Genomic DNA, 137,926 nt, shown 5'->3' with positions numbered 1-137,926 from the left:
CCGTGCTACAGCCGCTCTGACTGGCGTCGAGCTGGAGGGCCAGGGAATGTCACCCTCAGCCCTCATCCCTGTTTGAGCTCTGAGGTGGTGAGCTCGGGGGTCTGGTCCTTGTCCTTTTCTGGTCCTGCACCTTAGTCCTTAGTCTCCTGCTCAAAAAAATGGGTAGCTCCATCTTGACCCCCAGGAGTTAGTGAAAAAGGGAAGAGGAGAGAAAGAATTGTGCCCAGGCTGTACATTGTCCACAGGCTTCCTCCCCCAGGAAGCCTGCCGGGACTCACCCCACGTAGCTCCGCTCTCTCTGATGCCCTCTGACCGTCCCTTCACTCTCAAAGCTATGTGTCTGACTCTGTCTGAGTCACGGTGATGCTGATGGTGGTGATGGTGGTGGTGGTTATGATGGAAGGGGCAGTGGAGGTGGTGGTGACAGTGGTGGTGATGATCAGAGTAAGGTAGGACCTCCTGGAGGGAAAGAGGTTGACTGGTCACTACCTTCGTCTACATCTTCCCCCACCTCTTTAGTAATAGCTACTATGTATTGAGTGTCATTCACAAAACAGATGCATGCTCAGTATTTTATACGAAATAATTCATTTAATTCTCCCAACAACCCTATGAGGCAGCTACTAATATTCTAGAGATGAGACAGCTGAGGCACAGTGAGGTTAAGCAACTTGCCCCAGGTCAACAGCTAGCAAATAGCAGAGCCTAGACTCCTCCCCAGCCCCCGCCAAAGGCTTGACTCCTGCCCTCAACTTCTGCCCCGGGAGAGCAGGGGAAGAGAGCTGGTGGGTAAGTATGTGTGTGTGTGTGTTTGGGACTTCAGGGGGCTCCGCTCTCTTGGGGTGTCCATGGCCAGCAGTGCCATTCTGACTACCTTCCTGCCTTCACCTCTCTCGGGAGCGCTGACAAGGGAGGTGAGGATGGTGGGTGTGTGGGAGGGGATAGGTTCTACCGGGTAGTGGTCACAGAATTTCTAGGGGGGTGAGGGACTCTGCCTGGCCCATGGCAGGCAGCTCACCCCAGCTTCTGGCTAGGGCTCCTGCCCTCGGGAGCTCCATCCTGCCGGGCTCGTTCCCTCCCAGGATCTCATTATATCCCTAAGAGAAACTGACAGCCTCAATATCTTACTTTGCAAATACAGTTTATTCCTTCAATAAAGCCGCCTGCGCAGGGGAATGTTTAAGACCCGCTCTCCCCCGAGAGCCTCATTTGAATTTCTAAAGTCTTTAGTCGGCCCTCCAGTGGGGCAGCTGGGTAATGAAAACGCAGCCGCTTACAGGGGATTCATTTCCTGTCTCGCCCTGTCTCCACCCGGATGGAGGAGCTGAACTGACCGAAAGAAGAACCCTGGCTACCTGGGTGCTGAGGGAGGGCGGAGGCAGGGAGGCCTTGGCATGGGCCTGAGCACCCAGGGACCCCTCCACAGGCTGTCTATGCTCAGGGACCCCTAGACAGCATCTCTTAGGCCATGGTGCTCCCCCAGAGGCGCAGCCCACCGATCCCTGGGGGTGAGGATGGCTCCCTGGCCCGACCCCTCTCTCTAGGGCAGCCCCTACCCCCCGGCCCCCATGGGAGTCTCTAATTAAAAGACCGGCACGCCCCTCAGGGACTCATTAGGCCCGCTGTGCAGAGAACATTTAATCATTGCTCAGAGCATCGATTGGAAAATCAATTTCTTTGTCTCTCCGAACGCGGCGCTGGAGAAGTGGGGGGAGCGCTGACCTCCTTCTGCTGCCATGTAAAGTGCTGCAGATTTAATCTGGGAACAGAAATCAATTAGCCACTTACGAGGTTGGCTTTAGTTACCAAGTCGGCAGGGCCCGCGCCACTGCTCAGCGGCTGACAGGAGCGAATCTCCTTACACCCCACCTGGCCGGGGCCACTCTGGAGCATCCCACCAGCTCTCCGGGGTCCCCTTCCCACGCTGGACACCTGTTGTCCAGACAGGCCCCCAGGAACCCCAAAGAAGTCCTGGGAAGGCTCCTGGAAGCCCGAGGTCACAGTCACAGCCTCCCAGGCTGACCCCTTCCCACTAACCCCGAACCCCTGTGCTCAGCTCTTCAGCCCTGAGAAGAGACATGGAGGCTCACCGGAGGCCTGTTCAAATCTCAGTTTTGCCTCCTGCCAGCTTCGGCGATGTCAGGGAAGTTGCTTGACCCTGATGAGTCTCAGTCACCCCACGAGCACCTTACTCATGAAATGGGAATAATAAGAGTACCTACCTACCTCACCAGAGGGGACGATCATTCTATGAGACCATCTGAAGCACTTACCAGCGTTGAAGGTCAGAGAGAGAACTTTGCACGCACACCCGCGGGGCAGCGTCCCTCTGGCCAGGCAGTCAGCAGGGTCAGAGAAGGGACAGTGTGAGTGTCGGGGTGGTGAGGGGTGTGTTGCCATGTCTCGCCTTCCCTCAGGACAGGGCAGGCGGGCTCAGGGCTGCCCTCACCCTCCCGTTTCCCCACCACCTTCTGGGGGCTCGACTCTGAGTCCCCACCGAGCCCACTCTCCCCCTCGTACCTATGCAGCCTCACCTGTGAGGATGCGCCCCTCTCGCCCCCGTGCCCACCCCACACATCTCCGGGGATACAAGTTTTCCAGCGATGTCTCACACACCCAGAGTTATACATTCCCAATTACACAGAGTTGTACAGTCTGCACCCCCCATCACACACAGTTTCACAGAGTTTCTCCCACAGTTTCCGTCACAGCATCCTCTCCCGCAGCTGCACACACCGCCCCGCCCCCCGCTGCTCGCACACATGTGTCATCTGCGGGCTCACCTGCAGGGCCCCCACCCTGCAGAGGTGCACACTGGCGGCACACGCGCTCACACGCGCACACACTTGTGCGCACACCCGTTCCGTAATAATATTAGACATGCCATTTCTTCTGTGTGACAGTTCCAGTGGAGATGCTCAGAGCTGTCACTTGGATGAAAAATAATGCATAATCCTCATCTTCCTTCCTTCCCTTCCCTTTCTTTCTTCCCTGTTTAACGAGCTCCTAAAAATATTCCTTGCTGTCTCGCCGAAGCTGTGGGCTAAGTGTGAGTCAAGCCTCCCTACCCCGTCCCCACTCCCCACCCCCGGCCCTTCCCTCAGCCCCCCTGAGTGGGCTGCAGGGCGAAGGGTCAAGACTAGTCTCAGGGCCTGGCCAAGCCAAGGTCAAGCAGAAGGGCTCTCACCCCACCGAGGCCTCCGCAAATCTGTGACTCCCGCCCCTCCCATCCTGGCTAGCCCACCTGAGCTGGGGAGAGAGAGGCAGGGGAGACAAGGGTGGGAGCAGGAAGAAAGACAGAAGCCACCCTCTGATACCTGACAACCCTCGGCAACCCCCTGCCCAGCTCGGGACCAATTTCACAGGAACCCTCACCATCATCTCTCCCACATCCGAGGGAGAGGCCTGCATGTAGCCGAGGTCCCTTCTCCACCTCCTAGCATACCTGCTTCAGTCTCCCTCCCAGAGCTCAGAGGAGAAAGGAGAAAGGGCCTCCCTGAACACCCAGCTGCTACCTGCACCTGAGCCGGCCCTGCTGGGAAAATTGCAATAGTCACAGCGTCCTCCAGTTCATCCTTCAAGCCCCAGACCAAAGTCACCTCCTCCCTGAAGCCCCCCTGATTCACACGGAAGGAGCTATTTGTTCGTTGTACATACTGTACATAATTTAATAATATTAAACACCATCACATGTTGTGCTCGGTGGGGACTTTGTCTCTCTGTGGGACTTTCTCTACTCTGTGTTTTCTTTCCTTATTTCCCTAGGTCACTCTCACTGCATCTAAGCCCCTTCAGGCTGGGAAGCGGGCTTGCCTGTTGGGATGGATGGATGGACGGATGGACAGATTTGAGGTGATGTAAAGGGAAGAGCTCAGGGGCCTGAATGCTCACCCGTTTTCTCTGAACATTCACCGTGACTTTGGAAGGGCAGAAGCCCTCTCTGAGCTTCAGTTTCTCTATCTGTAAAGTGGGAGAGCGGGGCTACGCGGTGTCTGAGGCCTCATGCGGCTCTGGCAATCCTCATTCTATGATTCTCCATAGTGTCAGATGGAATAATCCTGTCTACAGACTCTGAGGTCCCATCCTCCTGTGCGCGAGGGGACAGGGGGCTGTGATGGACAGGCAGGGGGCCCTTGGCACAGTTCTCTGGGCTTTATTTCCCACCTTTCCTCTGCCTCCCACTTCTTCCACACTGATTTCTTTGCTCCAGTCTTTTTAATTCCACTTCCACATCTTCCTTTCATTCTCTGTCCTTTTTTTTTCTTTTTTTTCTGCTTTTTCGGGGCCTGCATCCTACCCATTAGGAGCTCAGAGCTAGTGCCCTCCCCTCCCCTCTCCTCCCTTCCGTCTCACAGCCCCACCTGCTTCAGGAGCCCCCTCCCCATGAGCCTCCCCATCGTCCCAGCAGCTCCAGCCCCGAAAGGTTAAGCTAATAGCAGCTCCTTTCCCATCAGCTGCGCTTGTTTGCTCTACATAATTGCAGGAGGGGGGCACTGGGAGGGGGCCCAGGCGCTCTGAGTGGTAGCGGGTATGGGGGAGGGGGCTGCGCCGCTTTGTCCTTGCGGAGGGGGGCTGCAGGCAGGTGGCACTTGCAGAGACTGGATAGTGAGCTGAGTGGGAGTTGATCATACGGGGCAAGGATTGGGCAGAAGACCCTGCTGCCTGGAGAAGGGGGAATGGGGTCCAAAGAAGAGTGTCAGAGACCTTGCTGCTCCTGGGAGGGAAATAATAACAGTAACAAGAGCTATGAGTAACGTTTACCAAGCATGCCCCGCCTGCCAGGCCCCATCCCAAGCACGTTACTGGCTTTATCTCCCTGATCTTCACAACAACCCCAGGAGGCAGTTCAGCTCTTGTATCCTTTTTTTCTCTTGTACCCATTTTACAGAAAACTGAGGCTCCAGGAGGTAAAAATCGTTGCCCAAGGTCGCACGTTGCTTAACGGCAGAGCCTCAAACAGAGACTGCTCTTCATCGTTCCTTCTGCCCAGAGAGGGTCAGCACTTCCCAGGACCCGGGAGGCCACTGGGTTCAACCCACCCATTGTCCAGAGGGACAGAGGGAAAGGGACTTGTCCAAAGTCACAGAGCAAGTTGTTGCCACAGCTGGGCTGAGGATTCAGGTCTGATGCAGAGGGCGTTGCTCCACATCTGAGCCTGTCCCCCCGAGATTTCCTGTGTCTGGGGTGCGCAGGTTTGTGGGGGGATGAAGGAGACCCACAGGCCTCCCTGGGAGGAGAGTGTGGCGCCCGAGCGGGCATGGTGTGGGCACGTGTGCTTGGTGAAGGAGGCACACCTGGAGAATGCCACCTCTCTGCCAGGGAGCGGAGGCTCTGGCCGCCTGCTGTTTTGAGCCTCTTCAATAATTCACTGGGGACAGAGCAGGGAGCGGAAGATGGGGTGGGGAGTGTCACAGCCAACGGCGCTGACTTTAGGCCAGCGCTGGAAACTTGGACACAGGAGGTCAGCAGGCCTCTTGCTCAGCCTGAACCCTCTAGGCTGCAGACTGGGGGCCGCGCTGGCCTCCACAATCCAGCCTCTGCTCTCAGATCTGGGGCACTGCACGTTTGCTCCAATCAGGACAACCTGCCTCTTGTTTTCCTCCCAAGAGATGGATACCCTTGGTGTAGACACCGTCTCCCCCTTTACACTTGGTGGCTCCCGAAGGCAGGGACCGTATCTCTCTCATCAAATTGGGCTCCCAGGGCAGGGACTCAGTCTCCCCCAACAGACTAACCTTCACCTAAGGCAGAGATCGTGCCTCCCTCATCAGATTCCTCCCCCTTCAGCCTCTGCCCCTGTGGTCTGATGGTTACAGCAGCTTTAGCATTGGCTCCATCCTGACCCGCCCCCGGCGCCACCTCACAGCAGTGAGTTATCCTGTCCCTTCCTGGCTTCTGCCCGGGTACCCGGCAGACTTTCCTTGCAGTGACCTGCTACCAATGGATGCAGTTCTCCCAAGCTGTCACTCTTCCTTCTTCCTGGCCCCTTAGTGATGGTCAACACAGCAACTACTCCCCTTGCCCTTCCTGGGAAGCAGCTAAACACCCCTGGCTGGTTATGGCCATTTCCCACCATTCATATCACTAATGGGACCCTGATGACAATACGGGGACAGGGTTGGTGGGAGGTGGGTGCCTCAGAGACCATCTTTCTTGAGAGGGAGTCTTACTAATTCTGCTTGGACACCTCCAGTCCACGGCACTCAGTGCCTCTGGAAGCAGGGAAGCTTCCTCTTGTGGAGAACAACCTGTTTTCTGGAGAAATTGTCACCAATGGAAGCCAAAATCCATCTCCTTGTGACTGCCCCATGCAAACCTGATGTTCCCTGCACGTCTGCCTGCAAGTCTGCAGCTTGCCCAGAGCTGGGATGCTCCATTCAAGAATTGCATCTCACTGCCTACCACGGGTTCCCCAACACCCACATCTGCAGCTCATTACGTGCTGGGGTACATGTCCCCACCTCTGCTCAGCACTGCAGGGGGCAGCTCTGAAGGGCCAGGTGAGCAGATGGTCTCATTTGTATTCTGAGTGGCCAGGCTCTGCCGTAGTTTTCTCCGTGAGAACCTCATCCTCTCCCCCAGCTCCATCTTTCGGAACTTCTCCCAGGAGCATCAATAATGGGAATCGATTCATCGATGAGCATCCTGGCTTTGAGGTCCACAGCCTCTGTGGAGCTTTGCTGCATCCCTAAGCACTTCAGCTCCCTGCCCACTCCATCCCCCATGCCCCAGGCATCACTTCTAGGGACCTTCCCATCTGCCACAATCCCAAGAGACTAAGCCCCCCCACCCCCTGTCCCACCTTAGCCTGAGGACAGTTTTGTTTTGACTAAGCCACGAGCATAGCCTGGGGCTGGATGAAGCCCTGGGGCAGGGAACCAGGGGCTCGCTTTAGGTTGCTATATCAGGTACCATGCATAGTAACACAGAGGTTACCGCGCCTTCAGAGTGTGGGAACTGACCACTTTGCCCCAGCCTCCAAATACTGACTACTCAACATCTCTCTCTTAACACTGACTAACCAAGTGACCGTCCCCAGCAGTACTGACCACCCATCGACCCAGCCCAGCCTCCCATCCCGGATGGCCCAACCAACTATCCAATATCAACCACTCCTGGTGGCCCGACATCAATATGCTAATGAATCCTTTCAACACTGGCCACCCATCACCAACATCTCTACCCCAACATCCAGTAATGACCCTCTGTACAGATCTCCCCACACTGACCACCCCAGATTAACCACTCTCCAATGATCATGTAAGATTCTGCCTAACAAGGTCCCCGCCCCCATCGCTGACTATCTCCTGTTGCTTTCTGCTGGACTATGTGCTTTTGCAACCCTTCAGATGTCTGCTGATCACAGCTAGATTGCCCTAACCCCGACTGGCACTAATCTGAACTTCCTCCGGCTCCTGGGACCCATCCGGTCAGCCAGCAAGGGAGCCTTTGGGTCTCCGGTCCTGTTCCCCTCCATCTGACCCAGCCCTAATGTCTCCTCCCAGCTAGCACTGCACAGACTTTGGTTGGGAAGGGATTTTCTCATGATCCCTGAGCCATCCTCAGAGAAGTCTGGTGGCTGCTTGTTGGACACCTCCATCGCCTGCCTCCCCAGCTCCTGAGACAGGATGTTAGTGGCTAGGAGTGACCGTCTGTGGAGGGTCACAGCCCTGGGCTGGGCCGATCTCACAGGGAAAGCCCCAAGATTGTCGCCTTGACGTGAGCTGTAGGTGGAAGGAGGGGCCTTCCCTGCCCACCTCCTCCCAGAGCCAGACAAGCGGGTGTGTGTGTGTGTGTGTGTGTGTGTGTGTGTGTGTGTGTGTTTGTCAAGGTGAAGGAGTCAGGGGAAGGCTCAGAGAGGGCAGAGGATAGGACAGACTGGAAGTGAGAGAGGACCCAGAGGAAGCCTGTAAGGGCAGGGGACCGGCGCTGGCCTGGGCAAGGGGAGGAGGAAGCAAGGAGCTAAGAAATGGTGAGGACAGAAAGGGGGACAAGAGCTTGGCAGTGGGCACAGCTCTCAGCACGTGGGCCTGTGCGCTGCCCGGCTGCCCCCGCCCCTCCTACCTGCCCCTGCTTAACGGAAGGCTCCACGGAGGCTCATACAGAGCCACTGCCTATGATCCCCCTTCATCAGAGGCTCAGAATCGGGGCCATTAATTAGATGAGGGAGCAGCTGCTCTGGGGCCAAGTGACAGGAAATCACTCTGTCCCTGGAAGCTCTGGCGCAGCCCTGGCCTCAGGGTTGGGAGGCTGTCTGTCCACCCTCGTCCTCTGTGGGGCCCTTCCAGGGACCTGCGTGAGCCAACTGTGATGCCCTGTCTGTCGGCATCCTAGGGACGAGGGCCCTGGAGACTCCCTACCCCAGATGGGAAACTGGCTCCTGGATTTGACTCTGACACGCTGTGCGTCCACGGTCAAGTCACGTCCCTCGGTTTCCCCGTTGTGCCGATGAGGAGGCTCGGTTCCTCCCTCTGGGAATGTTGCTGCCTTAGCTGCCCTGAGGTTCCTCTGTTCCTCTCCTGGGCACCGCCACAGGCCCCCTGTAACTTGTCCCGAGCTGAAACACGGCTGAGCCTGGTGGCAATGACTTCTCCTGGATCCTGGATCCTTTTTCTGCTCTCTAGCCCCACCTTGGGGATCCAAGGAGAGTCACCATCTGCCCAGGTGGTGGATGGGGTGTGGGCGTGGGGAGTGGGAAGGGATGACCCTCCACCACGGCATGAAGGGAGGGTGGACTCGGGGGCTGGAAAGCTGCCCAGGGCCAGCTGGCTCAGCATCCTCAGAACAGAGGACGGATCAGGGGAAGCACAGGGGCCTTTGGGAGCTGAAGGAATTGGAGCTGGAGGACACAGAAGGCTGAGCAGAAGTCAAGATACCCGTCACCCCAGATGGTGGGGCAGAAACTCCTAGGGTGATGCAAGGACTGCTTCCATCACTAGAACTTTCTGAGCAGGTGGGAAGGAGACAAAATGCCGCTGTGGTGCGTTTTACCTTCATGACTGTCCGAGGCCATGTGTCTAAGGCTGACCAGGGAGCAACCACGTGCTGTGCTGTCTGCTGCGGAGGTGGGGATGATTGGGATGGTAGAGACGTGGCCCCTGGGGATTCCCTGGCAGCCCAGTGGTTAGGACTCCGCGCTCTCACTGCCGGGGGTGAGGGTTTGATCCCCGCTCGGGGAACAAAGATCCCACAAGCCCGGCGGAGTGGCCAAAAAAAAAAAAAAAAGAAGAAGTGGGCCCCAACGGCCAGGCCCTCACCTTTCCAGACTCTTGCCCAAGAAACCACAGGAGTGCAGCATTCACTGAGCCTCCCCGTATAAACATTCACACTCCCACACAGTCAAGGGAGATGGTAGGAGTGAGGTTGCTGTGTGGGACCGACCACAGGAGGTCAAGGAAGGAAGAACCCCAGGAGGCTGCCAACAGCTAGGAAGGTTTCAGCAGGTGGCGGGAGTCAGTCTGGGTCTTCAGGATTGCACAGGACATGGATTCCCAGAGGGTTGATGGAAAGGGCACTCCAGGAAGAGGGAACAGCCTGTGCAGACATGGAGGGGAAGGTGGGGGCCTGGGGGGAGCATGGAACCAGCTCTGAGACGCCTAGAGTGCAGGCAAAACAGAAGGGGGTGATTGGGGGACATCCTGAATACTCTTTCAAGACATGAATGTTATTTTCTCGCTCTTTCTTTGTTTCTTTGTTTCTTTCTCTCTCTCTCTCTCTCTCTCTCTCTCTCTCTTCCTTCCTTCCTTCCTTCCTTCCTTCCTTCCTTCCTTTCTCTCTTTCTTTCTTCCTTTCAGCCGCACCATGCAGCTTGTGGCCCAACCAGGGACAGACCACGGGCCATGGCAGTGAAAGCCTGGAATCCTAACCATTAGGCCACCAGGGAACTCTCTGAATGTTATTTTCTGATCCCCAAGTCAGAGCATTTGGTGTGATTGTCTGCGTGTGCTTAAGCAAGGCCTGACGGGGCAGCATGTTTGAAATATGGGTCATTTTGGAAAAACAGGCATTTTTGGCTGTGGAATGCTTTTTTTCACTCTTTTCCCAGGTGCAGGTCATACCAGTTAGATTCTGGGGCCTATCTTCCAGGACCCTGCATCCCCAGGGGCAGACAGAAGTGGAGGTACCACTCCGCCAGGAACACAGTCAAGGTCCTGGTACCTCTGAGGCACGGGGGTCCGGGGGTCCTGCCTCCTGGCTTTGCCCGCCTGCCCTAGGCCGAGCTGCCCTTTCCACTTCTCTAGTTAAAACCCAATCCCATTCCTGCTGGTCCCAGGGCTCCCCCCAAACAGGACAGAAATCAATGAGCCATTTGCTGCTATTTGTAGATCTCCTCCTTCCGGCCCCCAACCCCGGCCGGTCCTGACCAAGTTCAGCCCTGCCCCCCTCTTTGGTCAGATGGACTGGCACTGTGCCCAGCCACATGGAGCCTGACACCTGGTACCTGGTGGGGGGATGGGGATGGGGTGGGGGATGGGAGTGGGTCACTGTCTGGAGGCCCCCGAGGGGGTCAGAGCTGACTCTCTACCTGAGTAAACTCGTGAGAATCTGGAGGAAATAAGCACAAAGCAAAGCGTCGGCCAGCCCAGGAATCTGTATTTTTAACCCCCTCCAAGGGATGCAGATGGGGCTGGTACAGGTATTGCTGGGAAATTAACAGCATTGGCCGTTGTCACTCTCCCTTCCACCTGCTAGCTGTGTGGCCTCGCTGACCTTCTCTGTGTCTCAGCATCCTCATCTGTAAAATGAGGTCAATAATAGCTTCAGCCCCCTAGGGTTATCCAGAGGATTAACAGAGAAAATGCAGGCATAGGGCTTAACTCAAAGCCTAGCACTTAACAGGCATTCAGTAAATGATTGATGATCACAGCAAGCAAGTCTGAGGGCTCTGAGCACCAGCACACTGGCCTTCCTTGGGGATCCCTGAGTGGGTAAGCCTGGTACCTGCCCCAGAGCAGAGTACCCATGCCCCCTCCCACTACACTGAAGGCCCACTCCCAGTCCCTGGGTGGTGGGTGGGAGAGGGAATGTGCAGATGTGGACTTGACCTCTAGCTATGGAAAGAAAAAAAATTTGACTCCCCTGGGGTTTCCTGACCCACTAATCAGGATGCTGCTTTAGGAAGCTTTAAAGATGTTTCCTAATGAAGGGGTCAGGGAGGGGACCCAACGGGAGACTAGACACTCCCAGGTGGTCAGTTCCTAAGGTTACAGAGAAAACCATAGGGAGCCTGGGACGTGGGGCTGGGGGAGGGGCAGTAAAGCGGAGGAAAGCTGGATGCTTCCTTCCTGTGGAGGCAGGTAATCAATTCTCGAACCACAGCCCTTTCTCTTGCTCACAGGGGCCGGAGGTACCCACTACTCAGCTGCCATTACCTCGAGAGACACAGAATACAATAGTTACAGGTGTAGATTTTAGCTCAGCTTACCTGGGTTTCTTTTTTCAACTTTATTGAAGCATCATTTACGTACAAAAAATGCCCACATTTGAGGTGTTCAATGTGATGAGGTTTGACAGATTTATGTGCACGTATAACCACCGCTACAACAGGATATAGGACATTTTCATCATCCCCCAAAGCTCCCTCGTGCCCCTTCCCAGTTGATCCCCACCCTCCCCCCAGCCCCAGGCAACTACTGATCTGCTTTCTGTCACAATAGATTAGATTTGTCTTTTCTAGAGTTTCATCTAAATGGAATTACGTAATATGTACTCCCGGTAGCTGGCCGCTTTTCACTTTTCATAATGTCCATGAGATTCATCCATGTTGTTTTGCCAGTAGTTTATAGCTTTTTATTGCTGAGTACCATCCCACTGTAGAAATATGTGACAATTTGGCCACTTGTTGATGGACATTTGTGTTGTTTCCAGGTTCGGGCTGTTGTGAATTAAGCTGCTCTGAACTTGTGTGTACAAGTCTGTGTGTGCAGATGTTTTCTTGTTTCTTGGGTAAATAGCTAAGAATGGAATGGCTGGGTCCTACAGTAATTGTATGTTTCACCTTTTAAGAAACTGATCCACTGTTTGCTGAAGCAGTTGGACCCTCATACATTTCTACTCTTGGGAGTTCCAGTCACTCTACAACCTCACCAACATGTAGCACGGTTAGTCTTCTAATGGGTGTGTAGTGGTATTTGTTGCGGTTTTCATTTGCATTTCCGTGATAATGAGTGAGGTTGAACATCTTTTTCATGTGCATATTGGCCATTCTGTATCTTCTTTTGACCATTTAAAAATTAGATTGTTTGTGGGGAATCCCCTGGCGGTCCAGTAGTTAGGACTCGGTGCTTTCACGCGCGGGTCCCGGGTTCCATCCCTGCTTGGGGAACTGAGATCCTGCAAGCCTCGTGGCAGGGCCAAAAAGAAAAAAAAAATTAGATTGTTTGTCTTCTTATTATTGAGTTGTGAGCATTCGCCGGATACGAGTCCTTTGTCAGATACATGTATTGCAAATATTTTCTCCCAAGCTGATTATTTTCTTAGCTGTCTACATCTTGATTCTGCTAGCTCCATGTGTGCAATCTTGAGCAAGTAACTTAATCTTTCTGACCCTTAGTTTTCTCATCAGTAAAACGGGGATACTAGGATGTATGGTACAGAAGTGTTGTGACATTTAACTCAGTTCATGTGTGTGCAGTGCCAGAACCCAGAGGAGGTCCTCAACTCTTAGTGGCTTTACTGCTATTGTTCTCAGGCAGTTGATGGCCTCTCCTTCACCTCTCCTGGATCTGGCCCCGATGGGATGATCTCTTTTCTGTCCATCTGACTCCTCAAGATCCCACTGGCAGCCAAGGGAGGGGTGGGATGAGGGCAGGATGATTTGTGTCATCATCCTATGTGAAGCTGGGCCTCCATCCATCCTGGTTGTTGGCCAGATACACAGAGTTGGGGTCCACAGGGTTCTGGGCCCAGGGGTCCACCATCCCGGAGCTTCCGAGAGAGGGAAAATGTCTCTGGGAACCCACAACTCCTACCCGTAATTGTTCGTGCACATCCCCAATCCCTTAGTCACCAAATCCACATGCACGCATGCATGCAACCCCATTGCACTCCACCTGGCACCTGCACCAACTCAGACACACCAAGAGTGAAAGGCAGCGATCGCCTACTCCCAGCTCCCTCTGCAACAGATCGGGAGTGGAGGGCTCACTGGCTAGACCATGGATAATTCAGAGGTTTGGCTCAAAATAGTTCTATTCGGGCCCAGCCTCTTGGCTAGGAGAGTAGGAGTGGCAGGGGTGGAGACAATGACCCGGAGGAAGAGTCTGCCTCCCGCTAGGGGTGCCTGGGCAGCCTGTAGGGCTACCTTCCCAAGTTGAGGGGGCCCCTTTTCCCCCTTCCCCATTCACATCCCCAAATCCTCCAACCTGGGGATACAGGGTCCCCTGAGGGCCAGCGGAGAGCTGCACTGCCCATGTCGGGTCATTCATACCTTCTGGGGCCTGGAGTCCCCATCTGCCTGTCTCCAGCCCCCGACACTTCCCCAGGACCCACGGTGATAGGCACGCTGCTTAGTTCTTAGGCATCTTTGTCCCAGGCCTCCTGTCTTCATTGCACCAATCAATCTGTTGATAAGTCCACAAATATTTACTGAGCCCTCGAGTGGGCAAGGCTGGACCTAGGACATCGGAGGCACACGTGCTGTGCACAGAGAGGCTCACCACTTGCTGAGAAGGTAGGACATTCACAGAAAGAGCAAGGACCGGCCAGGGAGGGACAGGCCACCAGAGTCAGGGACAGGGACTACAGGAAAGTGACCAGCTGAAGGCCTGACTTGAACCAGGCCTCCTGGATGAAGGGTCAGATTCGGGGAGATGGTTCGAGCTGGATGAGGGGACTAGAAACTACGAGGCTGCTTGGAAGGTAATAAGAAGACTGGCTGATGGAACCGGGGTCATGTGAGGACGTCATGGGACTGGCCTGGTGTATCCTTCACCCTTCCATAGCTCAGCAAGGACAGGCACCACACCATATACAATCCCATGGAATTTTTGCCCAGGGTCCTGTCACATGGTGTTAACCACTTTGCTTTGGAGTCAGCCTACTTGGGTTCAAATCCTGACATGGCTACTTTACTCTCCATGACCTTGGGCAAGTGGCATAACTGGGCTTGTTTCCTCACCTGCGACGTGGGGGTAATAACAGTCCCTACCTCTTGGCCTTGTTGAAGAGAGAAATCAGAGACGCACAGATGGTGCTCAGCCTAGGGGCCATCCCGACTCTTTCATCTACCGCGATTTCCCCACCTGTGCAGAGACAGCGGTACAGAGTGCCTCCAGGACCCAGATAGCTGACCAGGAGAGGGCGCTGCTGCCCAAGGGTAAAGAGGTAGTGCTGCCAGACAGAAAGCAAGAGGGCTTCCTGGCAGAGGAGGCCTTTGTGCTATGATTTGATTAGAGGCGCCTGACTCCAGAAAACCTCTAGGCAAAGGGGACTAGTGGGCCCAGTGTCCTGGGGGCCACGTTCTCCGTGGGACACGACACTCCCCATGGTGCCGTGGGAGTTCTGTGGGGCTTTGCATGCGCTTTGCTGTGTTTTCTCCCTGAAGAAAGTCAGTGTGTGCTTTGGCCCTAGGCTCCGGAGGGCTCTCTCTCTCCTCTGCACATCGGTCTCCATCCATCTCCTGGGACCTCTGGCTCCATCTCTCCATCACCCTCTGCCTCTGCCTCTCTGAGTCTCGCTAATTTTGTCTTTCCTCCCATCTCACCCTCCCTCCCTCCCTTGTTCCAAGTCTCTCTCAGGCTCTGATTCCATCTTCCCTACCTCTCCTCTGCTCTCCCGTCTCTCCAGGGACTCCCCCCAAACTCCACACTCTCTTCCTGGAATTGGAAGCAGCTGGGGAGTGGGGAGGGGGTGCCTGCCTCCGAGGGGTCCACCCCAGGGCCGGCTATATCGATTAGGGCTTTCTTCAGGGGGAGGGAGACATCAGTGAGTCCACGACAAGACTTGCCAGCGCTGCTAATATTAGCCCAGGAAGGCAGCTCACTGATGGATTAGGAGAAATTAAGAATTCAGATTCTGTAATTTGAATTGGAGGCCGCTGCTTGCTGACAGCTCATACTTCCCCAGAAATTAATGAGTGAAGGAGGGACGGCAGCGCCGATTTTCCTCTTTGACGATATAATTTTCCCCCGTGATCTGCACCTCTGAAACCCCATCCCTAAGCAGGCACTCGCCAGGAGGGTGGGGTCCTGTTTGTCTCAGATCCTATTCCCGAATCCTCTTGCATCCCAGAAGTTCCCTGGAACCGGCCTCCTAATTCCCGACAGAGCCCTGGGCTTCTGCCTGCTGGTGCTCTCAGCGAGAGGCCCGCCCAGGGAATGCCAGAAGGACAGGCTGTGAGGCGCAGGCAGACCTTGCTTCCTACCCCTCCTGACCGTGTGTGCTGCCGGCCAGGACTCTAGTCTGTAAAATGGAGGTCGTATGTGCACCCCCCCCAGGGGGTGTCGTGAGGCACAAGATACGAACGTGAACATGAAGGTTACCTTCTTTCTCTCCCTGCCTCTTCTCCCTGTGCATCTCAGCTGTGTGGTTCTTCAGAAAGCCCACCAAACTCCCCATGGCCAAACCGGGCCCAGACCCCTTTCCTGCAGGAAGTCCACCTGGCTTCGTCCTATTGAGACTGATGGCTCCTAAGTGCTTGAGGCCTTCTTTCTTCACCGTCTTTTCTGTGAAGTCTCAGAGTTTCAGGTTATTCTGGGAAGGGGTGTCCTGTCTCCCAGAAGATTGTCAGCTTCCCCCTGACAGAACTGGTCCCGTGCCCGGCACCCAGTAGGCGCTTAATAACTGGTGTATGAGTTTAACCAACGCTTTCTATTCCCTTTGCACCTGCCTCACTGTCCCTCCACCCATGCCCAGCAAGTGCCCGGTAAACCCTTGCTGATGACTGGCAGATGTTGAGGTCCACCAGGGCCTGGCCAGTCCTCCCTGCAGGCCCAGTGTCCACGTCTTTGGGGCGAGGTGTGTGTGGGGGGCACATTCACTCCTGCTGTGAGTAGCTCCCCAGAGCACAGTCTCCAAAATGGCAGCTTGTAAGCAATTTTTAAAAAGTGATGGGCTTCCCTGGTGGTGCAATTGTTAAGAATCCGCCTGCCAATGCAGGGGACATGGGTTCGAGCCCTGATCCGGGAAGATCCCACATGCCGCGGAGCAACTACTGAGCCCTATGCTACAACTATGAATCCTGCATGCCTAGAGCCCAGGCTCCGCAACAAAAGAAGCCACTGCAATGAGAAGCCCGCACACTGCAACGAAGAGTAGCCCCTGCTCGCCTCAACTAGAGAAAGCCTGCGCGCAGCAACAAAGACCCAATGCAGACAAAAATACATAAAATAAATTTATTTTTTTAAAAAAAGATGACATGGTGTTTGTTAAGGTAACAGGTAAGTCTTTAGAGGGAATCCTGGGAAAGCCAGGTCTCGAGACACACGGAGATGGAGTCAGAGGTGGACCATCCCTCGTCCCTCCTCCAGACCCCTCAACCTCTGGGGCACACCCGCCCCTGCCCTCCTGCCCCAACTCCAGGCTTAGTCTCCCTACCTGGCACCTGGCTGAGCGCTGGCTCAGGGGTAAGGAGGAACCTCCTCAGCTGCCAGGCAGAAGGGCCCTGCAAGGCTTGGAGCCCACACGTCTCCACAGAACTGGCCACTGAGGATCTAGGGTTGGACTTCCCCAGCCTCACAGAGGACATGCAGGGAATTAGCTGAAATGGCTTCCTTCAGAGCTGGGAGGGACCTCAGGAGTCACCTAGGACCAACTCTCTCTTTGACAGCTGGGGAAACTGAGGCTCAGAAAGATTAGTATGTAGTCAAATCTCGACTATCTAATAAGGAGAAAACTGGCTGGGTGATCCCTGGAGCAGGTAATCCCAAATCCCTCTAGAAGGCTCTGCTGGGTTCTGGAAAAGCAGATGTTCTTTCCAATGCTGCTTCCTCAGGGCTAAACTTGTTTGAGCAAAAGTTTACCCCCAGGTGGGCTGGAGCTGAAGGCAGAGAAAGGAGATTGGCAGAAAAGCAGTTTTCCAAGTGACTGACAGGGGGGCAGGAAACACGGCTGCTGGATCCTGTCTGCTCCCCCAACCTGCTTGCCTGGGAAATGCCCCTTACCAGCACCACCACCAATGTTTTCTTTCCTGCTGAGGCTAACCCTGGACGCAGGCGGAACATCAGGGAGAGGGTGAGGGTCTGGGGAGTCGCTGGGAAGCATGTACCACCATTCAAAGTTCAGGGGCCGACAGGCGCTGCCTGACACTCCCAGGCTGCTGCTCCCGCGCCTGCCCTCGCATGGACCCTCCGGTGCCCAAATCGCCTTTTCCCAGATCCAATTAAAACGTTGTTTGGAGCAAGGTTGAAATAATCACACAATCATTTTCTCCTGTAAAGTTACTGGCTGGAGCCCGATTTGAAAGCTGATCTGGTAATTGAACCTGAGGAGTGGCGATAGCAGAGGCGCTGGGGTGGGAGGGGCTCTTCCTGGGGATCAGAGGCTCCTGGCTGTGACCACCCCTCCCACTGCAGCAGCAGGGGTGTCACAAACCCCACTCCTGTTGTCCGTCACCATCTCACTCACTTCCTCTGGTCACAATGTCTCTTGAGGTCGCAAGGCTCCCAGCCCACATCAGGAGGACAGCAGGTCCAGAGATTATGTCATCAGACTTTCTCAATTCACAGGCCTAAATGGGGAGGCCAACGTCTACCAAGGGGTCAAACAAAGCTAGGGCTCCAGCCAGGTCTTACTCTCCAGCTACTGCTCTGTCTCCACTCTAGGTTTCCTGTTTCCCCTGAAGGAGCCCCAATACCCCAGAGCTACACTCTCCCCACCCTCTCCCGCCCTGCCCACCCCCATCTCGCATGATTCCCTGGGTCAGTCCCACCATATTCTCCCTGCAGAGGGGAGGGGAAGGCCTTACCTGCTTGCTCTCTGGTCTAATGGACCACGCACACAGCGGATTCCCTGCACACCCACAGCTGAAATGCCCACACTGGGCTGCCTTGCCCTGTCCCTCCCAGCACGAGGCTGAGGCTGGGGATCAGAATATCTGCCACTTGTCGTGGTTCATTCACTTCTTCCTTCTTTCCTTCCTTTGTTCTTGCTGCATGTGAAGCCCTGAGCAGGATGCAGGGGTGATCAAGGATTGACACGGCAGCAACTGCCCTCATGGCCCAATGGCAGATATGAACAAATGAACAACTATAACACGAGAGGAGGGGCCTTACCTGCAGCTGGAGAGACGGGGCGGGGCGGGGGCGGGGCTTCCTGGATGAAGTGACCTCTAAGCCGAGGCGTCAAAGCTGAAGAGGGGTGTTTTCCCAAGATGAATGCAATGGCCGGGACACAAGCAAAATCCCAGGTGTCCTCTTGGGCCAGCTGAGGTCTCAGTTTCCTCATTTCTAGAATGGACTCCCTGCTCCGCCTCTCAGGATTCTGGAGAGGAATTGATATGGATGTACTTTGTGAGATGGAAAATTCCATTCCACTGATTAGTGTTGTTAATGGGGGGCATTGGTCCCCCAGCGCAGACAAGGGGATAGAGTCTGGGGGAGGGGTGAATCCACGGTCAGGGTTGGTGGGGGAGGAGGGCGGGGCAGGGAACTGGAATTCAGGACTGGCTCTGCGGAGCCCTTGTGGTTATTTGATATGGGAGCCAGTTGAGGGGGGGCAGGAAAGAAGGTGCCTTGACCACATGGCTGGGAGTTGGGGTGGGAGAAACCTCGGAGTTGGCAGCTGCTGGGAGGGCTAAGCCTGGCTCCTGTGGTCAGGGTCCAGCTTCCACAAGACTAGTACCTGCTGGACCTCGGGCACTCCAGGCCCAGGGAGTCAAAGTGAGACTCTGGGCAGGGCCAGGGGGTGGGGGGTGGGTGGGAGGGTGATGTCTAGTCCCCTTCCTGCACGTCTCAGCCAATCAATACCTGCCCTGCTCCCCTGCCTTTGGCAGGGTTTGTGCTAGCTGTGTCATTCTGGAACTGACTGGCTGGCCCAGAGAGGCCACAGAACGCCCCTCCTCCATGAGGGCTCTGGAGGAGACCTAGCCCTGGGCAAGGTTTGTGCTTCTCTTATCAGTGGCACCAACCACTGAGCTTCCTGCCCCCTGGGCCCTCCTAAGCCCATGCCTGTGCCCCCCCCAACCCCCCTGCGCCCTTCCTGGCACGGCTGGCCTCCCGGTCAGCAGCTGCAGGGGTGAGTCACAGATCTCATTAGAGCTTAATTAATCAATTGAGTTAATCAGACAGCTGAGATGCGCTGTGGTTGCAAATGGGAGCAGGAGAGAAAGAGCCAGAGCATGAAGGGCCGGGTGAGGCGAGCTGGACTGGCAGGGCCGGGGCTGGCAGCGGAGCCTGGCGGGTTGGCAAGGGAGGAGGGCGCTGGCCAAGTCCGCACCTGAGTCCCAGGGAAGGAGGCTGAATGGGCTCAGCAAAGGCCCAGGATGGGCCACTCTGAAAGCTGCCCTTTGCTGGGTGCCAGAGACAGCACCTGGGGAAAGAGAAATCGGGACTCTTTCACCCCAGCTTCCTCTCTCATTTTTTATCTTGTCACGTGTGTCTCTGAAAGCTGTTTGAAATCCTTATTTGAATGGAATGGGAAAAGGAAAGGAAGAAAAACTAAAAGACAAAAAAGGTAGGTCCTCACATTCCCAGTGATCCCAGTCTGATGAGGGAGGCCAGATGTCTCCTGGGAACACAGACAGAGATCAGGACTCAGAGACAGAGAGACATGTCTCTCCAGTCGAGCCGCTCAGGCTCTGGACATCTGGACTTGGGGGGATGGGGAGGGGCCAGAGGGTTCAGAGCCAAGTGCGGGCAGGAGTCCAGGAAGAATATTGGGAAGAGGGGAGCACCTGAGCAGAGTTTACATTGTGATTTGCAAAGTGATGTTTCATCTATTTTTTCTCACATCCGACCTTGGTATTACCTGGTGCTGGGGGAAGGTGAGCAGGACGGGAAGTGTGGTGGTGGGAGACGGATTCAGAGAGGATTCACGGACACCCCCTCCCCTTAGGCCCTGCCTGCCAGGGGCTTACAGTTTCCACTGGGCGACAAGCTAAGTGCCATCTCTGGTGACCCAGAGTCTGAGGCCGTGAGAGATAAGGGTTCGGGGCCTGGGCCATGCAAGGGACTGTGGGAGATGGACTAGAGGAAGGCAGGCACTTCTGATGAGGTTGAGGAAGGCTTCATGGAGGAGGCAGCGTGTGAGCCAGGTCCTGCAGGCCTTGGGATTCCAATAAGTAGGAGGGGGTGTGAAGAGGAAGGGTGTCTCAGGAGGAGAAAATGTCCGGGGGGGAAGGCAGGGAGGGTGGACTGAGTACAGCAGGTTAGTTGACCCCACAAGCTGGGCTGAAAACAAGGTTCCCGTTTGTGGCAGGAAGAGAGGGCTCTATGCTAGGGGGGCTCTTTGAATGCCAAACCCAGAGGTCCACAGTTGAATTTGGTAAGCACTGGGAATCACTGCAAGTCTCTAACTGGAAAGAATGGGCTTACAGCATTTTTTGGAGACAGGATGTCTGTGGGGGCAGCCCTGTGCGGGATGGAACCAAGATGGAAGAGACCTGAAACAGGAAGAGAGAAAGTGTGTGTGTGTGTGTGTGTGTGTGTGTGTGTGTGTATGAGGGGGAGGGGGCTATGTGTGTACGTGTGGTTATGTATATACATATTTACATGTATTTGTGAGTGTGTGTGTGTGTCTAGAGCAGTGATTCTTAGTCTTAGGAGTCATAGATCTCTTTAAGCCTTGACAAAAGCTTAGACCCTTAGTTTAGAAAAATGCCCGGACTCAAAATTTTGACTTCAATGATGGGGACAGGAGGCGTGTTCACGGATCTCCTGAAGCCCATTTGCTGGACCTCCTAGGGTTCAGATCACCTTAAAATCCCAACTCTCCTGTTTAGTTGCAGAGTCTGCAAAAGCTGTAACTGAAAGCTCACCATGGTCTTGGTCCTGGGCAGCCTGGAGCCTCTCCGCATATCCTACCCCTGGCAGGACAATTCTGCAGCCAGGACAGGGAGGACCAGTGGGTAATAGGGGCTTTGGGGCCACTTGGGCACAGGATCAGCCAGCCCGGGTATGAGAGCTCCAGGCTGCCAGGCGCCCTTCCCTGGCTTCCAGCATCAGCAAAAAATGTCTGGCTAGACCCAGGAGAGCTGCCTCCCTGCCAGCCCTGAACTCCCTTTGAGTTGCCCTGAAGTAGCCCTGTTCAATCCTTTTCACAAATCCTAGTGCTGAGAGCAGCTGAGAAGCGGGACCCAGGTGTCCTGGCCCCAAAGAAGGGAGCTCCAGCAAAGCTGTTTCTGGGTTTGCTGTGTGACTCCTGGGGAATCACACCCTTCCTGGGTCTCTGCTCCTGCCTTCTTCCTGCAGCGGAAGCCAGCCTCCCCCAGGAGTAGGGTGGCCCCTGCAGACCCTGAGAACACACCCAGTAAAAGCCACCCTGGATGGGACGGCCTTGGAAGGGGCTCCCCTGCCCTCCCTCCTCACTTTCTCTTTCCCTCGCCCATGCTCACGGCTTCGGAAGCATACATTCTTTGTGTAAGAAGCCTTTCTACCCCTGTTGAAATGGTGTTGATCACGACCATCCCCATTTGATCGACAGTGGAGCTCAGAGAGGGGCTGTGCCTCAGATCCCACAGCCAGGAAGCAGAAGCACCAGGAATGAAAAGAGTGTCCAAGTCCAGCTGGCAGGCTCTTCCCTCCACACCAGGCTGCTCCAAGGCCTGGGGGATGCCAGACCGGGAGCTCAGGGTCCACCCCAGCCCCAGGTCCTGCCCACATCTGGGGACCTGTGGTGAAGCCTCCTGAGGGAGGGCCACCGCTGTCACTCTGCCTCCCCCAGAGAGCCTCCTGCGGGGGCGCTGTGGCCCTTTTGTAGCTATAAAATCGCCCCCCCAAAAGGGGTGCTCTGCCTGGCATTTCAAAGGGGCCCCTCCCCGCTGTCACGGAGGCAGAAGCCCCTCCCCTGTGGGCTTTTTATTCTAGATCTGTGCTGGTCCAATATGGTAGCCACTCATCACACGTGGCCACTGAGCACTCGGAATGTGACCAGTGCCACATGTTGAAATGATAATATTTTAGATATACTGGGTTAAATTTTAAAAATATGATTTAAATTAATTCCACCAATTTCTTTGTACTTTTTAAACGTGCCTACTAGAACCTTTCCAAGCATGCTTATGCCTTGCATTATATCTCTATTGGACAGAGCCGCTCTAGATAGCAATAGCCCCTTACCACTTCAGTATTTTGTATAGTCTCATTAAAAACTCTGTGAGATGAGAGGAGTGGGGTCTACTTGCCTCCATTTTACTGATAGGAAATGTGTGACTCTGTGAGGTCCAATGACTTGGTCAAGGTCATATAGCCGGGAAGAGGTGGAGGCCAGATACAAAGGAGTGGAGGCCAGGTTTTCCTGACTGTAGAACGGAGACCGGCTTTTTCCAAGACAATCCAGAGAGATGCCTCTCTCTCTCCACGTTGGTGCTGACCCGCCCCCCGCCCCACCTCCCCGGGCCACTCACTCCTCCCAGCCCCCACCGAAGCCACTCTCCCCTCCCCATGCTCTGGAAAGCTCCTGCTAGAAACATCCCCCTGACAACTGCATTAATACCCCTTGGGACTTCCCTGGTGGCGCAGTGGTTAAGAATCCTCCTGCCAATGCAGGGGACACGGGTTCAATCCCTGGTCTGGGAAGATCCCACATGCCTCAGAGCAACTAAGCCCCATGTGCCACAACTACTGAGCCTTCAAGCCACAACTACTGAAGCCCGCGTGCCTGGAGCCCGTGTTCCACAATGAGAAGCCCGCGCACCGCAACAAAGAGTAGCCCCCACTTGCTGCAACTAGAGAAAGCCCACGCGCAGCAATGAAGACCCAATGCAGACAAAAAATATAAATAAAAAGATTAATGCCTCTTGGTCCTCCACTGAAGCCAGAGACTGACATTAGACTCTGTGGCCTATGATTCCCCCGCCAAAGCTGGTGCATTTGCCCTGTCATTAACAGTGGGCTCCTTTGTACCTGCTGCCACACACATAAGTGCTCCAGAGCATGAGAAGCAACGGCCACGCTCCCTGGGACGCACCCACTGTCCCTCCCACTCGCGATCTTCCCCTTGCCCTCCCCACCTGGCTTCCAACCCTTTTGCCACCTCCTTGGAGATGAGCATATTCAATGAGGCTCTGTTGGGGGAACTGTTTCTTTAATTTACACCCCCCCACACACGTCTGTCCCTGGAACGTGATAAAAATACCCAGCATTGATTTTTTTTCTTCCCCTTCTGCCAGGGATAATGTTTACCCAGGTGTCAATCAGGAGAAGAATTTGGCTTCCTAATTTCTCTTCTCCTCCCTGGGGGCCATGCGTCTCCCAGCCTCACATGGACACTGAGCTGGAATCAAGGTTACTAATAATCCCCCAGCACACACAGACACCGAGAGCACATATATTAAAGTCACATATTGATTTATGTTTTTGGGCCCCTCTGCCTTGCTGCCCAGCCTCAGCCTTTCTCTCTGCCAAGGAGAAAAAAGAATTACACAGCTATATTTATTGCCAAGATGTTTAGTGTAAAGAGCATTGTGTCCGAAGGTAATTCCCACCCCACACCCTCTTCGGGGGTCTTTTTAAAAAATAGTGTGGCATTGCCTATCCATAAGCATTTATCTTTTGTTGTTCATTCTTTAACTTTTCCCTGAAGGAAGCAGTGAGACATTTAAGGTAGACTGTCAGATGGACTTCCTGACTTGACAAATGGTGGCTGCCATCCCCAAGGAGGTGGTGGGGTTGTCTTGCCAGCGGAGATAATCTTGTGGCAGGTGTGCAAAAGGGATGGTTAGGATGTGTGTGGACAGTGGGGCAATGGATTCAGTAACTTCTAGAAGTCACCCATCAGTCCAAAAGGCACCTTGTGATTAGTGGCTCACAATTTATGGTCCCATTTCACAGCTGGGAAATTCAATAAGGTGAGAAGTGAGTTTACTTCCCAAGGCTTCAGCCTTGCCTTCCATCTGGACCCTGAGTTTGATGGGAAAAAACTTTCCCCCAGGCATGGGTGCCTCCTGCCCTGAGGTGACTCCTGCCCTGGGGGCATAGGTCTCTGGCTGGGGGGAGGCGGAGGTGGGAAGGAGGACAGACAGTCTGGAGATTCTGATTCTTTAAGGTGAGATGGGGTAAGGAAGGGCTCTCAGAGCCCTAAGCCTGGCAACCACAGCCTCCCGCCACACCTCCCCTCCCACCCAGAGTGCGAGTCACTCCGTTCGGTAGGGCAGCCATTTAAAAATGGGCTTCCCTGGTGACGCAGTGGTTGGGAGTCCACCTGTTGATGCAGGGGACATGGGTTCATGCCCCGGTCCCGGAGGATCCCATATGCCGTGGAGCGGCTGGGCCCGTGAGCCATGGTCGCTGAGCCTGCGCGTCCGGAGCCTGTGCTCTGCAACTGGAGAGGCCCGCGTACCGCAAAAAATAAATAAAATAAATAAAAATGCCAAACCATTTGGCTCCAGTTCCCCCAAGGAAGCTCTTGGAATGGAAGCAGTGCTGAGCGTGGGAACTCACATGGACTCAGCACCACTCTCTCCATGTCTGTCGGCGAGTTTCCTTCCCTCTCATATAAATACATCATCTCTTTTATTCTTCACAAATACTCTGGGAGGGAGAGGGTGTCAGCCCCATTTTACACATTGGAAAACGGAGGTTCAAGAACTTGCGCAGGGTCATAGAGCAGGGAAAAGGCAAGCCTCAACTACAGCCCGATTCCTGATTCCTCCGCAGAGCTCACCTCCGGGCCCCTGCCATGGGCGCAGCCTCCTGATACTCAGCCATTGGTGACCTTCAGACCCCTCCAGCCTCCTTCCCCGGCCCAGCCTTGAGGGCATGGCTCACCTCCAGGCCCAGCTAACTCTCCATCCTTGGTACTGGAGAAGCAGTTCCTCTTCTGATTGTGCCCAGATGTACCTAGGCTGGAGGTCAAGACATTCCGTGATGGAGGCTGACCCAGGTGCCCCCGCCTGCCCGGCTTCTGCCAGGGACTCTGCGGGGCTGGCTGCCCCCCTGCCTTCCCTTTGCTGTTCTCCAGGAGCTTGGCTGAAGTGCTTACAATCCCAGTGTCCCTCACTTCATTCTGGAAGCTATTTTACCCCTCTTGCAGGGCTGAGAAGTAAAGCTACGATATGCCAGCCCAGGGCAGGGCAGGGTCCCTCTGCCGTGTTGACCCCATAACCCTGCAACGTGAAGGTTGAGCCCCATATTACAGACGGGGAAACCGAGGCTCAGGGAGCATAAGGAACTTCTCCGAGGTCACCCAGAGGATAAGTGGAGATACTAGGGTTGGGTCAAGTCCATGTGACCCAGAGTCCTTGCTCTGTAGCTCCCTCTTTATCTCACTGCTCCTCCCGGGCTGCCCCCATCTGACAGGCTGGATGACGGCCGGGGCGGGCGGGTTGGGGGCAGACAGCACAGGGCGCGGCGGGAGTCAGCAACGAGGACCCTCCCAGGGAACTTTTCCCATTGAAAATCTGTTCCCCTCGCGGCCACGGGTGATGTAGGGCTGGAGCTGATGAGAAGCGGGCGGCGGAATGGAGGCGGGCGGCGCGGGCGGCCGGGGCTGGGGCAACGCATTGAGATTCCGCGGGGAGCGGGGGGCGGCGCAGGCCCTGACACGGGTCGGGTAATTGATCTGGAGGTGCCAATTTGCAGCAACTAAATATTTGGTTTCTGCCTCTGCCCGCTTCGCACTCTGCTCAAACTTCAATTAAAAGCGAAAAGCGAGGGGGTGGGGGGCTGCGCGCCCGGGTCCCCGCGGCCCGATCAATGGCGCGGAGCCTGCGGGCTGCGGAGAGCGGAGCGCCGGCCGCGGGGCACCGTGGACGAGGGCGGGCCGGGCGCCCTCTTCCGGATCGCCGAGCACCGGGCGGCGGGCCCGCCAGAGGCAGCGCCCGAGGGAGGGCCCGCGAAGGCGGCTCCACCAGCCTGGAGCCGCGGCGAGGTTTCAGCCTCGCAGAGCCGAGGCCGCCCGCTTTGTGCCAAGCTGGGGACACAAACAGGGCCAGCCCTGACAGCCCCATTGCGGACGTCCAAGCCTGTGTGCTCGGGCAGGGATCCCGGGGAAGGAGGGGCCCCAGGGCGCTGACCCCCTCTCCCCATGCAGCCACCACTTTGAGGCCGGCCTTGGCAGTCAAGAGCATTTGCTCAGCCTCTTTCCTGAGAGCCGCTGGGTGCCTGGGGTCACTGGGCGCAGAGGTCTGTCTCCTCTCTGGTGTCTGCCCACCTGTGTACCCTTGGGTTGGCCAAAGCACCAGGGGTAAATCCAACCCAAGCCCCTCCAAGGGTGGGGGTCTGAAGGAGACAGGGCAAGATGCTGAGAAACTGGGGAGGGGTCCTGGGGAGGTGGCTATAGCCTGGAGCAGGGAAAGGGATCACTGGGTCACAGCTGCTTCATATCGGGGTTCCAGATAAACATAGTACCCTGTTAAAATTGCTGTATTGTTAATTAATTAAACAGGTGTAATCAGAAAAAAAAAATAAATCCCCTGCATTAGCAGGCGGATTCTTAACCACTGCGTCACCAGGGAAGTCACTGGGTACAGTTAGTTCTGTCTGTCGAGGATCTTTCACTACTTTGGGGGAGAGACTCCAGCACTGGTAAAGGGAGCTAATCATTGGTGCTGGGAAGCAGGGGGACCTCAGGGTCTGCTGGGTGGGGCAGCCTGGGAGTAGTTAAGGCAGTTCTGGGACAGATATGATGAGGGATGTGGATGGGGGTGTGGGTGACAAACAGGCCTCCAGGTCAGAATGGAAGGTAGGGGTAGATTCAGATGGATGGAAAGTGAGGAGGTGGGGATTGGGATCTTTTCATCTGAGTGAAAGTTTCTTAAGGGCCAGAGCTGGGAAGTAAGGCAGAGGGGCTGGGAAGGTAAGTGAGGAAGCCCTTGTCCCCTCCCACATATCTGTGCCCCACCTTCTGGGGTGGAAGGATGCTACCAGACTTACCCCTTCACCAAGTGAGGCTGCTGCTGGACCACGTAGCTGCAGGCTGCAGCCCCTTTCCTCCCCTCCTCCTCTTTAAGCCCCTTCTCCCTGTCCCCCCAGGATCCCCTTGGTCCGCGGTTGGGTGTGGAAGCAAGGTCCTGCCCGTGTGGGCCCCAGCTTCCAGGTACTCAGATGGCCCTGCAGGGATCCTCTGGGCCAGGGAGGCCTGGGTACCAACCCCATTCCCAAACACAGGGCTCTGGGGGAGATTGGTCTCACCATCCCCCCTTTCCACCCCCTTCTACTCCAAGCAGATGCCTCACCTCCTGGGCCCTCCTCATCAGCCCTCAGTCCCGTTCTCTCTCTTTGTGGCTTGGGCCATGTTTGAGGATGAGGAAGAGCCCCTGCTGGGCCACCACCAGAAACCTCCCCATCTACCCCTGCTCTCCCACCCCAGGCCCTCCCTAGGGCTGCAGCAGGTCCCACGCAAAGCCAGAGCCCCTTCCCAGCCTGCAGGCTGGGGGCTTGCTCCCTCACATTCCCTCCCTCCCTCTCCCTGGGCTCTGAGCTGTGGAGAAGAATGATTTCCTGTAATTGGCCAGCAATCCGGCTGCCCGACTTGTTCTATTGACATGCTGGTTAGCTGGAAATTGTATTGGAATCTGAGCGATGGGGAGGGGAGGGTGGGGAGCAAAGGGAGGAGGCTCTTTGGGCCCCAGCTGGGTGCAGCCTCAGCTCTGCGGGCAGGACAGAGGAGCCACCAGCCACAGCTCCCCTTCCCGGGGAAGGAGCAGGAGAGCAGCCCACAGAGCCTCAGCATCTCCTGCACTTTGCTCCTTTCCATCTGCCGTCTCTGGGGTCTCCCCTGCCCGCCCCATGTGGCCCCGAGGCCTCGGGTCGTCACTGCCACCCCACTGCCTCTGCTGCTCCTGGGCTGGTTCCTCCTGACCTGGAGTGCCTTTGTGACAACAGCCCTGGCTGTCCCTCTCCCATCCAATGTCTAGCCATGGTGGCCCGTTACAGAGTGTCCCAAACCTTCCCCTGCCCCTCCCTTCACCCTCCCAAGGACAGAGAGAGACCGAGCATCTGAAGAAGAGTTGACAATAACTGGTAGCTAAAGACCCGAGGCGTCATTAATGGGGACAGTGCAGGTAGTGGGAGGGGCATTGTACTGGGAGTCCAGAGCGTGGGATTATGCCTGTTGGTTACTTGGGCCCCCGTGGCTCAACCTCTGAGCCTCCTGCACCCCTTCTCAGAGTTGGGGGACTTCAAGGAGATAGCTGCGGGATGTGCTTTGGAATCTGTAAGGTTCTGCTAAGTACCCTAGGGCCAGCCTGGGCCTGGGGATGGGGATGGTTTTAGGGGCCCGCCTGTCTCCTTCATCCCCCCCCCCGCCGGGAGGCCGGTGAGCCTGCAGCCCTCGCTGGCGTCTTTACTGCTCCGCGCCGGGGCGGTGAGGCCCAGAGTGGGTGAACGGAGAGCAGGGCCCGAGCGCGCGGTTGGAGGGTGGGAGGCCTGGGGAGCGTGACGGTCGCCCTCGCACGGGGTGTAATGGGGACACATCCGTCCGCCCCGCGGCGCCAGGGGCGCGGGGTGCCTGCAGCTCCAGCAAAGAGGACGCAGCGAGCCGCACGGCTTGTTGATTAGCGCCCGCGCCCCCGCCTGACGCCGCCGTGCCACCGTAGGAGAGGCGGAAACGCCACCGGGAGAAAGTTAGTAACCGCTCGGCGAGCGCCTGCCGCCGACGCCCGACCCCAACCTGGGTGGGTGCTGCCACCTGCCGGCCGGAGGGGAGACCGCCCGCCCGGGCGCGGGGCCGGGGCTCCCGGGGTCCCGGCTCCTGCTGTATCCAAGGGGCTCCCGAGCGACCTAGACATGAAGCGATGCCCCAGGGGAAGTAGGATTCTTGTAAGCCCGTCTTGGGCCACCAAGCCTGGGAAAGGGAGGCCGCGGAGAGGGAGGCAAGAGGAGGTGAGCGGGAGCTGTAGCAGGACCAGGGCAAGGGGAGGACGGGATGGCATTTTCTCCACACCTTAACAGGCTGGCCATCCTCTGACATTCTGGCATCAAACTCAGTAGACTAGGTCAGGGAGGAAAGTAACTCTGGAACTTTATAGTTTGCAAAGGGCTTTCGCTGTTCTCTGACATAAGCATCATGAAGAGGTCACATGAGTAGGAGACAAAGCCCAGTGGGCCAGAGCGATGCCAGGTCTGCCCCTTCCAGGCAGGCCCAGGGACACAGTGGGCAGAGTTCTGAAGCCTGGCTCTGACCCGCATCAGATCATCCCTCTGGGCCTGGAATCAGAATAATCAATGCTATGTTACCTCCGGGTGTCAAACATCCAGCAGCGTCCGGCATGTCACGCCTTCACGAAGCGCCATCTTCTCAATGACTAGGTAACAGGGCACTGGGAGGGGTCCATGCCTTTCCTCCCTTACCTGCTCTTGCCAGGTCTCAAACCGGAGAAGCGGCTGCCCTCTGCCATTCTCATCCTGCCCTGGCCCTCGCCCCACAGCCTGCCACCACCTTACCAGCCTTTGCCCCCCGCGGGTTTGCAGTGAGTTAATGAGCTACTCTGAAGTATGAGCAGCTCTGGGAAAGGGGGCACTAAGTATGGTCACCACAGCAGTCGCATTTGTCACACTCATTTCTGGTCTTAATAGGCTGCTGGCCGCAGGATCAACACATCAGCAGGTCTGCCGGCTCTGGCAAGGGGAAGCTGATGTCTACATTGCTCTAATTGGGTTGGGGAAGGAAGATGGAGTATGTGGATGTGAGGCTGCTCCAGCACCTCCACCCACCTCTCATACAGGTACATCTGGACCTGGCTGGAATCCTCCTGGGGCCCCAGAAGAAGTCAGAAGGCAACTGTACCTTCTGGGGCCAGGGAAGTGAGGAGCACAGGTCTTAGTGTGGGAGGAGGCCAAGTTTAACCCCAATGGTATCAGCCAAGTCTGGGAACCTCGGTCAGTCGGTGATGCTGGGGGAACAAAGGCAGCACAGGGCATTTCATTCAGATCAACACACTTTATTCAGCACCAATGGCGAGTCAGGCTCTGCACCAGGAACACAGATGAATAAGACATAGTTGCTGCCCTCAAAGGGCTTACACTCTAGTAGGAGAGACTAACCAGTTTTTGGCTGATTATTATACTGTGGATTCAGGTAAAATGTGGGGCGGGGGGTATCCCAGAGCACCTAACCCAGCCTGGGGCTTCAGATGGTGCCTGAGCTGGAAGGTAGCCAGTTGTAGGGGAAAAAAAAAGGTTTTCCAGATTGGGGAGCAGCAAGGTGAAGGCAAAGAGGCCAGAAACAGCCTGGTGCACCGCGTGCAGCCTAGCAAGAGCTCAGGGAGGTAGAGTGGTAGGAGGCGGCGGGGAGCAGGGTGCAGGGAGTGCTAGGGAAATGCCACGGTGCGGTGCGACAGTGGGTCATCCCAGAAGAAGCCTGGCCTCTGCCCTGCTACAGCATCACCCACAAAGGAATTGTTACTGGCTCCTGGCCAAGGGCTTCAATCTACAGGGGAATCCTGCTTGAAGGCAGCCCTTGGTCCAAACTGATTTCCCATGGTCCACGCAGGGGGGCTTGGCCGTGACGGGGCACGTGCTAGGAGAGGGTTCAAGCCCAGGGACCCTCCCAGCTTTAAACACTGGTGACAGCCACTGAAGGTGTTCCTCACCCCCACCCACAAGAAAGTTACAAGAGTCTACCATTGCTGCTTCCTCACCCCATGATGGACACTGTTCCAGAGGGAGGGGCGCTGGGGGAGGTGGGAAGGAGCATCTGCTGACAGAGGGCTGTTTCTCTGCCTTGGACAGGATGTGCTCCGAGGAAGGGTCGGCCCAGTGCAGGGCTCCAGCCCAGATCCAGAGTGTGTGTGTTGATGGGTTGGGAGGAAACCCGATGCATTCATTACCTGGTTTCAGCCTCTGAGGAGATGGAGACCCAGGAATTTCTGCCTTGCAGGGTCCCGCTAGGGGGAAGGCAGGAGGTAGTGGGTGAGCAGGTAGAGGAGACTGGCGATGCCGGCCAGCCCTGTGAGGACCCCGAGCCGCAGTGGCAGGTACTCCAGGGAGCGCTCCAGCTCGGCGTGCAGGAGGACCACCTGGCGTTTGGTGACGCTCCACTCGCCCGAGTTGTCTAGAACGTGGCGGGCCATGCGGGCCTTGTCCTTCAGGGGCAGCTGGGCCTTGATCCGGGCCTCTGCGTCGTCGCGGTTCAGGTTGTTCCGCTGCATCAGCCGGGCCAGCTGCGTGTCTCGGTCACTAGGGACCGGGCAGAAGGGCTGCTCAGACATCGCAGGTCCCGGCCTCCCTCCCAGTGGCGTGTGACAGGGGTGGACAGCCCTGGAAGCTCATGGGCTCCCCCCACCACACCCCACTCTTTGTGAGCACCCTAGTAGCACTATGGGCTACCTGAGCCCCTTAGTATAAATGGGGAGGGAAAAGGGGGCAGCTGCTGTTTTCTGCCACCTGGGGTCTCTCTGCTTTGCCACCAGGCCCGAGACTCCCCAGTTTTAAGATGGGAGGATTTGATCACCTGGAATCAGCTACATCCTGCATCCCTGGATGGATGAGCTTTACTGAAAGGCCTGTGTCTGCAAGCTAAACACTTCCTTCAGTTCCCCTGGGGGCCTGGGCCTGTGGCATCAAAAACAGCTTCCCGGTCCACCACAAAGAGCCCTCTCCTTGTCTCCCCACACCCAGTCCTGCACATTCAGAGCAAAAGGACTGTGCTGAGACGGTGGCCACTGGGCTTGATGCCACTGATAAAGCGGGATGTGCAGAGCCCACGGTGCTTCTAAGAGGAGCAAGGACTTGAGAACTGGATCCCCTCGGTCCTTGGGACAGGACTGAGCACTGCACAGTAAGCCAAGCAACACACAGTCTCCCAACTCCATAGGAAATACAAAGAATGCCTCTCTCGCGCACTCTGATATTACCACCTGGGTCCTTCCTCGGCAAACTCCCTGTCCTGCTTTTGGCTACACAGGAACTGCCCAGCTGTCCTCTGGAACAGGGTCATCTCTATGAATGCCTAAGCCCCTCAATAGGAACAAGGTGGGACATGGCTGCAGCAGCTGTTTCCTGCCATCTGGGGTCTCTCTGCTTTGCCACTAGGCCTGAATTTTCCCAGTTATAAGATGGGAGGATTTGATGACTACAGTTTAGTCCCCTCCTACTTGTGGCCTAGACCCAAGGGCCTCCTGGGATGTGAAGACAGACTTTCCAAGGACAGACATAACTGAACACTAGCCAATCCCAACGCCATTGAGAACTGAACGTGGCAGGAAGTCATTTCTGGCTGACTGATCAGGGAAGACCTTGTAGAAGGATGGCATTTGCACTAGCCTTGGAAAGTAGGTAGGACTTCTGATTTCCTTTGTTAGGAGGACAGCATACTGTCAAGGTCATGGGGCCAATCCCTGCCTGGCTGAGAACAAGGACTATACCCAACCCTAGTCAGGGACACTGCACATCTGCAGCTGGGAAAGTCTGGGTGAGAGAATGGAGATGGCTTGGGGCCACCAGTGAGCGCACACCCTTCAGACGGTGAGGCCGAGACCGGGGGCCTCCTGGGATGTGAAGGCCGAACTCTCTGACAGCCCTGCCCGGAGCTCAGGGATAGTCCCAGATGGTTAAAAGACTGACGTTGTTTGTGGTAAGGGAACTTTTGCCCAAACATTTATCCCACAATTGGCAAGCTCCTTGAAAAAGTGAATAATCACATTTTGGTATAATCACACTTCGGTAAACGCCCATATTATTTCAAATGCCAGTTAAAGAAGTCCACGAGGGGGTCCTTATTTTTGTAAAGTGTGGATCCCTTTTATGAAAAGCAAAAAACCACTCATTCATCTCTTGGGCATCTCTCAAGGGCCATACGACCACATGTGGTAAAAGTGGGGCATGTATGGCACCCGAGACCCTGGGAAAGGCTGCTCTGGCTGGTGAGTGGGGCTGGAGGATCTCCTGGGGAGCAGGCAGAATCTACAAAGCTGCAAGTATCTGCCAGGAGCCACAGCTATCTCTGCTCTTAGCAAAAGGAAAGCACAGAAGAGGAAGGTGGCAGGGAAAGCGTGGAGTCACCTGGTGACTGCAGACGCAACCAGCCCGTCTTGTTTACTCACCTACACTCTAATAAGACTTTTTTTTTTTAATCCCTTGGTACAAAGTTTCAATTGTATTAAAATTCCAAGACAGAGAATTCTGTCCTCCTGGAGTTGGCTTGGCCTCAGCTGATAGTCTTTCACAAACAGAGAACAAAGAACCCAGAGAGGCTGCAGGATTACAGGGGGAGACACGGGCCAGTGGGGGAGCGAAGAGGATGCCTGAGTCCCTGCACCAGGCTCAGCAGATTCAGGCTGCCTTTAAATGCCAACCCACAGCGGGGCGCTGGGGCAGAGGGCAGGGTGATGCTTAGGGCACTGAGCACTCCAGGCCCCGCCTCCAGTGTGCTAGGAGACTCCCCCACCATTAGTCTCTTGAGAGCAACCCTCTTGAGAGGGTCTCTTGAGAGTGCCCAAAGTACCTGCAGAGCCAAGTGTCCACCTCTGTGTCTGTTGTACTTATGGGTGGCATCCAGGAAGTTTCTGGAAGGCAGAGACACCCTGAAGCCTCATCTGCACTCTCACTCCGCTGGGACTATGACTCATTTTCTCCGACAGCTTGATCCTCCTCTGTTTGCCAAACCTGGATTCTGGTTTGCTTCATGTCCTGGGGGACATGAACAAAGCTCCTTCCTTACCTGGGTTCTGACAGCTCCTTCTCGACAACTTTCTGTTCATAGATTTTGCCGATGGGTGACCCTGGACAAATTCTGTAACTCCCTGCCTTGAGTTTTCTATAACTCAGAAATATCAACTCCTGCCCTGACTACCTTATGTTGAGAGGTAAACTGAGAGAAGTAATAAATGTTTGGAAAGTTGAGAAGTGCCGCAGGAAGGAAAAGGGAACCAATGAGTAAGAACATGGTCGCCCAGGGCAGGGCCCGCGCATCTGGGCTGAAGTGCCTCCAATAGCCAGCAGGGGGAGCCCTTCCCAAGCACTAGAGAGACCTGGGGCCCATCACTCCCCCACATCCACTCCCAGACACATCTGGGTCAGGCACAGAGGTCAGTTTCTATAGGCTCTGGGCCCTGCTCCCCAAAACCTCTGGGCCTCCTGGCCACCCTGTGGGGAAAGGGCAAAATGCAGGGGGCCATTTTGCAGGTACACGCCTTACCCCAGGGGTCCTCCTTCCAGCCTCGGTCAGGCCAGGCCGTGCCACACACTCACCAGTATACCACCACTGTGTGCTTCATGTACTTGAGCAGTTTCTTCGTCTCAAACAGCAGGGGGATATCCAGAATCACGTAGCGGTATCCTGGGGGGAGGCCAGGAAACCCACAAATTCAATTCTGCAAGCACACACAGGACTATGTGCTCAGCGTGGGAACAGAGTCAAAGCCACTGCCCCCTACCATCACGATTCTGGGGTGGGTGTGGTGGGTGTGGTTATGACTCATACTACAGAAGTAACTCCCATGGGGTAAAAGGCACCGACTAGCCCTCCCACCGCAAGCCAAGGCCGGCCAAGGGGGTGCACCCTCACCCACTGTGCGTGGGCATGTCCCTGGGCTACTCGCCCAGGAACACCTGGGGCTCCTAGTTCTCTTGAGGCCAGTGACCGCTGTGTAAGTGTGGAAAAGCTGGCAGGGGTCCAGGAGCAGTGAGAAGCGGGGGGTCACAAGATGGGCTCAGATGACACGCCTTGGTTTGTCGCCACCACTGTCTCCCTTTGGGCCCCTTACCAAACCTCACCTGTGTAAATGAGTGAACAGGTGGCCCGCTTCACAGGAAGATGGTAAGGATTACACGAGCAAATGCCTGTAAACCCCTCAGCAGCCCCTCACCCAGACCCTCACTCACTGCTCCACAGATGATGGCTGTTATTACTACAGCTCCCTGGAGGAAGGAGGCTGGCAGTGCTGGCTCCCCCACTCCTGTCCAGCCCAGAACAGGGGCTGAGACCAGATCCTCACCGGGCCTCTCACCTCCCTTTTCTGCTGCACTCCCGTCCCTTCCTCTCCCTGCACTGTCCGTTCTCCTCGGCCCCTCTCGGGAGCTCGCGGACAGCTCTATGGTTCGCTGGCAAAGGGCTATTCAGCGGTCACGTCCCTCCTGCTTGATAAGCTCTGCAAACCACCCTGACTCTATTAAGACATCCGTCTGCCTACCCGGAGACCTCCCAACAGCTGGTGATCTTATCTGACGTTTGATTATACCAACTCTGACAGTTGTATTTGTTATACTCATCAGGGGAAAACTGGGACTGTGGAAGCCACAGCTGTCGTCCCCATTTTTCACCTTATCGAGCTGAAAGGAGCTTTCTGGCTTTTATTTAAGTGGTGGTGGCTGGGGAGAGGGGAAGTTGGGTGGATGACACAGCGGGAGAACTTTGGAGCGGGTGACATTATCCGATGCTTAATTTCAGAAGGGGAGAGCCACTGGTGCCTCAAAGCCCTGCAGATAGATGTACTCGCGCCTGGCCTGAGAGCGACCGCGAAAGGGCAGGAATGAAAGACAGAAGGCCTCGCTCCTGGCGGGGGGGTGGGCAGTGACGGGAGGGGTCTTGGCACAGATACAAGAGGCAGGACAAAGGCAGCAAGAGTCCAGAGACTGCCCTTGAGGGAGGGAGGGAGGCCTGCAGCAAGGTATTGAGATGGGGAGCAAAAGCTGGTCCAGCAGGGAGGATGCTGGGAGCCAGCTCCTGCCTGGCCAGAGCTGGTGGGCAGGGAAGGTCAACATCAAGGATGTCTGTCAAGTCATCCCTTTCCTTATGGAGGGAGGTACTGGCCAGAGGGGGACAGGAGTGGGGAGAGGGTCCCCACTCTGTACATCAGAACTTGACGCATGGGAGAATTTGGCCATGCTCACAGTGCAAAAGCCCGAAGAAAAGCAAGAAGCCTCCCCCGTACCCTCCAGGAAGCAAAGTCTCAGCCTCGTGACTGACGGGAGACTCTCAGCCAGGCCTTCAACCCAGAGCCTGGGCTGGAGGCTCCATGGCCCAGCGGCTGACAGGCCGCTCTGGAGGGGCCCTGGGCCAGCCTCTCGCCTGATCCTGAACCACTGCTCTCAGCTCTCCCCCTTCTCCTGGGGACTGACCTCATCCTGGACAGTAAAGATCAGGTCACCCCTGCCCACCGCCACCCTGAAGAACCGTGCTTGGACCGTGGTGTACGGCTTGGGAGAGGCTGCCACAGACCCCTGCTTTTCAAACACTCTCCCCTTCCTTCAGTCCTGCCTCATCACTTGGCCGTCCCTGCGCACGCCAGGCTAGCTCTCTCCACTGAGGCCCAGCCCCCAAGGATTGTCCTCCACTTAGAACCCACTCCCACCGGCCCTGGCCACCGCAGAGCCTCCCCACCTTACACTCTGCAAACTTACTTTCCCAGGCGGCTCAACCGGCACCACACCTGACTCTGACTGCGGCGTACATTTTCGTGGTGTTTGACAGTCACGGCGTAGACTCTTAGCCTCCCTAAGAGCTTGCCCAGGTTGGCATTATTGGCCTCACCACGCAGAGGAGGAAACAGGCGGAGGGGTGGGTGCACTCAACAGTCACACTGCTGGAAACCGTGAGGGCCAGGACTTAACCCAGGTCTTACGACTCCACTATTTGCCAGCTACTATTACTTCCACCCCTGCTAGACAAATCAGCTTCCCGGGGTTCATGGCTCAAAAGCCTCAAGTGTCTCTTCTCATTAAACTGTGGGCTCCCTTCAGAGTTGAGGGACATCATTTCTCTCTGGGGCTGGTACAGGGCTGCGTGGAGGACGCCGATGAACAGAGTGAGCTCAACAGCCTGGATGATAATCAGCTCCTCCCCCCACCCTCCCCCCCCACCAACCTTTCTGCAGAGGAGAAGGGCCTGTGCCCCACGCCGTCCCAGGCCCCGGGTCTTACCCCGGAGGAAGAACTTGAAGGTCTCCTTCATCATTTCCTTGCAGATCTCGGGGTGGGTGATGGAGTTGAGCAGGTGCCGCCGGTCGGGCTGGTTAAAGATCAGGTCCCCCAGGACCTTTCGATCGATGTCACCATTCTCCAGCAGGACCTCAGTGCCGAAGGCCTCCACGATACGCCGGTGGGCGGGGTATCCTGGCTGGACGACTGTGGCGTGAAGAGGAGCCTAGGTCACTTGCTGGAGCCTCCAGCCCAGCCAGGGGACTCTGAGTGACCAGAGGCCAAATGATGGGGGAACCCAGGGGTGCTTCTTCCAGTTGCAGCAAAACCAAGATGAGGGGAGGGAAAGCAGGGAGGAGAGCAGAGTGCGCAGAATCCCTGGTGTTGGTCACGGGGTGAGGGGAGCTGGAGGGAAGCGTGGGGGTGGGGCAGGAGCAGGAGACCAGGGCTGATGGGAAGGCCCTGCCCTCCCCTCCCCTGAGGGCTTGAAGGGCCTTATAAAAAGGTGAGGCCTCATGGAAGACAGGGAGCCCAGGGGATCTGCGGTGTACAACCCACCCCCCCAACGCACCATGCCGGGCAATGACGTCCACATCAATCACCGCACAACCCAGCTGCTGGAACACCTGGATCACCGAGCTCTTGCCTGAGGCAATGCCCCCCGTCAGGCCCACCAGGAACATCTTCCTAGGAAAGAGGGAGGTCACCGGAGGCCAAGCTGCGGGGTTGCGATGGTCCCGCACAGGAACGCCGGAAGGACCTGCCTGGGGGACAGAGCAGGCCTGGTCAGTGTGGAGCCAAATGGCTGGGGGACAGCAAGGCAAAGGCAGGGGAGGGAGACACGGCCTGGCCAGGCAGAGCCAAGGCCTGAGCTTGGGAGGCTCAGGGCCCACCCGAGACAGAAAACTCTTTCAGGAAAGGCCTCCGGTAATCTTTTAAAGACACTCATGAAGAAGGCAAACTAACACTGTATAAATTTAGCAATCAAAACGCTGAGCAGGCAGAGCAAGGTCGGGTGAGCTTTCTGGAGGCTGCCGTACCCCACGGCAGGCAAGCTCCCCAGAGGAAACGGACACCTGTCCCTCTGGGGTGAATCCAAGGCGCTCTCCAGATGCCCCCAGCCTCCGCTTTCTAGTCTGGGACACTGAGGCTCATGGGGAGGAAATGGCCTGCCTGCCACACCCTAGCACCGGCACCGGGCCGGCCTGGGTGACTGGTGTACACTGAGAGGAATAATCCCTCCTTCTCATCTAAGAAGCAGCCCAGGTGGGGAGCTCAGTGAGAGGCACTGGCTGAGTGGCCACTAAGCCTGAGGTTTAGAGAAGTGTGGATCGTGCCAAGAAGGAACGAGGGAAGGAAAACAGGCTTGGTGGGGAGGTAGCCTTCAGCCTGGCGTGGTGATCTGCGGTTCTCAGACTGAGCAGTTGCAATACAGCACAGAGGCTAGGAGCACAGACCCCTGCAAATCCAGTTGCTCCACTTGCATGCTGTGCAACCCAGGGCAAGTCACTTGCCTCTCTCAACCTCAGTTTTTTCATCCATAAAATGGGGGTAAAATGCAGATGACAGAACCTGCCTCCTAAGGCTGTTGTGCAGACTGACTGAGAAAAACACATCTACAGCCCTTGGTGCACTGCCACTGACGTGGTAAATGCCCAGGAAAGGAGGTGAGGGTGCTGGTGCAGGACGGATGCTGTGAGTCAGTCATACTGCAAGGCACGGAAAGAAAAAAAGACTTTCATGAAGTCAGGTCCCCATTCCTGCAGACTCAGACGATCTCACAGTAGATTTTAAGCCGTGTTGCATTTTCAGTAAACATGGTTATCATGTCCTGGACTCTGTTCCCAAACTGGGAGAAATTAAATCAAAGGCCAGGTCTCTCCCATCCTTCCTTCAGCATCAAAGGAAGGATTTCCAGGACCCTGAAATCTGTCCTATGATTTTTTCTTTTCTTGTTAAACAGCAGATTTACTGTCCTAGTTACATTTTGCTTGAGCTTATACTGAAATGAGTCTGCTTCCCCTGAGGACACAACAAACGACAGGGGGAGGCAGCCGCTCGGGTGTGGGCTGAGTGGGTGGGTGGCTTGGGGCGGCGGGGGACCAACCTAGATGTTTAAATCTGCCCGCGCTCATTCTCACCCAGGGAGGCCGGGGAGGAGAGAGGAAAATATCCACCAGAGTCATCATCCAGATGGAGAGATCTAACTAAATTATTAAACCGTTTACAAGGCATTTCTCTTCAATCTCTCTGAGACTGGAGTTGCCCCCAGGTAGGTCTCCCTCCAGCTTACAAAAGAGCAGTTAAGGATAGAGTTCACTTGCGGGGATTTAAAAAAAAAAAAAATTCATCCACTCAGCTGAAGCTTTTTACAATTTTTTTAATTAAAAAATTAAAAAAAATTTTTTTTGGCTGGGCCGCACAACTTGTGGGATCTTAGTTCCCTGACCAGGGATTGAGCCTAGGCCCTCAGCAGTGAGATCGTGGAGTCTTATCCACTGGACCACCAGGGAATTCCCTTTTTATTATTTATTTATTTATTTATTTTTGGTGAAGCTTTGAAATGGGATATCCAGCGCCAGCCAGCGTTTTAAATCCAAACTCCGTCCTGTTGTCCCTAAAGCACTGGGTCCTCGTCTGCGGAAGACCCATCTTGAGAACAGGCCGCAGCTGAGGGAAGGGGCAAGGGCTGGTTCTCCACAAGGCCCTGACCCCTCATCGATGAAAGCGAGCCACTGTCACCTGGTCACCCAGGTTTGCCGAGTTGGGTAAGGGGGCCTGTAAGACCATGTGGCCGAACAGACCTCACCTCCTTCCTGTACACAGGACCAGGACCTGCCTCGAGACCTACTGAATCAGATCTTGGTGTGGGGGGGTGGAGGCACCCAGGCAGTTCTGCTGTGCAACAGGGCTTGGGATGGACTCTTTGTTTACGATGGTAAAGACTGAGGACCAGAGAAAGAGGGAATTGCCCAGGACCACAACTAAAAGCAGAGCCTGGGTGGAATTCTGGGCTCTTAACTCCAAGTCTAGACCCCTGCCTTAATGTACCCCGGGAATGGAAAATTAATTTACATTTAGATTAAGACAAAATAAGGATGGCGCATCCGTCTGTAGGCAAATCAATTTGGGGCCAAAGAATAATTATTTCTTGATGATCACACTGGTATTTTCCCTCTGCAGAATAGGGGGCCAGATCTTATGGACAACAACCAGGGCACAGAGATAAATTCCAGGCTCCATTCTGCCCCAGCCTCCTTGGGTAACCCAATGAAGATCTTCCCTTCTTGGGGCCTTGGATGACCATCTGTAGAAACAGACTATCAGCTGCTTGGCCTCTGCCAGAAAGGCCAAGGGGATGGAGGAGCACATGCCCGGAGAAGCTGTGGGCCCCTGGCTTAAAGGGGCTGGACAAATACAGCTGTTCCCATCTGACAAGCCCCTCCATAGCTCACTCCTTCACGAACCGCTGAATAAGCTCCTCTGGGCTTTGCAGCAACCAAAGGAAAACACAGGTCTTGTCCCGCAGGAAAACGTTGAGAGACAGACAGTAACAAATGGAACCAGCCAGTAACAGAGCACTGACAGGTGAGCGAGAGCGGTCACGTGGTACTCACCCTGGGCCTGGGGAGGGTGGGGGATGGGGCTGCCCAAGAGCCGCACTGACCGAGAGCCCACTGTCCCCCTAAGGCTCGGCAAGGAGGTAACGAAGGTTTAGGTTCCCAGCTGCCTCGAAGTCAGGCACCCAAACCCACGCAGACCTGTCCGGTAGCTCCTCTGCAGGCACCTACCAGAAAAGTGACCACCTTTGATATCCTCTTCTTTTTTTTTTTTTGCGGTACGCCGGCCTCTCCCTGTTGTGGCCTCTCCCGTTGCGGAGCACAGGCTCCGAACGCGCAGGCTCAGCGGCCATGGCTCACGGGCCCAGCCGCTCCGCGGCATGTGGGATCTTCCCGGACCGGGGCACGAACCCGTGTCCCCTGCATCGGCAGGTGGACTCTCAACCACTGCGCCACCAGGGAAGCCCTGATATCCTCTTCTTGATCTGGCTCAAAAATCATCGAAAAGCTCACGATAGGTGTGGCGGTGCTGAGTGGGGGAGAGCATCAAGAGTGACGGGGGTCACTGTTTTAAACGAGGGACCAAAGCAGTCACTCTGAGTGAGGACCTGAAAGCAGCAGGAAGCAGGCCACCTCGCTCGGTGCAGCCTCGTCCACCCCCCAAACCCAAATCAGGCCTCTGACATCTCTCACCACTTCATTTCCTCTCCTTCCCTTGTGCCCACTGTGCTTTGTACTTTTGTGTGACTACGTGTTAGATGAAATAAGCTCCACAAGGTCACAAGCTGTGTCCAGTTTGGACCCTTTTGTCTCTAGCATCTAGCCCAGTGTCCAGTGTCTGTCAGTCACTCACCAGGTGAGTGATATTGGTCACGTTATTTAAGCTTTCTTTGACTTAGTTTCTTCATCTGTAAAATGGAGCTAAGGACACCTGCTCTGGGTTGCCATGAAGAGTAAATGTGTTAATACACGCAAAGCACTTAGAACAGTACTTAGCACACAAGGAACCCTCAACCAATGTTCCCTTCTTGTTCTGAGAGAGTGTTTGATAACTCTGCGTAGAATGAATGACTGAATGACTCCAGAAGCAGGAAAGGGAATGGGAACTACTTGGCGGTCACATTCTCTCGTCAGTGGCAAAGGGGAGGCTCCCCGCCTGCTCCTCTCTCCATAAGAACATGCTGCTCACTGCTAGTAAATTCCTCCAGGAGAAAAGTGCAAACAAACAAAACACCCAGTGGGTTCAAGCTGAACAAGGAACGGAGGGACTTCCCTGGTGCTCCAGTGATTAAGAATCCGCCTTCCAGTGCAGGGGATGTGGGTTCGATCTCTGGTCAGGGAACTAAGATCCCACACGGCAAGCCACAACTAGAGAGAAGCCTGCATGCTGCAACTAAGACCCGACGCAGCCAAACATAAATAAATAAATAAATATTTAAAAATAAATAAACAAATAATGTGGGGGTTTTTTTTTACAAAAAAGAATAAGGAACTGATATGTGAATGGACACACTTTCTTCCCTCCCTCGGGAGAGCTCAGGACTTGGGTTGGAAGCGAGTTCTCTTGTTTCGCATCTCCCAATCCAGCCCCACACCGGCCTGCCCAGCCAGGGCCCGCTCCCTCATTAACTTCCAGCCTCTTTCCTCCTCCTTCTGCAGCCTCTCAGGATTTCACCCTGGGCGCGTCTGACCAGCCACACGCTTCTCCTCTGAATTGCTTTCTAAAGGGGATGTATCCACGTTGCTCCAATGATCAATATAATCATTCATGAAAACGAGTTGTTCCCTGCCTTGGGACCCAATTATTTTCTTGTGGAAGCAGTGGTTGCAAAAATATACTGTTTTCCAATTAACTGATAAGTGCTATTTTTATCTACAGTTTCCTGGCTCCTGATCTTTCATTATTGGTGAGAGGCTGCTGTTCAAACCTGGGTCCAAGTTCTCTTCTCTTCGTCTGCTGGGCCTATTAAGTCACCACCTCCTTCTCCAGGCTGCCAGTGACCTGGAGGGAGCCCCCAGAGCAGGTGCTGGCGGTCAGCCTCCCTCTCCCTCGGCCCTCACCAACAAACACCAAGGGAAGGGAAGGGAGGGAGCAGGTCTTTCTTCTAGAGCCCTCTCCAGGCACACACCATCACTCCAGGGAGCTTTCACGGGTGGACAGGGAGGTCGTTTGGACTGGACTACAACACTGGCGTTGATGCAGAAAAAAGGATCACGGGGAATGCCAAATCTCAGGGGCTGTGAAGTCACAGGGGCCTGGGCTGGGATCGCAGCCACGTGGCCTCGGGCAATTTACTTCACAGCTGTGGGCTTCTATTTCCTTGCATATAAAATGGAATTAATAATGACTACTCACGGGGGTTTCGTCAGGACTGAATGAGGTACCACCACATGCCCCCATCACCTCATCTTCCCCAACTCAACGTGTGACACGTCGGTGACTGCGGTCTACTCCCTCTCCCTGAAGGGCACCTCCGTCCTTTCAGTTGCTCAGGCCAAAACCCTTGGCACCCTCCTGGCTCCTCTCTCACAACCTTCATCCAACTCACCCACGCCCCCTGCCAGCCCTACCTTCCAGCTTCACCACCTAGACAGACACACCCGGGCCCCACCCCGCCCCGCCCCGCCAACCCCGCCCCCCATCTCGCTCCTGGATCACGGCAGCAGCCTCTGAGTCATCTGTTGCCACCTTTGCTCCCGACAGTCTGTTCGTCCTAACAGCAGCTAGTGTGGTTGGATAGTGTCACCCCTCTGCCAAAACCCTCCAAGGTCCCCGTCTCACTTCAAGCCCAGTCCTTAGAGTCCCGTAGGGGCCTCCTGACAGACACAGCTCCATTCTCTCCAGGCACCCACCACTCTCCCCCTCGACTGAGACCCTCCAGCCACCCTGGCGGCCTTGCTGCTCCTTGACCGTGCTGGGCACTCCCACCTCGGGCCTGTGGACACGCTGTTCCCTCCACACACAAGGCCCTTTCCCCCGAGGGTCGCACGGTTCACCCCCTTCTCCGCTCAATTGTCACCCTATCAGAGACTGCCCTGAATATGTAAAATAGCACCCCTGTTTCCCTCGTGTTTCACTTTTCTTCACTGCACTTATCACCCCTCAAATATTATGTCTATGTGATTATTTACTGTAATCTCCCTCTCTCCCTAGAATCTGAGCACTATTGAATTCAAGGTGCTTAAAACAGGGCCCGATGAGCAGAAGGGCCTCAAACAATATCTGCTGAATACTGTACATAAAGCACACAGCAAAATGTCCAGCTCATGGGTAAGCAGGAACCCAACACTATTTTAAAATAAGAACGTATCTGTTCCAGAAAGCGTACTGTGACAATCACAAAACCTCTTCCACATCACTTCCCATCCCCACATTCCTGGACTGAGATACTTGGGCTCACAAATGAGGAAACCGAGGCAAGGAGCGCCTAGGAAGCCAAGCTTCCCAGCAGGCAGGGACTGGAGTGTAAGAGCTGCCACCCACCGTCTGAGCTGCTCCCTACGCGCCTGGGCGTCGTGGATCCCATCTGAGCAGCACAATGACCCAAAGAAGTCAGTTCCTACTTACTCCCGTTCTAAAGGTGAGGAAATGGAAGGTAAAAGAAGTTAGGTATTTGCCCACCGTAGTTCCAAGTGGTCTTCATACTGGGGGAGGCACGAAGATTTTCCAAGGGACACAAAAACATGGTTTAAGAGGAATAAATTTCAACTCAGTTTGCCAAGTGTCTCCCTTTGAGAACAGATCAGCCTTGGAACATGCTGCAGGCTCTCTTTCCCCAGGTCCCCAGAAAGGTGTAACTACCCACCCATGCCAAATTTTACTAAGGTGCATTGTTCCACGGTTCAAAATACCCCTGGCACCTCAAAGGGGCAATTCAAAATATATAAGTATTCATGCCGAGAATGTGATTGTTTATAGTGACCATGTAACAAATCCTCCTGCTGAGTCCGGTGCTTTCTAAACCTTTGCCTTCAGTAAAGTTAAAGGAGGAGCTAAAAGAACTGTCAGCTGACAAGTCATTAGTAATTGACATCACGGTGATTTTTTGGCCCATAACTCAAAAGATGTTCAAAGAGTTGAGTATTACTGCCACAACGAAATGTCTTCAGCTCCTCTGTATTTATTTACAAGAACCAACTTTTTCAATGCTTACGGCATGAGAAAAAAAAAAGCTCTGCTCTTTCTAGCAAATATACATGGATACCTATATGAATTTTTTTTTTTAAGTTCCATTTGGCTTATTAAGAGAAGCATTTTAAACAAAACTTAGGTTTAACAATGATCAAAACTAGTTGTTGTGGTCAATTGGGTATTTTACAATTTTTGAACTCAATCCAAAAGAAAATGTTTAATATTATGACAACACAATTTTCAAAAGTGTTTTCATTTTTGTATGTATTTTTGTTGCAGAGAAGTAGGACAACAAACCAAAGACTTCGAGCATAAAATCGATTTTACTAGAAAAAAATTCTGTGGAGGAAATAAAGTGGAAATATGAGTTCAAGGAGGAAAAAGGAACAATGTAAAATTTCAACTGTTAAATAAAAACTGGTGGACTTCCCTGGTGGCGCAGTGGTTAAGAATCTGCCTGACAATGCAGTGCAAGGGACACAGGTTCAAGCCCTGGCCCGGGAAGATCCCACATGCCGTGGAGCAACTAAGCCCCGTGTGCCACAACTACTGAGCCTGCGAGCCACAACTACCGAAGCCGGCGTGCCACAACTACTGAAGCCTGCGAGCCATAACTACCGAGCCCACCTGCCACAACTATTGAAGCCTGCGCGCCTAGAGCCCGTGCTCCGCAACAAGAGAAGCCATGACAATGAGAAGCCCACGCACCGCAATGAAGAGTAGCCCCAGCTCACAACAACTAGAGAAAGCCCGCGCACAGCAACAAAGACCTAACACAGCCAAAAATAAAAAAATAAAATAAAAAAAAGAACCCACCTGCCCATGCAGGGGACACGGGTTCAAGCCCTGGTCCCTGGTCCGGGAAGATCCCACATGCCGCGGAGCAACTAAGCCCGTGCGCCACAACTACTGAGCCCAAGTGCCACAACTACTGAGGCTGAGCTCTAGAGCCCGCGAGCCACAACTACTGAAGTGCACGCACCACAATGAGAAGCCCACGCACTGCAATGAACAGTAGCCCCCGCTCGCCACAACTAGAGAAAGCCCCCCGCGTAGCAACGAAGACCCAACGCAGCCAAAAGTAAATAAGTAAATTTATATTTTTTAAAAACCCCTATATCTAAAAAAAAAACTGGTTCATGTATTCTTTTCAAAGGATGAGGGAAATCAAATCACTATGGTATTTAGATTCCACTGCAGATTTAAGTGCCTGATGTAACAGTTTTATTTTTTAAATGTCAATATTTACAATTAACCAGAAATCATATCCTTTGAAACTTTCAGAGAAAAATTTTTGCAATCTAAAAATGGGAGAGTGGGTAGTTTTCAAAACAAAGCTAAGCTCACTGCTACTGCTGGCCTGCCTTCAGCCCTAAAGGCACAGGTACTAAGTGAGGTTCTGAACCCTTTAACCAGATTACCCAGGAGGACACATTCAGACCTTGCTTGAAAGACAGAAGAGGATCTGCTGGGAATTTAGGGCTCTAAGGAAGAACCACCCCAACTGGCCTGTCCACTTTCTATCATCAGCCAGATCTCTAGCATTTCATCGTGTCCCCAGGCCTGTCTGCACCCTGCCAAATCCATCTGATTTACTTAGGCAAAATCTGCACAGCTGGCCCCCAAAGAAACCATATGCAAAGGCTTCCATTTCCTCAACTTTAAAACTAGGACTTAACGTCAAAGTTCATTCGGGTGACAATTTCCCCATAACTGGGAGAGAAACATCTTTGAAAACTTCGTAAACAAACTCAGCTCCAGAGGCGCCAACGCCTCCGTTTGGGAAGCTGAGAGGCGGAGAAAAGCAGGGGGTCGGGCTGCCCTCTTCATCAATGCATGAGTGGGAACTCCATGACTCCAATTTTTCATATGAGCAGAGTCGGAAAGGTACCCAAGATTACACAACTAGAAGTGGCAGAGGCTGGATTCAAAAATCAAACTTATATCTGACCACAAAGGTCTGAAGTGCAGTAGCTTTGGACTGAACCAGAGTTGGAATTCAATTTCCACCGCCTTCTAGTTGTAAACCTTTCTCGGTTTCCACAGCTGTAAAACAGGGAAAACATCACCTTACTTAGTAGGGTTGCTGTCAAGGCAATGAGCCATGGAGGTAAAATAGTATGTGCTCAATAAACTGTAACCAAGCCTTGAAAGAAAGGCGCGTACTCTACGCTACACCACGCAGCACGACTGGTGCGCCCAGAGCCCGGCGCCGGGACACAATACCTCTGGGGTGGACCCAGCTCTCCAGGCGGGGTGGCCTGGGCGCCCTAGAGAGCAATGCAACCCCGGGAGCCGCCGCCCGCCCCGCCCCTCCCCTCCCCTCCCCCGGGCCCGGCAGCTCCCACTTGCCCGTGCGGCGCTCTACGTACCCGGGGCCTCTGACCCGGCCTTGGCCGCCGCGGCTCACCCAGTCTCAGAGGCGCTCACTGGGTGCCTCCCGGACGGCAGGCGAGGCCTCAGGAGCGCGCGCACGCGGACCGGACGTCCGGCCAGCGGAAAGGGGCGGGACCGGGGAAGGGGGGCGGGACCGGGGAGAGGAGAATCGGGGAGAGGAGAATCGGGGAAACGCGCAGCCCTAGAGCGTTGGGCCGCTGGGGACCGCGGGGTTACTGCTCTCCCGGAGCCAAAGCCTTTCCAAGCTGGGGGAGAAAATCTGGAGAGTCCTAGCTTCGAATTCAGGACTGGCCATCACTAGCTGTGCAGCCTCTAAGCACATTCTACCTGCCAGGTCTCAAGAGCGCTCTGTAGGCATTCATTAGCTCATTGAATCCTCACAGTCCTTGAGGTAGATACCGTCATCCCCATTTTACACAAAAGGAAACTGACATTTAAAGGTTAATCCGTTTGCCCTCTCTTAAAATGTACGTTGGCCGCAGAGCTCATTGTGTCCATACAAGCCTAGTAAGTCACTTTACCTCTCACTCTCTATCAAAGTGCAAATAATCGCTACTGTGCTGCTTGTTGAAAGAATTGAAAATACGTAAAAGCATCTAATGGTGCCTCACATATAGTAGGTGGTCCTTAATTAACTCCCGCCTCCTTTCCCTCTCCCTTAACTGTACTTCTGCTTTCCGCTTCCTTTAAGGTAGGAATCTTGTCTGTCTTCACCACTAGTATCCTTGGTGCCTAGAACAGTGCCCAGCATAGTAGGGATCCAATACACTGAAGGATGAAGTAATCCAACATCTTTCTCTGATCACTCCAGTCCCTGAAACCTTTCTCCTTAATATCAACAGCACTGGCTGACATCACCCAATAAGTAGGATTACATCTCATGATCAAAGGGACCATTTGGTCCAAGCACCTGTCTAGATCATCTCTGCTACCTCTACTTGCACACGTCCAGTGTCAGCAAACTCACTGTCTTTCGAGACACCTTCGTGCTATCTTTGAAGTCCAGTCTTGGCAGTTAGAAAGTTTTTCCTTAGGTAATATCTCTCCTAATTCTAATCCATAGGGTCATACTAAAACAATTCTAATTCCTATTCCATAGCGCCAGATCTAATGGCCCAGTTCCCTTCCTGGACCAAACAACTTTCAGATAACCTCGATTTGTGGTTCTCCACCTTTTATCTACTCCTGACACATCAGAGGGGTACTCAGACTCCCATCAGTAACCATGGCTGGCCATGGCAGTGATAGGAATAGGAAGATGCCTGCCCCTCCCCCCAAGGTATAAAGCTCTTCCTGGGGTATATTGTTAGGAAACCCCTGCAAGATGATCCTGCTTTTCCTGGATTCTGTCTTACAGTACTGTGAGCTACTGATGTACAAGGGCGGGCTCTGTTTTCTAAGTAGGCATCCTTGTGGTCCAATCTGCCAACAGCAGATGCATCTCTGCGCTGGGATGATCTGGGAAGAAAGGCTGAAGGGCTGCTGCAGGGGCTTCAACCCAAGAACCTCCTCTGAACTGAAGCTCCACCTTTGCAGTTGTTTTTTTTGTTTGTTTGTTTTTTTTGCGGTACGCGGGCCTCTCACTGTTGTGGCCTCTCCCGTTGTGGAGCACAGGCTCCGGACGCGCTGGCTCAGCGGCCATGGCTCACGGGCCCAGCCGCTCCGCGGCATGTGGGATCTTCCCGGACCGGGGCACGAACCCATGTCCCCTGCATCGGCAGGCAGACTCTCAACGACTGCGCCACCAGGGAAGCCTCCACCTTTGCAGTTTTGAGGTGTTGCCATCAAGGGCTTTTTTGGCTCAAACACATATCCTCTGTTATTCGGGATGGCAATAATAAACTTTGAGCTGGCTCTGGCTGCTTACACAATCTCACTTCATCCTGACAATGACCTGCATCTCAGTCACCCCTGTGTCCTTAGCATCTAGCGTGGTGGCTGGACTACAGAGTTGCATCAAGTTGTGTTTGGTGAACAACCTTCTGAGTCCAATAGAGATGACTCCTTTGACTCCTGGGTCTTTGACTCGCTTCTTAAAATTAAACTTACTTTCCATATGTTTATTTTAAATAAATATTAATATGCAATTAAATTTATACCATCCCTCACAAATATCATTAATATTTATCCTTTATTAAACAGCTTAAGAAAACTTTCCCAGCTGGGAGATAAAGTCCAAACTCTGAAGATAAGCCTGAAACTCAAGGCCTTCTGTAACCTGGCCCCTGATCACCTCTCCAGACATATGTCTCACCATATGTTCCCCCCTGGGAAAGGCAAAGGAGGAAGGCAATTTAGTTACTACACCAGACTTTGTGTTAAAACACCAGGTTCAAGTCCAAACTCATCCTAAGTAGCAGTGAAACTTTGGACAAATCATTGCACTTCTTGTTTTCTGACTGTAAAACAGGAATAAAACCAGCCCTGCTGGGGCTTCCCTGGTGGCCCAGTGGTTAAGAATCCACCTGCCAATGCAGGGGACGGGTTCGAGCCCTGGTCCGGGAAGATCCCACATGCCGCGGAGCACCTAAGCCCGTGCGCCACAACTACTGAGTCTGCACTCTAGAGCCCTGTTGGTCACAACAGTCACATTGCCTGCCTACCTCCCAGAAAGGCTCTCCACTGAGTAAAAACTGCTCAGTTTGCAGTGAAATACAATGCAGAGTGTCTTACTTAAGCTTCAAATTGCAAGAATGGCAGGGGCCACAGACACCAGCACCATCATCCTCTACAATCACTCTTCATCAGTCACGTTTCATTGGCCTTTGTTTAACCTCTATGAATCTGTGGGAAAACAAAATATAGGGCTGGGAATTAGAATAACAGAAGTGGGTTCTGACCCAAGGTCTGCAACTAGGTATCACTGTGATTTTTTTTTTTGCAAGCACGATTTTCTTCAAGTCTCCTTCACAAAGTCGCATGAGCTATAATAGGTGAAACACTTAGAAGAGTTAAATCCATGTAACACATGTAAGGCTTTATTATTATCTCTGACCTCCTCCCTTTGTCTTCACTGCATATAAGGCATCGCAGCAGTCTTGGCCCTGGAGAGATGAGTGTGGGTAACAGCTCTCAGCCTGAGTGGGTGTCTTTGCCTCCCAAAGTTAAATATAAATGATTGGGGGCTATCTGCTGCTTTGGATCATATTTACTTCTGCTCTTGCCACTGATATAAAAACCAAAAGTTGACTATATTTAGCTGTTCTATTTGTTTTGTTTCCCTGAGTCAGATGGGAACTATTTCTTCCTACTCTATTCCTCTTCCCACGTTGAGAGTTTCCCAAAGGCAAAGATCATTTCCCTTTTTGGCCATTGGAGCTCTGTGATGATAAGAACTTGTCCTTCCCTCACCACCCACCATAACTCAACCTGAATGGGAAATCTCTAGGAATGGGACCCTTGTCTTTGGGCTTTGCTTCAAGAATCAGGTGCGATTACTCAGTCACAGGAGTGAGACCCAAGGGAGTGGACCACTCAGTCAAGGGTAAAAAGAGCTTAAGATGTCAAAATTACCTTCTAATAACTGATTTCTTTGGGTAGATATATCAGACAATGGGACTTTTGTGGTGGTGAAAAATTCAGAGGGCCTAAGACAGATCCAGATTTGTACACTGATTTTGCCACTTATTAGCTATGTGATTGTGCAATTTACCGACCAATCTGGGCCACATTTCTTGTCTGTGAAAAACGGGAACAGTGCCCACATTCTAGGCTTGTTGACAGGATTAAATGAGATGTACTAAAAGCCTTACCACAGAGCCTGGCATGTAAGTGCTCATTAAGATTAATTTTGAAGGGTTGCTGCGGAGAATGAAAGGGACTGAGTGTGTGGAAGAGCTTCAGTATCTTCCGGCCAATTAAGCAGCAAGGCCTGGCAGAGCAGTCAGATGTCCTTGCTGAGGATCAGTGTTCTGCATATCACAATTCACCGCCTCTCAAGAGGCCTCGAGCTACCAACGACCAGGGGCTGCCCAGAGTCCCGAGTGAGGAAACGCGGCCAGGAGCCAACCTGGCTTCTTGCTGTAAGGGCTCTTCAAGAAGGCCCTATGCATTTGGGCTCCCAGTGGGGCACAGCCGCGGGCTTCAAGGCCTCTTACTTACCCGGGAATGGTAACAGTCCTTAACGGAAGCCAATAACAGCTCACCTGCGGCCCAGACACTAGCAAGGGCGGGATGAGGTCAATCCTTGGATTTTGGAGCCCACGCCCCAAACCCTAGACCTGCATTGAACTACAATTCCCAGCATGCCACGCGGCCGCCCGGGTGGCGGAGCATGGGCCTCGCCAACCTTGGGCCGTTCTTTCTTCCCGCGCGGCCGAACTCCCAGAAGTTCCGGGTAGTGCTGGCTTCCCACCCACGACAGCCTCCCCTCTTGATTTCTGGGTATTGTAGTCCATCTTGTTCCGGTTTCCCGGGAATGACCTTCTCCTAGTTACGGATACCTTCGCCACAAAAACTACAAAACCCAGAATATCGCGCAAGTTCCCCTCGTCCAATAGGAACCCCCCATGTAGCGGGGCGCGGAGGCCGGCTCTCGCAACTCAAGATGGCGGACGAGAGTGATACAGCAGTGAAGCCGCCGGTACCTCCGCTGCCGCAGATGATGGAAGGGAACGGAAACGGCCATGAGCATTGCAGCGATTGCGAGAACGAGGAGGACAACAGCTACAACCGGGGGTAACAAGATCCTCGGAGTCCAATTCCCATCCAGTCCCCCACAACCTGGGTCTCTGGGGTGCGGGGAAGTCATCGGGAGCTTAGTGTATCCCCACCCCCACCTTCTTATTGGCTGAGACATTGGAATCCTGCCTGGCGATTGGTTGCTGTCTGTGTCATTTATCAGGGGTGGGTGGTTAGTATATTAAGACCCAGAGACGTTCAATACTTTTATTATATAAAAGTTCTTCTGTGTAATGTTCCACTCGTGTGGCTCAGGCGCGTCCGAGGAAAAGAGCATGTTGGACGATGGTCTTCAATGGCACAACACAGGTCAATCTAACAGTGCAGTTCAAAAGGAACGTTACTTATAAGGTGTTGTGTGAACAACGTGATTAGCAGTAAACGAATAATAAAACGTTTCACTGCAGTTCACCTTCAATGAGGAAATTCATCAGGCTATACCAACGATAATTATGTTGTAAAATATCACTACTAGAGAATCCCAAGATATAAACTCACCTTATAAACCCTGCGTAATTACTGTATGATAATGTTTGGATGTATACCGTGTCTGTTGCTCCAAATAATCCATAAGTTTCCTGAACAGCACATAATTAGGTCTTCCAGTATCTTTGCTCTGTTAACTTTGCGAAGTAGCCTGGAGCTTCTAGAAATTGAGTGATGGTGCTTCCTTGGACAGTGTTTGGAAGTGGGTTTAATACTGCATCTCCTGTACTCGAGGGTCTTGCCTGCTGGTAACTGTTCCTCGGGTAGAATAAATGCATCAGGCGTTTGAGTGTTGAGCTTCCAAATCAGTGTTCAGTCTTGCAAGCCACACCCTATCATTTCTCTTTCTCCATATTGTTACAGTGGCTGGCGCTGACGCTCGCTCTCCCTATCTATATTTACATACGTGTTTTCTAACGGAAAGACATGAGAGACTGTTTTGGATGTATAACTTTGGCTGAGTCTTTGGTAGTCTGATTTTCATAGCCATCCTGTCATTTGCTGTATCGGTTGGTGGTAGTTTTGGAGGTAAAAGTAGAAGGTTGAGATTTTTGGATAAACTTTAAAGAGAAATTCTGCTACCTTAAGGCAGTGGGAGAACAAAGGACTATTTAAGTGGTTTATAAGTGGCTTGTGATGAATGCTTAGGTTAAAAGATCTAGCTTTATGTTCTTCAGTCAGCTTTAAAAAACACAAGAAGAATGTAGGGGAAAAGGAAGCTTGTCAAATTTGGTTTTTATAGGACTGTGTTCTTTTGCACACAGATCTCATGTAATGAAAGCCTTGTTTTGAAGTGTGAGATTCCTGAGAAAGGAAGAACTGAGAAAGAGGAAGTAGGAACTGGAAGGATGGAAAGTACAGCCCTTCTGAGTAGAGATCCAGTCGTATGTGAGAGTTCTTGAATTCGAAATTCGTTTCAGAAGTGAAAGTATGGCTTCATCTTTGCTGTGTGTGTAGTTGCTTTTAGTTTTCAATGCTAAACTGTTGCCTTGACCAGTGTCTGTAACTCGTTAATTGGTTTATAATCTATGAATCACTTTGCAAGGCTGTTTGGCGGAAAGTTCTGTGTTTTATTTAAAGTACAACAAAGTGGTAACCTAAAAAAAATCCTTTGGAGGTGTGTTGTTGTTGTACATGGTTATGGTCTGGGTGAACAAATTCAGTTTTTTAGCATCCCGAATCTAGAGGTCTGTATAAATAAGTTTGGAGGTGGCAGGTGAAAAACAGAGGACCCAGCCTGGAGGACAGAGTCTAGTTCTGACACTTAGAATCTGGGATGGAGTCAACATTTTTCCATTAATTGTCAGAGGAGACAGTTTGGGGAAGAAGCTGTGTGGTATGATGGGAAAAGCATAGACTTTGGAATCATTCAAACCTGAGTTCAAAGCCTGGTTCTGACACTTAATAGTCCTGTGACCTTGGGAAAGTTAGTTAACCGCCAGTTGTAAAGATTAAATGACATAACATCTGAAGCAGCCTTCCCGCTTCCTTTTATTCTTCAAATCTTCCCTGTCCTCCTTCCCCCAGCTTGCCCCCTCATCATGTACTGTGTTTTTTTTGTAGCTTTTATCATGACAGTAGTTAAATAACATTCATATCCAGTCCGTGTCTTACCTACTGTGAGGTGTCTCGGAACAGTGATCCTGTCTTTGAGTTGCCTGGCAGTTAGTGGGTGTTTATGAGTGTTTGCTGGATGAATGAATGACAAATGTTGAAGTTCGTAGCCCAGTGTTAGTGGAGCTTCATTTCTCCTCACTGAGGGGAAGGATGTCAGATTTTCTTACATGTACACTTTCTCTTCCCAAATAAGTCTCGTAAGCCTTACTACAGTTTTTGTGAAATAATCCACAGATATCAAGGATCCTTCAATTTTTCGTGGAAGTTTTCCACTGTTTTTTGGCTTCTTGAAATTTTTCTTGCCTTTACTTAATATTAGTTTAAATGTTTTCAAAAGTGATAAAAGAATTGAAGGGGAATATCTCCTTTTTATGCTAACAGTTCTAAAAGACAGTATGCAATAAAAGTTAATGATAGTTCAAACTAACCCTGGTTCTCTTGGGCCTTTCAGGATGGGCTCAGTGCTTTACACTAATGAAGTGAAATGCGTTCATGCACTGGAATAATAGGAAATACAGTTCTGCTAGTCTTACATCCCTTCTTTGTGTAGAAGTTTAGTTCTTGATTTTTTTAGTCATGTGTTTCTTCCATAATTAAATATTTAGTGAGTATAAATTTCATGTATACATACAAGCACACATGTGCACATGTGTGCACATACAGTATATCGGTGTGTGTGTGTGTGTGTGTGTGTGTGTATGTATCTGCCTACAGTTTTTCTATCTGCTATTTTTTTTTTTTAATCCACTCAACAGAGGAAAGAAAGGAGGGTAGCGTTCCACCCCCACCCCCTCCCCAGTAACTTGCCTGGCATAAGTTACCGTGAGCAATTGAGTGGAGAGTCAGACTAAGATCATCTTTATGCTGTATCCCCCTGCAGGTCATGATTTACCTATGGGTTTAATTTGCTTGTTTGGTTTTTCCCCTTTTTAAAATTAAAAAAAAAATTTTTTTTATTGGAGTATAGTTGCTTTACAGCGTTGTGTTAGTTTCTGCTTCTTGTTTGTTTTTAGTAGTTTCTGCTTCTTGTTTGTTTTTAGTGAGAGACTTATCGCTAAAGAATAAATCTTATCAGCTGGCAGTAGATTTTAATTGTGCGATAACAAACAAGTAAAGTTTATCTGGGTGTTTTGGAAAGGGAAAACTTTTAGACTATTTTGTTTGTAGGATTCGTTCCTAGAATTTATTCTGCAGTGTCATCGATACCACTGAGAAGCTGGGAAGCCATGGATCAAGAATGCTTTGATAAGGGATGTCTGATGTCTGTTTCCCATTCTGTTCTCTTACTCCATGGGGACAGGTTAATATGGGTTCTTAAAAGTTTTCCTCACTTCCTAATCATGAGATATTATCCTTTATGAGGAAACTTAAGAGAAAAGAAAGGTCTTTTTGAATGGAATTCCATAAAGCTATCCTTACTTGCTTCTGTTTTATTCTTCAGATTCTCCAAGAGTGGTTCTTTCCACATTTATTTGATGGCTTATAGCTGTATCTGGCTCTTAGAAGAAGAAATCTTTTTAGTTCCTTTTTCTTAATTTCTCTCTTCAGCTTTTGGTTTTTCAAAACTAGATCAAAGCAGAAATGAAAAGAGAAACCTCATCACTGATATCAAATAAGTGTTCTAATTTTATTTCCCAATTAAGTGGCAATTAAAAAGAAACTAATCAAGAGCTGCTTCAGAGAGAAGGGACTGGAGAGCAGAAGAAATGAAAAGTAAATGAGAGCCTATTTCAGGGAGACTGCTGTTCATGGCAAACCAGTTTTGCTGATTTTTCACATTGTTTAATGTGCTCACTCTAAAATTTCCCAGCTTTACTAAGTCTGCCATTAACCCTTTCCCTGCAGAGTCCATGGGTCCATCAATTTAGTAACTTTAGGAGGATGCTGCTTTAGCTCTTCCTCTTAACCTTTTATCTGAAATCTCTGCCCTGCAAGCCTCTCTTCCAGTTCCCCAAGGACGGTGCTCTTGTGATTGTTGCATTTAAGGCACACAAAACACTATGTTCTCTCTTGAGAGCACCAAAACAAAACGAAACTAATATTCTTCAACAGGGTCGGTACTTGCTTCAGAATTTTTTCTACTGCTGCTTTCTTTGAGAGGGAGCTAAGGAGGGTTCACTGTTGTTAAGTGTTCAATAAATGTTCTCTGTTGCTAGCATGACTATGTGCTGGGCACTGTGCTAAGCCCTTTACATGGATTATCTCATGTAGACTTCACTTATAAAGACTGATTTAGCTTTTGTAATGAGGCTTGGGATTTGCAAATCCACCTCTCCCTTTGACACCCAGGAGGATCCATTCTGAACTTGCTGAATTTCTTTTCCCTGCTACATTGACTCCTTCCTCCTGACTCTGCAGCAGTGTGAGTCCTGTCTTTGGATGCATTCAATAACCCATGGACTTGCCCAAACTAGGGAGCCAGTCGGTGATGGAGGTAACTGGCCCCTTTAAACCGTCCTTGCTAGACTGATATCTTTTTCAGAGTTCATTCCAGTGTGTGAAATTTCTGCCAGCATTGAGTCACTGCTCTGAAAATGACTGAAAATGGTCTCTGAACCGCATTTGACTTGACCTAGGAGTTGCCAGGTTACAGTCTAGCTCACCAAACCAACCCAGAGTATGTAGAATTTACATTTCTGTCTCATTCCCATTGTAAACTACTTAGTGTATCAGAGCTTTTGTGACCCGTAAAAAAACAATTTTCCTTCATGACAGGAATTGGCTTGTTCACGCCCAAAACTCTGGCTAACTACCCCAGGGAGGGCAGAGAGTGGCAGTAAAAGCAGACTTTTGTAAAATCCCTTCCCACAACCTGCTGTTCTTTTCACAGGCCTCCCGGGTACCTTGCTGGCAGCAGTAGAGTGTTTTTATTTTTACAGTAATTTAGGACTCACAAGCAGTTTTTTATAAGATTAACTGGGGCTTCCCTGGTGGCGCAGTGGTTGAGAGTCCGCCTGCCGATGCAGGGGACACGGGTTCGTGCCCCGGTCCGGGAAGATCCCACATGCCGCGGAGCGGCTGGGCCCGTGAGCCATGGCCGCTGAGCCTGCGCGTCCGGAGCCTGTGCTCCGCAACGGGAGAGGCCACAACAGTGAGAGGCCCACGTACGGGAAAAAAAAAAAAAAAAAGAATAACTGATTGGTGGGAGTTTTCAAAGTTTGGGGGATTGCATTAAGTGACCCTGCAGTCTCAGCACGGGGATCGGCAGCTGATACTGATTCATGCCATGTGTTTTCCATGTGGGCCCCCTTGTAAATGCCATTGATTCACCTGGCTTTGGGCCTTCTGAATACTGTACCAGTAGGATTGCTGGTAAATCATACCTCATGAATAAATTGGTTTGCAGAAGGGGAGTTCCCTGGCGGTCCAGTGGTTAGGACTTGGTGCTTTCACTGCTGTGACCCCGGGTTCAATCTCTGGTCCAGGAACTAAGATCCTGCAAGCCACTGGCATGGCCCAAAAAAAAAATTTTTTTTTGATTTGCAGAAGGATTTCCTGATGTCTACAAGTAGAATCAAAAGGATGTTAGAGGCTAGGATTTATTAAGTTTCTCTGGAAATTTTTAATTTTAGCCTAAAAAATTAACTTCTAGTTTTTAGGGGTAGAAAACAGGTAACCGAAAGTCGTGAATTTTATTTTCTGAACTCTTTTTTTCTTTTGATCTCATAATCAAAACTAAACCATGGTCTGTGTTTAAGACATTGGAACCATTCAAAGTTGTTAAAATGGAGCTTTTTTGTTTTAACTCTTATAGAACAGGTCCTAAGGAGGGAGAAGACAATGAATAAGAAAGTTGATAATTTAATAAGAAATTTGATAATTTAAAATCTCAAAACAGTGGCTCAAAAGAGCACAGCATTGCCACTGCTTTCATAGAATGTTAACACAGCTGTCCTATGGAAACATTGCTAAAGATGTTTTGCTGACCCTCTTTTGGGTTCTAGCTTTTCAGGGTTTTATTTTAGTCTGTTATGCCTGGAAAGCATCAGTCAAGCACATATTTGTTGAACTGTCAACTGTGTGCTCAGCATAACTAGGGATGCTGTGGGAAACAGCTGTGAAAGATATGGTCCCTATACCAGGAAAACTTTTATCTCATTGGGAAACCAGGCAGCAACACATTATATATATAAAGTATTAAATTGTGTGGGAGATCATAATCTTAAAACAGATGGACATCAATGAGAATGAGAGCTGGAGTAGTCAGGGAGGCTTTCTGGATAAAACATGGCTCACTCTCCTCATTGCCTTTAATGTCTGCTCCTCTGATATGCAAAAATTTGTTTTAGGGCTTTCGAAGGTTCTCAGATAAATTCTCACAGGGAATGAGACTTCAGTGTTTGGGGAGGAATGGGCCAAGTGGTTAGATTGGTGACTTGTCCCTGGGTACTAGTTGGTTAGTTGATGCCTCATGTCCCTGGGCCTTGGTTTTGTCTTCTGTAAACAACAGGTTAAGCCAGACTGCCCTGAGATTCCTTCCAGCTCCAGTTGTTTAGCTCCCAGGATAACAACGTCCGTCCCTCAGCCACGCACCTTTGAGTGGATTTTGTTATCAGTAGGATTAAGAGGAGGCCTGTGTCATGGACCTGCACTGCTGCTGTCGTCTGGAGGTTGGCAGCTCGAGCTGCTCCTCTGTCAGCTTGCCCTTCCCTCCCACCAGCACAGACTCTGGTGCTGCATTCTATTTCTAGAAATAAGTACTGAAGTTCATTTTCCACCTCCTCCCCCAGCCCTGACTTTATTTTATTATTTATTTATTTACATGTTATTTTTGGCAGCGTTGCGTCTTCATTGCTGCGCGCAGGCTTTCTCTAGTTGCGGTGAGCGGGGGCTACTCTTCGTTGCGGTGTGCAGGCTTCTCATCGCGGTGGCTTCTCTTGTTGTGGAGCACGGGCTCTAGGTGTGCGGGCTTCAGTAGTTGTGGCACGCGGGCTCAGTAGTTGTGGCTCACGGGCTCTAGAGCACAGGCTCAGTAGTTGTGGCACACGGGCTTAGTTACTCCGTGACATGTGGGATCTTCCGGGACTAGGGCTCGAACCCGTGTCCCTGCATTGGCAGGCGGATTCTTAACCACTCTGCCACCAGGGAAGTCCCCAGCCCTGACTTTATACCAGAGCATCCATAGGATTTCTTATGTGTTTGAACTTATTTTGACCTTCATTTAAAAATGACATTTCCTGATTACTTTTCTTCTCTGTTCCTGGTTTGTCATTCTGTTCATTCATCCCATATTCACTAGGTTGGTCGTTAATGACTTGAGTTGATCAACTTTACTTTAGAAAGCACATTTCAAAATTTTTATGTGAATTCCCATCTCCCTTTCCACTGCAGGCAAGCCCTTCCCCCCGCAAAAAGGGGGCAAGTTTCACTAATTCTCTGCTTATTATTTTGGAACCAAATGAACCAAAGTTAGACTTTGATTTGCTGTATTCCAAGGTTTTGGCCAATCCCTTTGAAGTATGTTAAGGTGACTGGCAGGTTTAGAGAGATCTCTGAGAGATTTCTGTTTTAATTTGCGGAGCCCCAGCATGCCCAGGGATACTCACCCAGTGGGTATGGACTCCAGGTCCCTTTAAAAATGAAGCCAGGGGCTTCTCTGGTGGCGCAGTGGTTGAGAGTCCGCCTGCCGATGCAGGGGACACGGGTTCGTGCCCCGGTCCGGGAGGATCCCACATGCCGCGGAGCGGCTGGGCCCCTGAGCCATGGCTGCTGAGCCTGTGCGTCCGGAGCCTGTGCTCCGCAACGGGAGAGGCCACAACAGTGAGAGGCCCGTGTACCGCAAAAAAAAAAAAAAAAAAAAGTGAAGCCAAATTCTTTTGAGAAGGACCAGCCTAGCTTCCGTGGGGTCCTTTGGTTTGGTTCTTCCCAAATCCAGATTGAGGCCATCCTGTGAAATGGTATTGGCTTCCTAAGATGCTTCCTAAAGACCTACTCTCAAGGCCTCTGAGCTTGGTTTCTTATGGATAATTAAAGGTATTATAATCACCTGGAGAGCTCACCCTACTGTGCTCCTTGGAAGTCTCTTCGCCAAGTCAGTTGTCTTCCTGTTTGGCTTGTTGACTGTCAAACCATGTTGAGCTCATAGTGTTCTCATGGATATGGCTCAGTACCTGGTAGTTCAGTGACAGTGACTTTTTTTAAACTTTCCTTTGTTCTTCAGGTGTCTCCATATTCTTGATGTACAAATTGAGACAGGATCGTTGCTCAGTAGCTGCATGTGCAAATTCAAGCCAATCCAAGGAAAATGAAAGTAGCTCTCTGGTTTTAGTGTGGGTCTTGGAGTTTGCTGGGCACTTTTATTAATAATGCATAAAACAGAACAAGAGTTCTACCCAAGGGCTGTCCACAAAAGTGGGGTCCATAAAGAGATGGCTACACGGAAGTGGCTCCACTGAATAGCAAGAGCAAAGGCAGGAAGGGAGTTTTTAGTGATTTTGCCTATTTGTGAAGATGTCTGCAGTCGGAGGAAGTAATTTCTTCTATTTTCCTCATGTGAAATTGTGCTTAGTAAGTATTCAGTTAGTTAATATGCAGCAGTTCTTCACTTTAACCTTTTTGCTTCTTTTTTCCATAAAAACAGTTCTTATGGTAATTCATATACAGGGACCAGATAATTCATTCCATAAGCTGAAATGAATAAGGACTTATAAATTGTATCAGCAGTGGAATGCTGCTTTGTCTCCTACCATCAACCAGCTTTTTGGTTTTTTAAATTTATTTATTTTTGGCTGCTTTGGGTCTTCATAGCTGCGCGCAGGCTTTCTCTAGTTGCGGTGAGCGGGGGCTACTCTTCGTTGTGGTGCGCGGGCTTCTCATTGCGGTGGCTTCTCTTGTTGCGGAGCACAGGCTCTAGGCACGCGGGCTTCAGAAGTTGCAGCACGCACGCTCAGTAGTTGTGGCACACGGGCTTAGTTGCTCTGTGGCATGTGAGATCTTCCTAGACCAGGTATCGAACCCGTGTCCCCTGTATTGGCAGGTGGATTCTTAACCACTGAGCCACCAGGGAAGTCCCCATCAACCAGCTTTTAAACCTTATAATGCTGCATACAATCCGGAGACTGAAGTGGGAATGTCTCTGGAATCAGAAAAGCACACAGGCTTGTCAAAGACTTCGAACAGGCCTGTGCATAATAACAAAATTGAGATAATAAGAGGAAAGCTTTATCTTCAGTCTGTAAATGGCTTTATGGTTCCTGTTCTTTGCCATGGCCTTGGGGGTTTTGCTGAGCATCTGGTTTTAAGGCGTCTACCTTATCCCCCCTCTGAATGTTATCGGTCTTCCTTCCGTGTTATGCCTTCTGTGTCCCATTAATATGGTATCTAGGAGGTGCACTTGCATCTGGATGTCAGAACCTTACACTTCGACTAAAGTCAGGACCTTACTTGCTCTCCCTGACTTTAGTCTTTCTGCAACAGGGGCCTGGTGACAGGCCTGGCCCCACAGGTGCAGGCACAGTCCTTCCCGAGCAGGGCAAGTAAGGGTGGATGAGCTAGATGGGAACTGAATGTGATGGGCCGAGGGGAAAGCAGGGCTTGATACCTTCCAGAATAAGAAGCTTCTGTCACCGTAGGCTTTCAAGCGTGGGCGGGACTCATGGAAAGCCATGTTCACAGAGGTGAGTCCCACTGCTACGTAGAGTTTAGGAGGAGGCAGAGAAGTTGTGATGTCAGGGAGATCCAGGAAAGGCTGGAGACAACTTTAGTCCAAGTGCAAGGTTGTGAAGTCTGGATGCAAGCATTCCTAACCAGGACTAGGACAAGAGAAATCTGAGGACATTCTGCAACGGGAAATAGCAGCACATTGCCTTCTCCCTATACAGTACGTGCTATGAGATGATAATTAATATTCATAATAACTCCAAGAGCCTTTCTGAATTATAAAGGAAAGCTTAAATGGTACTTACCATATGGTATGTAAAATGTATTTTATACTGTTTGAATTCTTTGAAAAATTGATTATCTAGACTGTACAGCTAAAATAAAACCCTGCACTTAGCTGATTCTGCAGATTAGGGTTCACTGTACCCTTGCGTTCGACTCCTAATTTAGACTTTTTAATGGAAGATTTCCAGGGAGGATGGCAGAGTGATAGTCCGGCATTACTCCCAGTCTGACAGCACCCAAATCAATTTAGACATGGCAAAAACCAACTACAACAGTAAACCAGGGGGCTTCCCTGGTGGCGCAGTGGTTAAGAATCCGCCTACCAATGCAGGGGACACGGGTTCAAGCCCTGGTCCGGGAAGATCCCACATGCCGTGGAGCGACTAAGCCCGTGCGCCACAACTACTGAGCCTGTGCTCTAGAGCCCGTGAGCCGCAACTACCGAATACCGCGCACCTAGAGCCCGTGCTCTGCAGCAAGAGAAGCCACCGCAATGAGAAGCACACACACTGCATTGAAGAGTAGCCCCTGCTCACTACAACTAGAGGAAGCCCACACACAGCAATGGAGACCCAACACAGCCATAAATACATACATACATAAATCTATTAAAAAACCAGTAATTAGGAAGGCAACCTGCAAGCTGAACCTTAAAATTAATCAGTAAAATGAAGGAAACCCAGAATCAAAACTATCATCCTAAAATCAACAGGAATTGGGAGAAAACATCTGGGAGCGAATGAATGGAAAATGTTAGCAAAACACAGTATAATATGTGATTTGTGTCTCAAAAATATTGGGAGACAATACAGAAAACGATCATGAAAGCCTGTAGGAAACTGTTAAATGTGGCTAAGAAACTGTTTTTGCTGCCTTCATTGGGTGAGTCATGCAGAGGGAAAGCAGCATGAGAAACCCCCATTACTGTGGTTCACAGGCACACACGTTTCATGTAAATCTCTTCTTAGCAGGGGTGGCTGGGTGTTCATTGTTGTTATTTTCCCAAGATTCCTAGTGCCGGGTTTTGCTGGTAGTGATCACCCAGTCTGAGCTGGCTGGTAGTTGTTCTTAATCCTACAGGCCTGATTTAGGCATTTCTCATGAGCGTTTGACTATTTTGGACACAGATCACAGCAACATTAAACTGCCTTTTTCCTTGTTCCTTCCTCCCTTTCCAGTACTGCCTTGTGCTTTAGGTCCAGATGGGGCAACTCGGAAAACCTAATGCGTCGGGAGGGTGGGAGTGGAAGTGAGGGAGAGTTTCCAGAAGACCACTTTGGGCTGTCATCCCTTTAAATTCCAGGCTCTAAGGAAGTGTTGGTGGTATGAATGCCCTGTTAACAATTATCATGTGCCTTTGCTGCCAGCAACCTGGCAATCTAAAGAAAAGAACCATTGGAATTCCCTGACTGTCCAGTGGTTAGGACTCCACGCTTTCACTGTTGTGGGCCCGAGTTTGATCCCTGCGGGGAACTAGGATCCCGCAAGCCACGCGGCGCGGCCAAAAAAGAAAGAAAATAAACCGCATAAAATAAAAGCAAGAACAGAAAAGGTCCTTTCAAACAAATAGGCCATCCCTTGCACATTGCTCCCTCCCTGGGCTCTGGTGGGAGTGGAGAGGAGAGCTGTGTCTGCTGGTGTCCTCCAAATGCCCCTTCTGGGGCCTAGATTCTCTGGTCTGCTTCTGAAGCCAACAGGCTTGATTAAGGAGGGTCTGGCTCTACAGAAAGCTCTTTGTCAGTGTAGCTCAAAACAGATGATTTTTTAAAAACCCTGAATCAGTATTCACTTTGTCTTACAGTGGTTTGAGTCCAGCCAATGACACTGGAGCCAAAAAGAAGAAAAAGAAACAAAAAAAGAAGAAAGAGAAAGGCAGTGAGACAGATTCAGCCCAGGATCAGCCTGTGAAGGTAACAAGGAGGCTCTGTTTTCTGGTGACAGAGTTGCTTTTTCAGATTTGAGGGTGTTGGGGTAAATGTATAGGAACAGTGTAGATTGACAGTCTCCACTGGTATTCCTTCGAGAGGGAGGACTTGGATCCCTCTGCTGCCCTCTGCTGCCCTAGACCTAGGTGATGAAACTGCTATCCTACCTTAAAAGGCACAGCACGTTTGACATTGACTCCCAAGCCTGGTGCCCCCTCAGAATTTATAGGTGCGTACCTGCATGGGGTGTTGTGCTACGTGCCATAGAGTGATTCCCTTGTGACAGCCCCTGTGGCCTAGAGCAGTGGTCCTCGGCCTTTTCTGTCTTCAGTCCCCACCACTATGAGAATGAAAGGCCTGTTCCTATTAAGGCAGACCTTTATATATTGCAAGCATTCTGTTGATGCTATGGTTAGTGTAATGAGAACTGAGACTCCCACAGAGCCCATTTCTGAGTTCCATAGTTGAGAACCACTGGCCTAGAGCTTACCTCTGAGACTGACACACCGACACAAAACCCAGAAGTATGGGTAAGGATTGTTTTGTTTCTTAAATAAAGCCACATTAAAAAAAGAAAACCTTTTATTTCAGGTAAGTGCTGTCCTCTTCAAAGTAGGCCTTGGAGGAAGCTTGAAACATATCCATAATTCTTTTAGAATTGCCTCAGTTTACAAGCCTCACAAGAAATCCAGTCTTATTCCAGTATACCCACCCCTTGCTTTATGCCTCGAAAGTCATACTCCAACTTGAATCTCCTGCCTTATTGAGATATGGCTTCAAGTAATTTTTTTGATATTTTCAATACCATACCCACTGTGAAAAAAAAAATACTACCGTTATTGACCACCATGCTGGCCAGCTAGGTTCTTGCCAGGCACATGGTTTAAATTAACCCCACCCTTCAATTTCTCTACAAGGTAGGTGGGGGTCTTCCCATTTTAAAGACGAGAGGAGGTGGTTTACCCAGGTCTTTCAGTCAGGAATCCTAGCCCAAGCCCATGCTTTGGCTTTAGGGATTCTTGTTTGTTTCTTTGTTTGTCTGGGGATGAGTGTTTGGATGACTCCAGGGGGGTTTGAATTCAAACCTTTATCAAAATGGTTCACTTTGAGATTAGAAAATCTCAACAAAACACCATTTATGTAGCCTTTCTGTTTTTCTCTTTATGAGAGTGTTGGAATACATAGTAAAGGATTTAGAAAAAATCATAGCAAGAGGAAGAAAATGAAAATCATTTCTAGTTCTACCTCCCAGGAATAAGCAATGTAAATATGTTGGTTTATATTCTCTCTTTCCTTCACAATTTAAATGAATAAAAGATGTAGGAAAGTAGAAGTATTAGAAGTTATGGGTATTTGTATAATCTTAAGCTGGATATAAGATCCAGAAGCCATAAAAGAAAAAGTGACAAATTCCAAACTTCTCTGTTGAAGTCAAGAGGTAAACAACAAACTGAGCAAGTATTTGCAATACATGAATCAGTAAATTTAAGATAATGAAATGAGTAGGCCATTCACAAAGAAAAAAATAAAGGTTTTTATATGAAAAGATGGTTAAATTTGCTATGAAAATTAAAGCAACATTTTTTTTCCCCTAGATTGGCAGAGATTAAGATTTGGTAAATCTGATGATGAGGGTCTTGAGAAACACGCTCCCATACACTGTTCACTGGGTTAATTGATATTCTCTTTTTAGAGAGTAAGTTGACAATATATATAATCTCAAACGTGCACCTCCTTTTACCCAGCAAGCCTCCTTTCCTAAACTTTATCCTGCAGAAATACGTATTCAGTGAGCAAAAAGAGATGTAGAAGAAAATTCATTGCAGCATTGTCTGTAAAACTGAAGACCAAAATCACCAAAATGCCATTGCTAGGGGGTTGGCCAGATATATTGTAGTCTGTGCACGCAGGAGACTCAGTTGTTGGAATGGGCAGGTCCGTGTGACTGTGTGGAACGGTCTCTGAGACATAGTGTTTAAAGAAGAACAGTCAGTAAAATAATACTTTACGATCCAATTTGAGTTTTTGAAAATTGTGTGTGTGTTTGGAACTTGCATGCAAAAAAGTCTGAAATTATATTTGCCTCTTCTCACCCTACCTCCCAAATTTAAGACTGTTGATGACAAGGATTATATTTGAGGGATGGGACTGTTGGGTTTTTTATCTTCTGTGTGTCTTTACATTTCTGCATTGTTTGAAATTTTACACTAAGCCATGTTTTGCCGTCAACCGTCGTAAGACTGAGAAGAGGAGAAACCCTGTCGGAAGCACCTCCCTGTCATTACTGCTCATTGTCAACCACTCTTTCTCCACTTGTCCTTCAACAGCTGACCTCTGAGGAACCACACCGCTTCTTTGAGTTGTACCCCTTTCACTCTTGGACTTGAATGAATCAAAAGTGTTTATTAATATAATGGGCCTTTTCTCTCCCCAACTTTGTCTTGTTCAGATGAACTCTTTGCCAGCAGAGAGGATCCAGGAAATACAGAAGGCCATTGAACTTTTTTCGGTAGGTCAGGGACCTGCGAAAACCATGGAGGAGGCTAGCAAGCGAAGCTACCAGTTCTGGGACACGCAGCCCGTCCCCAAACTGGGTATGTATTTGCTTTCTTCCCCAGGCGAAGGCAAAGGCAAAGGCAAGGGCAAGGGCAAGGGCGAGGGATGTGCCTCAGCCATGCTGAGGGTTCTGTGCCGGATTTGTGAGGGAGGGCGAGAGGGTTCTGTTGTTCCTTGGTGGTTGTTTTTTAGAGGATCGTCTTTACAGTGCAGTTCAGAAAAGACTGTTGTTCAGGGACCTCATCCTTTCACAGTAACACATATTGAGAACAAATAATGGTCCTTTTAGTCCATCATCATTCCGTATAAATCTACAAAGAAAAACAGGGCGTTGGCACGTGATGAGTGGGGATGTGTGCTCGTGGACCTGTCTTCCCACATAGATTTTACGGAGAGACTTGTTTATCTGGGCAAGTGTTTAATCTGGAGTGGGCCAGTCCCCAGCCTCTTCCCCTTGTCTCTCAAGACAGTGCGTGCTTAATAGATGCAAAATAATTTGACCTTTTGCTTAACAGTGATAGTTTAATTCCACCTGGAATACCATATGCAGGTTTGGTCGGCACCTCTTTAAAAAGCTATGATGAACTCTCAAAGGGGTGGGGGCAGGCAGAAAATAAAAGGATTCCAGAAGAGACTGGTCGTTGCAGAGTTAGAGATGCCTGCCGAGACTGAGCCACAGCTCACCTTGACGGCTGACTTCAGAGGGTGTTACTGACGGAACGTTTTCGCAGTGGGTTGCATCATGCTCCTGGACCCCATTGATAGCCCAGTTCCTATTTTCTGTGTGACTGGGAAAGTAGGTATGTTGAAAAAAATGCATGTTAACAACAAACACGAGTGACCTTCAGGCTGTCCACGTTACTGCTCCCCTCCGGTGACACAGTGAGATTTGACAGTGTGTTTGGTGGGGAGGAGGGGGGCGAGGGCAGAATGAAAGCCTGGTGAGGGGAGGGGGCGGCTGTGCCCAAGGAGAGTCGTCCACTCCAGAGTGTGCTCCTCCGGCCAGCAGGATGGCCATTGCTTAAGAGCTTGTAGACATGCAGAATCTCAAGCCCCAGACCTGCAGAATCAGAGCGTGCAGGGGATTTGTGTCCACTTCGAAAGTTTGAGAGGCTCTGCTCTGGAGCAGATGCAGTTTGTCGACAGCTTAGTCACAATCCAGAAGCAGCCTGAGACGTGCCCCCCAGAGGGTGCGAAGCAAAGCAGTGCCTAGATGGTTGTGAGTCGTGAATCAGCAGCAGGCACTGTTCTAGAGCCCTGCCCTCACCCATCCACCAGGTCTGTTGAGCTGCCCAGGTCAGCCAGGTCCCAGGCCACTGGCTAAGCCCTCCAGCAAGGCTTTGGGTCACAGTAATGCTATTCTTAGGGTATTACAGGTAACGGGCCCCGGTGACCACTCCCCCACGAAGCAGCAGGAAGAAACAAGAGCCACACACTCCACCTCTGAGTGAATTGCAGGAAGAGGCATTCGGGGGTGGGGGGCTGCTGTGCACCTTGGCTGTTTTCAGGTGGGGTTTTGGTTTGATTTTATTCTTCATTAAGAATTTGCAAATGGGTGACTTTGCTCCATTCTTCATAGACATGGAACCTGGTGAAGAGGCCAATTGGGAGTAATGGGCTTCTCTTCTGCTTTAGTTCATTTACTCTTTGTTGTTTGCTTCAGTTTCTCCACCTGTATGTAGACAGTGCTCCTGTTTTGTTCTCAGAAAGCTCGTGAAAAAGCCACGCTATTGCTCACAGGGACGTAGATGGCCTCGGGAAGGTGGAAGGAGGCTGTTTTGTTTCTTCTCGATATGCCTTCTGGGCAGTGTGTGGCGTGGGGCTCTGTGGAAGAGTGATCACTCCGAGCTTCTGGCCAGTCTGCCTTTCAGGTCCACGGTCAGTCAGGTCCAAATAAAGGATTCCTTTGTGTCTGTGAGTCAGCCCATAGAAAGTACCACGTTATAGGCATCAGTTGGTCCACGTGGCTGAGGTGTCACCCCATTTCTGCTTCTGACTGTCCTTAGGGTAGAGTGATTTATAGCTTCTTGCTTTAATTTTTTCCACTTAACTGGGGGCTAATAATTGTGAGACTCAAGCATATCAAGTGTACTGTGTTTGCAGCACTCCCCAACTTGTGGCGAGAGTTAGATTGTATTTCACTCAAAAGACTTAGAATTCTTTAGAAGTTTAAAACCATCTGGGACTTCCCTGGTGGCGCAGTGGTTAAGAATCCTCCTGCCAATGCAGGGAACACGGGTTCAAGCCCTGGTCCGGGAAGATCCCACATGCCGCGGAGCAGCTAAGCCCGTGTGCCACAACTACTGAGCCTGTGCTCCAGAGCCCATGAGCCACAACTACTGAGCCCGCATGCCACAGCTACTGAAGCCTGCATGCCTAGAGCCCATGCTCTGCAACAAGAGAAGCCACTGCAATGAGAAGCCTGTGCACCGCAACGAAGAGTAGCCCCTGCTCTCTGCAACTGGAGAATGCCTGCACATAGCAACAAAGACCCAACGCAGCCACAAATAAATGTATTAAAAAAAAATCATCCTAAGTTCACCATTGAAAGGCCTGTAAACAGCCAGTGTCTTCAGCTGTGTAACAGTTCTTTGTGCTCCCAGATCAACTTTTGATCTCCCTTTTCAGACCATGTCCTTCTCCTTTTTCAGTCACCCCTTTTTCCTACGCTAGTTGGGGGAAGGTGAGGAATCCTTTTACTTTGCCTAACCTTAGTGGGGTGAATCTGGCCACTGTTAGATTAGTTTAAAAAGTAACTCTCCCAAAGAAAGGGAGAAGGCAGACTCGTACTTGGTTGCCCCGGGCCCTGAGAGAGAAGCTTCCCCACTTTGTCCCTTGTCCTGCTCGTTTGGCTTAAGGTCTCCCAGATCTCACATTCTTTTCTCCCAGGTCCTTCACGGGTGCACTGTGGCGCTTAGTTTTGTATCTCGGATGTTGGAAGGCAGAGAGAGAATTTGGGGGTAGAGTGTATAGAAAGAAACCCGTTGAAAGTCCAGGGTTTTCTTTCAGAGTTCCCAGTGTCCTCCTCAGCTGCTCGCTGGCTCATGGTGGCCTAGAGACAGCTGGCTGCATTCCTGTCATGCTCTGCAGAGCAGCCCACGCCAACTCAGCCAGAGGTGCTCAGGAGCCATTAGAAGGTGGCAGGCAGGCCAGTCTCCACCGAGCAGTGCAGGCAGGAGCCCTGGGCCGCTCTCAGCTTTGCTGGCACCCCAGACCGCGAGTCTGTTCAAAGTGCTTCTGCTTTCTCAGTGTTTCCTCTAACTCTGCTTTGTCAGCTATGTCTTGCAGATGCCACACAGCCTTGAGATAACCTGTGAGAGCTGGTTTGTCAACACATAGATTAAGACTTACCAATTGAATATTGTATAAAAGTTCACTCAGTAATGTCACTTGACAAGCACTTATTGAGTGCTCTTTGTAAAATTCAAATCTCAGGAAGTCACTACTCCCTCCCCGCCCCCTCAAAGACCCGTTCAGGATGTCCCACAGCCTTGAGGATGAAGTCCAGCTTCGGTAGTAGCTCGCAGGGTCCTCCACGATTGGTCCCCACTCTCCTCTTCAGCCTCCTCTCCTAGTTTCCTTCCTTCCCCGGCTTCATCTCCAGGCCTTGACTGTGCTGTTCCCTCTGTGTACCACCCCCTCCCTGCCCCACCCAGTCCACTCCTGCCTAATTCCTAGTTATCCTTGAGATCACATCTTCAGATATTTCTTCTGAGAGGTCTTTCCTGACCCTTCCCCCTCCTCCCCCTCCTACCATACTTCACTGTCGTGGACTCTCATTATACTGAGTGACAGGTGCCTGCTTGCTTGTCTCTTTGGTGCCCGTGATGATGAGGACCTGCGTCCATTTCATTTGCCAGCTCCTGCCCCAGAGCTGGAGCATTCTAGGATTCTGTGAACACATGGTGAAGGCGCAAATGGAAATGCTTGGTGCATGCAGGACCTAGTAACCAGCCTAAATGAAATGATTTGGCCTTGAGACTATTGTCATGTAGTGGCAAAGACCACCGGTATCTTGTCCGTGAAATCATTTAGGGAAAAAAAATTGATAAAAAGGTTCTGAAGTTTAAAGATGTCTTTTGGAGGGCTTCCCTGGTGGCGCAGTGGTTAAGAATCTGCCTGCCCATGCAGGGGACATGGGTTTGAACCCTGGCCCGGGAAGATCCCACATGCCGCAAAGCAACCTAAGCCTGTGCACCACAGCTGCTGAGCTTGTGCTCTAGATCCCGCGAGCCACACTGCTGAGCCCGTGTGCCACAACTACTGAAGCCTGTGCACCTAGAGCCTGTGCTCTGCAACAAGAGAAGCCACTGCAATGAGAAGCCCGCGCACTGCAACGAAGAGTAGCCCCTGCTCGCCGCAACTAGAGAAAGCCTGCGTGCAGCAATGAAGACCCAACACAGCCATAGATCGATAAATGAAAACGTCTTTTGCAAAGGGTATAAATTCAAAACAAGATAGGGAAAATTGATTAGCACCTAGACTAGAGTAGAAATTCTTGGTACTTTCCAAGGGTCCGGCCCTTGGCTTGGTAGGCTCAAAAAGTTATACGTGGCAGGGAATTGAAAGTGGATTGACTTACATTAAACCAATTCACAAGGGCTGTTTTATGAATTAATCAAACGGCCAATTTCTAAACCAGGGGAAAAAAATATATAACCGCTCTCCCAAGGAAACCTTTTTGGGAGCAGCTTATAAATAAGAGTTAGCTGGATTCTTCCCTGCTGTGTCCCCACTGTTGCCTGTACTTTGCAATTTGTGACCCTTAGCACATTGGTAATGACTCATTTCTTGAATATTTCCCCAGAAGGTAGTGCGTCTTGTGAGGCCAGGGACCTTGTCTTTTCCCAGCTCTGTCCTGGTACACCATGTCTGACTGGTGTTCAGTAAATGTGCCGGGCGAGAGTTAGATGGTCCGTCCTGATGGTGTTGTCCTCAGCTCATGGCTGGATGCAGCCATTTCTACTACACCTGCCCCACAGATCCATCACTGGGAGGGTCCACAGCTTCCTGTTACACGTTAGAATGGTGTTTGGGCCAGGAGTCCAAATGTCAGTAAAAGCATGAACTGAGTGCCTAGAATGTACAGAGCCTTGTGCTGGGAGCCGTGTACTGAGTGGTCCCCTGTAAAGACTGTTTTCAAAATGTACTAAACATTTCTTTCTTCTAAGTTGTGAACATGAATGAGCTCTGAATTGTAGAATCTGCCAGGGCCAAATAATTCCAGGGGCCAAAATTAAGTGGCTGATTTGTCTGAGTTTATCAGATAGGTCTGATTTGGCTGGGGTTGGGAATCAGGGCTCTGTCTTCTCAGCACGCCCCGCACTTCCTACGTACTCCCCAGGGGAAGGGTGTCTGTCCCGGGTGGAGATGTCCCGTCAGAGGGTAACTTCCCAGCAGCGTGGTGTAGACTCCGTGATTCAGCCTGAAGTCGCTCACAGAGCTCTGTAAACACCGAGGGCCTGAGCTGGCAGCGGCAGTGAAGTGGCCCACGTTGTTCAAAGCCAAGGCTGGCAGGGCCCAGAGTGAGCCTGGCGCCTGGACGCCATTGTCTAGCTCAGGAATAGGCCCAGTACGTTGTTGTTGCTGTTGACACAAAAGCAGCCTTGTTGCAACTCCTTATAAATCCATCCAGGTCGATGGGCCCGGGCCAGGGCCATGACAACACGCTACACCAACCAGGAGGCAGGACGCCAAACCAGTCAAGATAAATGCTTGTCATCCAGTCGCCAAAGGGAGATTTAAAAGAATGTGCAAGAAACCAACCACCTTGGATCCCACTGATTGTTCTTAAGTTTGGCCATGAATTGGCCCTCAGCTAGGGGCCAGGGGTAGCTGGAGAGATGGTCTGCCAAGAACAGAGTGTTCTTCAGATGGAGGGCTCCTGGGGATAGGAGGAATTTGCTGAGGTCAGTCTTTGAGCTGAGCCCCTTCCTTCCCCTGGGAGGCCGAGCGTGAGGCTTACGGCTGTGCTCTTCTTCCAGGGGAAGTCGTGAACACACATGGCCCCGTGGAGCCTGACAAAGACAACATCCGCCAGGAACCCTACACGCTGCCCCAGGACTTCACCTGGGATGCCCTGGACCTGGGGGACCGTGGTGTGGTGAGTAGGCCTGGGTGGGCCAGGAGTGTCACTTGCACGAAGAGGCCTGCAGTCACATCGAGACGGCTTCTACGCAGGCCTTCCTCAAGGGCTCTCTTAAGAGCTGAGCCAAGCAGGTCTGAGCAGACCCCCATCTGTTGCCTCTGGGGCCTGCCCACGACTCCACATAAATAGCTCTTGGCTTCTCTGGCAGGTTGAGAGTTAACCCCTGCCACTCCCCAAGGCAGATACCTTTTCTTCGTGCTTTCATTTTTCTTGTTCATCCATTTATTCAGTCCCTGGCCTTAACGATGGAGTGGCTGGTTAGTTGGGTGACATTCTTGGTCCGCCCCTTCAGGTACTTAAGTCTGCCACTCTACCCTTGGTGGCTCAGTTTCCTGTTAAGCACTAGGGCGCTTGTTCCAGGAGTCCCTGCCATGAAAAGGATTTGTGAGATTAAGCATAGTTTTTGGTAGTTGGCCTTGTCCTGAAAGGCTTGGGGCCCCAGGGCACTGGAGTTCGTCCCCACCCCCGGCAGGACACCTCTAAGGCCACTCCTCGTCTCTCTACAGCTGAAAGAACTCTACACGCTCCTGAACGAGAATTATGTGGAAGATGATGACAACATGTTCCGATTTGATTATTCTCCCGAATTTCTTTTGTGGTGAGTTGTCAGGGCTTTCTTATTCAGGTTCCAGAGCCAGGCATGGAGCAGAACAGCGACAGGGCACCAGATCTTTCATCCCTGCTAAGAGCCATCTTTTTAATGACAAATGAGTATGCGATTTTTGAGTTCCTGCATCTGAAGGAGACTTGCTGCTCGTGGAGCTTAGAATCGAAACCTTATTTAAGACAGAATGACTGGGTGAGGGGTTCCTTTATGGAATTCGTACCCAGAGGAAAAGATCGTCTATTGTATGGTGACTTTATGTAAGAAGGGAGGGAGGGATGAGACCTGCTAAGATTGAAAAGAAAAGAGGTCGTTTTCGATCCATTTGCTGAGCATGCTCCGTTGTATGAAAATGACCTTGCCTGGCTGGGCCACCCACCCTCCCGGGCCTCGTTTAATATCCGGGAAGGTAGAGGCATGAGGCCAGCACGGAGGGGGCCTGCCTGAAAGGGGAGGGAAAGGAAGACTGGCCAAGCGGAAAGAGAGGAGGTGATGGTGCCTGCGGGGAGGTGGAGCCCAGAGCTCCAGAGGCTCCACAGTCAGCTCCCGACCATGGGACCCACTGGACTCGAAGCCAGGGAGGCCGGTGCTCCGGCTCAGGCTGTCAGAGTAAGTGAGCGCAAAGAAACTGGATCAGTATGAAATCTCCACTGTGACAGCCCTGGGTTGGGTGAGCAAGCAGGCCAAGTGAACTGAGCAGAAAGAAGGGGCCGTGGCTCGATCCCATTGGTGTCCAGGAGGGTTTGGCCCTAAAGAGAAATAAGGAGAATTGAGCTGTTCACCCCCACTCAGGGAGGTGGTAGCGTGAGCTTAGAGCCAGACTCGGCGGTGGAGCCCAGACGGTCCCCCAGGCCCGCCGGTGAGCAGCACCCCGGCTACAGCCCCCGTCTCTCCTCTAGGGCTCTCCGGCCGCCTGGCTGGCTCCCCCAGTGGCACTGTGGGGTTCGAGTGGTCTCGAGTCGGAAACTGGTTGGGTTCATCAGCGCCATCCCGGCAAACATCCATATCTATGACACGTAAGCACCAGCGCCACTCCCACCCCCCGCATCCCCACCATCCTGCTTGGTCTGGGAAGGTGGGGGGGAAACATGCACATACTTTCCGAAGAAGAAAGAGGGAAGTTCCCACGAAGGGAGGGGGCTTGGGTCATGGGAATAGAAATTCATCATAGGAACCACCTGTCTGGCTCTGAATTGTTGCTGGTGCTCTTGTCTGTGACCTGGGCTGGAAGGAGTCCACCCTGAGGGCCGGTGCACTCCCTGACCAGCAGTTCAGCATTTGCATTTGCGCCACTCACGCATCAACACACTCAAGCCGCTTCAGAAGTGGGTGGGTGTGACTCACAACCACATTGTCACGGGGCCTTCAAGCTCTGCTCTTCATTTTCCCTGGAAACGTCAGAACCATCTACCACAGCCTTCTGGGCTTAGAGGCTGTGGATTCTTGGAGGAGTCGGAACCCCTGAAATCCTAGAATAACCCTTGACTTACTCTGGGGGGTTCCTGACGGCTAAAGGCGGGACCCCGCCAGCCTACTATTGGGGCTTCACCAGGGAGATGCTGTGGTGCCTTAAATAAAGGAGTTTGCTTGAGTCCCACTTACCTTTGGAGGTAGAGTCTGTAGAGAGTGGGCCCCTTGCCTGGTGCAGCAGAGCAGGGCAGTGGGAGGGCGTCCGAGTCCCGACTGCTGAGTGCAGGCAGAGGCAGAACAGGAGCCTGTGCTGAGGGCCCCGGTCCCTGCAGGGCGCTCCATGTGCTGGACAGGATTACCTTGCCTGTTAAGAGCCTTGTCCCTGGGTTGTTTCCTTCCTCTTCAGAGAGAAGAAGATGGTAGAGATCAACTTCCTGTGTGTCCACAAGAAGCTGCGTTCCAAGAGGGTGGCTCCAGTCCTGATCCGTGAGATAACCCGGCGGGTGCACCTGGAGGGCATCTTCCAAGCTGTTTACACTGCCGGGGTGGTATTACCAAAGCCTGTTGGCACCTGCAGGTAAAAAAAACTCTTCTTTGCAAGGTCCTAGAAACGGCGACATGCCCGCTCTAGTTGAGGAGCTTGTGTCACTGTGAGTCACAGTTCTGCCCCTCAGCGTGTGCCCTAGAGCCTCTCGCTGCTCTGGTGTCTGATAAGGTGGGGGGTGGTGCCCACAGGAGCCGGGTGGGGCACACACGGGAGTGACGGGGAGGCTGTAGGAACAGCAGCCTGCACAGTGCGTGCCCTGCCCAAAGGGATTAGGCTTTCTTAGCGCCCCCTGATTCCTTCCATTTGGAAATGGTGGGGGTCAGTCTGCTGGGGTTTTGTTCTCGTTTTTAAGGATGAGGCCAAATCTGGATTTTTATGGTAAATGTCCTAAAGTTTTAAATGGTTGGCTCAGTTTTGTTCTGAATATTATGTGGGCCGAAGAGAGCATGTCTGATCCCTGTGTGCACCAAGCACAACCTCTGCCTTCGAAAGTTCTTTGAAACAATTGAATACTCTGCTTTAAGAACTTCAAAAGTGAAAACACCAGGCAAATGCTGGAAAGGAGGAGGCAGAGGTAAACGTTCGGAGAACTAGAAGTCTTTTCCGTTGACTTGATTCCAGGAGTGGGGATCGCTGTTCCCAGACAAATACTGTTACAGAGGAGTGGCTTGTGAACTTGACAAAGAAAATATAGGAAGCGCTGTGGCCACTCTGCACTCACTGTGGGGAGGTTGGAGATCTGGGGTGACGCCACTGGCTCAGGTGGGGCCTGACGGGTCTCTTACGCCACCTGCCGGCCATCTTGAGATCCCCGTGCCATTGTCCTTTTTTTTTTTTTTTTTTTTAATATTTATTTATTTGGTTGTGCTGGTTCTTAGTTGCGGCATGCGAACTGTTAGTTGCGGCGTGCATGTGGGATCTAGTTCCCTGACCAGGGATCAAACCCAAGCCCCCTGCATTGGGAGCGCAGAGTCTTAACCACTGTGCCACCAGGGAAGTCCCGCCGTTGTCCTTTTAATGAGACTTGCCATAGTCCTCTGAGGACAGGACATTTGTGTCCCCACAGGTACTGGCATCGGTCCCTAAACCCCCGGAAGCTGATTGAAGTGAAGTTCTCCCACTTGAGCAGAAATATGACCATGCAACGCACCATGAAGCTCTACCGACTTCCAGAGGCCAGTGGTGCTTCGGGGCCCTGGGCAGGGGCAGGAGGGAGGCCAAGGAGAGCCTCGCCCTCAGCAGGAAAGGAGTGGGGCCTGGGCGGGGAGGAGGGGGCTCTTACCAGAAAAGCAACTCAACCCGTAGTTTCCGGGTTCCTAGCCTTTCCATCCTGTCGTTCTGTTATCTGTAGCAAGGTTTTTATTTTAGTTGGACTTTCTCTGTTCTCCTGAGCCTGCACGTGGGCTAGTTTCTCTGCCATCTGTTGGCAGACTCAGAGAACACCTATTCCGTGTAATTTTAGCCTAAGTGAAGCATAATGGAGAGAGGAATCCACTCACTGGTATGCAGCACATCCCAGGACCCAGCGGAAATGAGCCACAGAGCATCTGCTGCTCCCTCTGCCGAGTCAGGTGGAGGAGAGGTGGCTTGAGTTTGTGAGGGGAGCCCAGATTTCCAGTCCCAGTCCTCCCGCCCAGATTTTGCCGCCGAAGGACTAGGCAGCCTGCAGTGAGCTGGTTTTCTCCTCTGGGCCTCGGTTTGCCTAGTTTGCCAGTGAGACAGACGCTCCTTGTTCTCCTGTTGTGCCTGTCTTCAGGAGCCTAATGGATCTTAAAATCCCTTCTCTTCCCTCAGAGCTCTTCCGGGCAGTGTCAGCACAGTTATTGGATGCCTGCTGATCAGAGGGCTGCCCGCCTGGACTCGTCAGCCACCAAACTGGATTAATCGCCCTGGGATTGGGCTGATCCACCCCTGGATTGGGGTCATTAGTGCCCCGCTTTGAGAGCCCGCTGCAGCATAGTTAGGCACTGCCCAGGAAACCAGATTAGGGAGCCATGATGAGTGTCCCCTTGGGCCACTGGAGAGCATTCTTAAAGTGTAGCAGCTGGAAGAACGTCTTTGGATCTCCCCGCCTGTGGGTGAGAACCCCAGCATGGCTGCTTTTTCAGTCCAGGATTTGAGGTGTCATTTTGGGAGCTACCATGTAGAAACAAGGTCACTAAGTGTTCCCTAGAGACATCAGGATTATCAAGGAATTATGGCAGCTAGAGGTCCTGGAACTGCAGTTTTAAATTTATTTATTTACTCACTTATTTTTGGCTGCTTTGGATCTTCGTTGCTGTGCGCAGGCTTTCTTTAGTTGTGGCCAGCTGGGGCTACTGTTCGTTGCAGTGCGCGGACTTCTCATTGCAGTGGCTTCTCTTGTTGCGGAGCACGGGCTCTAGGTGCACGGGCTTCAGTAGTTGTAGTGCCAGGGCTCAGTAGTTGTGGCGCACGGGCTTAGTTGCTCCGTGGCATGTGGGATCTTCCCGGACCAGGGCTCGAACCCATGTCCCCTGCATTGGCAGGCGGATTCTTAACCACTGCGCCACCAGGGAAGTCCCCTGGAACTGCAGTTTTAAAAGCAATTCCTGTACACCTGAAACTAAGACAACGTTGTTAATCAACTATACTCTGATATAAAATTAAAAAAAAAAAAGAAGCAATTCCTGCATTAGGAAGCAGTTGTGTCAGGCAATGACTGAGGTATATAAACTAACTCTACCCTGATTTCAGGTTCGGCTGACCCCACCTTTGTGTTTTAAGCCTTTGGGAATGTTCCCCCAGCCCCAGTATTTACTCTGGAGCATCACATGGGTTCATTCCACTGAAGCATTTTCTAAGGAGAAGCAGCTGTGGGGTGGGATTCTGGCATGAGATTAAATCCTGGGAGTTTGGTGCTTTTCTTCTGAATTTTACTTGTAGCAGTGTCCTGCCAGGGGCAGTACTGGGGTAGGGGTGTCCAAGTGGATAGGCAAGGCAGGCATCCAGTGTAGGCTCTGCCGGGCCCGGGGTTCCATGGTGCCTGTGGCTGGGTGGCTGTCTGTGAAGTGCTCTAAGTCTGTAGGAGAGAGAGCGGTGTAGGAAGAGATGAGCTGCAGTTCAGTGGGAAAAGGTTGCGAGGCTTGGAGGAGAGGGGCCAAGGAAGGCTTTACTGAGGCCCAGGAGTAGCACCGGGCTGGGCCTACCCCAGCACATCCATGGGGTGGTCAGGGTTTCTCCATCATGGCACCATTGACATTTTGGGTTGGGTAATTCTTTTTCTTTTTAATAAATTTATCTATCTATTTATTTATTTATTTATTTTTGGCTGCGTTGGGTTTTCGTTGCTGCGTGCTTCTTCAGTTGCGGCGAGCAGGGGCTACTCTTCATTGCGGTGCGCAGGCTTCTCATTGAGGTGGCTTCTCTTGTTGTGGCGCACGGGCTCTAGGTGCGCGGGCTTCAGTAGCTGTGGCTCGCGGGCTCCAGAGCACAGGCTCAGCAGTCAGTGGCGCACGGGCTCGGCTGCTCCGCGGCATGTGGGATCTTCCCGCACCAGGGCTCGAACCCGTGTCCCCTGCATTGGTAGGCAGATTCTTAACCACTGCGCCACCAGGGAAGTCCCTGGGTTGGGTAATTCTTCATCACGGAGACCGTCCTGTGCGTTGTAGGATGTTTAGCAGCATCCCTGGCTTCTACCCACTAGATGCCATAGCACCCCTCCCTCTGGTTGTGACAACCAAAAATGTCTCTGAATATTGTCAAATGTCCCCTGGGGACAAAATTGCTCCTGTTGAGAGCCACTGGGCTAGAGAGACAGAAGATCCCAGCCAGAAGAGCCACTGGTCCCGAGGGTGGAAGGTCTTGTGTTCTGTGTTAGGGAGCTTGGAACAGGGAGGGCTGTGACGGGCTGTGTTTTCTTAGGAAGCCGGCCTGGGCCGTGTGGATAAGAGATTGACGCAGCCTTAGTCAAGGATGGCAGCCTTAACCACGAGGGAAAGGGCCAAAGACACTGCAGGGGCAGGACTTGTGCCGGAGTGGATGTGGACAGTGGGTGAGAGGGAGCTGCCTAGGAAAGCTGAGGAGTCTCTCTTGAGGGCCTGGGTGGATAGACTCAGGGTCGGGGTAGGAAGGGAGACAGTGTGAGCTTTTTGGTTCATGTAGGACTTGAGAGGGAGCCAGGGTGCTCACGGTCAGCACCTCTGACGCTCTCTGGTTCTTTCTTCCAGACTCCCAAGACAGCTGGGCTGCGACCAATGGAGAAAAAAGACATTGCAGTAGTGCACCAGCTTCTCACCCAGTACCTGCAGCAGTTTCACCTCACGCCAGTCATGAGCCAAGAGGAGGTGGAACACTGGTTCTACCCCCAGGAGAATATCATCGACACCTTTGTGGTGGAGGTGAGTGGGGAGGGGCGTTCTGGCCTCTGCCCCGTTGGCGGGGAGGCGTCCTCCCTAGGTGGCTGGCGTCCCCAGGCTCGGTGACTGAAGAGCGATTGATGGGAGCGTGGGCACCCTGGACTTCCTTGACCATCCGTGCTCGGTCCCCCCTAAAGACAGGAAGTTGTAGCTTGCGTTGGCTAAGATGAGCCCTTGGGGACCTGGTGTGAGCCCTTCCTCTCCCCCTCCCCCCCACCCCACCCCCACTGGTGACTCACAGTAGAGAGAGCTGAGCCTCTCTCGGTCAGGTGAGCCTTCGACTCCCTGCCTGTCCCTGCTTGGTCTGGCGCCGGCCAGGTGTGCTGGGTCCTGGGGGCCGTGAGAAGGCCCTGGCACCACTGGCGGGGAAGGATCATGGCAGGTTCAGCCCACAGCCCGGCCTGGATTTTCCTCCCAGCTCTGTCCTCACGTTCCCTCGGCCGTGTGTTTTCTTCTCCCTGCATATCCTGTTTCAGTTTCCACCCATTCATCCAGAGCGGCAGAGCTGCCTGAGGGTGGCGGAGTGCAGTAGAAAACATTTTGCTCCCAGGTTGCAGGAGCCCTGTGCCTGTGTGCCACTGCCTTCTTCCTATTGTCTCCCCTTCAGAATGCAAACGGTGAGGTGACCGACTTCCTGAGCTTTTATACACTTCCGTCCACCATCATGAATCACCCGACCCACAAGAGTCTAAAGGCTGCTTATTCTTTCTACAACGTCCACACCCAGACCCCGCTTCTAGACCTCATGAGCGACGCCCTCGTCCTCGCCAAAATGGTGAGGAGCGGATCAGAGGGAAGGGGCCGTGGGGGTGGTGGTGAGCACAGCTCGCAGGTAGCTGTCCACAGGCTGGGGGCTTTGGGGCCTCCTCCCCCTCGTGCTCCACCAGCCTTGCACTTTTCAGCCAGCAGCTCAAAACTAGGAGGGAGCAAGGAGCGCCCACACTAAGTGAAGGCATTGAACTCCTGATTTATTTCAGTGAGTTTTATTCTCACGGTAGGCACTGCCAAGGAGCCTGAATAGCCAGGCCTGCTCGGGGAGTGGAGGTGTTCTCCTTACGACCTCCCCAGTGTGGGAATGGGGAGATGGGTGTCTGTTGCGGTGAGTCGTTGGAGCGGCTGACAGGGCGTGGGGGGAGGGGCCCGGGCTTCTCTTACACTGGAGAGGCCTCCAGGCAGTCCTGCCCCATGGGTTCTGCCTGCGCCTGGCCCAGCCCACTGTGCGCCAGCTGAACAATGACAGGCCAGTCGCTGCCCTGGGAGAGCTTCTGATCAAGTTGGTGAGATTTAGGAAGTGTCTGTTGCAGCCTCAAAGCAGCATATCAAATGTCGTAAAATCCCTCGGTGCACAAAGCCCTCGGAGTTGGAATGTCAGGGAGTGAGGGAGCAGTGCAAATGCCCAGTGGCTCATGGGAGTCAGCTTTTCAGAGGAAAAGGTTCAGGGCTTGGTCTCCAGAGAGGGCTGTGGAAATTACGAGAGTGTTTCAGGGAAGCGTAACAAGGAACAGTGGGAGCGGTGGCCTGGACACTGCGTACACAAGTGTGTAGTCAGGCGCACGCCGAGGAGAGGCCGGGTAGGGTGCTCAGAGCATCATAAGGGCCACCACCAGAGAGCGGGGTGCTGGCCGCAGTCTGGATGTAACACGGAAGCAGCAGGAGCTTCTGAAGGAAGGTTGCTCCCCTGGCTGCCTGTGGATGGTTTTGATATGATAGAAAAGGGCAGGAAGGTGAGGTAGCTTTCACCTGTCTTCACCTGTTCTTGTCTCTCCCTGCTGCCATGCAGAAAGGGTTTGACGTATTCAATGCACTGGATCTCATGGAGAACAAAACCTTCCTGGAGAAGCTCAAGTTTGGCATAGGGGACGGCAACCTACAGTATTACCTTTACAATTGGAAGTGCCCCAGCATGGGGGCAGAGAAGGTACGTACGCGCTAGGTGCCGCCTCCCACCGAGCTCCCTCGCAGTCAGGCCCACGGCTGGGCCTGTGTGGGTCAGGGAGTTGGCGTCTCCGACGGAACCAGGACCTCGGGTCTGGAATCCAGCATCAGTCTGGGCCCTTGAAAAGTCCCTCCCTCTGGTGACCAGACGAGGAGGGTCAGTATTCTCCTTTCAGCAGCTGATGTGAGGGTGGCAGAGGGCATGGCCCCGAGAGCCACGCAGAAGCAGGAAGGTTGTCTCCAGCCTCTCCTCCCACCCGGTGAGCTGCCTCATCCAACTGGGGGCAGGGCTTCAGGACCGTCCCAGGACGCTGTGCGAGTCGCGTGCCCCTGGTCAGGCAGGCAGGGAGAGTCTGAGGACCTGAGGGGGTTTTCCTCTGCTGGGCTGCTGCCCTTATCCCAGTGTGGCCCTTCCTCCTCCGCCAGCTCCGAAAGGCAGCTCGGGGCCGTGGGGGTAGCTGGCGCTCACGGGGTGACTGACAGGTGAGGGCAGCCTTGTGCCCAGTAGTCCCCGGGCTGCCACAGCTGCTTTCATTAAAAGGTCTGATGTATAAAGCACCAGAGGAGGTTGGGTGAGAGCCCTGGGCTCGTCACTCAGCACGGAGGCGCTCTGCGGGCTCCACCAGTCATTGGGACGGCAGGACTGGGCGGGGGAGTGGGAGAGGCTTTGGACAGATGTCACCTCAACTCTGCCTCTCCCCCTGGCTCTCCTAGGTTGGGCTGGTGTTACAGTAACCAGTTGCCAGTGAGATTCTGGATAAAGCCACTGAGAATTCAAACCAGGAAATGGAGCCCCACCACTTGTTGGTCCAGTTTTCACAAACGTGAGAATCCCTGGCAAAGGGACCAGAACTGAACTGGCTTTACAAACCGCCACTGAACTTGATGATTGTATTGCAATGGCGTAGGCTGCGTGATGTCACCTCTGGCCGTGTCTCTGGTCTCCCTGTTTTCCAATTAATCACATCATTTTTGTTTGTTTGTTTGTTTGTTTGCGGTACGTGGGCCTCTCACTGTTGTGGCCTCTCCTGTTGCGGAGCACAGGCTCCGGACACGCAGGCTCAGCGGCCATGGCTCGTGGGCCCAGCCGCTCCGCGGCATGTGGGATCTTCCCGGACCGGGGCACGAACCCGTGTCCCCTGCATCGGCAGGCGGACTCTCAACCACTGCGCCACCAGGGAAGCCCTAATCACATCATTATGCAGCCGTGATCAAGGGAATGTAACTGCTGAAAACTAGCTCGTGATTGGCATATTATGGAATTAACGGGTGAATAATAAAAGTATATATATATATTATATATATATATATAAATATTTTAAATATCTTTCATGTTCCAAATGTACAAGGATGTTTGGTCTCTAATGAAAAACTGAATCCAGATCATTCCTCAAAATTAGAATCTCAGGCCAGTGCCAGACAAACACATTGGTACAGTGAATTGTTTCCTTCTGAAAGCAGGCCTTGACTTTTCTTGGGGGAGCAGGAGAAAGAGGATGTGGGGAACATTATCCAGTTCCCCTCTGAATCAGCTGGAATATTGGCTTCGAGAAGGTGGGGTGGGGTGGAAGGGCCGTGCAGGCTTTGGGGAGAGCTCGGTTCTCTTAGAATGGCAGGCGGAGTCCTGGCTGGGGCTGACCCAACTCGGAGGTTTTCCTGCAGGGGCCACACCTTTTCTGCGTCCTAAACCTGGGTGGCGGGGATGACCTGTGGAAGCGGGTTTCATGAATCAAGTCCCTCTTCCAGTCCTCTTGGCCTGCTCCCTGTAGGAAGTCATCCTGCCAACTGATTTTCAAATCAGGGCTCATTAGCCAGCTGTTGCCAACCTTATGTTACGGGGATAAGTCCCCTGTGAGATTATGTTTTTCCACTGCCTGGGGTGACTGGCAGTTTTGAAGGGGACCTTTGACCTCCTTGTAGCATCTGGATCGTTGTGAAGACCACATCAGTGCAAATCCTGCTTAGCTCATCTTAGAGCAAAGAGCCAGGAGGACCCTGATGCCCCCAGGGTGGTTGGGCAAGGATGGCGTGGGGCCGATGATACCCAGACCGCCAGCCACCAGCCCTTGGCCTGTGCCTTCCAACCCGTTAGCCATCTCTCATGCTCCTTTCCAAGACACACAGCCTGCGAGTAGCAGCAAGGAGTGGTGGCTAGACGCTGATCTGGACTTGGCGACAGGAATGATTTCCTGTTGTCGTTGTCGGAGTCTGATTTTCACTGATGATGTTTTGTGGATTTTTGTGGTGGTGGTGATGGTTGCTGATGCTGCCGATGGCCCCCAGAATTATGGAGCCTCTGGTCACGTGGCTGTCGTGTAGGCATTCCTCAGTTGTGCTCAGCCAAGTGGCTTGGGGAGGATTGGGCTGTGGATTGTCAGCAGCAACCCATGTGCAGGCTTGTATGTAACTTTTGCTCTACGAGGAGGTAAGTGGGGTGGGGTGGGGGGGTTCCTGGCCGCTTTCACGTCTCAGCTACTTGTAGAGGGAAGGAAGCCTTAGCCCGCAGGCCTGTAGGGCTGTGTTGCAGGCTGTGGGTTTTGGTGAGAGATGCCAGAGGCTGATTCTGCACGGTCCCCAGAGCTGGAGGGGATCATGTGCTTGGGATGGGGCTGTTCTGCCTCTGCACACGCAGGGGTGCTGCCAGCTTCCCGCAGATGGCTGCTGGGGCCAGCAGCTCCACTGACTGGCTTTTCATCAGAGGCCTCTAGGGGCCTCCCTTCTCCTTGTCGTCCCTGTGCTGCAAACTGCAGGCACTGATCATGGCTGACCTTTGACTCCTTGACTCCGAGATGCCCAGACCAAAGAAGCTGCTGTTCTTAGCGAGGTGTGCACTGCATTCCACGGACGGCGGGAGTCGGAGAGGCAAGGCTCGCCCCACAGCCATTGGACACACAGCACCCCAAGGCCCAGAGCAGCCCGCCCTGTGCAGGCTTCTAAGGATGTCAAAGAACAGAGTGCCCAACTCTCCTACCTTGAGCAGGACCTGGAACTTGGAAAAGCTCCCTGTCACAGGCTTGGTCAGCTCGGGGCCAGGTCCCAGCCTGGGCTGCCTCTGAAATTTGAGGTGCACGACAGCGCTGGGAGTGAGCTTTGCCTTGGTGACTGAAGTCATGGAATGGAAACTGTGAGGCCCGTGCCTGCTCTGGAAGAAACAGGTTTCCTGGAGAGGTCCCAGTGTCTCCCTCCAAAACCCTGCGACTGCTCCTTGGACTCTGCCGGTGTCTCCTGGTAGGGACCCTGCCGCCTTCAGCGCCGCCGCCCAGGTCTGCAGGAGTCGGCTCGGTGGCTGCTGTTAAGTCTCCCTTTTACCCAAACAGAGTTCTTCACTCAACTCCTTCCAGGATTTCAGGTCAGAGAGTTCAGAGAGAACCAGTGCTTGGGATTTGGGGCCTTGCAGGATGGTGGACCCGTGGCTGGCTTGAACCCAACGAGGGAAAGGCCCTGGGGCCTCCATACTCATCCGTGGGGGCCTGCCTTGGGCAGCTGCTCTTGGTGGGCTTCCCGGTTGTGGCCCTTGCCCTCTGCCTCCAGCGCTGGGCTCTCGGACTCCATGTTCCAGATGTTTACTCCTGCCTTTGGATTGACTCTGCATTTGACCCCTGACCCTGTGGCACATTCCCACAGCCTCCTGTCTCTGTAAGGAGAGAGCTGGGGAGAAAGGAGGCCTCAGCTCTGGACTGAGGTCAACTACATAGGGCTCGTTTCCCCCACGCGTGCCCACTTCCGAAGACGCGGATGTCTGGTTTGGAGGCCGGCCCACGCCAAGCCACTTCAACACCTAGGTTTATGGAAAATTTTCAGGCCTTGCCTGCAGCTCCCTTCTAACTGCCGTCACATACTTGCTGAAGCCCAGGGTGGGTGTCTTGAATTCTTTGCCCAAAGATGACCCGAAGGTCTGGATAGCTTCACAGAGCTACAGCCCGGGAGAGGGTGGTGCCAGGCCGGGATGGGGGTGGGGCAGGAGCATATTTCTGGCGGGTGCCTCCTCACCCAGGGGCAGCCTTCTTGAGGCCTGGCCCGCCTGCCCCAGAACCAGAGGAGAGCTAGGGCTGTGGTTTACTACTGCAAGGTGACGGCAGGCCTGCAAACAGACCATCCCTAGGGATGCCGTGGGGAAAATGTCACTCAGTTCAGTGCAAAAATATTGACTGCCTGCCGGCAGGGTGCCGCATCCAGGAACAGGGAAGTGGGAAGCTTCACCTTTCTGTCTTGGCTTTTCTCCAGGCTGTGGGAGGGGCATCCATTTCCGGGGTGGGGGGAGAAATGCCAAATGCATTGTTGTTCTGCTTGGTCCATCTCACTTGTTTCTAATAAAGGAAGCAGCTGAACAAAACCCTCCCGCCCTCCTGTATTCCTCTGGTCAGCAGGTGGCAGTGGAACCCATGCAGCCCCCGGCCTGGGCTGGAGTCCTCTCGCTCTGCAGGGAAGGCCCTCGTGACCACAGCACCGGGCAACTTCTGAACACCTTCCTGCCCTTTCAGGGCCAGTTTGGCTCTTTGCCCCTGACCTCTCCCACCTGCCAGCAAGGAGCCGGTACTGACTCAGGTTCCTCCGTGTAAGAGGAGCAGCCAGGCTCTGCGCCAGCACCCTCGGTCCCGGTCAGCGTGGCTCCTCTGACGGAGGGTGCAGGCACCGCCCCTCCCGCTTGTCCAGATGTCACACCTCCCCTTGTGGGCCAGGGGCCGGGTGGTTCTGTGGAGACACCGGGGGTGCTTTTGATGCTGCAGGCCGGCAGGTCCCACTGAACCAGAATGGTTCCCAGGAAGGGCCTGAGAAACCGCATCTAGACGTCCTGTGTGTCGTGTGTGTCCCCCCCCACCCCCTCTTCTCTTCCTCTGGACCTTTTCATCCATTCCGCCCCCGCCCCACGGCTGGTGCCTCCGAGCCCCTTCCCAGGGAACCTGGAGCCTGAGCGGCACCCTGAGAGGACACAGGGTCTGCCCCTGGGATCATCTGTGAGGCCTTTTCCCAGTCCTCCTAGACCCCCACCTTATGATGTCTCTCCCCAGCCCCAGACCAGCTGACTCCAGCTCCTGAAAGCGGGCCTTCGTTCCCATCTTAGGTTTGGGCTGGGAGAACACAGCCCTGTGGGTGGTCTCCACCCAGGGGTCTCCAGAATTACGAGCTGTATTTCTTCTTCGCCCCCAGCTCCCATAATCAGTTCCTGTCAGCTTTTTTGCCTTAAGGACTCTCGCCCTTTGAAGGCCATCTTCCCAGCCTTCGGGCTCTTCTCCGAGCAGTAAACCCTTCCTCTGCTGCACCAAGCCAGAGACAAGAAGCAGGGTGGGGGGCTCAGCTGGGGCGCCCGTGTTCACCTGACAGGAGCCCCAGCCCAGGCCCTGCGGGGACCGGACAACTCTCACTTGCCCTCCATGCCCCAACACTGGACCTGGCCTCACCGTGCCCCCAACCGTGGGGCTGCAGTTTGGCCGCCTGCCTCTCCTGACAGCCGCGAGTGCTGTGTACCACGGCCGCCCAGCCCATTCCTTCATGGTTCCCGGACAGGGGGGCATCTGGGCCCCTTCAGAGTCTGACGGTCTTCTTCCAGACACACTAATTGATCAGCACCAAATGCCCCTCTTGGTGTAAAACCGAGGGCAGGGTGAGGCTGCCGCTTCCTGCATCAGGTCATGGCAGGAAGGCGGAGACAGCCCAGCCCTGGGTTCTATGGGAGCAGCTTCCTGCCCCAGGCCACCCTCCGGGAACTGTCATCAAGCTCAGCCCTGGTTCAGTGTTGGTGCTGTTGCTTGAGGGAACCCCAGATGCAAGTCACCTTTCGGACAGGTTTCCTCTGGATTCTGCCTTCTGGTGTCTGGGCACGCTCTCCCAGCATCTCCAGGGGGGCCTGGGGCGGCCCGCTGCTGTCCAGGCCTTTGTCTAGAAGGCTGGTTGGCTGGTGGAAGGAGAGTTCCAGGTCTCTGGGATTCGACTACTGAGCAGACAGGGGCCTCGAACCCAGCTGAGCCTGGAACGGGCGACCCTGGAGTCCGTCAGAGGCCTGTCCCCGCCCCCTTGAGGGCCATCACGACCCTGCTCCGGCAGAAGCCCACCTACCTGCCCCTCCCCATCCAAGGCCCCTGGTGTACGCGCTGTGGGCGTGGCTCTGGGAACTGCTGTCCTCACAGGCCTGTAATGCTGGCAGCAGCTTGGAGCCAAGAGGAAGGGTCAGGGCTGTTCCGAGCTGCAGCAGCCCCTCCCTCCAGCACCCCCTCCAGCACCGCCGCTGTCTCAGGGAGCCCAGATGCAGCGAGAGGCCCAAGGGACGCTCCCTCTGCCCCGTCCCTCCTCACAGGCCTGTGGCTGTGGCCTCAGAGGTGCTCAGGGGGCGGCAATGGTAAACTTGCTTCTTTATTCGGTTCTGCTGTCCTCTCCAGGGCTCTTCTACGACAACTTAAAAATCCCCTCCTAGGTTTCCCCAGGGCTGAGCCTCCCTCTCCCTGCTTGCTGTAACAAGGGAGCGGCGCTCAGGTTCCAGAGCTGGAGGGAGGAGCCCAGAAAGCCTGGAGGGGGAAGGAGGGCCTTAGGGGGTGGCTAACGCCTGGGGACGGGGCAAGGGGGTGGCTGGGCTCCTTGTGGGAAAGAGGCTGGGACGGGGCAGACAGTGGCCGAGGGCTTACGTGTCCTGCTCCCCAAGTCTCCCGGCAGCAACAGGCCTGGCTCTTCAGAAGCCACGACGACCAGGTGGGCTGAGCACCCGAGGAGCTGGGGGCATCTCACAGCCCGGGGAAAAGATCAACTGCCTGTTCTTCAGGAGGGGCCTAGGCTGCCCTCAGCACCCAGTTGAGAACAGAGCCTGGCGGGCAGGCTAAGTGGGAGGCTGGAGGGCTGGCCCTCCGTCACCCCTTCACTCCAGAGGAGGAGAGGGCCTCCGCTGAGGGATGCAGACTGGCACCTGCAGAACCCAGGGTGGCTCAGCTGTGCCGTCAGGAGCGCTGGATGCAGATGTGGACAAAGAGGGTGGCTGGTGACAGTGAGGCCCCGTCCTTGGAAAGCAGGTGGATGTGGCGGTATCCTGCCGGGAGGGTAGCCCGGTGTCAGCTTCTCTGCCCACCGCCCTGCAGGGCCAGGCTCTCGGAGGGAGTGGGCGGCCCGGGTGAACAGGGTCTTGGAGGCCCGGCCCCCCTTCTCTTCCCACCCCCGTCAACCCCACCAACCTTGCTTCAGGCTGCTGAGAGGCAGTGTAAACTGGCCCACAAAGTCATTGGGGGACGTGGCGTCATAATCTTCTACCACGAACCGGACCAGCACCAGCTCCGGAGCCCGCAGCTGGAACTGCAGGGTCTGCCCCCAGCGGGGGTTGAAGCCTAGGGCGCAGGCCTGTCCGTCAAGAGCCCGCCCTGCACCTGCCCCGCTCCCCGCTGTCTGCCCCCAGCTCGCCCCAGCAGGGCCCCCACCATTGTTGAGCACGTAGTTGGTCTCCTTGCAAGCACAGTCTGCGGGCACCCCGTGGATCTCAATGCGTACCAGCGGGTCCACGATGGAGTTTGGCTTCTCGGCATTCAGTTTGGGCAGCTGCTGCGCAGTCAGCACCTGTGCGGGAGCGAGGGGAGCTGCAGCCTGGCCCGAGGCGCTCACACCGGCCCTCCCGCTCAGGACCTGGAGGCGGACCGCTCTCCCGCGAGCTGTCCCCAGGCCTCTGCTATCCTCGGGCTGGCACCCCGCAGACAGGGACCCCAGGCAGGGTGCGGTCCAGGCTGCTGACCTGGATGGTGAACGTCGTTCTGGGGGGTCCAGGACACTCAGGGTCAAAGGTTGTGTCAGGCTGCCGCAGGCAGGCAGGTTTCAGGACATAGCCGCACTGCCCATTGATAAGGAAGCGCCCGGCGTTGAGGTCCATCTCATAACCTGGCGTCTGGAAGTTCAGGGCCACTGTGGACACAGCGGGGGCAGGGCAGGGGCTCTTAGTGGCCCTCTCTTCACTGCTCAGTTTCAGGAGTCTCACTGCCCTCCCCGCCAGACACACCTCATGGGGCGAGGACTCAGCTCTCTAGAGGGGGCCCAGGGTCCCCCTGCCTGGGTAGTGTTATCCCACCCCTACCACGGCTGGGGGGTTTCATGGCAGCCAGGGGACCCAGCCTCCACGGCCGGAGCCGGAGGGTGGGGCTGGGCCTGGGGCCGGGCCAGAGGCAGGATCCAAGGAAGCCCCATGTTTCCCTCCCTGCCCCCAAGGGGACCAGGCTCCTCTCCTCTGGCGCTGCTCAGCGTCCCTCCAGAGCACACGCTCGTCAGCGTTGACTTAGTGGGGAGGACTGCCGGGCTGTGTGTGTGTGTATGTGAGGGGCACGTGGGAGCGGAGGTTTTTAATTTCCACCTTCATAAAAAGTTCTGAGACTGTGCACTGGCTCGTTTACATAAACAAGCCTGCTTTGCGTTTCCCCACCTTCCTTGTTGATCAGTCTTTTAATAACTGGCATCCACAGGACTCATTTCTCCACCTTCTGGAAAGCTGTGCGGCCTCATCACCGCTGGGGCCGCCGTGGCCCCCTGCCCAGCCCCCCTCCCCGGTGCTCTCCCACTCACCCAGCTGACAGCCGGAGTTCCACATCTCCTGGGGGTTGTAGTTGGCCGAGTTCATCCGCAGCCCCAGTGGGTAGACACGGGTCAGTTGGCAGGCATTGTGCCTGATGAAGCTGTTCCCTGAGGGAGAGTCGGGGCAGGACTGTGACAGCCCCTGGGCTGTGGCTCACCGGGTGCCAGGGCCTGTCCCCTCCCCTCCCCCACCTCCAGAGACAAGCTGGGAACAGAGGCTGAACTCCATCCCCAGCTCCCCCGCCCCGGCTCCTTGTTCTCTCTGATGAGGGGACGGGGGTCCTCACAAGGAGGCTGCTGAGGTCCAGAGAGGGGCAGGGACCCCACCCCTCCCTCCACCTGGCACTGCCTCCCACCCCAAGTCCCCACGTTCCCGACTCGGCGGGTGGAGCACTTGGCCCCAGGCTGGCATCCCCCGTCTTTCATGGCTCATCCCACAAGCACTCCTCCAGCCACGCCTCCGGTTCCAGGAACCCTTCCTGTACCTCAAGCCTCCAGGCCTTGGGACAACCTGCTCCTCCTGTCTGGAAGTCCCCTCCCCCTCTTCACCTGGCTGCTTCCTCCTCATCCTTCGGTCAGGTGTCTTCTCAGCCATCACCTGCTCGGGAACCCTTCTCTGATCTCACCCCCTCCTGCTGGGCTTCCCCAGCCTCCGTCATGCCTGTCATGCCCGACTGATCACCCGGCACCGTAATTATCCATCTATGTCTGGCCCCACCGCTAGGCTGTGAGCTGGCGAAGGCAGACAGCAGCCTCCCTCTTCCCTGTGCCCTTTTCCCTCTACGTACGCCTGGTCAGGTGCTGGGCATGTGCTGGGCACTCATTCCCTGAGCCCCTCTTTTCACTGCCCCCGAAGCCCTTTCGCACTCCTTTCCAGATCAACTTCAGCATCTACCACCCACCAGGAGCCTGCAGGTGCCCCAGAGGCCCGACGTCCTGGCTCCTACCTGCCTCTCGGATGAGCTTCTTGGCCTTGCGTTCGCTGAGGGAGCTGACCTGGTAGGGCTGGGGCGGGGCTGGGGCAGGGCGCAGGGTCCGCAGGCGGCTGGCACAGCAGTACACGGCCAGGGCCGACAGCTCCGGGGAGATCTGCTTGGCCTGAGTGACGAGCCTCAGCGGGGGTCTGCCCACTCCAGACCCCTGGTCCTCCCACCTTCCTTCCCTCTGCCACCTGCCCCCAAGCTCCACAGTGGCATCAAGCCCCTGCCCAGCCCGGGCTGGCCCAGCCAGGCCCACTCACCCGCCGCCTCTGCTCTGCGGTCCCCGCCTCCTCTTCCTCGTCCTCGTCCTCGTTGTCCTCCTCCCGGTCTGATAGAACTCGACCGTCCTCATTCCGAGCAGCTGGCAGCTTCTTCCCTTTCACCAGGACCCGGCCTTTCAGCTGCTGTAGAGACCAACACGGAAAAATTAAGCCCTTTTGCCCCTATGTCGGCCGGTCAGTCTATCATTCAGCCACCACTGTGTGAGGGGCTGGCCCAGGGTGGCGAGCAGCGAAGGAGACAGAGATGAGTCATGTTTCTAATAGGAAGAAACCTATGAGGGAAACAGCCCTATCCACAGGGGACTGGCTAATGGGGTTCCTCTAAGCATCAGCATACTACACAGCAGCCAATAAAATGAATGAGGCAGCTCGGGGTTGAAAGAGAAGGTGCTCTCTTCAAAAAAGATCTCATGTGAAAGAAGCGCATGTAGAATATGTGTTCACATGATCTTCTTCATGCACCATTTGAAAGAGAAGATAGCTAGGTACATAGCTATATATATGCGTGGGAAAGTTCTGGAAGGATACACAAGACACTGTTGAAGATGATTACTTCTTCAGAAATAGGACGGGGGGGAGCCGGAGTGGAGGAAAATCCGTTTTTCATTGTGTATGCTTTTCTGCGGCTCCATTTTTTCTTTTACCATATGTAGGTTATTTTCATACTGACAAAAAATATCAAATCACACACAAAGGTGAATCTACATTCCTTGCATAATTTGGGATTGGGAGTAGGAGGAGAGTTTTCTCCAAGAGCCCAAAAAGGATAAATGTCCTGAAGGGGCAAATGAAATGCTCTGGGGGGTTGGGAGGAAAGGAGGAAGGACCACTTCTGGCCAGAGAGCTGAGGGGGTCGTTAAGGCCACAGGAAGAGGCCCTCCACGCTGAGCTAGAGCTCTAAGCAGGTGGCGCTTGGCGAGCACAGATGGCTCAGAAGGGAGCTTCAGGTGGAGGAGACAGTGTCAACCAAGGCCTTTGAGATGGGAATGGCCGAGCCTGCAGGGACTCCGTGGCAGGAGGCAGGGCGGGGAGGTCAGGGCCAGGTCGTCGAGGGCCTTCGACGCCAGGTGACAGGGTGGGGTGTGTCTAGTCAAAATGGAAGGCAGACAAGTGACAAGACCACAGGGTGGCAGATGTCAGATGAACGGAGAAGCGGAGGAAGGTTAAGACAGAGAGAGGGGAGGGGGCCTGAACAAGGGAGGTGGGTGGTGGACCTCGGAGCCAGGCCCTCCCCCCACCCAGGCTGGGGGTCTGGGAGCATCACCTCTGGGGACGGCAGCTCTTCAGGGTTCTGGGAGTCCAGCAGCTGCGTCACCAGCATGTCCCCTAGGATGGTGTGGAGGTGACGGGCCATGGCAGCCTGCTGCTCCAGCCCACAGTGGTTCTCGAGGGACAGGATGACGGGGTACGGAGACAGCTGTGGGAGGGAGGGACAGCAGCTCCGTCACTCACCCCTCCCCCACCAGGAGCCCTGCTGTGCCCGGCCCCCCACCCCTTTCAGGCCAGGCAGGCAAAGGCAGGGCTCTGGAGAACCCACTCTGGGGGAGACTGAGTGCGTGGATGTGGGACACACTAGGGTCAGTGTGTACGTGGAGGGCAGATCTGGGGCCTCGGGGAAGGGGTGGACTGTCTGGGGAGCTGAGGGTGGCTGCAGGAACGTTTTTCTTTTATAAATGCTCTTTATCTGTTAATGACACTGACCACGTCGTTTAGGTTGCACACTTTTGGTCCCAGCCCATCATTTGCTGATGGTAAGGTTTGTATAGCTCGACAGAAGTTGCACTTTTATGTAGGTGCAACACTGAGCCTCTCTTTCACGATTTTCTCTTTGTGAGTCATGCGTAAAATGTCCTTCCCTACCCACAAGGTTTTCTTCTGGAAATTTTATGATTTTAATACATTTACTAAATATAAGCGTGGGAGAAGGGAGCCTCTCACCCAGCTTTATTCTACCCCATTGGGCAGCTGTCCCAGCAGCACTTGGTGAAAGTGAGTCTCTGGGCAGGGGTTTCTTTTGTTTTGGGTTTTTTTTGGCCGCACCGCACGCGGCATGCAGGATCTTAGTTCCCTGACCAGGGATCGAACCCATGCCCCCTGCAGTGGAAGCACAGAGTCTTAACCACTGGACCACCAGGGAAGTCCCAGGGGTTTCTTCTGGAAGGACTGAGACCAGCTGATGTCATGGGGAAGGCTCTGGGGCTGGGCGTGGGGGTCCCAGGGCTCACCGTGAAGGCGTGGTCACGCACTGCCTGGATCACATCTCGGAAGAGGATCTTGGAGGTGAGGGTGTGGCCATGGTAGATGACCGGCTCCCCTCCGGGCCCCTCCCAGCAGTCAAGCTCCACACAGCGGCATCCCTGGGCAAAGGCTCTGCGGACAGATGGATGGATGGGCAAGGTGTCATGTGGGTGGCACAGAGCAGGGCAATGGACAGGCCCCCAGGTAGGCCCCAGGAAGCCCATGGCGGGAGCTGAGCCCCATGTCCATCCCCAAACTGGCTCCCAGACATGTTCACTCCCACCATCCCACTATGGTACCTAACATAGGCCTCGGTGCTGCTGGGCCCACCGATCTGTGAGTCGGTCAGGTAGGTATTATGGGAGGAGGAGATGAAGTAGTGGGCCAGGGGCTGGTTCATGTCCTGGAACACACACGTGTGGGCTGGGTTCAGGGCAGCCCCCTCAGGCGACAACAGGTACATCATGAAGCCATCCAGAGTCATCAGCTCGTGCTGCTTGGCTGAAGGAATGGGCAGAAGAGAGCATCACGGGGGACCCCTTTGGCCCTAAAATGCCCCAAAGCTCACTGAACTTGGTAATAGTGAGCACCTGTCTACTGACTGGACTCTACGTAAGTTATGCCCTTTTTGGGGGGGGGGCACGCCTCGCAGCTTGTGGGATCTGTTTCCCGACCAGGGATTGAACCCGGGCCACGGCAGTGAAAGGCTGGAACCCTAACCACTAGGCCACCAGGGGGCTCCCAAGTTATGCCATTTAACTTCAACCCAACCCTGTGAGGACAGTATATTACTATGCCATTTTACAGATGTGGCAGCTGAGTCTCAGAGAGGCAAGGTAACCTGCCCAAGACGGTGCCCACAGCCTGTAATAGCAGAGCCCACTTAGCTGGGAACCCGGACCTGTCAGATGCCGAGCCCTGGGCCGTGTTGGCCCCAGCCCCATCTGTCAGACCCCTCACCTGTCTCGTTGAGCTCATAGGTGTGGATGAGCTGCTGGGCGTGGGCCAGCGTGGCGCCATCCTCACCCTGGTCCTCCAGGAACTCCAGCAGCTCGGGGGTGCTCAACACCCGGTCCTCGCCCGAGTACCGATGGAAGATCTCCTCCAGCTCGGGGCGTTTCAGCAGCCGTCGCAGAAACTCCTCGATCTCAGTCCCCTCCAGCCACTCATTGTTGGAGCGGTCACACTCCTGGAGAGCAGGAGGGAGAGATTCAGAGGAGGAGGACACCCTGGGAGAGCTGGCCTGCGCTGACACACCCGTCACCCACCATGTCTGGGAAGGAGGCATTGTCCGCAGTTTCACAGGTGGAGAAACTGAAAGCTAGCCAGGCTCCGGGTCTCACTCAGACCCACAGAGCTGCTAAATTGCAGGGCTGGGATTCTAAGAAAGGACTCTTGGGTTCATTGCCTGTTTCTCTGCCCCATGACCTACCTACTCCAAGAATCAAGATGTGGGAGGAAAAACTGTGAGCCCTGGGCAGGGCTGAGCCCCGGTGCCAGAATCCCCCCTCCCGTGTGTATACGCTCCCTTCTCAGCCTCACACGTTCACACCCGGGGGCAATAAGCAACACATAACAGAATTCACGTGCCGCTATCGGCCCAGGTGCACTGGTGCCGTGGCCCTCGTGTCTTTTGGGGTCACAGTCAACATCCACACAGGTGTCTCCATGTGATCCAACTGGGCCACGGATGCAGAGCCCACCTCCGTGGGCCCGTCTGTGCTCCCACACGTGGGGTGTACATGGTCACGTGTGGAGGTGCCACACATGCTACAGTGGAGGGGGCTGTGCTCCTGTGTGTATCCGTGAGCCTGAGGTCCTCCCTACCTGGGCTCTGCCTGAGGGTGAGGAAAGGAGCTCTGGGCCAGCACTCCCATCCTGGCCCAGTGGCTTCACTGGGTTGAAAGTGTACCTAGGCCCAGATGTGGCCTTTCTGCTGAGAGGCCACTCTCCACAAAAGCTGGCGGGGGGGGGGCGGGGGGGGAAGGGGGGAGGGAACTGATGACTCAGATGGCTGGGGGAAGGCAGAGAGCAGAGGTCAGAATGGTGGCAGATGCCCACCTTGAAGAGGTGGTAGGCGTACATGTCGTTCATGTCCACGTTGACCATGCGGAGCAGGTTCTTGATCTCCTTGAAGCTCATCTTACTGTCCTGGTTGGAGTCCGCTCGATGCAGATAGAAGTGGATCCAGGTGTGGGTGCTCAGGAAATACTAGAGACAGGCTGGGCCCAGCCCCCTGCTGACAGGTAACTGACAGGTATGGCATACCCCCACCCCCGCCCTGGGGGCTCCCGGGTTTGGGGGCTGTGCTTTCCCCTCAGCCTGTGGACCCCCTGAGTGCCCCGGCCGCACGTCCTCCACGGGACCGGGCTCCCCAGAGACAGAATGCCCCGTCACCACCCTCAGTTCTTAAGACAAGGGGCTCTATCTCAAACCGCGGGTCCCTAAGGGTGGAGCCACGCCTCCCCTGGGCCCGAGGGTCCTCCCGGCACACGGCCGGCCCCCCTCCCCGCGCGGTCCGCTGCCCTCCCCGCGAGGATATTGGTCGAGGCGCTCGCGCTGGCTCATGGCATCGAGGCGCGCGCGCAGCTTGGCCAGACCGCGCACCCAGCGCTGAGCCTCCTCGGCCGTGGGCGCCGCCAGGTCCAAGTTCTTGCGACGCCCCTTGAAGGCGATGGTTAGGCAGCGCGCCGGCTCGAAGGCGCCCCCGAAGCGCCGCAGGCCCTCGGACTGGTGGCCCTCGCGGACGGCCTCGATGTGCTGCACGAAGACTGTGGAGAGGGACGGGACGCGCGCGGCCGGGTCAGGGCGGCGGGGCCGGGCCTCCACTGTCCCCAGACTGCCCACGCCCGCCCGGGGCCCCGGCTCACAGATGTGCTGCGAAGGTGCACGCGGGATGCGCCGCTGGAACCACACGCTCAGGCCGTCCTCCTGCAGCCGGTACAGCCGCTCCTTTTGCCACGTCCGCGAGCGGATCTTGCAGAGCCGGGAGCCCCGCAGCATGGCGCGCACATCCTCGTCCTCCGTCAGGCCTGCGGGGGCGGGAGGCGATGAGCATCCTGGCCCCGCCCCGCTTGCAGGTTCCCTCCACCCTCCTCCCAGCAGGGAGGTGCGGCCTCCCTCCCCAAGCCTCTGCAAACTCTCCCAGGCGGCTCTTCCTCCCCCTGTAACAGGCCCCAGTACTGGCTTTGGCTATAGGCTTTTTGGCCCCAAGGCCTGTGCTTGGTGTGTCCCACCCAGGCCCCCCTGGGAGGGGTGCCAGTAACAGGCCTGCCCTCCCCGCTGTCAAGCAGCCTCCTCTGGAGGCCGTCAGAGCAGAGCTTAAGGCGGCGCCTGGACCTCAGGCCTCGCTAAAGGTCACTCTTTCTGCCACTCCCCTCCATCAGGGCCTCCAGCCTTCAAGCCTAGAAGCTGCCATCAACAGCCTTTTCCCTTGACACGAAAACCTGACCATCAAGAGGGTAGTCTCACTATCTAACCTAAATCTTTCTTGCTGCAACCCAAGCTCCTCACCTCTGCTTTCCCGAAGACAAGGGAGGAGAGCAGAGGTCACTCTGGCTCCAGGGTCTCAGACCAAGCATGCCAGGCCCAGTCCTGCCTTGGCCAGCCTGGGGCTGATCTCCAGATGCCCTGGTGGGGCCCAGCTGAAAGCATGATCTCCTGTGACACTTGGTATCCCCCTTGCCCAGCCAAAGTCACAACCCCGTGTAACCCCTGAGCCCACATGTGCTCTCCGGTCACAGCGTCCATCCTTCTTAATACGACAAAATGCTTACAAAGTACCTACTACGGGGCTTCCCTGGTGGCGCAGTGGATGAGAGTCCGCCTGCGGATGCAGGGGACGCGGGTTCGTGCCGCGGTCCGGGAAGATCCCACATCCCGCGGAGGGGCTGGGCCCGTGAGCCATGGCCGCTGAGCCTGCGCGTCCGGAGCCTGTGCTCCGCAACGGGAGAGGCCACAACAGTGAGAGGCCCGCGTACAGGGAAAAAAAAAAAAAAAAAGTACCTACTACGTGCCAGACCCCACTCACGTATTCACACACGAGAAAACAAGCGCAGAGATGCTTCAGCAACTTGCCAGGATTCCATGGCCGGGGACTGGCAGGAGCAGCCTTCAGACCCTGGAGGTCAGGCCCCAGCACCTTCGCCCTCGGCCCCTACACTGATCCCTCTGCTCCTCCCATCCTCCTCCCTCTCCAGCTCCCTGCAACCACCCTGGGCTTGAGGACCTAGGACAGAGCAGGGTCCGAGGAGCCAAATACCAGCTCTGTCACTTCCCAGTTACACGGCCCTGGTGGCACTACCCTGTGACTGCTCTAAGCCTCATGTTCCCCATTCATAAAATGGAGACCACAATAGTAGCTGCTGCAAAATCCAAACTTCGGTCAAGATGCTGCCCGTCCTGGTAGGGCCACACCCTGCTCAGATCTTCCTCGGCAGGGGGTCAAAACCAAAGGTTTATGAGCCAGGGGACAATAGAACGTGTGGAAACCAGACAAACTGTAGGGTCCACACCCTTTGGAAGGACAGAGGCAGCCAGGAGTGGATGAAGGCCCAGAGTTCCCAGAGAACCGAATCTGGATTTATATGGGACGCCTCCAGATTTGTCAATGTTGGCAATTAAATCAAATTGAAACAAAAAACCCCAAAACACCACTGTGTGGGCCAAAGGAAACAAGACAGTGGGCCTCTCTTCCTCCCTTTATTTTAACAAGCTCCCAATACCGGGTTTGGCTTTAGGCTTTGTGGCCCCAAGGACCCTGCTTGCCCAGCTGCGAACACTGACCTGAGGAATCAAGTCTAAATTCCTGGGGCTTCCTCTCACTCTCTCTAGGAGCCTTTGTAGGGTCCTTCTCCCGTCTCTTCCTCACACTGGGGTCCTTCAAGGACCACCTCCTCCAGGAAGTCTTTCCTGATTTGTCCTCAAATAGGAGTTCTCCTTCCCTGACCCCCAGCAACACTTTTTACTTTAATTAAATCACCCCACCTAAACTGTAATTTCAGTGGACCTTAATAAGCCCAAGCACTGGGATATCCTCACCTCAGTGCTTGTCCCAGAGCCAGGCTTGCAGTCAGTGTTTTCTGAAAGGGGAGGCAGATGGACAGACAGCTGGGGACTAAGTGCATTCTAGCCCCAGCCCTGAGCCATCTGTCCAGATGTCAGGGCAGCAGCCTTGTGGGTCAGGGTTTCTCAACTCCGGCTGTGCATCAGAATCACCTGGTGGAGGTTGCAAAACCCATGGCCCAGAGATTCTCGTCCAGCAGGTACAGGTTGGGGGTTGGACATCTGTATGTTTAAAAAGCTACCTTATGACTTTGAGAGTGACTATGATGGAGAATCATGGACTCAGGGGCAGGAGGAGAAACCTGCCATCCTTAAGAGGCTATGGTCCCCCTTGGGCCAATTTGTGACCTTAAAGGCTCCAAGGGGTCTCTCAGGGTTTAGACCGTGGCCTTCTGGAAGGGTCAATGCCCACTCAGTGCCACCTAGCCAGGGAGGGGAGGTGGAACCCTCCTTCTTCCAGGTAAAGAGCTGGAACTTGGCATGTGCCAGGCCAAGAGACTCACTAGACCCTCAGGCCCCTATCCCCACAGATTCCCCACATCCAGGCAACCTCCGCATTCTCTCATCCTGAGGAACAACAGAGTGGGGGGCAGGGCATTCAGGGGCACCTGCGGCGCCACCAGGGCTGAGCCCGCCCCTCCACCACCCCCTCAGCTATGGGAAAGGGGACTCCTCATCCCCATGACAACCAGGCTCTGCAGCTGCAGCCACCTCCCCTGACTGGGCCAGCCCTGTGATGCCAAGGCCTGAGGTGGGGGGGCAGGTGGGGAGGAGGGGGGCTGGTGCATGACTAAGGCTGGAAATGGAGGTGAGTCACTGAGGGCCTCTTTTGTCCAGAGCCTGCTGCAAACAGGACATGGAGAAAGGCGGCCTGAGCTCCCGACCAGCCCCCCACTGGGACAGGTTCCCACGCTGAGGAGGCCCCTACTCCTGGCCCTCACCCCCGGCTCCCCAGGAGCCTGCTGGGGGAAGGGGTGACATTCCATTCTGCCCACCCAACCAGCACAGGCCCCCGGATCACATTGCCCCTTGGACCACACTGTCCTCCAACCACACTGCCAGAGGAAAAGCCACACAGAATGAGGGTGAAGTGCCAGGCTGGGCCAGGTGCTGAGTCCCTGGGTGGGTGCCTCTATTTCTCCATTGCTTGAGCTTCTGAACCCTGGGGTAGTGAGGGGGCTGAGCTGTCAGATGGGAGGGGCAGGACCAAGGGAGGTAAGGGCGTGAGGTCAGGAGGCAGGCCCAGGCCCTGGGCAGTGATGCTGAGGGGCCTGGCCCTCTGCCTAGCCACCCAGTAAACATTTATCGGTCCCACCAGATCCAAACCCACAGATGTTTCCTCGACCTCATTCCTACCTGCTTGGAGCTGGAGGGCAAGCTGCCTGCCTCCCGTGGTTTCCGTGGATTCTCTATCTATCCATCTCTGCCTTGAACCTGGAGCTGGGCTGGGCCAGCACCATGGCCACCTCAACCGAGCAGGTGGGGGAACAATCATGAAATAACAGTAGTAAAAATGAGGACAAACAGTACCAAAAGGTGGAAACCACCCAAGCGTCCATCAACAAATGAATGAATAAGCAAAATGTGCTCTATGCATACAGTGGGATATTATCCAGCCATAGAGAGGAGTGAAATCTGATCTCTGCTACAACGTGGATGAACCTTGAAAACATTATGCTAAGGGAAATAAGCCAGACCCAAAAGGACAAATGATGTACGATTCCATTTACATGAGGTACCTAGAACAGTCAAATTCATAGAAACAGATTTTATATCACTTATACCTCAATTTAAAAAAATTCAGCGACAGAAAGTAAATTAGAGGTTACCAGGGGCTGGGGAAAGGGAAGAATGGTGAATTATGTCCTGATGGTTACAGAGTTTCTGTTTAGGGTGATGGAAGAGTTTTAGAAATAGCACAGTATTGTGAATGTACTTAATGCCACTGAATTACCCACTTCAGAATGGTACATGGCCAATTTTATGATATATATATATTTTACCACAAGTTTTAAAAATTAAGGGACTTCGCTGGCGGTTCAGTGGTTAAGATTCCATGCTTTCAACGCAGGGGGCACAGGTTCGATCCCTGGTGGAGGAACTAAGATCCTGCACGCCACACAGCACAGCCAAAAAAATAAATAAATAAATAAATAATAATAATAATGTAACATGCCAGAAACCACTGTACACTTTATATGGCCGAATGGTATGGGATGTGAATTAACTCTCAATAAAACTGTTAAAGAGGCACAGAGCAGCTAACGAACTTGTCCAGGGTCACGGGGCAGCTGGAGAGTGTTGAGAGTTGGGGGGCCTCACCCAAAGGGCTCTGTGTCACTGCAGGAGCACACGGGGCTCTCCGTCTGGGGCCCCCCGACAGGGGGCTCACAGTAAGTGACAACAAAGAAGGAAACCGAGGCAGTTCCCGGGAGGGAAAAGGGACCCGGGTATTCTGCTCCATCCCTGCTCCTCAGTCCCACGGCTTCCAGCTGGGCCCCTCTCCCGCCCAGCCCAGCTCCCGTGTCATCAGCTGGGGCCCAGACACCTTCCCTGAGCCGCTTATCTCAGCCCCCAGAGAGGGGCCGGGAGGTGGTGAGGATCCGGCAGCCCCACGGTTTCCCAGTGACCACCTGCAGCCTGGGCGGTTTGGGCTGTGTGTGGTCTGGGGCCAAGGCTGCGGGCAGGAATCTGCCTCACTGGCAGAGCTGGAAGGGGCTGTGGGGAGGCCAAGTTTATCCCTGGCCCTTCAATCCCACCTTTCTCACAGATGGGCCACTGATGATCAGAGAGGACTAGCTGTGTATGCTGAAAACAGTGTGGGTGGCCCAAGGCAGGGGTGGATGCAGGGGCCGTGTAGGGGGTGGGCAGAGGCCAGAGTGGGCTGGTGGCAGGGGTGGGAGTGCTGTGTGGTCATGGGGCGTGTATGCAGAGAGCAGGGTGTGTAAGGAGTGAAGGTGTGTGTCGGGTGGTGTGTGCATATCAGGTGTGTGTGTGTGTGTGTGTGTGTATGGGGTTGGTGGGTGGGAGGTGGTCAGCTTGGCGTGGAAACTAAGGTGTGTGTGTGTGTGTGTGTGCCAGTGCACACTCAGGAAGTGCCCACGGGACTCCAGCAGGAATGTGAGACATGCAGGGAACAGCGACAGCCGACAGCTTCATGCCAACGGGGGGAGGGGAGGAAGAGCAGCTTTTCCCTGGTGACTGAGGCCATGAGGCTCTGGGAGGGGACAGGCAACAGCGAGGGGGTCTCAAACACCTTCCCACCGGAATCCTCAAGCCAGCAGGGAGCCCCAGCACCTTGGGTACCAAACGTGTCCCCCTCGCCCTGACTGGCTGCCACACCCAGGGCTAGAGCCTAGCGGAGCTCAGTGCCAGAATCCATAACATTCCTTGAAGCATCAACAAAGTCAAGAAAGGCAGGCGGTGCTTCCCCTGCTCCGGGTGGACATAGTGCGATAAAGGTGGCAGCATTCTTCTCCGCAGGGCCAGACCAGGCGTGAAGCCTGTTTGGGGGCTGAGATCGTGGAGCGGGGCTCCTCAGAGCTGAGGAAGGAGGAGAGGTGAGGGGGGCCAGGATGCAGGACAGAGCCAGCCCCCGCCAGCCCTGCCTGGCACGCGTGACCAGGAGGGCTGCCCACCCCTTCCACCACCCAGGCCAGGCGCCTACCCAGACCGGGGGCTGCTCTGAAGACCGTCCCACCTGCCAACCTCGCCCCTGGCAGCCCCACTCACCCTGCAGGAGATGCCCTGGGCAGGCCATAGGGAGAGCCCACTTTCTCTGCGGCACTTGGCGGTGTGTGCCGACCGGGGAGGGAAGGCAACAGATTCTGCCCAGTTAGTGCTTTGCTCACAGGGAGGATTAGAGGCAGGGTGGAGCATCGGGGCACAGGAACAGTTCCAGGCTCTGGGGAGATAGGGCTGCCAGACAAAATTCAGGATGCCCAGTTAAATGTGAATTTCAGATGAACAACAAATAATATTTTAGTATCAAATATTTACATAATTTGGGACGTACAGATATTTTTTTTTGGCAGCCCTATGAGGACACCCCTGGCAGCTGGCAGAACCACTATGGGGGAGGGGCGTAGCAGGCCCCTCCCCACCAGGCTTAAATCACTCATTCATGCATTGTGTTAGGAGCTTGGACCCTGGGCCAGACTTCCTGGGTTCAGATCCTCTCTTAGCTGCTTCCCAGCTTGGAATCGGGGGCAAGTTACTGAACCTCTCTGAACCTCAGTTTCCTCCTTGTAAAATGAGGCTAATGGTCCCACCTACCTCATAAGGTTCTGACATTAAATGAGCTAATGGGAGAAAAGCGCTCCCACGGTGTTATAAAGGTGTTAATTAGTATTCATTAATTCCAGCAATAAAGAGCCCTCACTGAGGGCTTCCCTGGTGGTGCAGTGGTTGAGAATCCGCCTGCCAATTCAGGGGACACGGGTTCGAGCCCTGGTCTGGGAAGATCCCACATGCCGCGGAGTAACTAGGTCCGTGTGCCACAACTACTGAGCCTGCGCGTCCGGAGCCTGTGCTCCACAACAAGAGAGGCCACGATAGTGAGAGGCCCGCGCACAGCGATGAAGAGTGGCCCCCGCTCGCCGCAACTAGAGAAAACCCTCGCACAGAAACGAAGACCCAACACAGCCAAAAATAAATAAATTAATTAATTTAAAAAAAGAAAGAAAGAAAGAAACGTTGTTTCTTATTAAAAAGAGCCCTGGGGCTTCCCTGGTGGCGCAGTGGTTGGGGGTCCGCCTGCCGATGCAGGGGGCGTGGGTTCGTGCCCCGGTCCGGGAGGATCCCACATGCCGCGGAGCGGCTGGGCCCGTGAGCCGTGGCCGCTGAGCCTGCGCGTCCGGAGCCTGTGCTCCGCAACGGGAGAGGCCGCAACAGTGAGAGGCCTGCGTACCGCAAAAAAAAAAAAAAAAAAAAGAGCCCTCATTGAAAATGATGGCTTTGGTGGCAGACAGACACTGCCTCTTAGCCGCGCGGCCTTGGGCCGGTGACTTCACCCCCTCCACCTCAAGTTTCTCATCTGTGAGGACAGTGACAGCACCTTCCCCTGGGGTGGCCGAGGACTAAGTAGGATCTGGGCTACTGCGAGCTCAGCCCTGCCCCGGTGCTCACTGGGCTCCTCTTCAGGCTCTTCAGCTGTTCCCTGGCCTCCCTGGCGCAGGCCAGGCCAGCAGCCCAGCCTGGGGGCGGGGGATGGGAGCAGAGTGGACCCCAGGCTCCACAAATGACTCCCACTGAACGCGGGGGCTGCTGTCCGTCCCCCCTCATCTCGGTTTCCCCCAGTATGGCCCCCCTTTCTTTTCCTCGGGCCCCTCTTCGCCTTTGACTCTGAGCCACTCCCTGCTCTAGTCTCTTGACTCGATCGGAAAGAAAATCTGTCCTCTGTTAGACTAAGGGGTGTGGCGAAGGCGGTGACAAGGCACAGCCCTGAGGGTCATTTCAGGAGAGGCAGCAGGTGCAGGGGTCATCGTGGAAGCTACCTGGGTAGACCTAGGACTTGGCTTTTATGGCCAGGGCAGTTGGGCCCCAGGACACCTGGGTTTCACCTCCACCCTGTTCCTGGACTCAGTGAGGCCTGGGGAAGGGGCATTCTCCACAGACTTGACATTCCTCTCTCGGAAGGCAGTCACTCAACAGGACGGTGCAGCAGTCAGGGAGGAGCGAGGGTGGCCCAGATGGCATTCTGACACCCACATAGTTCCCAAGAGTGTCACTGTCACAGGGTGCCGGGAGCTCCCGTTCAGCATTACTCAGCCAAAGGGTAGTGAGTCTTGGGCTCAGCTGTAATTATTTGCCTACAAGTGGCTCCTGGCACTAGACTGTTCATTCCCCTAGGGCAAGGTGCTGTGTTCTCCATCTCCGTAGCCCCAGCCCTGACACTGCGCCCTGGCATGCGGACGGGGCTTAGCAAAAGTGTATGGAATGAGGAGGCAGGCAGGTGTGCAGGAGCATCACCTCAGTCCTCCCATGGTACCCATAACCCCCGCAGGCAGCTGACCCCTGGGGCTGCTTCTCTGGCCCAACACCAGCCCTTGACTATCTCAGCGGCACCTCAACTCCCCATGGCCATCGACCTCTCCCCAAACCACCACTGCCCCTTAGACCGCAGGATGATGACGCTGCCACCCATTAGAGACACCTTCCAGATCCCACCAACTGCAAAGTCCAGCCCAGTGCATCTCTCTGTAGTTCTGGAATCCATCTCGGCTGTACCGGCCCTCTTCTGAGCTCCCCGTCCCCTCCGCCCACACACAGCTTGCCCAGCTGACTCCTCAACCTCCCTCCTGTGGGTCTCCTTGTTTCACCGCTGCCTTCATCCAAACCACCCCTACTCTACACAATTCCTGCCTCTCTCCTCCAGCCTGAGACCTTTCCCGGGCTCCTGTCACCCTCAAGAGAAAGTCCATAACCTTATAAGCAGGGGCCTTGAGGACCCAGCCTTCACCTGGCTCTCCCCTTTTGCCTCACTCTAGTCTCCCTCCCGCTCCAGGGTGCAGCCAGGGCTCGCCAGCACCTTGGTCCTTCCTTCATAGCCTTGTTCCTTTGCTTCATTGTCTGACATCCTTGCTGGTACTTCAGCTCTCTGAGGGCCATGACTGTGTCTGCCTTGTTCGTTGCTGAATCCCCAGGGCAGAGCATACTATAGGCACTCAATAAACGTTTGTGGAATGCACGTGTGATTGATGAAGGGTAGGGCAGAGACCACGTCTTCTGTCTCCATAAGGAGAGTGCCAGGCACGGTGCTCAGAACACAGCACTCAATAAATTCAGGTCACATGAATGAGAGGAGGTAGAAGTGAGAACAGGGGGTGGGGATTCCCTGGTGGCGCGGCTTCCCTGGTGGCGCGGTGGTTGAGCATCCGCCTGCTGATGCCGGGGACACGGGTTCAAGCCCTGGTCCGGGAAAATCCCACATGCCGCGGACCCGTGCACTACAACTACTGAGCCTGCGCTCTAGAACCCACGAGCCACAACTACTGAGCCCACGTGCCACAACTACTGAAGCCCCTGTGCCTAGAGCCCATGCTCCGCAACAAGAGGAGCCACTGCAATGAGAAGCCCACGCACCGCAACAAAGAGAAGCTCCCCTCGCCGCAGCTAGAGAAAGCCTGTGCACAGCAACGAAGACCTAATGCAGCCACAAATAAATAAATAAATTTTAAAATCTTAAAAAAAAATAATAATAACAAGGGGTGGAGGACAGTGGTAAAGAGAAGGTAAGACCGGCTATTGGGACCCCTGGTTTTTTTTTTTTTTTTTTTTTTCGCTGTACGCGGGCCTCTCACTGTTGTGGCCTCTCTTGTTGCAGAGCACAGGCTCCGGACGCGCAGGCTCAGTGGCCATGGCTCACAGGCCCAGCCGCTCCGCGGCATGTGGGATCTTCCCAGACCGGGGCACGAACCCGTGTCCCCTGCATCAGCAGGCGGACTTCCAACCAGTGCGCCACCAGGGAAGCCCCGGGACCTCTGATTTTTCCTCCAAGATTCACACAGGTCTTCGGGCAGCCCTGCCCTCTGTTCCCTCAGCCCCGCCTCATTAACTATTCTACCGACCACAGTTCTACACCACTTCAGTTTTACAGTATTTTACATTGTATAAAATACTCTCACACATAAACCCCCTCGTTCAAGCCCTCAACCCCCCAGTCAGCCCCACTTTGCCCTGGTTCTGCGAGGGGGCCAGGGGCACTGTGGGGTACATACCAACTTTTGCCCTCTATTAGCGGTGTGGTCATAGACAAATTCCTGACTTTCTCTGAGTCAGTTTCCTCATCTGTGAAATGGGGATTATACCACCTGCCTCTCAGGAAGGTGAAGAAGATTGAAGGGTACCACATCTGTAACCACCCAGTGCTGGCCAGTGTCTGGGAGATGCTTGATAAACCACAGTTACTTTCCTTTCCCCCACTGACTTCCCTCAAATCTGAGAAGGCAACTCTGGCTTTCTGACCCGAAGGTAGGGCGCCTCCTGGTGGGAAACAAAAGCCATCCTGGGAGCCTCGCTCGGACCCCAGGACCTCGGGTGACCCCAGGTGCGACCTCCCCTCCCCCGATGGAACGGTGCTGGCCTTCCATCCCTCGCCGGACTCCCCACAGCCCCATTGGGAAGCCCACCAACGGCTCGCCGGAACACCCCGACCCTCCCAGGCTGCGCCCCCGGGGCCCGTCCGCGCCCACCCCGAGCCGCCCCAGCCGCTCACTGACCCATCTTCTTCAGCGCCCGCAGCCCGGGCCTCTTGTTGCCGCTGTCCTGGGGTGCGGGCGGGGACGGGAGCGCGACGGGCGCTGCGACCTGGGTCGGCACCGGGGGCTCCTCGCGCCGCCCGTGGCGGCTCCTCCAGCGGCCGCACAGCATGGTCGCGGGGCCGGGGCCGGGCCCGAGGTCTGTGCGCGGTGTCGAGCGAAGAAACTTAGCGGCGCCGGGAGGGAGTCGGGAGGAGGAGGTGTCGGGAGGAGGGGAGGAGGGAGAGAGGGAGGGACGAGGGTTAGGGAAGGAGGGACCCAGAGGGAGAGGGCGGGGCCAAGGATGGCTTGGGGAGGTGCGAGGGGGCGGTGAAGGGGGCGGTGACCCCAGACGGGGAACCGTGCCCTAGAGGAAATGTGGAGAGGGGGCCCGACCCGCGCCCCCGAGTCTCCGCGTTAGGCCCCTGCTCCTGAGTCCGCCTCCCCATTCTCCGAGCGGTCCTGGGACCCTATCGGAGTCCTGAGCCCCCAGCTGGGGGGAGGCATCGGAGGGAGCGAGGGCTGCCCTCTGGCACAGACAGAGGACTCAGGACCCCTCTCCACCCTCCTCCTCCCCGTCCCGCCCGAGGGCCCAGAAGGAAGCCAGACAGGGGATAGGGTCCGCGGGCCGGATCGTTCTGGGCCTAGGGTCTGCGGGCCCGGAAAGCTTAGCCGGGCAGCAGGGCAGCCCGAACCGGAGGGGTGGGGCGTCGGGGGGAGTGGGAACTGACTGGAGGTGGGGAGGCAGGAAGGCTCTGGCCATGACGCCATAGGATTAACCCTCTCCTTGCCCGGCCAGTTGCCGTCCCCAGAGGGGTAGAAGACTCCAAGCTGACTGGTCTGGAGAGGATGGGGTGGCGCTAAGCCTGGAGACCCTGGCAGAATCTGGGGTTGGAGGCTTGGACAGACAGGTTGGCACCCCCGCCGGGCCTTTGATCGTCCTGGGACGGCCACCGCACGCTGCGTAGATGTCCTTGGCATCAACTTGTGGGTGAGCGTCGAGTGCGGGTTCCGGTGACCGTGTCATGCGTACACTTACTACATAAGAAACCACCTGCGTATTTGTGCGCGCGGGGTGGGATATGTGCGTCTTCTGCAGCAAGTGCCCTGGGTCGGGGGCGGAGAGCTGGGTGCACACCGCCACTCGGCGGCGGCCGGGAGTGTGTCATCCCAAAGATAAAGCTTAGTTTCTCAGGACCTAGATCTGCTACCTACTGCTCTATTCCATTTTCAGATATCCCGGACCCAGAGGTTCCGTCCGTGCTCGCTGGCGTCTCCACACCTCTCTGGATATTCTTTCTAAATATTTAGTCTTCTCCTGTGTACTTTTGATCCTGCAATTCCTTCCTCCAGAAATGACCTTCCTCATTCTTCTCCTGGCTTACTCTTAAGGCTTCCAAAACTCAGCTCCAGTGTCCCTCCTTTAGAACCCCTGACCTCAGAACATGATTCCCCCTTTTATCCCCAGCGCCTGTTAAGTGTCTGGAGAGCTGAGTTGCGTGGCTCGAATCTGGGGGACCTGGGTTCAGCTGACTAGCGGGTTTCCACCAGAGGGGGCGCAAGAGACAGCGTCATTTCACGGTGTCCACCAGGGGGCGCTCCCGCCTGCCTCTGGCGGTCCAGGGTTGAGGAACCCACCCGCGGATTTGCCCCGCCTGATTGGGAGAGGCACCGCTAAACTATTTGCATAATGTCGAAAGGGCCGCGTTGAGTGGTCGAGGTGTAGAAGAAATCTGAAACGGGCTCTCTCATTGGCTTAAAATTTCCCCCTTGCTCCGCGTCCCCATCCGGGCCAGGCCCGACCGGGAGGTCAATCGGAAGCTTCCGGCTAGTGGCGAGCGGAAACCCAGGTGTCCGGGCAGTGGGCGCTGAGGGTGAGTGCCGGGCAGCTGAGCCGGGGTATGGGGAGCCGGGGTGGGAGGATGTTTGCCCCGCCCTGTCTCCTCTCGGCTTGCGGGTTCTCCTGTCTAGGAGGTGGAGATGTGCATCTAGAGAGGCACCGCGACCCTTGCCACCTGTCTCTCCACCCACACACCGAGGTCCTCTCCACCCATCCTGGCCCCACCCACGCTGCCTTGGGGTAGGAAAAGGCGTCTCCTGAGTCGCAGCTTCTGACCTCCCGGGGTGTCTCACTCAGGCCTCTAAAGAGCTTAGTTTGCTCCTGGAAAATGGACCAGTGACTTACAGAGGCGTGTGCCAGGGAGGAGTTGGGCGGGGGCGGGGGGCAGGTGGGGCGGGCTGGAGCCTGCTCACACACAGGCTTGTTCTTGCAGAGTCGCTCAAAAGTAGGGCCCCAAGGCTCAGAGCAGCTGGGTATGGGTACCGGAAATGAAAGTCCAGAGCCGGACTGCCAGAAACAGTTCCAGGCCGCAGTCCGCGTCGTTCAGAACCTGCCTAAGAACGGTGAGGGCATGGGGACCCGCATTTGGGGGTCAAGACGACTGGGGTCCGCCTCCCAGGAGGCTTTGATCCTGGAAGTTTTTACAGACAAGTCCCTGCCTGAGTTGTCCTGGGGGTTCCCTCTGCCACCTGCCCCTGTCCAGCTGCCCTGTGGGACCCCTCACCATCTCTGCCCTCCCCAAGGGTGGTTCTCCCCCCACCTCCATCCCCTTTGAGCTGGGAGTGATGCTCTCTCCCCCACTTCCCAACCCCTGCCCAGGCTCTTACCGCCCCTCCTATAAAGAGATGCTGCGATTCTACAGCTACTACAAGCAGGCTACCATGGGGCCCTGCCTGGTCCCCCAGCCTGGGTTCTGGGACCCTATTGGACGTTATAAATGGTGAGCTCCCCATCGGCTGGGCAAACAGGCCTCAGCTGTCAACCAGCATTTCACAGCCCTCTGTTCCCCAGGGATGCCTGGAACAGCCTGGGCGAGATGAGCAGGGAGCAGGCCATGTCCGCCTACATCACTGAGATGAAGCTGGTGGCCCAGAGGGTAGGGAGAGGCTGCAGACTCCTCTCTGTGACCAAGCTCTCAGCCAGGTGGCCTGCCCCCCACCCTTCCAGTCCGACCCCATTATGTTTCCTGCACGTTGATACCCCTACCTATGGGAATTAACCACCTTCATGCTGTTCCCCCACCCCTGCCTCTCTGGTTCCTGACTGGGCACAAGGGTGGGGAGGTATGACAGGGCAGCAGCAGGGTGGAGGCGGCCCAGCTCAAGGGGGCAGTGGTGGGAGGGGCCAGCCCTTCCCCATTAGACCCCCTCCCGCACAGGTGATCGACACAGTGCCCCTGGGCGAGGTGGCAGAGGACATGTTTGGTTACTTCGAGCCCCTGTACCGGGTGATCCCTGACATGCCGAGGCCCCCGGAGACCTTCCTGAAAAGGGTCACAGGTCAGGCCCCCAGGCTGGGCGCTCCACGAGTGCTGACTGAACTGTCTCGGGGGGCTGCTCAGTTGGAGGGGAGCCTGGGGGCAGAGGGCTCTAGGTGATGTCCCCGTGAGGACCGCAACCAGCGCCCCTGATGGGGTGGGTCTCAGGCAGAGTCCATGGCTAACTGGGGAGCAGGGGCCTGATGTCTTCCCAGCCCCACCTCTGGGTGTTGTGTCTCCGCAGGTTGGAAAGAGCAGGTGCTGAATGGAGACACCGAGCCTGCCCCAGAGCCTCCCTGCCTTCCCAAGGAACCAGCACCCCCAAGCCCAGGTCAGTGCCTGGGCAGGAGGGGCAGTGGGCCAGACCCAGGCCAGAGGTGGGGGGGACCTCCAGGCAGGGTGGCGGGGAGCAGGCTAGGTGCCACGCTGTGCCTGTCACGCCTCGTGCCCAGACACTGAGACCTCCTGCGCTCCCAAAGGCCAGGGGCAGGTTCTGGGATTCCTGTTCCAGGGCCCCACTCAGGGAGCCATCTGTGCCTCTAGTGGCAGTATCTCTAGTGTGCCCTGAACAGACGCCTCTGCCTAGATGCACCCCCCTCCCCTCCCTCCGTGGCCTCCCTCTTGTCACTAACCCTACTCATCCCCTTCTCAGAGTCCCGGCCCCCCAGGGACCAGGACTCTGAGGTTTTCTGTGATTCCATGGAGCAGCTGGAGCCTGAGCTGGTGAGACCCCCTCCCATCGCCTCCCCTTCCCTACCCCACTGGGCCCTAGCTGCTCCCGCCACCCCCCTTGGACTTTGTGACTCTTCTCAGCAGGTTGGGGCAGAGCAGAGGGGCGCCCTGGGAGGGGAGCTCAACACCGGGAACAGCACCGAGTCTCCTGCAGAGGAAGGTGAGCCCCTGCCTGACCCTTCACCCCTTCTGCCGTTCCCATGGTTGTGGTGCCCTGAGCCTTCCCCTGGCTGCCCTCACGGGGGGAGGTGGAATCCAACGCTAGGCACTGGAGAGAGTAGCCTCTGCCCAGGAAGGGTTAAAGCCAGACACTGGCCTGGATGGGCAAAGTCCCTGCCCGGCCTCCTTTCCGAGGGCCACCAGGAGCCTGTACCCGTGGCTGGCACTGAGGAAGGGAAGCTGGGGTAAAATTCCTAGACCAGCTCTCTCACCTGCACCTACGCGGCCTTGGGAGTCATCCTCTCTCTCTGGGTCTCCCGTTTGGGACTCCCTTAGGACAACGAGTTCTGCCCTATCCCTTTCTAGAACTTCCAGTGTGCCACGTCCCATCAGGGGCACTTTCATAAATATTATCTCCTTTATTCCTCAGAGCGAGCAGCCCTGTGAGGGAGATGACATAAGTTTCAGTTGACCAACGAGGCTTAGAGAAGTTACTGACTTGCCCAAAGTCACACAGCCATGTGGTAGTGCTGCTGGGATTCAAACCCGTGGCAGCCCATTACTCAGCCACATGGATGGGCTTTACAAGACTCACACTTGGTACAAGGGATCGCACTCTGCTCTTACTCTTCCCTGGACCTGCCGCAGCCTGCCACCACCCTGCCCCTAGCTGAGCTGCCTCCTGAGCCCCCTTCCCTGTGTGTCTGTGCACTGCAGGGAGATTGGAAAGCACCCTGCTGGGGCCCCAGGAATTGGACACGTGGCTGGTGGGGACAGTTCGGGCGCTGCAGGAGAGCATGCGGGACGTCCAGGGGAGACTGCAGAGCCTGGAGAGCATGCCTGTCCCCCGCAAGCAGGTGAGCCCCGTCCGAAGGCCCAGGGCAAGACGGGGGCAGGACTTTGAGGGTCTCTTTTCTGGGCTCCTCATCCAGCCACTTCTGTCTTTGTCCCCACGTCTCTGCCTGCTCACACCTCTGCCTTCTCCAGGGAGTGGTGTGGCTCGTGGCGCAGGCAAGGAAGTCAGGGGGTCTGTAGTAGCACTTCCAGCCTCGAAGTGGGAGAGGCCCTCCTTCCCTGCTCTTATCTCCCTCTGCCTGAAGAGTAACGGAGGGCAGATGGAATTCCAGCAGTTGGAGGGGGCAGAATGTGTCTGCTCTTTGCATTGGGGCTGGGGCTGGGGGTGTCCCTATTGCCCCTCAGTCAGGACTTCTGTTCCCAGATTTATTGTCTCGCCCTCCCCAAAGTCAGCCCTTGGATCCCTCACTCCCTCCTCTCAACTTCTAGATCTGCTTGCCCCTTACACCTCTGCTTCTGCAAAATAAATAACAGCAGCCGTTTCTGGAACCCCAGCTGTGTGCCAAACACATTACCTGCATTATCTCATTTTATCCTCAAAACAAACCAGTGGAATAGGTTTTCTTTTCATTTCCCTTTTACTGATGAGCAAACTACAGCTCTGAGATGTTGAGTAACTTACCTGAGGGTACACAGCCTGGAAGAACCTCACAGAGCTGCTGTGAGGATGAGATGAGATAATGCGTGTAGGTGCTTCCGCAGCGCCCGGGGAGGACTTCTCAAACGGGGTTCATTGTTAGTATTAACATTAAGTGATAGAGCCGCGAGTGGCCCTAGGTCTGTCTCCCACCAAAGCTGGCATCCACCACTCACTATGAGTGAGTCTGTTCTTGCGAAGCCCGGAGTGGTGGGGGCAGGGGACGGCTGAGTTCCTGGATGCGGGGAAATCACTTACGTGACCCTTCACCCCCTTGGCACAGTGGGTGTCAGCCAGGTTGGCAGGAATTCCCTCAGATCCACAGCGGCTAACCTTTCAACACTCACCCCCCGGGGTTTTATTTATTGTTTACCTTTTACTAATTTTATATGCTGAAGATTTTAAAGGTTTCCACCCTTTTCCACCTTCCCTGTCTGTCCAGGCCAGGAGTGTCTGTTCTTAAGACTCTGTTAGTCTAGACTAGTCCCTCTTCCTTGCTACTGACTTGCGGATGAGACTGGATAGTGGTCCTGTAGAATGTTCCACTCTTGTGGTCTGTCTGATGACAGCCTCCTGGCTAGTTTACATGACCAGATTACATCAGAGGTGATGTTCTTTCTTTACATCAAGGGACACATACTTGGATGTCCTACCGTGAATGATTCTAGCGTGGACCACTAGCAGGGATGAAGGGGTGACAGTCTGTTCCCACCACTTGCAGCCAGGGAATGTCCAGTTCCCCATCAAGCCCATTTGACACGCAGCTTTTGACAATTGATAGATACTCCTTGCCTGGATCCGTAATTTATTTACTGGCTACAAAAAACAATGTTGACTTTTAAATTCTATTATTCCTTTAACATTTATTAGCTGTCATTTTTCTGTAGAGTTTCCCTGATCATCTAGGATTTCCCTGAAATACAGTGCCTTATGGAAGGCAGAATAAGTGCTTAATTCTTTCTCTTTAATTATCTATTTTTAGAGTAAGGAGTTGATTTAACAATGGTGACAAATTTCCCCTTTCTCTTTGAGTATCATCATGAACTCATGGATTTTAAAGACTCAGTATTTCAGTCAACTGCAATCATCATTCTTTTTGATGCCCAGGCTGTCACAACTTTGGTGGGACCCTTTCAAGCTGGGTCCTATGTTCTGGTAATTTGGACTCATTAATCTTTAAAAGCTTCCTTGCTTCCTGGTACAAGACGTCTCACATTCAATTCTACCTTCCCTGCTCCAGACCTAAAATCTGCCACTTCTCCATTCAGCAGAGAATGGTATTTAGAAACTGAAATCTGAGCACCCAGGGTCCTCATTTGACATATGTGGCATGTCCTTTACAATATGGGGTCTTCGGGCCACACCAACAGGGTCACTGCTTTGTGGCCCAGAGGAGACAGCCTCGAAGCCAGTCTCTCCGCTCAGCAGCCTCTCCAGCCTTCAGCCTTCTTGGCACCTTGGAGGAGGATATGGGAGAGAGTTAGGGCTCAACGTGTCAGGGACAGACTGGGGAGAGGGAGGCAGAAGCTCCCACCTGAGCTCTGCAAGCAGGCTGCGAAGGAGGGCCCATCCTGTGCTGAGGCCCGGGCTGGCTCCTGACTCTCTCCTCTTGGCGGCAGAGGCCAAGGCCCGGCACTGGGCTCTCTGCTCCCACGCTGCTCTTCTTCCTCCTGTGGCCCTTCATCGTCCAGTGGCTCTTCCGACAGTTTCGGACCCAGAAGAGGTGACTCTCAATGGAGGAGTCTCTGCAGCCAACGGAGGAGACTCTGAGCCTTCCTGGAGTTTAGGAGAACGGTGTTAAACCCCGCTCCCACCTGCTTCCTGCCCCAATTAGTGTTTGCCTTGGCACCTCTCCCCTAATGGGGAGCCAGATAGGACCCCACTCTTCCTGCCGCTCCACAGGAACTCCCCTCCTCTCGCCCCCAACCACCTCAGGCTCCCTGGGGAGGCTGCACGTGTGGTGCACGTCCCCAGTTCAGGGCTGGCGGCTGATTCAGGGCGGAGCTGCCGGGTCTCAGCCTCTGCCCTCCCCACCCTCTGGGTCACCTGACTCCTTTCCCACCCCAGCCTCTCCCCGAGGAGGCTCAGCTCGTGGGCAAGTTGGGACTTGGCCCGGGGCCTGGAAGAATGATTGGCTGGGAAGCCCGACCGAGCTGGGGAAAGGCGGAGAGCGCTAACCCCGGGGGAGGGGAGCCTGCTCCGTCTTCCTGGCCGCCCTACCCCACATATACTCAGGACGTCTTCACTAAACATTAACTTACAAAAGAGTGTTTCACTGAATAAAATAAAACCTTCATCTTCTGCCGTCTGGGCTGCCACGGATTGAGGCGGGAAGCGGGTCCGGGGCGCGCGAGCCTCAAGTCCCTTCCCTGCCCCCTCCCCCGCTGCCCGTGGACGGCCCCGAGAGGCCAGCGGGCGGCGTCCCAGAAGAAGCATTTCCCAGCTCCCCGGGCTAGTGGAGGCAACAGCCCAGGGTCTGGAACGGAGGCGGAGGAGATGCAGGCGGAGGGGGCGGCGGGATGCGCCGCGACGGGGGCGGGGCCAAGGCCTTGGCCCCGCCCCCCACCCCGTCGTGGCCGGGAGGAGGGAACCGGCGAGCTAGGGGTGGCGGGAGGAGAGGAGTGTGGCGGGGGCCGGGCACAGGCTCCGTCCACGCCCGAAGGGGAGGGCGGCCACCCCCTGCTCCGCGCGCCAGGCGTAGGGTCGGGGCCGAGACTCCGGCCCTAGAAGTGCTCACTGCCCCCTTCCCCCTCCTCAGCTGCTCGCTCCCCGTTCCCCCTCCCGGTGACCTCCGCGCTCGGGCTTTCCCAGGGAACTTTCTGGAAGGCCAAGGCCGGCGGGAGCTTCGTTCCCGCCCCTCCCTGAGGAGTGGGGGCGGGGCCCTGCGCGGGAGCCCCGGTGGGGTGGGCCCAGGGCCGGAGTGAGCAGAGACCTCCTGGGGTCGCTGGCTGCTGCAGACTGCTGGGGCTCCGAAATTTTGAGTTAACCCGTATGTTAAGGATGGACACTGGAGGGCAGTGGAAGAGGGACCAAATTGATGCTGGGGATGCAGGAGTGGGGCGGAAGCCAGCTCCTCCAGTTGCACATACTAGCTGTGTGACCTGGGCCAGAGTCTTAACTGCTCTGAGCCTGGGTTGCTTTGTGAAATAACGATGAAGAGCTCTTCATCATAAGGCACTCTAGGGGTTTAAGTGACCAGGACAGGGGCTTCCCTGGTGGCACAGTGGTTAAGAATCAATGCAGGGGACACAGATTCGAGCCCTGGCGCGCCACAACTACTGAGCCTGCGCTCTGGAGCTTGCGTGCCACAACTACTGAAGCCCGCGCGCCTAGAGCCCGTGCTCTGCAATAACAGAAGACACTGCAATAAGCTGGCGCACCGCAACGAAGAGTAGCGCCTGCTTGCCACAACCAGAGAAAGTCCGCGCACAGCCAACAAAGATCCAATGCAGCCAAAAATAAAAATAAAAAATGAAATTTAATAAATAAATAAATGACCAGGACATGTAAATGCCTAGCAAAGAGTTAAACCTCAGCTAATAATCAAGGTGCGTGGCCTCCTTTCATAGAATTCCAGAATTACGAACTATCAGTCGGGCCACCCCTCCCCTAATAGGACAAATGAGTCCATATAGCTGAGCCCTGTCCAGTAGACTGAGGTTGGGCTCAGCTTACCTTCCAAATCCCCTGATTGAGGGTACCCAGGAGTCCTCAGGCGTCTGAAAATGTAACAGTTTGGAAGTCTCTGACTCCAGGTCGAGTTCTCTGCAAAGACTCTTTTCCTCGGGGAGCTCCCAGTGTGAGGGGCAACTCTTGCTCCCGGGAAGCCTCCTGCGTGACTGACGGAGCAGCACAGAGGAGGGGCAGGCTTTTCGGATAGACCTGAGTTCTTGGAAGCCCAGGGAAAACAGGCTCGGATGTTCAACCTCAAAACACCTGGATGTGCCTCAGGGTCACTCTTGCCTCTCCCTCTGGGCATACCCATCAGCACTTCCCCACAGAACCACTCCTGAGTCCCCAGACAAGACCTGTCTTGGGATGAGATGCTTGCTCTTCACAGAATGCCCTACTTCATGCTACTCTGCCTGAAAATGCTTCATCTTTCAGACAGCCAAGTCACCTCCTGCATGAAACCTGTCCATAATTCTCAACTCCTACGCAACTTGGCTCACAAGCTCCTACCAGGAGTTTCTTCACTTGCTTACTGTGGTTTGATGGCCTCTCTGCACATTACCTGAGTAGCAAGGATGACATTTTATTCACCATTGTGCCCTTCTATCCGATGTTTGCTAAGTGAAGAAGGGCCTGGGGTACTTCCCTGGTGGTCCAGTGGTTAAGACTCCCCGCTTCCACTGCAGTAGGCCAGGTTCGTTCCCTGGTTGGGGAACTGAGATCCCTTATGCTGTGTGGTACAGCCAAAAAAAAAAGGGGGGGGTGGGGTGGGGGGAGAGGGTAAAAAAGGAGAGAGAGAAAAAATAAATAAATAAGGACCTGAATTAGGCTGAAGCTGTTGGGGATGAAAAGGAACCAAATCTAGCGTTCTTACGAAAAAAAAGGAATTCTGTGTTTGTGACAGAAAGAAAAATGGCACGGGGTCACACACAAAGACCTTCGGTTTAGCTGAAATTGCCACTCAGTTGTCATGTGACCTTGGACAAGTCAATTTCTGAGATTTCTTATCTCTAAAATGGAGACAATAATCCCTACCTTGCCTAACTCACTGGGCTGTTGTGGTGGGGCAAATGGTTCTGTGTGTAAAAGAGCGTTGTGCGGTGGAAAGCGCTTGGAATGTAATACACGGCAGCTGAGGAAGAAATAGAACAGTAAGAATAGAACGGGTCACTGTGCGTGTGGCAAGTGGGAGAAACTGAGATTTCGGGAGATTTTAGGCCTAAGTGATTTGGGCGGAGGGTTTGGGCTACTCCCGGCCCCTGTCCTTTGGGCGGGAGCCTGGAATCTGGAGAATTTTCACAAGGAGACTAAGTCGCCGCCCCCCTCCACCCCGCCATGAATCTGTCCCACAGTTCTGGGCCAGAATCCCCCTGCCTCCATTTCTGGGCAAGGATTCCTCCTCGCGGAAGCCTCTGGCTCTGCTTCCCTCCCGGTGTTGCCCAGCGCCTACTGACAAGGAAGAGCCTCTGTGGATGATCCCCCCTTCTCTCTCGCCTAGCCAGGCTTGATTATTTCAACTCAGTATTAACTTCGAACCCCTCCCCCAACAAAGAGGCTCATCAGCAGCCCTGGACTCTCCTGTCCGGGCTCAGGAAAATTTCCTGGTCGGTTCCTAACTGAAGAGACCAAGACGGCCCCAGAAGACCGTTTTCTTCGATAAAAGCTGAGGCCCGGGGAGGGGGAGGAGGGGGCGAGGCCTTACAGGCTGGGTCTCGGGGGAGCCCAGGGTGCACACCCGGTGCTTCCCGGCCCAGGCGAGACCCTCGGTCACGGCCCACCATTTTGCACTGGCCCCTGGGGCGGCGGTGGCCCAGAAGGACTACGCTGGGGCTGGGACTCGGCCACTTTCGGCCAAGGGTCCCGAGGCCTGTCCGAAGGCGGACGTCAACCGGGACTCGAACCTGCTTTCTCATTTTCCGCGGCCTAGTCCGAGGTTGCTGCCCTAACGCAGTCACACTGTCCCTTTAAGGCGGCACTTTTTATTCTTCATTTGTTTACTTCTTCATGCGCTTTTTTAAACAAAAATGTGTTCACAATATCCTTCCGCAAACGTCAATCCCAGTCACTAACCACACACTTTAAAGACATTCCTATAATTTTAAGAATCGAGAATTATTAGCCATGGGCCAACGTCTCTCTTTACAGAATTAAATCCTCGTTTACACTTTAGGGACTACTTTTTAGGAGTAAACCATTCTTGCTTTAGCTAACAAGTGTTTATGACCTTCCGAACCTTTCCGCTGAGGACAGAATACAATAGTAGTCTTTAAGACGCACCTTTTCATAAAAATATTCTGTGCGGGCCCTTATAGGCCATCGAATCTTCTCGTATTCCTGAAGCAGAATGGTATGGTCCAGAACCCGCCCCATCTTCTCTGCGATCGGCCTTCCTTCCTCGGCGAGACATGTGCCTCTTGACCAATGGGCGCTCACGTTTCTCTAGCGAGGGATAAATGATGGAAGGAGGTGGCCTGGAAGACGCCCCCGACGCGCCCTGGGATTGGCTACGTCGCACGGCGCGAGAGGACGGCGGGTCTGAAAGATGGGAACTACGACTCCCAGGTTCCTGCGATGGGGACTCCGTTACGCATGCGCGTGGGCGGGGCGGACCGTCTTCTATATAAAAGGGGCGCAGAGGGCTGGGAGGCAGCAGTTGGAAGTTGGCAGGTGGAGAGGCAGGTTGGGAGGGGAAGTCGGGGGAGGAGGCGGAAGAGGAGTTGTCGGAGGGGGGGAGGAGGGAGGGAGGAAAAAGAGGAGGAGGCGGAGGAGAACTGAGCTGAGCAGAGAGCATCGAGCCAAAGGGGAGATGAGTTTGTCTGTCCTCGGCTGAGGCTCCGGCCGGGCCTAGGGAAGTGGGAGCACGGGTTGGAGCGACACCCGTGGAAGTGGGAGGAGGTGGCTCTGGGACTTTAACCCCTTGTGGGCTCTGCGGCAGGGGATTTAACCCTTTGTGGATCCGGCCCCTCGGAGTCAGCGTCATCGGGTCGTTTTAACCCCTTCGGGGCTGGGTTTAACCCGTTGGATTTAACCTAATCTCCTTGCCCACCAATTCCTTGATCGCGGGGGCGCTCTGCGGGGAGGCTTGAGGCCCACCCCCTCTACACAACACCTACTGTTCCTGCTGCTGCACCCCCTTGGACCCGCTAGCCGGCCGCGCTGTGGGCCCTTAACCCTTTACTGACTTGAGCGCCCCCAAATTGCAACTGGAGTTTGCTGACAGAAGGATTGGCTGAAGGCATCACTGCAGGAATTACAGACCGAAGAGGACTGTGCTGGACATTTCTGAAAGAAAAGAAAACCCTTTTTTCCTTAAGGATTTACAGTCAAAATTCTTCAAACTCCGAGGATTCTATTAGCAATGGCCGAGCCACTCTTGTCAGAGTATCAGCACCAGCCTCAAACTAGCAACTGTACAGGTGCTGCTGCTGTCCATGAAGAGCCGAACTCTGATCGCCCCCCAGGCGCGGAGGAGCGGGTGCCCGAGGAGGACAGTAGGTGGCAATCGAGAGCGTCCCCCCAGTCGGGTGGCTCTCCGGGGCAGGGCGGGGAAGGGAGCCTGGAGCTCCAGCCGCCTCCCGTGCAGACCCAGATCTGCCCAGAATCCAGCTGCCCGGAAGCGGGTGAGAAGGGCCAGAACGGGGACGACTTGTCCGCTGGCGGTGCCCCCCAGCCGGCGGCGGGAGGGCAACAGAGGCCGAAGGCCAACAAGTTGGGGGCTTCTGCCGCAGGGGGCGAGGAGGCGTGGGGACAGCAGCAGAGACAGCTGGGCAAGAAAAAACATAGGAGACGCCCCTCCAAGAAGAAGCGGCATTGGAAACCGTACTACACGCTGACCTGGGAGGAGAAGAAAAAGTTCGATGAGAAACAGAGCCTGCGAGCTTCGAGGATTCGAGCCGAGATGTTCGCCAAGGGCCAGCCAGTGGCTCCCTATAACACCACGCAGTTCCTCATGGATGATCACGACCAGGAGGAGCCGGATCTTAAAACCGGCCTGTATCCCAAACGGGCTGCTGCCAAATCTGACGACACCAGCGATGAGGACTTTATGGAAGAAGCGGGCGAGGAGGATGGGGGCAGCGACGGGATGGGAGGAGACGGCAGCGAGTTTCTGCAGCGGGACTTCTCGGAGACCTACGAGCGGTACCACGCGGAGAGCCTGCAGAACATGAGCAAGCAGGAGCTCATCAAAGAGTACCTGGAGCTGGAGAAGTGCCTCTCGCGCATGGAGGACGAGAATAACCGGCTGCGGCTGGAAAGCAAGCGGCTGGGCGGCGACGACGACGCGCGCGTCCGGGAGCTGGAGCTGGAGCTAGACCGGCTGCGCGCCGAGAACCTCCAGCTGCTGACGGAGAACGAACTGCACCGGCAGCAGGAGCGAGCACCGCTGTCCAAGTTTGGAGACTAGACTGAAACTTTTTGGGGGGAGGGGGGCAAAGGGGACTTTTTACAGTGACGGAATGTAACATTATATACATGTGTATATAAGACAGTGGACCTTTTTATGACACATAATCAGAAAAGAAATCCCCCCTGGCTTTGGTTGGTTTGGTAAATTTAGCTATGATGTAGCTTGTGTGCTTTCTCCTGTTCTTTAATTATGTGAAACTGAAGGGTTGCTTTTCTTGTTTTCCTTTTTAGGAGTTTTTTTCTTTTTTAATGTGTAATTTGACCAAGCTATAAAGCATTTTTCTGTTAAAAATCCCCTCCTTAAATGGAGCTATAAGGTGGCCAAATCTGAGAACCATTAAATTCATTCTAGTTATAATAAATTTAATATTTGTAAATGTAATGTAGTTTCAGTGTGATTTCTAGAGCTAATTCAGAATAGTACTGATTTATGTGATTGCGTTTTTGGGGGGGGGGTAAAGGAATCATCTGATTTGTCCCTTTTCAAAAAACAATCTTTAATGGGAGAATTTTCAATTTGCCCAGTTTTCCCTTGAATGGGTTTTAGTGTGCTACAATATACAGTTCCGGCAAAATATAAAGATTTAATTATCTTCAATACTTAAGTGTGCTTGTTTTCTAGTGCCTTGGTTTTCTTTCTTGATGCTGGAGAAATAAACCAGTGTTGGGTGTTTGGGGAGTAGAATGTAACTACAATCAGCAGCTTAAAATTTTAATTCTGCTTCTCAATAGCCGTTCAAAAGTCTGTTAACAAAAACGTGAGCCTAATTTGGCAGTTTGTCAGTTAGACAACTGACAGCCTCATTTCATTCCTACAAGTGTGGTTTTAGTAATTCCCCTCTCCTCCCAATAAGGCTGGAAGGAGTTCTTGGATGCCTGGAAAAGGCTCTTCGTAAACCTCTTGCTTTCTTAGTGCAAGCAATGGCTGGATAAACTTGTGAGGCAGCTCTTTATGTTAAAATATTCAGAGGTAGAGAATATTATATTTATAGAGGAAATGGCCACTTGGGGCATTCCAAGGACTTAACCCTAATTGTCCAATACTTAGGTGCTCCCTATACCAAAAAAAAAAAAAAAAAAAAAAAAAAAAAGGAATAGAAGCTGTCCACCTTTCCATGAGAGTCAAACTAAAATTAGAAATGCCCCCTCACTGCAAACCAAATGTAAAGCTTCTGGTTAAGGAGCTAAATTAAGTCCTTAGGGGCCAAGTGGGAACCGTGCACCTTCCCTATACAGCCGCTATTCTCAATCTCCTAAACTACTGATAGCTGCTTAGTCCTTGAGTAGTTCTGCTCTTGAAAATGCAGGGAGGCCCTGGGAATTAATTTCTGCCCCCAAATCAAAATAGTAAGAAATTATAAGATTGTTCCCTCCTGTCACCATGATTAACCCAGCCCATCTTTACCTGCCCTGTGTCAGTGCTTCCCTAAGCAACTGCATTGTTCAAATCACTAGCACAGGGGTTCCCTCACATGGGGCCTTAGAAACCATAGGGGGCCTTGGGCTCCATGAACCCCATGCAATTATATGTGGACTTGTATCATGTGTACATTTTTCTGGGAAGAGGGCTTGAGAGAACATGAAATTATCAAACTCCTTAAAGGTTAAGAACCCCTGGGAAAAAACCTCCCATTGGGAAGCTTGCTTTTGCAGCTAGATGAAATACTGGAGGTGGTGGGAATGTCAAGAGTGAAATGCACCTTATGATGCATGAGAAGCATACACAAATCCATGAGTCAAGGGAAATTATGGCAGTTAAGACTGACTCAGGGCCTTCAAAGCTGGACTGAGCTGGCCCTATTCTGGCAGATGGTCCACTGGAGACGATGTATGATAAGCTTTTCCTTTGGCCTAAAAATTACATTAAAAGTCTATTTTGAAATAGTTTTTGTGTTTTTAATTTTCCTTCTGCCATGACGTCATGCAGCAGTCCCAGAAGCAGCAACACTGCCCTCTGCCTTTACAGTGCACAGCAGAAGCCTCATTTTGACTGAACTATATAGGATGCAGCAGTGATGACCTCTGATTTCAGAAACTCTTCTTACTTAACAAGATGGATTTAAATATAACCATCTTGTTTCCCCGACTAATAGTCTTAGAAAGACTCTTAGTGCATTTATCATCAGGAAAAAAGTGTAAGTTTTAGGAGACATTCAATCCAGTCTTAAAAAATATATAAATATTTAGTTTTAAGTAACTGTCATAAATTACTTTGATTTACCTTAAGATATGCAACTGTCTGAATTTTGCTTTCAAAGGCACCGACATTTTACTGCATTTATGTTCTTAGAATGATGAGACTTGTGCAAAATTTCAGTTTTCTATCAACACTTTCTACATTGAAACACTTGACTAACATATTGCTCTAAGGGCAGAGAGAAAAGACTCTGAATTACCTATACTAACAGGATCATGACAGATGATCCTCAAGTCCACTCTAGCCTTTCACTAAAGGCTTTTCTGCTAAACATTTTAAATGAGCTGCTCCAAAGATCATGCTTACACATTAGCAATTTCAGTTCTCTTTCTTATACTGGGGCCTGGATATCCAGCCAGGGCAAAGCACTTCCCAAATTTTGGAGACAGCTGGCTGGACTGCTTAATCCTCCTTTGAGTAAGGAAAACTTTTCTTGGGCCAGCCTATAACCTAAAGTGGCCCTCAAGAGACAGAGCCCTTTAGATTTCAGTTTGCAGGGGAACAAGCCAAGGAGCTCCAGATTGGTTTAGTTCTGAAAAATGGACTAGGTATCTAAAGAGAGGAAACATTATAAAATTAGATCAGACTAGGAGTCAAAAACCAGGCTCCTAGTTATACCTTTGACAAATACTAGCAGTAAAACCCTGGACACATCTCTTATTAAACTCTCTGAGCCTCATTCTTCATCAGCAAAATGGGGCCGTGCCTACTTCACATAACTGCTGTTAAGGATTAAAGGAGACAACATGAAAATAGGCTATCCAAAAGTAAGGTACCATTGGTATTATTATTGGTTCTTTCTAAGACCAGAGCAGTTGCCCATTTGATCAGTATTTTAATTTTCACTTTGTCCAGAGTAAAATAAAAATCCTTTGCTTGGGGAAATATAAACAAACATACTTTACCCCAGTGACTTCAAAAGTGAGAGAAATCAAAGAGGGAATCTACAGAAATAAACAAGATCCACAACTAAATAGTCTACCTTCAGAAAACCAGTGTTTAGTCAAATATTAGGTAATGTACTACAGGTGTCCCCCGTCCACTTACACCACCAGCAGGAAACAAGTATTCACAACAGTGTGACAGAAAAGCTGGCTAGAGTTAAATAGCACTGTACTTGTACCTAAGTATACCTGAGTTTGTGAGTTTCTTTAAATGATTTTTCACATTTCTCAAGCAAGATTATTGGAATAAAATTCCACTATCCTTTCTCGTGTAAAGTGTAAATGGTTGTTGCTAGAAATAAAAACTAATTTTTAAAAGAAAATGTCAAATTCAGGCCCTGAAGAGTGGGATCTGCTGACCAAAGGGTAATAGTCATACTCTGTAAGAAAGACAAAATATATGATCTAGGAGGCGAAGATTCACTATTTGGCCAATTTCTGCCAGTTGTCTTTGAAGGCTGGAAAGCATACAACCTCATTTCATTTCTTGTTGAAAAAACAAAGGCTGGTTTCAGACAGATCAATAACACAGCTCTCACAAATCCTCCTGAATGAAGTTTTTCTTGGGCTTTACTTAGAGGCAGTTCAATTATGACAAATGATGTAACATGGGTAACAGCAGGAATAATCCTAGCAGTTTACTAACAAACTTCTGCACACCAACAAAATTCTTTCAAATGGTTGAGCTGGTACCAGGAACTGTTGGTAAGTCTCCTGAAACAGCTAGTGTGATTCTATCCCTCAATACAGCACCAAGAGCAGTTACATTTGGCTTAAAATTTTCCAAAAAGAGCAAAAATTCAGAAGAGTATTGCAAACCCTCATCTGAAGGCACCTTCTATTTGATACATCCACTGACTGTGTGTGAAGTGTTAAAAAGCCCTGGATCTACGGTGACCAAAAAGGATATTCCTGAAGGAAAATGTGGGAGTTGTAGAGTGTTCCATGCACAAGAATTTGAGAAAATGACAGCGTCACTGCTCTCGTAAACTACTGACTAGAATTTGTCCTAGACTCCAGAGCGTCAGAGGAGAAGATTTGAAGTTCTGAAGTCGGCTTTAAGCACGCAATTCTGCATACCTGGATAACTCCAGGACAACTTTCAGGCAAAGGAAGAAGACCAACCAGAGGATGGAAGGGAATGTCTAGGTTAGTTCTACCCTCCTCTCTGGGGCTTACTAAAAGTGCATTTAGAAGAGCAAACATTTGAATTTAAAGAGAGAAAGACAGAGAAGAGGATGGTGAGGGCTGAACAAAGTAAAAAACGAACTGGAAATCAAATAGTTCAGAAGAAAGTATCTTCATCCTGAAGAGGAGGACTGCTGCAAAGAATTACTCCTACCTCTGTCAATGAATGCTGCTCACACACAGCCACTACTCCCAGGAGGTGGCCATCAGGCAAACGTAAAACATCCAGGACTTGTGGTTAACAACTGCTTGGTACCCTGAGACTGACCCTCGTTCAATCTATCTGGATGGCCCATGGCAACCAAGGCCACACTTTGGTAAGGCAGGTCTCCCAAATGCCCCAAATAACCTTTGAAGCAGAAGTCCTCCAAGTTCCCAAGTAACAAAGTTAGAGCAAGTAAATGTTTACATAGCCACTGAAGGGTAGTTACTCCAGGTATTTATGAGGGAGGCTGCATTGATACCATTTCCAAATTAGGAAACTGAGGCATATAGGCTTTGTAGAATTTGTCATAAACCACAAAGCAACTCATCTGAAAAGGGAGAGCTGAGGAGGAAGTTGAAGGTCTAGTCGAAAGTTAGACAACAATAGGCTCAGCAACAAAATGGCCAGTTTGGCCTCATCTTCAGGATTGGGCCTCTAGCCAAGCCAACCAAATCTGTGGTAGCACACACAGAAACAGAACTTGGGAGTTCCTAACTCCCAGTACTGTGTTTTGCTCAGTAGATAACCAAGGGACCATTAATAAACTGATTTTACTCCCAACTTTTCTTATCAAGGAATGGAAAAGCTTATGGGTCAACCTTAAATATGATAAGCTTTCATCTTTAAAAATGAGTACCAAATTTCTGCACCTGGTACAGTATTCTCCACTTAGTAGCTTCCAAAGGTTTAACTAGATGACTTCACAATGGAGGATGAATCACAGTCTGAGATCCTCCGCCATTAAATTCTTGACAGAGGAACCACAAAGATAATCTTTAAAGCCCCTTTCAGCTATAACTATTTAACTCCCACCAAGTTAGTGTCAGCTTTTCCTAACTGGCATATTCTCTTGATCTAAACAACAGTGTGAAGTGAACATGACTTAAGCCAGGTCAACCCACAGCATGAATCAAGTGTCCTGAAGCTTTATTTAGGATAAGTGGTTCAAATTTTAGATGAACCTGAGTCAAAGGTGATGGTATTTTTGCAATCCAGTTCTAAGACTTTCTCTGAGAACATCTGGGGGGCAAAGGGAGAAAACAGTTAAAGCTATGGAACTGTCGCTATGGAACTGTCACTCTTACAACTTAAAAAAAAATCACTTTATTAATAGGAGGAACAGGGCTTCAGTTCTGAAGAAACTTTGCTATTAAGGCCAAATGCTTCGGAACGATTTGACCAACTGTAATCAGCAATGAGACGCATCACAATGTACCCTCTAAGATAAAGCTCACCGCCGGTCACTCTCCTAATTTCCTAATTCCGAGTCTACCTAGGCATAATTTCAACTGCCCTTTTCGCAACAACATTAAGCTACCCCTGACCTATGAATCTCTCTGAATTTAGATTTCAAGCAGTAAGAAACAAAATGGTTTCATCTGCAATTCAAGAAAAGAATTCCACATCAAACTTCAATCCTTAAGAAGCTGCTACAGCTATAAGGTTGAGTGTTTATTTTTCTCAAGGTAGGTTTCCCCTGCTCCCCCAAACGCCACATATATGAAGTAGCTCAAAACTGCAATTTCTATTTGGGTGGCCATCTGGGATCCACAGAAGTGACTTTCAATTACTTGGAATTTCAAAATAGACGCTCCCTAGTAACAATGCACCAGTGGCAAAATACTCCCCCATTTTGTTTCGTCTGTGGGAGAAAAGTTCTTTAAACTGGAAAGAATTTGTAGCCTTATAAAGACTACGTTGGAATTAGTTCGTTTTTTCCTTTAGGAGGGCGGCCATCTCCAAAAGTTTTGGTAAAAGTTATGGCTCAGATTTCAAAATGCAAACAGATGTTCCTGAAGCATCCGAAATGGGCCACTCCATGTTTATTCCCAGAACCGAGGCGACTCCAAGTTGTTTTGTGTCCCAACTCTGCAAAGGGCAAAAGCGCAAACCCCTTTGGTGTAAACTTTCGAGAGAAGTGGAACAGCACACTTTTGGAGTTTCCCAAAGCGGCTGGCGACGTGCGAGGTCAGGTCGTTCTGAGAATCGGGGCTGGACAGGAGAGATCTCGAGGGCAAGAGCGCTCAGAGATTTCCACGTGCCCCGATCTAGCTGGTCCCTGGGGAGAATTAGTGGTTGCTACAGTAGGAAGAAGGCTGTTCCTGTTCACAGCCCTGGCCGCGGGATGGCCTTGGTGTACGGGGGGAGATGGTGGGTGCACCTGGCTCTCTGCCCTCGGAGCCTCCAGCTGACTGCCACGCCAGAGGGACGCGCGGCCGGAGCTGCGACCTCCACCCGCCCTCGCGGCGCCCATCGAAGTGGGGGTTCCCGCTACGCCGGGCCTCGCCGCTATACCCAGGCCGCATGGGGGTGGGGAAAGAACTTAGCGGAGCTCCGCCTCGGGATCTGCGCCCCCGTGGAAAGAGCAGAGGAGAGTCATTTCACCCGCTCTCTACTCAGCTGGGGTCTCAGGAAGTACGCGGTAATTACCCAAGAACCCCGCCCTCTGTGAGAGGCGAGGCTGCGGGGCTGCCGGGATGGTTTGAGGACCGGGCCCGGCCAGAGAGACTCCAACCTTCGCCCCCCCGCGGTCCCCGGTCCCACCCCCCGCCGTCTCCCGGCGCCGCCACTTCAGGCAGCCCACTCGGCCCGGCCTCTCCCCGCGCCCGGACCACCCCCCATGGGGTGCTCTCACTGCGCAGCGAGTCCCTCCGCTGCCTCCTCCCAGCCCAAAATGGCGGCGGCGGCCACCGATCCTTCTCGTCGCCTTCCTCTAGGGCCGAGGATCCCTCCGCGTCCAAGCCCCTCCCCTCTCAGCCGGATCTGTTTTCTGCCCAGTAAAGATTAACGCCATCAATGAACTCTTTAATTGGGCTCGGATAGGCGGATCGACTTGTGCTTCCGCACAGCTAATCGTTGACGAAAAAGGGGCTATTGGCAGGCGAGTGGACCAATCAAAGGAGGCATCGGTGAGCGCGGGACGCCACTCGCGCAAGGGTAGGTGGGTTTTAGAGTTTTCTGTGTGCTTGTTGACATTACAGGCTCTTGATCCGCTTTCCTCAGCTAGAAGAACTACAATCCCCAGCAGGTGCCGCGCTGCCAGGCGGCGGGGGGGGGGGGGCCCTCCCCCCAACCTCAGCGCCTGAGCGGCTTGACCAGAGCTGCAGCAACTGCAGCAAGAGGTAGGGCTGAGGCGTTGGGAATTGCAGACAGGCGGTCGCACAGAAAGACACACAGATGTAGTCCTGTGCATAGCCCCTGACAGCAAATAGGTCAGTTCCGCCTTTGCAGAATCTCCTTCCCGGATCATTTCCCCTCTTCCAAGGAATCCTTCCTTATCCCTGTTGGGTTTCCCTCTCAGCTGCCTGTAGTGCGAAGCCTTCTTACCCTTTCCTCCGTTTCCCATCCTGAGAAGAAGGAGGGAGGCAGGCCAGGCCCTGTAGATGAAAAGGCCTCAGCCCCAGGCCGGGCCCCGTCGTGTGTTTTGAGGTGTTGACTTCTGGAGCCCAGCCTGGGGAGGAGGTGGGGGCCTGCAGTCAAGGTTGGGGCCGCTGGAGGCAGTGGGGAAAGGACTCCTCCTCAGGCTTGTCGGGGCCACCGACCCACTCCCCTCCCAGCCTGTGCAGGCCATCGCTGTGTCTTCGCCTCCCCAGGCAGTCTTTTCCCCTCTTTGGTTGCTGGGGGAACAAAGCTTAGGCCTGGCTGCCTCAGTGAGTTTCAGGAGAAGAGTATAGGACGGAAGCCCTGGCCTGGGGCCTGAGGAACAGGACTGGGGAGATGGCCCCTTAATCTCCATTTGACCCCTTGCTGGCTGGAGGTGTGAAAACCAGGCTGGAGGCGGCCCTTCATTTGAAAATGAGGGTGTGCAGGTCTGGTGCTACAAAATGGCTGCCGCTGCCTTGGTAAAGATTTGCTGGGTAGCCAGAGGCTTCCTGAAAATTCTCCCTCGGCACTTAGGTTTCTATTATTTAAAGCAGGTGTCACTAGTTAAAAGGCATCTGCTGAAAGATCTGGAACAGAAGAAGGTGGCTACTCCAAGCCAGACCAACTGTTAACACAGAGTCACCAGCAGCCCTGGAGGAGGCCAAGGTAAGCCCCATTCTCCCAACCACCTCAGTGCCCTGAACATGGGTCCTGCCAGCTGGGATCCTGGCTTCTTGTCTCAGACGTGTTAGTGGATTTGGAAAACCAGTATTTTTAAATGAGTCCCCACTGTGCGCTGAGCAATATGGCAGATGTTAATTCTGCGCTATCTCGTGAAATCCTAGCAGCCATTCAGGGTAGAAATGGCTATTTCCATTTCAAAGAAGCTGATGTTCTGAGAGCTGACAGGCCTCTTCTAGAATCATGCAGCCAGCAAGCAGAAGACCCAGGGTTTAAACTTAGCGTCTTAAACAGCAGAACCCTGCCTTGCATTTTGTCTAGGCTGTGAACCAAGTCTGAAGCAGGGAGAACAGTTTGAGCCATCGGTTCATAATTTAGGATGGAGGTTAGGGGGTAGGAAACCACCCAGGAGAGAGGGGAGAGACAGGTTGTATCAGGCCCTCAGAGAACATCACCTTCTGATCTGGCAACAGGAGCCCGAACCCTCCCACCCTATGCTCTCTCTCACCGGCCCCCACCTTGCCCATTCTTCTCCCCTAGTCCACAGCTCCCTATAGGTAAGGAGGGAACTCTAGTCCTCTGATCCACCCTACCTAGCTACTTCCAGTAAATTTTCCAGATTTATTTAATTTGGAGTTCATGGCATGTCAGGGCCTAAAGGTTCAGAGAAGGCAAATGGCTCACCCGGGATCACACAGCTTCTCTGCAATAGTGGTAATGGTGGAAAGGGGACAAGCCTTCAGGAGGGAGGCAGCATGTGGGGCTGAGGGGCAGGGCTGGCTTGGGTGGGGGTGGGGCAGAAGTTCTTCTCAGTTGGCCCAAGACACTGGTGGTGACGAGGCCTGTCACCTTTTTTTTTTTTTTTTTGCGGTACGCGGGCCTCTCACTGCTGTGGCCTCTCCCGTTGCGGAGCACAGGCTCCGGACGCGCAGGCACAGCGGCATGGCTCACGGGTCCAGCCGCTCCGCGGCACGTGGGATCCTCCCGGACCGGGGCACGAACCCGTGTCCCCTGCATCGGCAGGCGGACTCTCAACCACGGCGCCACCAGGGAAGCCCCAAGGCCTGTCACTCTTGATTGTATTGTTACTTTATGACATTCTCCCTGCAGGTAAAGTAACAATACAACACAACAAACAACACACGTACACACACTCCAACGTACCCCATCCCAAATTATGAAGAGAACTTTGGGGTCTCCAAAACGCACGTTAACACACCTCCAGCTCTTACAGGGCTGCATACACCCGCCAGTACACTCGCTACACTCGTGTAGACCCACGCTCAGATGTCTCTGAACCGTGTTGAACATTATAAAACACTGTGCCAGTGGTGGTGGTTGTTATTAGAATTCCCCAGACCACAGACTTCCAGCAATTCATTCTCCTCCCCCAAACTCAGTACTCCCACCCTCACCACGGCAGAGATAAACAGATGCCCTGAACACACGCACTCTTGACAGAATCCTTTCCGCCTCTTCGATAAGGTGTAGAATTCGCTGGGCTACAGACTGGAGATTGGCCCTTCCTCTCCCTAGTGCTTTCCTGCCCCTCATGTAGAAGAGTGATACCAACTTGTGCCTGGAATAAATACACTCCATTCACCCTAGAATGACAGAAGCGAGAGTCTCACGTTCCAATATCTTTTAGATCCCCCCCCACTTCTGGGCTTATGTCATTTAACATATATTTATTGAACACTCACCTTGGGCCATGCTTAGCGACACAGTGGTGAGCTGAACAGACAGGACACATTCTTCTAGGAGAAAGACAAGTGGTAAATGGTAATGTGCTAAATGCTAAGTGGGACATTAACTGTCACATGACAGGGAGCCACCGGGAAGGGGAATATGGGGGCTACTTAGATAAGGGGGTCAGGGAGGGCCTCTGAAGAGCTGACATTGGAGCTTAACCCTAAAGGATGAAAAATAACGAGTTATGCAAGTAGCTGGAAGCAGGATTGGCAACATGGTTTGTGGGGTCAGTGCAAAGGGCTCTTAATTCAAAAATCACTAAGACGTTCAAGACAATGACAGCAGAGCATTAAGCAAAGCAAGGGGCTTTTCTGAATGGGGGCTCTGTGGGACTGTACAGGTCACTTGCAAGGAAACCAGCTCTGTCTGAAAGATTAGCTTTCTAGGAAGAGGGAAGAGCAAGTGCCGTTTGGGCTTCTGATCAACCCAGTAATACATCAGGAGCCACTTCCCATCCCATTTCAAAGAGTATTTATTGAATGTCTACTCTGTGCCAGGTGCTGTTCCAGGCATTGAAATTACAGAGTGAAATACACAGGCAAGATTCTGGCTCTCACCATGAGTTTGCTTGGGGGGGGTGGTTGGGGGACAGACAGTAGACAGGTAAGCACAGAAACAGACAACTGGCTGTAGAAGGTGCGAGGCTGGAGAGGGGCCAGGTGAGCTGGGTGTGGGCAGGTCGGCTTCAGGCTGGGTGAACCGAGGATTCTACCATGGGACGGGCCATCTGTGATCTGGCCTCCTTTTTCCTCTCTCTTTAGCCCTCTCGTGTTCCTGGGAGCCCCAGAACATTCCCTGAGCCTCACGACCCTGGAGGTTCCCTGCCCCTGACACCCCGGATGGAGAGCCACTCAGAGGAGGAAGATCCTCCCGGCAGTGGCCTAGGCTGGAACGGTAGGGGTCCCCGGGCCCGGAGCCCAGGGGGCTGCTCAGTGGAGGCCGTACTGGCACGGAAGAAGCACCGCCGGCGGCCCTCAAAGCGCAAGCGGCACTGGCGACCCTACCTGGAGCTGAGCTGGGCCGAGAAGCAGCAGCGGGATGAGAGGCAAGGCCAGCGGGCCTCCCGAGTCCGAGAGGAGATGTTTGCCAAAGGCCAGCCCGTGGCACCCTACAACACCACCCAGTTCCTCATGAACGACAGAGACCCCGAGGAGCCCGACCTGGATGTGCCCCGAGGGGCCTCCCACCCGGGCTCCAGTGGGGAGAGTGAGGCCGGGGACAGCGACTCGAGGGGCCGAGCTCACGGGGAGTTCCAGCAGAGGGACTTCTCCGAGGCCTATGAGCGCTATCACACGGAGAGCCTGCAGGGCCGCAGCAAGCAGGAGCTGGTCCGCGACTACCTGGATCTGGAGAGGCGGCTGTCGCAGGCCGAGGAGGAGACGAGGAGGCTGCAGGGGTGCGCCAGCCAGCGGCCCTGTCGCCAGGTGGAGGAGCTGGCCGCCGAGGTGGAGCGGCTCCGGACGGAGAACCAGCGGCTTCGGCAGGAGAACGAGATGTGGAACCGGGAAGCTGGCCGCCGTGGTGGGGAGCCGGGCACCTAGGAGAAGTTTCTGCTTGGTACACACTCAGGCCAGCCGAGTCTCAAGGAGGCAGGTCTCAGCACCTCTGCGCCCCCCGGAGAACAGCTCATTTAGGTTCTGGCTTCCATCTTGTCATCTCCAGAGTTTGTTCTTTGAAGTTTGTTCTTTGATGTCATCTTATTTTTCACAAAGGAATTAAATGATTTTGGTGAGATCACGTGGGAGTGGCTATAGCATTGATTACACTAGGGCTGCTCTAAGAATCAAAGCACTTCCATCGGAGAGAGGCCTGGGGCTGCCCCCAGCCTGGGAGGACAGCAGACCCCTGCACTGGGGGCTTCTCGCGTCTCCAGAATGCCTGAAATCTGCTCCATGTATCTGGGGGCCATCAGACTGCTCTGAAGGTTTTAGAGAGGGGAAGGCAGAGGCGGGAGGGGTCTCAGTCAGGAGTCACCAGGTTCAGCCAGAGCCTGACTTAAGATGCAAGGTTGCTGTGAGGAGCCGGGAACTTCCTCTGGAGGAGAGAGGGCTAGGCTCAAGTCCAGGGGTTTCTTCAGGGTTTGTTCCCAGGCTCCCTGTATTTTCCCTATCTTCCCCACAGTTTAGAGGGCTCGGCTAGACAAGGTCTGGGTGCCTTGTGTCTCTCTGTGCTTGACAGCCTCCCCACCCGCCCCCCATCTCCCAGCTGGGGGTTGGGCAGGAGGTCAGGTTTGCCCCCTGACCTCCTAGAAGAGCACTTACAAGTAAGCGCTCAAGGGGAGTTTTCTCCTGATGGAAAATAAGCCCAAGGCTGGTTGGACAGGGGATGGATCCTTAGCAGAGCTGGAGGCTTGGCTTTCGAGGTGCCTGCCGTGCGTCTGTGCATCCTGCTGCTTTTAGCCTAATCACCTGTGTGGTTAATTCCCTCCGAGGTGGGCCCCTCACCTGTCTGTCTGATAGAGAGCTGAGTCAGCCCGGATATGCCACCAACACACCAGCAGTCTTGGGCTCTGAAGCGAGCTCACACACCCCTCACACGCAGACCCACCTCTCCCCAGACACCTTGTCTCTTGTTCTTGTGGCTGCAGAGTGTCAGGCTGCGGTGGTGGAGGGGAAGTTAGTTAACTCACCAATGAGCCTGTATTGGCTCTGCCACCGTGCACAGGGAGGGCCAGAGGCCTGTCGGGCCCAGCCTAACCTCCGTTCCAGGAAAGCTCATCTTGACAGGCCACACTGGGCGAGAGAAGGGCTCGGGCCTGGGAGCTGCTGGGATGGAAATGTTGAAAAATCCTGTGTGTTGCCAGGACAACTTTCATTTCTTCCCTGTCACACCCAGACCTCTCCAGCATCTTCTACAGCGACGTAAGGCCAGAACAGATTCTAGGAAGGGATGGGTTTTAAGAGAGCAAAATCTCCCATCCTTGGGGTCTCCCCCCCACCCAACCCTGGCTGGGAGTCCTAGCCCCCTCCCCTTTGATCCCAGACACCTCTGTCAGGAAGGGCTAGAGGAATGATTATCCCCACTTTGCAGATGGAAAACCCAAGGCTCAGAGAGGAAGCGGCTTTTGGATTCCAGGAAAGCTGGCCTTAGGCCGGCCTTCCCCTGTGGGGTGCTAGCCAGGGACCTGAAGGCCCCTGGGCAGGGCGCAGGCAGCCTCCCAGCTGCTGCATTCCTCAGCATGGAGCTGGAGGGAGAGGGGAGGGCCGGGGCCAGGACAAGGTTGTTTACCCGGAGGCATGTGTGTGTGTGTGTGTGTGTGTGTGTGTGTGTGTGTAAAAGTAACTAGGAGGGGAGAGAAGATTCCAGAGGGCTGCTGGAGTGTGGGGGAGGGGTGTGGGTGCAGTGTCGAGGGAGAGGGTGCTGGAGGTGTATCCCTGAGCAGGCAGGAGCTGCACACGGGGGAGGGGACAGGTGAGGAGCTTGGCCTTTCTTGGCCAAGGAGCTGAGGAGCCTGGAGACCGGAAAGCTGCTGCAACCCTAACAGACACACACACACACACACACACACACACACACACACACACACACAATGGCTGAAGGGCTCTGGGTCAGGGTCACACTGAGGTGGGTTAATTTTCCCAAGGCTGGTGGGGCCCAGGATGGGGCAAGAAAACAGAGGAGGAAAACAAAACCAGAGGAGAAGGGTGTGGGATGGGAGAGTGTCAGGAGGGGCTGACAGGGATCAGTGAAGAGTCAGTGTCACCTCCTTCCCCCCACCTGGGTCCCTGACCTCAGTGCCCAGAACCCAGGGTAGAGCTGGCGTGACTCGGGGCTCGGCACTGGGGAGGGCCAGCTCAGCCCCGGTGGCCAGGTGCGGGTTCTTTTTGCTTTTCCCTCTCGGAGCTGCCTGGTCCTGGGACCCCACCTCAGTGAGGAAGCTCCAGTTTACAGCCTTCACCACCCTATCTGCTGGGGAAGCTGGGCTTAGACACACTCCCCTTTCCTCCCCAGGCCTTTCCAGAGCAGGTGCTCAGTGCCTCATTCCCTCATGGCCATTTGCTTTCCAGGACCTTCTCGGTCAGCTGGGCTGGGGGAGGGAGGCCCAGAGAGGCAGGTAGTTCCCAGGAGGGATTTTGTACCCTGGTCTGGGATCCTCCTTTCTTCCCCATCCCAGGTGGACACCCCTGTGTCCAGTGGACAGTCCCTGCCTGCAGTGGAGTCAGGGAATGAGAGGTGATGGGGTGCACAGAGCAGCTGAGGGGGCGGGAGGAGCCTGCCAGGACGTGGGGAAGGGGGTCTGAGGTGAAGTAGTTCAGTATGAGTGAAGAGGGTGGCCAGCTCCCATTGCCCCCGTTGGGCGCGGGCAAGGATGGCACTGGCCCTTTAAGTGGGGATGCCAGTCAAAGCCCTCCCCCGGCCAACCCAATTCGAGGGCACACTGAGCATGTGCGGGAGCTGTGGGAGCCGGAGGGGAGGGAAGTGGCTGGAGAGATTCCGGAGGGAGCGCCTCACCCCCCTTACTTCCTGTAGCTGCCCCCTCTCTCCTTCCTGGGTCTGACAAAGGAGCCCACGGCGCTCAGCCAATCCCTTCCCCCATCCCAGACCCCCGGTGGGTGCTGTCCTCTGGGGGCTCTGGGGCCTGCAAGGGGGTGACAGATGGCCCCTCAGCCCTGGGAGGTCTCGGCAGCCCCCCTGCTGCCCGGAGATGGCACCCACACGCAGCCCAGTGCCGTCCTCACTTCCCCGCTGTGGGCGGGTGGTGGGTGATCTTCCTGCTGCTTTATGTGTTCGATTTCATTCCACTGGTGCCAGGGTTTCCAAAGGAACTGCCTACCTTGATGACGCTCTGCTCTGAAAATTAAAAGCCGCTAAGAAGATGAGGTCCCTACCCCCACCCCCGGGAGCTTCCAGTCTAAAGTCTGAGAGGAAGCAAACGGCTCGGAGGCTGAAAGCGCCTGCCCGGCTCCCTCTCCTGGTTCTCCCTCCTTCCTCTAAAGGGCAGGAGCTCCCAAGTTCACAGGATCAAACTCTGCTTCCTCAACCAGCTGCATCCTCCAGGCCACCTCCCCTGCAGCCTAGGAAACCGCCCCCCTCAAGCCTTTCCCCCACCTCCAACTTCCCTGTTTCTGCAACGACGTCCTCCTTTCTCCCTCACCTCAGGCTCGCCTTCACCTTCCCTTCCCCCTTTGGCACTTGCCCACTCTTCTTCCTGTAATCTCTTATCTACAGGTACCCTTTTTCTTTTCTCTTTTGGCCGTGCCCCAGCGGCTTGCGGGATCTTAGTTCCCCCCGACCGGGGATCGAACCCGCGCCCCTGGCCGTGAAAGCGCAGAGTCCTGACCACTGGACGGCCCGGGAATTCCCCAGGTACCCTTATTTTTAATTGAGGTGAACTTCACGTACCATAAACTCAACCACTTTAAAGTGAACAATTCAGTGGCGTTTAGCACCTTCACAATGTGTACAACTGCCACCTCCATCTAGTTCCAAACCCAAAAGGAGGCGCCATACCCAGTCCTGCCCAGGCCACCATCCATCTGCCTTCTGTCTCTATGGTTTTACTTATTCTGGGGATTCTGGTGGTAGAGACAAGAGGGAAAGACTAGTCTTCTGGGGCCTGTATGCGAAAAGCCCAGATTCCCTGAGGGCCTTCTGGGAAGGGAGCGCTGGACCAGGAGTCCCGAGACCTGTGATCCATCCCAGTTCTGCTTCTAACTCAGGAGTCTCCTCTCCCCTGTTCAAGGGGCTGGGGGTGTGGGGGGCTTCAGGCCAGGATCCTGGGCCCTCCAAGGGCTTAACCCTGGCGGGGAGCTTCTGTCTGGGATTGTGGTGCCGGGCCTGAAAAATCTTCCTCTTTCATACTCTTGGCTCCTTGCTGCCGGGTCCAGGCAGTGAAGTTGGCCCCAGGAAACCGTGTGATTAATACCGTGGGGTTTGGGGTCAGAGGCATGAGATGAGGAAACTTCGGCTCAGAGAGGTTGAGAAACTTGCCCAAGGTCCCACAGCTCCTGCTTCACTGGAGTAGCAGCCGGTTCTGTCTGATTGTATTCGAGCTCTTGACCACTGTGTTCTCCTGTCTTCAAAGAGATAAAGTAAGTTAAGGGCTTAGCAAAGTGCCAGCTGTGTGGGAAGTGCTCTCAAATGGAAGCAGCCATAAAGTTTACTACTTTGTGGAGCCTTGCATAGTCCTGAAGTGAATAGCTCCATTCCAAGGTGGTTCTTGGGAGTTCCCCTCACCCCCCCCCCTTACCTTATCTTTGTCCTCCACTGGCTTCCTTAGGAGGACAGCTTCTGTGGGGACTGAGGGACTGCCTGGACCCTGAGCCTTTAAGGCAGGTGGGAGTGAGAATGCGTGGCTCCCCTTTCCCCTAGAGATGGAGATGTTATTGCTGCCTTCAGCAGAGCTCAGTTCACCCATTTCTCCATGGCTGAACGTCCACCCCTGCCCCGCAAACAAAAAAGACTTTGTGGACCCAGGGGAGGGAGGGGACTGCACAGGCCTGGCCTGGCAGCGGACAGACTGAACAGCTGGCTCCCCAGTTGGCCACTGTGTCCAGGCTGCCTGTGGGCATGGACATTCCAGAGACCACCTGCCCCAGAGATCCTCCCGGGACCCCATCCAAGATGGAAACGCCCAGATCAACCCCCTGGGCACCTGCTGTCTCCTGCCTCAGGACAACCAGGATGGGCCCCCTCCCCTGCCCCATCCCTACCCCAGTCCAGTGGCTCTGAGAGGAAGTTCCCAAGGAGACTAAGTTGTGAGGAGACATGATGAGCATGTCCAGAGCCTACCTCGGCCACAGCCCAAGGTTCCACGGAGAAGGAAGGGAAAGGGGTCTTTTGGGGCCTATAGTCTGTCCTGGCTCTTGATCCTTCCAGCACCCTCCTTGGGGTTCTCCTTAGGCCCCCACACATCCAGTCAGCCATTCAGACTCCTTTACCATATTGTGAGGACTTGGACACAGGGAAGCTGCAGGCTTTCTCACAGCCGTGCCCGGAACCAAGCCCTGTGGCTGCCCAACTGGCCAGCATCCTCTCTTACTGTTGGGCCCTCAGGCCCCACTGTCCTCTCTGGCTAGACCTCCCTTCCTTGGCTTCTCCGTCCCAGCCTCAGCCATTTCCCTCTTGGGCCTTTGATAAACAGGATCTTTTCCTCTGGGCCCCTCGTCCAACTGTCCTCACTTGTAATCCACATCAGCTGTGTTTGCAGCCACAGGCAACACCCCTCCTTCGATTCACCCCACTTCCAGGATCCCTCTCAGCTCCCCCTCCTCAGCTGCCTCTCCCCCCTCCTCCCCTGGGCTTCAGATGCTAGATGCCTTTTTTTAACCTTCCACATGAATTCTCCAAATCTTAACACTATTGAAAAAGTCTTTTCATCATGATTTGAAATTCCAT

General features: G+C 53.7%; 6 protein-coding genes across 21 annotated transcripts; 4 read left to right on the top strand and 2 right to left on the bottom strand.

Annotated features, from left to right (window-relative positions):
* Positions 1-30,778: 30,778 nt before the first annotated feature.
* DCAKD (dephospho-CoA kinase domain containing) lies at positions 30,779-47,049 on the bottom strand. The gene is made up of 5 exons (XM_081218862.1): positions 46,958-47,049; positions 37,465-37,657; positions 36,897-37,100; positions 34,227-34,314; positions 30,779-31,214 (listed from the first exon to the last, which is right to left on the bottom strand). Exons 2-5 carry the CDS (start codon positions 37,574-37,576, stop codon positions 30,923-30,925), a joined length of 696 nt encoding a protein of 231 aa, XP_081074988.1. The 5' UTR covers positions 37,577-37,657; positions 46,958-47,049; the 3' UTR covers positions 30,779-30,922.
* A 4,446-nt stretch (positions 47,050-51,495) lies between these two features.
* Positions 51,496-82,444, top strand: NMT1 (N-myristoyltransferase 1). The gene is made up of 12 exons (XM_081218348.1): positions 51,496-51,659; positions 63,451-63,559; positions 66,024-66,168; positions 72,115-72,233; positions 72,785-72,876; positions 73,782-73,898; positions 74,699-74,869; positions 75,906-76,014; positions 79,027-79,197; positions 79,823-79,990; positions 80,996-81,133; positions 81,865-82,444. The coding sequence occupies exons 1-12, from the start codon at positions 51,529-51,531 to the stop codon at positions 81,883-81,885; spliced, it is 1,491 nt and encodes a 496-aa protein (XP_081074474.1). The 5' UTR covers positions 51,496-51,528; the 3' UTR covers positions 81,886-82,444.
* A 4,975-nt stretch (positions 82,445-87,419) lies between these two features.
* On the bottom strand, positions 87,420-106,742 carry PLCD3 (phospholipase C delta 3). 6 transcript variants are annotated; one of them, XM_081219124.1, is made up of 16 exons: positions 101,975-102,139; positions 98,219-98,259; positions 96,049-96,210; positions 95,721-95,949; positions 95,240-95,369; positions 94,139-94,367; positions 93,478-93,679; positions 93,166-93,310; positions 92,205-92,357; positions 90,920-91,063; positions 90,627-90,777; positions 89,671-89,787; positions 88,853-89,019; positions 88,545-88,680; positions 88,305-88,454; positions 87,421-88,162 (listed from the first exon to the last, which is right to left on the bottom strand). In XM_081219124.1, the coding sequence occupies exons 3-16, from the start codon at positions 96,179-96,181 to the stop codon at positions 88,074-88,076; spliced, it is 2,175 nt and encodes a 724-aa protein (XP_081075250.1). In that variant the 5' UTR covers positions 96,182-96,210; positions 98,219-98,259; positions 101,975-102,139; the 3' UTR covers positions 87,421-88,073. The 6 variants fall into 6 exon arrangements, 5 of the variants coding, with proteins under 5 accessions (XP_081075247.1, XP_081075248.1, XP_081075250.1 ...); XM_081219121.1 differs by lacking the exons at positions 98,219-98,259; positions 101,975-102,139 and adding an exon at positions 106,462-106,742 and having other exon boundaries at positions 87,420-88,162; positions 90,920-91,060; XM_081219122.1 differs by lacking the exons at positions 98,219-98,259; positions 101,975-102,139 and adding an exon at positions 106,462-106,742 and having other exon boundaries at positions 87,420-88,162; positions 93,187-93,310.
* Positions 106,743-107,967: 1,225 nt separating this feature from the next.
* On the top strand, positions 107,968-114,480 carry ACBD4 (acyl-CoA binding domain containing 4). 11 transcript variants are annotated; one of them, XM_081220493.1, is made up of 11 exons: positions 107,968-108,353; positions 108,451-108,559; positions 108,753-108,882; positions 109,139-109,259; positions 109,316-109,415; positions 109,698-109,818; positions 110,041-110,127; positions 110,449-110,519; positions 110,610-110,688; positions 111,405-111,544; positions 113,287-113,486. In XM_081220493.1, the coding sequence occupies exons 3-11, from the start codon at positions 108,795-108,797 to the stop codon at positions 113,350-113,352; spliced, it is 873 nt and encodes a 290-aa protein (XP_081076619.1). In that variant the 5' UTR covers positions 107,968-108,353; positions 108,451-108,559; positions 108,753-108,794; the 3' UTR covers positions 113,353-113,486. The 11 variants fall into 11 exon arrangements, with proteins under 11 accessions (XP_081076619.1, XP_081076610.1, XP_081076611.1 ...); XM_081220484.1 differs by lacking the exon at positions 113,287-113,486 and adding an exon at positions 111,675-113,280 and having other exon boundaries at positions 107,971-108,353; XM_081220485.1 differs by lacking the exon at positions 113,287-113,486 and adding an exon at positions 113,871-114,480 and having other exon boundaries at positions 107,978-108,353.
* Positions 114,481-118,505: 4,025 nt separating this feature from the next.
* Positions 118,506-120,640, top strand: HEXIM1 (HEXIM P-TEFb complex subunit 1). Its single transcript, XM_081219747.1, has one exon. The coding sequence runs from the start codon at positions 119,210-119,212 to the stop codon at positions 120,254-120,256; it is 1,047 nt and encodes a 348-aa protein (XP_081075873.1). The 5' UTR covers positions 118,506-119,209; the 3' UTR covers positions 120,257-120,640.
* Positions 120,641-120,987: 347 nt separating this feature from the next.
* HEXIM2 (HEXIM P-TEFb complex subunit 2) lies at positions 120,988-132,325 on the top strand. Its single transcript, XM_081219746.1, is given in 4 exon segments — positions 120,988-127,214; positions 128,710-128,784; positions 128,786-128,821; positions 131,350-132,325. Coding segments are annotated over 4 exon segments (1,536 nt in total). The 5' UTR covers positions 120,988-126,569; the 3' UTR covers positions 132,130-132,325.
* Positions 132,326-137,926: the final 5,601 nt, after the last annotated feature.

Source organism: Mesoplodon bidens (assembly GCF_964165515.1).
Source record: "Mesoplodon bidens genome assembly, chromosome: 19".
Lineage (NCBI taxonomy): Eukaryota > Metazoa > Chordata > Mammalia > Artiodactyla > Ziphiidae > Mesoplodon > Mesoplodon bidens.
Note: the sequence above shows the minus strand (reverse complement) of the source record. Positions and strands in the feature narration are given on the sequence as shown.

What these genes read in the sequence shown, in the direction of transcription:
- DCAKD (XM_081218862.1), bottom strand. Translation starts at nt 37,576, where the DNA reads ATGTTCCTGGTGGGCCTGACGGGGGGCATTGCCTCAGGCAAGAGCTCG. An exon ending in GGACGTCATTGCCCGGCATG is followed by an intron (nt 37,101 to 37,464) that starts GTGCGTTGGGGG and finishes TTCACGCCACAG; the next exon opens with TCGTCCAGCCAGGATACCCC. An exon ending in CACACAGTGGTGGTATACTG is followed by an intron (nt 31,215 to 34,226) that starts GTGAGTGTGTGG and finishes CCCGGTCCCTAG; the next exon opens with TGACCGAGACACGCAGCTGG.
- NMT1 (XM_081218348.1), top strand. Translation starts at nt 51,529, where the DNA reads ATGGCGGACGAGAGTGATACAGCAGTGAAGCCGCCGGTACCTCCGCTG. An exon ending in AAGCCTGTTGGCACCTGCAG is followed by an intron (nt 74,870 to 75,905) that starts GTAAAAAAAACT and finishes GTGTCCCCACAG; the next exon opens with GTACTGGCATCGGTCCCTAA. An exon ending in TCGACACCTTTGTGGTGGAG is followed by an intron (nt 79,198 to 79,822) that starts GTGAGTGGGGAG and finishes TCTCCCCTTCAG; the next exon opens with AATGCAAACGGTGAGGTGAC.
- PLCD3 (XM_081219120.1), bottom strand. Translation starts at nt 106,612, where the DNA reads ATGCTGTGCGGCCGCTGGAGGAGCCGCCACGGGCGGCGCGAGGAGCCC. An exon ending in ACGCCTACCACCTCTTCAAG is followed by an intron (nt 94,368 to 95,239) that starts GTGGGCATCTGC and finishes CCTGCTCTCCAG; the next exon opens with GAGTGTGACCGCTCCAACAA. An exon ending in GAAGCTCATCCGAGAGGCAG is followed by an intron (nt 89,788 to 90,626) that starts GTAGGAGCCAGG and finishes ACTCTCCCTCAG; the next exon opens with GGAACAGCTTCATCAGGCAC.
- ACBD4 (XM_081220487.1), top strand. Translation starts at nt 108,795, where the DNA reads ATGGGTACCGGAAATGAAAGTCCAGAGCCGGACTGCCAGAAACAGTTC. An exon ending in TCAGAACCTGCCTAAGAACG is followed by an intron (nt 108,883 to 109,138) that starts GTGAGGGCATGG and finishes ACCCCTGCCCAG; the next exon opens with GCTCTTACCGCCCCTCCTAT. An exon ending in CGAGTCTCCTGCAGAGGAAG is followed by an intron (nt 110,689 to 111,404) that starts GTGAGCCCCTGC and finishes TGTGCACTGCAG; the next exon opens with GGAGATTGGAAAGCACCCTG.
- HEXIM1 (XM_081219747.1), top strand. Translation starts at nt 119,210, where the DNA reads ATGGCCGAGCCACTCTTGTCAGAGTATCAGCACCAGCCTCAAACTAGC.